Source organism: Liolophura sinensis, chromosome 10, assembly GCF_032854445.1.
Source record: "Liolophura sinensis isolate JHLJ2023 chromosome 10, CUHK_Ljap_v2, whole genome shotgun sequence".
Lineage (NCBI taxonomy): Eukaryota > Metazoa > Mollusca > Polyplacophora > Chitonida > Chitonidae > Liolophura > Liolophura sinensis.
This window is the reverse complement of record NC_088304.1, coordinates 1277929-1396642: the sequence shown is the minus strand read 5'-3', so window position 1 is coordinate 1396642 and position 118714 is coordinate 1277929. Positions and strand designations below refer to the sequence as shown.

At 39.8% G+C, this 118714-nt stretch overlaps 7 protein-coding genes across 8 annotated transcripts; 3 read left to right on the top strand and 4 right to left on the bottom strand.

Annotated features, from left to right (window-relative positions):
• Positions 1–7868: 7868 nt before the first annotated feature.
• On the bottom strand, positions 7869–9497 carry LOC135476353 (insulin-like growth factor-binding protein complex acid labile subunit). The gene has a single exon (XM_064756352.1). The coding sequence runs from the start codon at positions 9495–9497 to the stop codon at positions 7869–7871; it is 1629 nt and encodes a 542-aa protein (XP_064612422.1).
• Positions 9498–21660: 12163 nt separating this feature from the next.
• Positions 21661–23601, top strand: LOC135476850 (leucine-rich repeat-containing G-protein coupled receptor 5-like). The gene has a single exon (XM_064756994.1). It carries the CDS (start codon positions 21729–21731, stop codon positions 23142–23144), a length of 1416 nt encoding a protein of 471 aa, XP_064613064.1. The 5' UTR covers positions 21661–21728; the 3' UTR covers positions 23145–23601.
• Positions 23602–30190: 6589 nt separating this feature from the next.
• Positions 30191–35847, bottom strand: LOC135476805 (uncharacterized). Its single transcript, XM_064756936.1, has 4 exons — positions 35401–35847; positions 34804–34975; positions 31877–31999; positions 30191–30659 (listed from the first exon to the last, which is right to left on the bottom strand). Exons 1-4 carry the CDS (start codon positions 35604–35606, stop codon positions 30453–30455), a joined length of 708 nt encoding a protein of 235 aa, XP_064613006.1. The 5' UTR covers positions 35607–35847; the 3' UTR covers positions 30191–30452.
• A 2565-nt stretch (positions 35848–38412) lies between these two features.
• LOC135476634 (N-alpha-acetyltransferase 25, NatB auxiliary subunit-like) lies at positions 38413–78120 on the top strand. Its single transcript, XM_064756723.1, has 28 exons — positions 38413–38467; positions 40910–40995; positions 41333–41471; positions 43208–43404; positions 43861–43966; positions 45015–45095; positions 45687–45798; positions 47552–47635; positions 49584–49747; positions 50127–50239; positions 57124–57195; positions 57836–57971; positions 58785–58874; positions 59899–60009; positions 61637–61706; positions 62750–62849; positions 63555–63602; positions 64942–65045; positions 65406–65458; positions 67080–67152; positions 67556–67598; positions 68736–68942; positions 69905–70028; positions 70394–70453; positions 74487–74584; positions 75039–75149; positions 76845–76994; positions 77814–78120. The coding sequence occupies exons 1-28, from the start codon at positions 38413–38415 to the stop codon at positions 77934–77936; spliced, it is 2910 nt and encodes a 969-aa protein (XP_064612793.1). The 3' UTR covers positions 77937–78120.
• Positions 78121–86742: 8622 nt separating this feature from the next.
• LOC135476817 (uncharacterized) lies at positions 86743–109230 on the bottom strand. Of its 2 annotated transcripts, none has more exons than XM_064756947.1 (4): positions 109125–109230; positions 105647–105778; positions 104536–104636; positions 86743–88437 (listed from the first exon to the last, which is right to left on the bottom strand). In XM_064756947.1, exons 1-4 carry the CDS (start codon positions 109227–109229, stop codon positions 88194–88196), a joined length of 582 nt encoding a protein of 193 aa, XP_064613017.1. In that variant the 5' UTR covers position 109230; the 3' UTR covers positions 86743–88193. The 2 variants fall into 2 exon arrangements, with proteins under 2 accessions (XP_064613017.1, XP_064613018.1); XM_064756948.1 differs by lacking the exon at positions 86743–88437 and adding an exon at positions 92365–92742.
• On the top strand, positions 97016–99983 carry LOC135476816 (protein RD3-like). Its single transcript, XM_064756946.1, has one exon. The coding sequence runs from the start codon at positions 97219–97221 to the stop codon at positions 97843–97845; it is 627 nt and encodes a 208-aa protein (XP_064613016.1). The 5' UTR covers positions 97016–97218; the 3' UTR covers positions 97846–99983.
• A 602-nt stretch (positions 109231–109832) lies between the features above and the next one.
• LOC135476351 (uncharacterized) lies at positions 109833–117916 on the bottom strand. Its single transcript, XM_064756350.1, has 6 exons — positions 117889–117916; positions 117635–117729; positions 116481–116769; positions 115439–115542; positions 114860–114947; positions 109833–111530 (listed from the first exon to the last, which is right to left on the bottom strand). Exons 1-6 carry the CDS (start codon positions 117914–117916, stop codon positions 110905–110907), a joined length of 1230 nt encoding a protein of 409 aa, XP_064612420.1. The 3' UTR covers positions 109833–110904.
• Between the last annotated feature and the right edge of the window lie 798 nt (positions 117917–118714).

The following is a 118714-nucleotide window of genomic DNA, read 5'->3' as shown; positions in this document are numbered from 1 at the left end:
GAACTCATGGCGAAGACGATTGAGTACGTCCAGAGAAAAAAACGGAGCGAGACGCGAAAGCAGAAACCCAGTGGTAAACAACTTGTGATTTCCATTACATATTTATACTGAACATCGACAGTGGCTGCAGTCTAAATTTAGTGATGTACAGAATATCAAATACTGTATACGGCACTATAAATGGCTCCACATTTAACACAGGCTTATCCTTCACAAACTGGTAAAAAAAAAACATTGTTGCTTTTAACATTTTATGTTGGAAAGTGTCTGTTTTACTGTCTCGTTTTAGAAATCAACAGTTTAATTGATGATCTCGGATCAGTTTAAATGACGATCTTGGATCAGTTTAAATGATGATCTTGGATCAGATTAAATGATGATCTTGGATCAGATTAAATGATGATCTTGGATTTGTTTAAGGCGCGTAAAATCAAAATTAAAATAATCTTGATAAATTTCAGTTGTAATGTTTTTTATATGTCCTTCCTGTTCTTGAATGTTGTTGATTCGTCCTTTGTTTGAACGTCGTTGTTCCATGTGTTCCAGGGTGCAGAGCCCCTCCTACCACCCTGGTGCCCCCTGATAGTTTGGAAAGAGACCCTTTAATACATCCGGGCACCGTGAACAACCCCAGTATAAAGGTACCATGCGCAGATTGCAGCGAAGAAGATTTGTGCCAGGATGCAGATTTTAACTTGTCAGATTGTACAGAGCCTGATTTTGAATGGGACTGATAAGCTCCGTTTGTTTCCAGTCTAGAATGGTCTGGGGTCATAAATGTTATTCTGTTTGTCCAGTTTCACTAAAACTTGTTCTTCGTTGTTATTTATTTTCGTCGAGCAATCGACGGTGTACGACTTCTGTAAAGTGTTGCTTTCAATTGTTGCCGTACTTAAGAAATGCTCACTCCTGTAGTATGACATCGGTTAGATTTATGGGTGGAGAGTGCCGGAGAGTAAACCACGGTCATTTCTCAGTACGTAAAGCCGCAGCCAAAGGAGTGAGAGTTTGATTCGAACACGCGACCTCATGCATTCACCAAGGGTTTGGCAGTTTCCGTGAGCCAGCATTTTTAACGTTTGAACCAGCGAGGATTATGTGAAAACATCGGTGTTGTTATAACCAAACCATTCTTCATACCGATCCTCTACGTGCGCATCATGCGACACATTGCAGCATTTCCATGTAACCCTAAACGTCTAGCAGGAGCTATGGTACTTACGTATAGGTTATATGAACGCACTGATTTTCCTTAACCTTGATGCAGTAAATTTGTCAACTTTAAATTCAAAAATATATATCACCATGCCGGTACGTAAAACTCGGAGGTGAGATTGAAATTGAGGGGGAACTCAAGTGGCAATAATCCCTCACCTGTCCAGCAGTTAGTTTGCGTCATGTTGAAGATTGGATGTATGCTAGTCCCTGTCGGAATGGGTTACTCCCTGTTTATATCCACAGACCTTTAGCTAAACACAGACACGTTCATTAAAACATAACGGACGTCACAGGAAGGGGTTACGAATGAAATAAATAAATAAATACCACGTGCACACCCGTTATTTCCATGCACAGTTTTGGCATGCAGTGTGAAAGCGGCAAGAACCGTGGCTACTCAATGTAGTCCTCTGCAGACAATAGTTGGGCAAATTCACGTGACGGGGCGCTCATTTCAACAGATGTTCATCGCACGTGCTCGCCAGAAGTAAACCCTATACATACTTATTAGGCCTATGTACTTACAGAGCTGACATGTATATGATAAAGACTATGTACTGTTAGTATACAGTGTATGCAGACACGACGTGTAGCGTTCGCAGCCTTTTTCAGCGTATGCATAAAATTATTCCTGAACCACCATATCGCGTTTTTCTTTTTTCCCCTCGTTTATCGTTGTTTTTTTTTAGCCTGAATATTTTTTCCGTGTGAATTAATGGCCGTATGGAGCCTATACATCACGTTTAATCACAACAAACCTCATGTGTCCGCGTCACACAGCTGATATGGCCGATCCTTTTTCACGGCCAAAAACAAGCGTAGGGCCTACAAGCCTCTCAAGAAACTCCTGCCTCGTATTTTTTCATATGTGTTCACAGCGAAAATGTGTATGTATCTACCAAAGTCAGAATGGAAATATACGCGCGTTCTCCTGAAAACCATTAAGATAATGGCATTTGGTGCGCTAGGTTTGTCTTTGAGAAATCAGTAAAAATGGCACTTCACCGTTTATATTTATCAGATAAACCTGCCCCGTGCATAATTGCCCTGCCTCTTTTTTATTAATCTGAATATCACGCAGTACGATATGCTATAATAGTGGGGAAAGTATTAAGATATGCAGATTAGGCAGGTATTACTTCTCCTCAGATGGAGGTAAAAATAGTCGTTGCTGTGTTACTCGCTACACCATTCTGTATCCTATGGACACATGTCCTGTTGCATTTGTTTTCAGCATATGTAGGCCCCTAGGCTTATTTTGCAAAATAATATTATATTATCATTAGCCTACAGCTTATGGGGACGGACAAAATCCTCTGCGGATAAAAAACCCTGTGGACAAAAAAAAAACAAAAAAAACCGCGGACAAAAAAAAAAAACGTGGACAAACGCCTCGGTGAACATAAGCCCCGCGGACAAATGTCCCAGCCCACAAAAACCCCACGGGCTCCCCCAGCCCCCCGCCCCCGCGGACAAAGCCCCGACGAACATAAGCCCCGCGGACAGTATTAAGTGTATATGGGGACCTCCGTGGCTCAGTCGGTTAGCGCGCTAGCGCAGCGTAATGACCCAGGTGCCTCTCACCAGTGCAATCGCTGTGAGTCCAGCTCATGCTGGCTTCCTCTCCGGCCGTAAGTTGGAAGGTCTGCAGCAACCTGCGGATGGTCGTGGGTTTCCGCCGGGCTCTGCCCGGTTTCCTCCCACCATAATGCTGGCCGCCGTTGGATATGTGAAATATTCTTGAGTACGGCGTTTAACACCAATCAAATAAATAGATAAATAAATAAATTAAGTGTATATGGTAAATGGCATAAGTTGTTTGTTTGAGAAAAGCTAAAATATTCTCCCTGAAGTGATGTTTCAGATTTCAATACATGTTTGCAATCATTGGAACCCCTTCTTACTCGTTTTACCTCCATGCATTCTAACTGTTTTGACGACATCAGAAAGAGCAGTATATCTCTCATACAGAATGGTTGACCTACATTCCAGGCTTATATGAAAACTAGAGAAGTCTACAAGTATGGTACACAATTGCGGTACACTTTTTTAAATACATTTGTCATAGTGAACACTTAAAATTGCATAAGATGCCTGTAAACCGACTCAAAATGCATACCTTGCGGAAGCTGCTTGATGATACTGAGAATCGTAGTAAGCTATAACCTGTATGACTTACTGAAATATTTCAGCCAAAGAAATTAAATATAGTGGTAGAATAAATTTGCTCGACGAAAAGCATTCGCTCATAATATTAGAGACGTACGTGTACAACGCTTCTGAGATGATACATGTTAAACCTGAGTAACAGAGTGGGGGATACGCTTTGATGATAAATTTTTAGATGGAAAACAAAGTCACTCTATATGAATTCCCGTCCAAAAATATTTAACATCCTATTTTGTCGGATATATTTTGTCGGTTAATTAAGACGACGGGGCTTTTGTCCGAAGAAGTTTTTGTCCGCTTCTGTCCGCGGGGCTTTTATCTTGGATTCACAGACAACGTGTCTAGCGAGAATTTGAGGAAACGGTTTTGATTAATGTGACCTATATACGAATATACGATCGATCACAAAGTTGTATCAGAGTACAGCCTTATCTGATCTGCTAACATTTTAACTTTTGTTCTTAAAACTCAAGCTAAGATCGTACTTTACAGTACTTACGCTAAAACGGACTGACCAAACGTTTGGTTCAAGCCTGAAAATCCTTGGGGCATAGGAATGTAGGTGAGTGAGTGCTTGGGGTTTAACGTACTTAACAATTTTTCAGTGTGCCTCCTTGTTACAGGACGGATTTCCAACGCTCTTTTATCTAGTGCTGCTTCACTGAGTCGACTTACCGCAGGCAAGAAAGTCCCCCCATCTGAACTATTATACTGATACGGGTCAACCAGTCGTTGAACTTCCCCTTAATGCTGAATCTTCCACTTGTCTTCCAAAGTCTTAGCTGTGACCCGACCCAGGACTGAAGCTACATCTTCCACCCCCGAAGCGGACGCTTTACCAACTGAGCCATCGGAGCTGGTTAGTTATGTAGGTCTACTCCTAACTTATGCTCGCTGGCACCATACTCATCGTGAAATGTCTGGTAGAATTAAGGAAGCACTTCACAAATTCACAAATTGATTCAGTCGGGGTTTTTTTGTTTTGTTTTGTTGTTTTTTTCTTGAAGCACTCAAAAGCTCCAAAAAGTTTCTGAAAAAAAATCTGTACACCGTGCTCTACAGCCCCAAAACTTGTTAGTATAGTTCGTGAAAATAGTGCAGAGTGTAAAAGTTGTACGCACAGGTGGTTAACATAGACAACGTGACAGGTGAGCCATATGTGTGGAAACAAGTGACTACCATGTGCAGTGAAAGCTCGTGAGCACAGTATCTGGGTGCTTACGCCACTGGCTACAAATTACACGTAGATATACCATTGCGAAGATGTGTAATTCCGCTGACGTTGCTATTTCTGTGACTTCTTTTTACACATGGAGCAATGACGTATAATGAACAAATATTGCAGCGTCACATACAGTATGCGTGTTAATCACGAGACACATGCAGACCGCTCGAGATGCATGCCCTCTGTTAATGGAGACATCGCCATATCACTGAAACGATTACAGTTTGTTTTATGCATATGATAATTTTATTTATTCAAAAACAAAACAGGAGACACAAATCATCAGGTATAAACAATTAAATAAACAGGACTAAACATATAGTATCCAAAAAAACAGAAGAAACACGACAAAATATAAAGATACCCAACGGTAAAAATTTGACCCGAACCCCTCATGCGCCCCAAAGCCAGTCGATCTTGATATTGCCAGACATCTTTTGCTGCTGGACCCTTTTCTACGTATGGACCGTTCGTACTTTTCTTATGAGTTCTATTATAGAGGCCATATTGAGCTCTGTGGCAAAATATCGATCAGCCCAAATGATCCAATCAAATTTTTGCTATTATATTAGAATATCCAAAATAATTACCTTTAACAAAATACCAACCACGTCTGTGCGCGCGTTACTGTTTACAATCGCTAAAAAAATTAAAGCCTTTTTTATAGGTTGAGAATCATTTTAAGGCTGTAAATAGTACAGAATCGAGTCTCATATTTACTGAAAGGCAATAATTTGAGCTATATTTATGGTAAGTACAGAACATTTGATTTGATTTTTGGATCAAACATGGACTTTTCGCCAAAAATCTCCGGTATAGTTTCTTGAAATAACAAACCAAAACATGTTAGTGGAAGTCAATTGTGGTAAACACGAACTCTAACAGCTTGTCTTGGCTGGTATGACCTTAGTAGCTTACGTTTGGTTGATACTGCTTATTACCAGTATCATGTATTTCTGCCCCCAGTTGTTCGAAAGTGTATTCGCTAACACTGGTATTAAGTTTAAGTTTATGTTTAAAATTTTAGCCAAACTCAGCAGCCAATGCTGTTCTACAAAGTCAAGGTATAACAGCAGCAGTTTAGTTCATATTTCATATACTGGTTCGCAATTTATTTGACGCTATGTACAAAATTGAGGACTTCTAATCAAAATCTCGTCTTAAGTCTTAAGCCAGTTTTGAACGGTGATGGTAGTTAATTGCTTTAAAGGCGCGAGGATGGGCGATTTACCACAGTGTTTTCGGTAAAAGGGAAAGAGCAATGCGATATAGATCTGATTGCATGTTGTCACTGCCTTGGTTACATATGCAATAGTTTTTTTCCTTGGAAAAGAGGTAACCCGTTATCATTAAGGCTGACAGTTCACTTATCTGAACAGACTTTTTCCTGAACCATTAAAACACGGTGATTGTAGACAATTCGGACAATTTATTTTACTCCAATCTGTCTGGCAGGTTTTAAAACATACACATTCTTAAACATGTGAATTTCGAAATGAGGAACAGCTGTACCCCTTCATCCACCAGCCTTGCACTCTTGTTGTTTGCTAATCCACCAAATTATACTCCCCTTCCGCACATGCGCACCTCCGTTATACTCGCCCCAAACCACTGCCTATAGACGGGAAATTGCGGAGAGAAATCGCGAGCAACTCGCCGAGACCAAATCATGAGACAAGAAGTGATGTCATACAAAATCCTGTCAACATTTTATTTACTTGACACGTATGCATTCCATTTTCCAAGTATTTTTTTTTTATCTATGTGATTGTTCTTTCTGCCATACTCAAAGTACTTCTCTTGTACGATGGCAGTCAGTTTTAGGGTAGGTTTTCTCCAAAGTTTCACTCATGTTTAGCGCTGGACGTTTTCATTACAGCGACACTAAGAGGTGAGGGTAAAAACGTCTTGGTCGAGGTGATGGTTGCAATGTAAAACAATCGTCAAGAACCGACCACGCATGCGCAGAGAGCGACATGAACCCATCTGTTTACTTTCCTTAGTATTCTTTTAGTGTATTCCTGCATGCAACAAAGCGCTGATCAAAATAAAACAGGTCTGTGTAATTTCCCGGCCATAGAAAATGGTTAATAAGACTACGTAGATTTCCGGCATGACTGTTTAATTATTAATAAACTTCAACATTTGAGTTCCCCATGTGTAACACACGTAGCATGTGACAACTGTTGCTACAGAGTTCCCCATGTGTAACACACGTAGCATGTGACAACTGTTGCTGCTGAGATCCCCATGTGTAACACACGTAGCATGGGCCAACTGTTGCTGTTGAGTTCCCCATGTGTAACACACGTAGCATGGGCCAACTGTTGCTGTTGAGTTCCCCATGTGTAACACACGTAGCATGGGCCAACTGTTGCTGTTGAGTTCCCCATGTGTAACACACGTAGCATGTGACAACTGTTGCTACAGAGTTCCCCATGTGTAACACACGTAGCATGTGACAACTGTTGCTGTTGAGTTCCCCATGTGTAACACACGTAGCATGTGACAACTGTTGCTGTTGAGTTCCCCATGTAGCATGGGCCAACTGTTGCTGTTGAGATCCCCATGTGTAACACGTAGCATGGGCCAACTGTTGCTGTTGAGTTCCCCATGTGTAACACACGTAGCATGTGACAACTGTTGCTGCTGAGATCCCCATGTGTATCACACGTAGCATGTGCCAACTGTTGCTGTTGAGTTCCCCATGTGTAACACACGTAGCATGTGACAACTGTTGCTGTTGAGTTCCCCATATGTAAAACACGTAGCATGTTCCACCTGTTGCTGTTGAGATCCCCATGTGTAACACACGTAGCATGTGCCAACTGTTGCTGTTGAGTTCCCCATGTGTAACACACGTAGCATGTGCCAGCTGTTGCTGTTGAGTTCCCCATGTGTAACATACGTAGCATGTGCCAGCTGTTGCTGTTGAGATCCCCATGTGTAACACACGTAGCATGTGCCAACTGTTGCTGTTGAGTTCCCCATTTGTTGACAAGCTCTAAGTATCAACAAACTCCAAACGTTGAGATCCCAACTTCCAGCAAGTTTGAAATGTTGAGATCCTCCGCTGTTCACAAACTTCAACTGTTTTGATCTCCAAGTGTCAGCAAGATCCCACAATTGAGACCTCCACACTCCACATAGTAAGAAAATAACAATTTGGTGATATACGTTAGGTCTGTTGAATGCAATCCAATAATGACCATTTGTAATCGGACAGTTTATGTTCTTTTGGACGTCAACTCTGGTGTCACATGTAAAACGTCAATGCCAGTAAAGTCATTAGTGACGTCATTAGCAAAGTCAAGGAGTGTTTGACAGAAATACCAGTAGACTTTGAATGTGACTTAATCGCAGGACAGACAATTTCCATCGTTTTTGCATTATTTGCACATTTTTTCTGAGCAAGTTTTTTGAAAGGCACCCCGGAAACGTCCATATTGGCGAAAGGAGGGGGTCCTTTGCACATACCTGATAGGATGATGTGAGAATGAGAGGCGACGTGTAGAGAGTGACAGTCGCAAAACAGGGGATTTTCTGACACAGCAACATACTCAAACATACACGGATCTGCCACGAAGTCCAACCTTTTGATTTTGTTGTCTTCAAGATCGAGATGAACCGTTCTGTCTTTCCCCGAAAACGCCTTCGCGGAGATATCCGTGACTTTCATGTGTTCGAGTGTGTAACGATTTGCGTGTATGCCGCGCGTGAAATTATCTGGCAGTGTCTTGAAGTTGTTGGCCGAGGCGTCAAGCCATTGTAAATGGTCCAAGGCGGCTAGTTCGCGTACCGGAAGCTGTGTTAAGCCCATGCCCCGGATGCTCAGCTTGGTCAGTGTGTCCGTAATTCCCACAAACATATCCTCGGTGAAGTTAAACTTGTTCCCGTCCAGGACGAGTTTCGTTAAGGAATCCAACGTCTGGAAAGCCTTAGGTGGAAAAGCCTTGATTTCGTTGGCGTCGAAGCCAAGAGTTCGTAACTTTCTCAGCGGAGAGAGTGCCTCAGTGGGACAAACCGTCATCCGGCTGTGGTAGAAGTCCAAATCCTCCAAAGTGAGAGCGACGTCAACGAAAGCCAGCGGATGGAGGCTATCGGGTTTGCTGAACTCATTTCGGTTCAGGGTTAGTTTTTTCAACTTTTCCATGCCTCTGAAGGCGTGTGCCGAAATAGACGTAATGGGGTTGTTATCCAAGTCGATTTCCTCCACTTTCCGTAGTTGTTGTAGCGAGACTGGTATGATAGTCAATTTGTTGCCAGACAAATGGAGTTTGCGAAGCGTTCCTCCGACGTCGCCGAATGTGCCATCAGGAATCTCGGACAGGAAACACTGGTCCAAATCCAACGTCTCTAATGACATCAATCCCCGGAATGAACCTTTCACAAGCTTTAACTTCCTGTTTCCGGCTAGTTTCAAGGTTTTCAAAGCTGACATATTTTCCAATCCTTGGGGTAAATGAAAAAGGTTATTGGTAGAGAGGTCAAGTTTTTCCGCGACCAGGGCCACATCAGTAAATGCTTCCGGTTCTATCACAGAAATATTATTGTTCTGAAGTAATATCTTTTTGGGCTTTATTCCTTTGAAAGCACCATTTTTTAAAACGGATATCCTATGACCAGATAAGTCTAGAACATCTACTTTCTCTCCGCCACGAAACTCCATGACCTCTGTCAAGGTTAAATTGGAACAGCCAATGGTAAACACCGTTTCATATGTGAATGGATTTTCTACAGGACCACATCTACATCCGGTTGGACACAAGTCTGTCACTTGAGCAGAGGCGGAATACGAAGTGACTGCCATCCACAACCCTAGCCCAGCCACACAGCAGAACATCGTCAGGCTTGTCATGGTAGGGGCTGGAATTAGAGGTGACATTTTTGATGAGTTAAAATATTACTGACTACGGAAATAAGAATGATCACGGTCACAATTATAAAAGCAAAGGTAAATCATAGTTTCAGGTGTAAAACTAGTCATATGACATTTACATTTACATGCCTGCCCTTCAAGTCGTTCACAGTTTAAGTGTATTAAAACTGAAACCAGGTACCATCTTTAGTATTAGCCCGTTCCATTTTCCCGCTTTTCATTGAAACTGAATGGTTAAAAAAAAAATGGTATTCATGTTAATGACAAATACCTTAGCCTTTTTCCATTACCCAAAAGCACGAACTAAAAGATTAAGCTGCTGTTAAAGCATTGTCATTGAAACAGTTTTATTTAATGTAACGTTTATTCCCGTAAAACTGTTCCAGTTGTCAGCATCTGTCACTCCGGATACCTGTAGTTAATATTTTTAAAACTTCTCACTTGAATACTTGTGTTAACCCAGTATATGCCTTTGATAGGTTCATTGACTGAACTTTTACCCCATACACAAGAATTGACAGTCGATTCTATGGGTCTAGAAAACCGGATTACACAGGAAAACCACAGACCATTCGCAAATTACTGGAGAACTTACGTGTGACGTACTAGTTACACATATATACACCAATGGACAGAGAACAAGTGGGTATTCAGTTATCCTATAATGCACAGTTAGGGCGGGGCTCACGTTGATTACAGGTTGATTACTCACGTTGATTCACGCCTGAAGTACATGTAAGATGAAAAAACATTAAATATTGCCCGGGAAAATGTTTTCGACTTAGTAAAATGCATTTAAAACTTTGGATTCTGCTATGGCCCTTTCTGACCATATTAGGGCCAGTGATATCACTTCAGCTTTTTGCCACTTGACACAAACAGACTGCTAGGTTTCATCATTCAAAATGCATCTTCATTTAGAGCTATGAATGCATTCAACAAATGTACCTTGAAACCAACTATTTCACGCCTAAACTATTGCTGTGACGTCACTGATACCCTCTGAGGTCCCAACAGACCACCATAGAATCCTATGTTTTAAATGCATTTTAGTTGGTTAGAAAAATTCTAAAAAAATAAATCAAACTATTTTCCTGGACAGTGTTCAATGGTCTTTCATCTGATAAATACTTTATTTTAGTGTTTTCTTTGCCTATAAAACCAGTGTGTCTTTACAATGAATCAACAACCCCTACACATGCATCTAAAGATGTTGGGTATTGCAGTTCTGTGTCTGTAAATTCAAGAACCCGTACACATGCATTTAGAGATGTTTGGTTGTGCAGAGCTGTGTCTGTCAAATCAAGAACCCTTACACATGCATTTAGAGATGTTTTGTTGTGCAGATCTGTGTCTGTCAAATCAAGAACCCGTACACATGCATTTAGAGATGTTTAGTTGTGCAGACCTGTGTCTGTCTGTCTGTTTGCCTTAAACACACATGTATACAGCTTCACATCATCCATTGGCCTGGTAATACATCACCATCAGGCAGGCACAGTAACGTACGTTGTGACACAAATACACGTAACGTTTTCGTCAGGATGACTATATATACCCTCACTATAAAAGAGTATACCACCCACTATATAACAGTTTACCCCCACTATATAACAGTATATATACCCACTATTTAATAGTATACCCCTCCCCCCACTATATAACAGTTTACCCCCACTATATAACAGTATATATCCCCACTATTTAATAGTATACCCCTCCCCCCACTATATAACTGTATATATCCCACTATTTAACAGTATATATCCCCACTATATTACAGTATATCCCCACCATATAACAGTATATATCCCACTCTATAACAGTATATATCCCACTATATAACAGTATATTCCCCGCTATATAACAGTATATATCCCACTATATAATAGTATATCCCCCACCATATAACAGTATATATCCCACTATATATAGGCAGACACACTCGCCCATATATACATGATGTTTTCTTCCATTCCGTCCGCCATTGTGTATGTATAAGTACATTGCTGCGCTTGTAACTAAATTCTATTCCTCATCAATTCGATGAGAATTTTTCTCATAAATATTTGTTTTTAATAAATTTAGCCTGTCGTCATAGAATCGCCTCTATATTTCCAGGACAAACAAACCATGCAACTAAGTGAACTGTTATGTACATGCATATACAGATATACTGGTACTTACCCTGGTGTCTGGGACCAGCAGATCTGTACGCGGACTGTGAGGGGGAAGGGCAGGCTGCAGACACACAGGAACCCTCCGACTGTCTACCCCTCAACAAAACCAACACACTATCCCGGCTAGAGAAAACAGGGCTAGAGAAACTGAGCCCGGGGGGCCAAGAATTTAGGGCAACTCCATTGATTCTGAGAGCCCCAGACTGACAGACAGGCTAAACCAAGAACTGTATATATATATGGGCCAAATCGGTGAACTTCCACCCGCAACTTTCTATTACCGCTAAACCACGGGCATTCCGTCTGTGCCGTGTGGGTTGTAGAACCTATGCCAAGGCTGAATCATTCCACGCTCTGTGTGTGCTGTGTTTTTATGTCTGATACGTTGACCTCCCCAAGCTGCCCATCTCCCTCATGACCAGCTGCATGCATGCTTGCTATAATGGCTTAGCACGTGGTAAGAAATAGATCTGCAGCTGTCGCTCTAACTTCTTGTTGGGATCGTTCATTAAGTAACATGTGAGAAATGAACACGTCTTCTCATTCATTTCTGTCTTCGGATAATAACTAGTGACAAGAGGAATGTTTAAAAAATGCAGCTGTCTTATCTAACGCTACTTTATATTAAAGCTATATATAATCTTACATCATGTACACTTACTTAAAGGTCTCCGTGGCCTATATTGGATAGCGTGCTAGCGCAGCGCACTGACATAAGAGCATCACCAAAGCGGATGCTGTGAGTTCAGCTCCAGCTCATGCATGCTGGCTTTTTCTCCGGTCGTACATAGGAGGGACGAGATTCCCTCGCTACTTCGTTACCTCGCTGCCTCGCTATCTCGCTTCGCTGCCTCGTTACCTCGTTTCACGTCACTGGTCTAGAATTATTCAAATGCTGTGTATACGTGCATATGCGCCATACTAATTTTCCACTGATGTGGAGGTCAGGTTTATGGATGGGAGTCAGGTTTATGAATGGGAGTCAGATTTAGGGGGGGGGGGGCAAGTTTATGGGTGGAATCAGGTTTATGGGTGGACGAAACCGGAGTTCCGGGAGGAAAGGCACCGCACTTAGGTCTGTTGCGTTTTCTTTCCGCTCCAGGAACAATCTGACCTGTATTCTCCTTCTCCAGATTTTCTTTGTACGCGTTCTTTTTGTTTTTTTTCTGTTCTGGATCCTTTTTCTGAATTCTGTTTGGATTTTTTCTTGGCATGTTCATCGGTTTTCTATCTATGGATTTCTCTGAATTCTGGTCCTGTTTCAGTCTTTTTTCGCCTTTTCTGAGGTCTTCTCTTCCCACATTCTGTACGGTTTCTCCGCGTTCTATTCGGTTTTCTTTCTTCGCATTCTGTTCGGTTTCCTTTTCCGCATTCTGTTCGTGTTTCTTTCTCCAAATTCTGTTCGGTTCTTTTTCTCCGGAGTCTGTGATGGTTTCCTTCTCCAGATTTCGTTTGGATTCATCTGCGCATATTCATCGGTTTTCTTTCTCCTGATTATGTTGGGTTTTCTCTTTCCGCATTTTGTGAGGTTTTTCCGCATTCTGTTCGTGTTTCCTTCTCCAGATATACTGTTCGGTTTCTTTCTCCGGAGTCTGTACGGTTTTCTTTCTCCGCATTCTCATCGGTTTTGGATTTTCGGATTCTCTTTGGTTTCTTTCACAGCGTTCTCTTCAGTTTCCTCCATGCACTCATGCGTTACATAAAAAGCATTATCACGTAACTAAGTAGATACCTGTATATTTCTTTAAAGGCGTCTAAGGTATTGATTTAGTGGAAGTATTCTAAGAAATTGGATGTGAACCCCATGTCTTGGGGCATACTTTTATGCTAGTGTGCATCATTCAACTAGAAATCGGGGTAGGGAAGTGATGAAAGGAAGGACACCCTTCTGTAGATGATAAGAAACGTTCTAATTCTAATACAATGTATTTGTTGCGTCGAGTGGAAATCGGCCGATTCCACAAGGCCATTTTTAACGTGCTAAAACCTTCTAAATTGGAATTAAAGGCTTTCATTTGCTTATAAGGCTTATAGTTTGACCAGCTCGTCTATCTATGCGTCGATACAGACATTCGTATACCAGCCGTCAACCAAAAAGGACGTTCCAGATTAATAATCGCAAGGCCAATTCCCAGAAACGACATAGAACACAAACCACAAAGAACTAACAAAGCATATAAAGTGTGAAGTTAGGCCGAAATCATCCAAAGAGAAGCTGTAAACAGTTTTCAACGATGTTTGAAAGACGCAAGGTATGTTCAAGACGAATGAGTGAAATCAGTATTGAAATCGTGTACTATAGCAGCGTATGAGTTGTCGATAATAAAATATGTATCTCGGCTGCCCTTTGTTTGCGATCTAATTCAACACAATCGATGGAGAATGCGGACGCTCTGTTCACATTAAATTACAAAAGTATTATACCCATTGTAAGCTTAAGAAACTTAGAGTGAAGGCGATAAAACACAATGTGTCAAACTGAATCTGCCCTGTCAGTTTTATAGATGAACGCTTTCTTAGCGTAAGGTAAGTCCATGGTGTGGTTCATGCAGAGTCAGTATTTATCAAACGTCTTAAGGTAAGTCCATGGTGTGGTTCACGCAGAGTCAGTATTTATCAAACGTCTTAAGGTAAGTCCATGGTGTGGTTCATGCAGAGTCAGTATTTATCAAACGTCTTAAGGTAAGTCCATGGTGTGGTTCATGCAGAGTCAGTATTTATCAAACGTCTTAAGGTAAGTCCATGGTGTGGTTCATGCAGAGTCAGTATTTATCAAACGTCTTAAGGTAAGTCCATGGTGTGGTTCACGCAGAGTCAGTATTTATCAAACGTCTTAAGGTAAGTCCATGGTGTGGTTCATGCAGAGTCAGTATTTATCAAACGTCTTAAGGTAAGTCCATGGTGTGGTTCATGCAGAGTCAGTATTTATCAAACGTCTTAAGGTAAGTCCATGGTGTGGTTCATGCAGAGTCAGTATTTATCAAACGTCTTAAGGTAAGTCCATGGTGTGGTTCATGCAGAGTCAGTATTTATCAAACGTCTTAAGGTAAGTCCATGGTGTGGTTCACGCAGAGTCAGTATTTATCAAACGTCTTAAGGTAAGTCCATGGTGTGGTTCATGCAGAGTCAGTATTTATCAAACGTCTTAAGGTAAGTCCATGGTGTGGTTCACGCAGAGTCAGTATTTATCAAACGTCTTAAGGTAAGTCCATGGTGTGGTTCACGCAGAGTCAGTATTTATCAAACGTCTTAAGCCTTAGTTTTAAATTCAAGCACAGCTACAATTAAAATGTTTTGCAATGGAAAGTTTAAAATTTGTGCACTGATTCTTAACAGCAGGACAATGCGACAAGCACAATTTGATTCCTTACCTGTTCTGAGTTTGGCTTTTTTAGCACTTGCGACTTAAAACTTACTTCTTAGTCCAGCTATACACGGTGTGAGTCTTGTCGTGGATGTAAGCGGTTAGATTCTAAGCCTTAACTTATCACCGGCCATAATAGATATTGTCCACTCTTGGTGACACGGCCGCCTCGGGTGGGATTCCTCATTTGAGATGCATATCCAATTTAAGGCTTACCCATCAGTGAGTTTGTTCAGCATCCACAGCCCCCCACACCCATCCTCCCAGCTGTATGTACATGTAAACGTTGTACACAAATTAAGTATGCTGCAATTAAACAGATGTATCCCTTGGGGAATGTCCTATGACCTATGACATGTCCTTGACCTTGTATGATCAGTAGCAACGGCAGCTGCTGGTTAAGTAGGCCCATTAATCCTGGTGGGCTGCAGACCGACCTGGCCAGTTTCAGTGAGGGTCGTGCATGCCAGCAGGCAGGATTACGGCGAGGGTGTGGGAAATCTTACCACTGAGTGCTCGCGTCGTCTATACAAGCCTATACCGTGTTTCCCAACGCTTATAAGGTGGTAAGACTAGCATAGCTACATTTACCTGCTGTACTGAACAGCGTCCTTTCTCCTGCATGTACAACTGGGTTACATGCAAGTCTATAACTCTTAAGCATGAATGGGCGTAGTTTGAAACAAAACGATGATAAGTAGGTGAAATTCCACAATATCAGCCGTATATTTTGTAATGATGCTATGCTATAGCTGAACCTTCACACAGGCCTTGCAATCTCTATATTGTAATGATGCTATGCTATAGCTGAACCTTCACACTGGCCTTCCAATCTCTATGTTGTAATGATGCTATGCTATAGCTGAACCTTCACACAGGCCTTCCAATCTCTATGTTGTAATGATGCTATGCTATAGCTGAACCTTCAAACAGGCCATCCAATCTCGATGTTGTAATGATGCTACGCTATAGCTGAACCTTCGCACAGGCCTTCCAATCTCTATGTTGTAATGATGCTATGCTATAGCTGAACCTTCACACAGGCCTTCCAATCTCTATGTTGTAATGATGGTATGCTATAGCTGAACCTTCACACAGGCCTTGCAACCTCTATGTTGTAATGATGCTATGCTATAACTGAACCTTCGCACCGGCCTTCCAATCTCTATGTTGTAATGATGGTATGCTATAGCTGAACCTTCACACAGGCCTTCAGGTCTATAACTAGGTAATGTTTCAGGGAGGCCAGTTTCACAAAGTTGTCGTACAGGTAGCGCAATCGCACATATAGCACAATGGTACGTTAATAGTGAAGTACAAAATGTCGTACAACAAATATGCGATAAAAAATGTCGTACGCCGCTTTGTGAAAATGGCTCTGTACAATACAGTTACGTTATGCAGTGATGTCTCGGTTGTAGATAAAGCGTTTAGCCTCAGCCCACATTCTCCTCAGCTTAGCCTCGCTATACTCACCGCAGACTCGGCGTGTAGCTGGTGATAAGTCTGTCTCAGCCTGGCCACTTTGTATTGTTTTGTATGTGGTTGTTTATTAAATGTGACAATTAATACATCATGTTGGGTAACTCTACACCAGTGGCGTCTAATAAATTGCTATTAACATATCGCTGAAATTTGTTTTAAGCCCAATTCTGCTTAACCATGGTGCCAGGGGCGGTATAAGTAGCTACGGTTTTAAGCATTTACATGAACAGTTAGAATTAAACCCTGGGGTAAATCGACTAAAGGCCGGATTTTATTGGTTACGTGTGATGATTTCAACTATCGCACTTTCGTCGCTGATCTGGCTTTATAAGCCGTAGTCTTCTATATACAGTATTTTGTCATATTCAACACAATACCCTGTTAGTCTAACTAACAGAATCTGTATGTCGAATTAATAGAATGTGTGTGTTATATTTAACAGAACAATCTACAGCGATAGCAAAATAAATTCTGGTATCACTCAGACTCAGAATTTTATCACTTTATGTTAAAATTAACAGACTAATTTTTGCAGTGTAAACATTACAGCCGTGATATTGGACGTGTCACGTACACGTATACTCAGGCCGTCATGTTCTGATGATTAACTGAGTGGGATTTCACAATGCCTGTTTTGTTTTAACAAATCAGAGTTGGGAATGTTATTTATTTATTCATTTATTTATTTATTTATTTATTTATTTATTTATTTATTTATTAAGTGGACTATCTGTTAATCCCATTGCTGATCAACTCTAATACGTAATAATTATTCACGAGGGTCGCCGTCCGGTTTGAGGGCTGTTCGGGTTCACGGCCTAGAAGGCTGAGGAATATCTGGATACGCCGTGTCCATGGCTAGTCATAATTATAGCCTATCCTAGTATTTCTCAGGGTACTAGTCAGTGTATTAGGACTGGTCTATTTCTCAGCCTGCTAATCAGTGTATTAGTACTGGTCTATTCCTCAGCCTACTAATCAGTGTATTAGGATTGGTCTATTTCTTAGCCTACTAGTCAGTGTATTAGGACTGGTCTATTTCTCAGGGTACTAGTCAGTGTATTAGGACTGGTCTATTTCTCAGGGTACTAGTCAGTGTATTAGGACTGGTCTATTTCTCAGCCTACTAATCAGTGTATTAGGACTGGTCTATTTCTCAGGGTACTAGTCAGTGTATTAGGACTGGTCTATTTCTCAGCCTGCTAATCAATGTATTAGGACTGGTCTATATCACAGCCTACTAATCAGTGTATTAGGACTGGTCTATTTCTCAGGGTACTAGTCAGTGTATTAGGACTGGTCTATTTCTCAGCCTACTAGTCAGTGTATTAGAACTGGGCTATGGGTCATCAAAAACTGGAGTTACTGGGTTAAACCAGAAAAATTTGAACTAAACGCTAATTTGTTTGAACTACAGGAATTACAGTCGGTACTATGTCAGGACAAACTTTAACAGCATGTATGATGCCTTAAACTAGACATTGTATGCAAGTTTCAAATGTATGACTGCAGCAAAATTGGGATTTTGGAATGGACCCTTATTCCATAAGCAACAGTTCATCGATTACAATTGTAAATTTCACTGCAGCTCCCAAATTGACTTAACATTTTACAGTAATTATGCGTTAACAAGAGTACAGAGTCTGTAGTCCCAACGCAAGATGTCCAAAAAGTTTGAAAAATATTCATAGTGAAAAAGCATCGTTAAAAAAAAATTATAAAAAAGCACCGTGAAACAGCATCGTTAAAAAAGCACCTTTAAACAGCATCGTGAAAAAACATCGTGAAACAGCATCATGAAAAAAGCACCGTGAAACAGCATCGTTAAAAAAAAAACATTATGAAAAAAGCACCGTGAAACAGCATTGTGAAAAAAGCACCGTTAAACAGCATCGTGAAAAAAGCGTCGTGAAAAAACATCGTGAAACAGCATCATGAAAAAAGCACCGTGAAACAGCCTATAAGGTGAAAATCGCGTTTACAGAGTGAAAAATCTTGTTTGTGGAATTGAGGCCTATTAATGTAAAGTGCAGGCAGGATGTAGGAAATAATGGCGATGGTTAATTACAGAAATTATGGAAATGTGGCAACATTTAAGCTTTAATGACGCCATTATGCCACATAATACGCTAGTTATGAAGACTTTAGGTGTCAACGCTGCGATACTCCATTCTGTGAGCTGGCTGGTCCATACATGCTGTTGAAGTATTTATTTACTGGACTGGTGTTTCACGCGCAGTTTAAAGAATATTCAAGTGAAAGACAGCACCTGACTAATGTTTATATCCTCTGAAAGACAACCATTCAAATCACTCCATTATCGACAGCAAGGTGACGTCACATTTACTCTAGCTCTCTAACGTCGAAGTTATTTTCCGTATTATAGTCAAAGCAGTGCCCTATGTCAGATAAAGGTGGGCTTCGAAGTAATGGGTCCAAGTGATAAACAGCTTTTTCTGGGCATGCTGAAAGGATATTTCTAGTGTTGATATGGTAAGCCTGCTGTCTCACTTTTAGTTTAAGTAGCCTGCAGATGCACGGTTTGAGTATTCCTGGTTCAGGTCGTATAGCCTCCGGAGGGGTTGTGCTGGTGATTTTGACCCCTATTAAATATTTACAAAATTACAATAGGATTGTTGTACAACTATATTCATGCTCAATTCTGAAACAAATAGAAATACAACTAAGCACCACTGAGGCTGATTTAGGCATTCGACTGTCGCTGACTGTCTCATAAACTTTGAGAGAAAAAAATATATCATAAGATTTAATTAATTTTAAGCACTGTTCGGTGAGATGCCGTCTTCTCATTCCCATCAGCCTTCGGCATTCCAAATGAATATTTCACCAACTCAGATATTTGTTATTTAGAAACTGCTGACTAAACGGTAAAGTAAACGATAAAAAATATATTTGTATAATTTGAACAGAATGTCTAAGTAGGCTGAAGGTCTACTGGGGAGATGAATGAGGTTTGGGCCAAGACGGTATGCTACTGTGTGACATAATTTGTGATTTCGCTGTGGAATATTACACGGCTTGTAAATCAACTAATTTTACGTCTGTGGTGATCCGTAAATGGTACAGACCTTTTCCACAACACCGTGTGAAATGAGCCCTCGGCTGTATGTAACTAAATCGCTATAAACGATTTCAGAATGATGTGTTATGCAGTAGTTCTTCGTTACCACATGTCACTTCGCGGAGTGAATGGGTCAAGGCTACGTCACAGCTGACAAGAATGTGTTTGATTGGATAAAATTCTCAAGATGTCTCCCTCGATTCATACCAGCCATTTGTTCAGCATTGACATTTTATTCTACATGTTATTCGGTGAAATCTCATTAAAATAATAAAGTATGATATGTTTAGAAAGCTTGGGAATCCTGCTTTCGATTGAAATATGTTTTAGTCAGGTGCTATCTTGTCCTTAAAACTTATTTGACGCACGTTTCGGTACACTTTAAAAATTAATCTGTTCAATTTAACGCAATATTTCGTTTTCTGCGTGATGCTAGAATAGATTATGTTATACTGTTCATAACACATTATGTTATTGACAACACAATATGCCCCGTTACACGAACAAATAGTTGGAATAATAGTATAAATATGTCATATGATATATGTGGTAAATGACTCACATGATAGAAAGTAAAACCAGACCGCGGTGACGACAGTGTGATAGTTGGCAAATGGTTGCACATAACCCGTGAAATACAACTACAGCATAGAGAGTAAAACCAGACTGAAGTGACGACAGTGTTATAGTTGGCAATTGGGTGCACGTAACCGGTGAAATACGGCCTCTTGTCAAGTCACCTCAGTTAAAGATTAATATTTTGTAGTAATGACATAATCTATTCTGCCGTAACTCAGTAAATATAGTATTCCGTCAGTTTATTTATTTATTTATTTATTTGATTGGTTTTTTATACCGCACTCAAGAATATTTCCCTTTTACGACGGCGGCCAACATTATGATGTGGGGAAACCGAGAAGAGTCCGGAGAAAATTCTGTCCCAGGGAAACAATTGTCAGGTAGCTGACAAACGTCTTGAACCCCAGGGAAACCATCGTCAGATACCTGACAAACGTCCTGAACCCCAGGGAAACCACTTTGGTCAAGTTCTGATGGCTATAGTCCGCGAAAGGGGAAAGCCCATTAGACCGTTTGGACTGACCACAACTCAGCGAAAAAAGAAATCTCGACCATTAAGGTAGAGTGAGTGCTTGGTGCTTAACAATTTTGTAGTCATATAACGACGAATGAATCCTTTGAATAAATGTAATGTGCCTCCTTGTTGCAGGACGGATTTCCACCGCTCTTTTATCTAGTGCTGCTTCACTGAGACAACTTATCGCAGGCAAGTAAGTTGCCCCGCCCGAGCCATTATACTGATACCCGTCAACCAGTCGTTACACTACCACCCTAATGCTGAACGCCAAGCGAGGAAGTTACAACCCCCTCCTTTAAGGTCTTAGGTGTGACTCTGCCCAGGATTGACTCTGGATCTACCGCTCACGGAGCGGACATTCTACCAACTGTGCTATCGGTGCCGGTCACCACTGAGCTTGAAGCCATATATATATGGAGCATGCTCCTTACAGCGTATGTACCGCTCTCTAGCCTTTCCAGAATATACATGTAATTTGCCAAGTGGTTTACTCCACCCATAAAACTGACCGCCATCGTATAAGTGTATATTTCTTGAGTATATCAGTTTACCCAGATAGAAATGAAAAGTAAATAAATTTTGCTCAGGGGCTCATTATGATTACAGGATTGTTTAGTATGACCACTGTACCTGTGAGTGTTGTTAATAGTCACGTGTATGCTATACAGTATTTCCTTGCCGTTTACACGCACAGGGTATATGTAGTAAATTTGTTCTCCACACTATAAAAGTATCGGTACAGACCTTTTGAGTGACCTTTACGGATGGCTTAATTCTCTCCTTTTGATATATGTATCATTTATATTTTGTAATTACGCTACTTTTTATCCCATGCAGACCACCCCCTGTACAGCGCCTGACGATGTTCTGCTACGCTTTAGAGCTGTGGCTCACTCTAACCTGCTTTTCTCTGTGTGTCCGAGGTTCACATTCCTGCCCAGCTGGCTGTAAGTGCGGTCCAGTGCAGAATACATATACGCATGAAAAAGAGTATACGATTGGTTGTTCAGATTTAACCTTGACAGAGGTCATGGAGTTTGGTGGATGGATCAAAGCCCACACGCTGGATTTATCGGGTCACAGCATAACAGTCTTGAGAAACCGAGCTTTTAGAGGTATTATTCCGAAAAGGATTTTGCTGCAAAACAACAATATTTCTATAATTGAACGAAACGCATTTGTGGATGTTGCAATCGTGATCGAGGAGCTTGACCTCTCTAGTAATGACCTTGTACAACTTCCACAAGGCCTGGACAAACTGGTGGCCTTAAAAACATTGAAACTAGCCGGAAACACGAAGTTAAAGCTTGAAAGGGGGTCGTTCCGGGGCCTTGCCTCTTTAGAAACGTTGGACTTGCACGGGTGTTATATGAACACTCTCCCAGATGGAACATTCGATGGCATAAAAGGAACGCTACGAAAACTTGATATCATCTTCAACGAACTTGAATCCATTCCGACGGCCATCAGACAACTGCGAAATTTGGAAGAGGTGGATTTTGATTCGAATCCGCTTTCGTATGTCCCCGCGAAAGCCTTTAGAGGAATGAATAAGTTGAAAAAGTTGACTCTAAGCCGCCACGATTTCAGCAAACCTGACAGTATTCATCCTCTGGCGTTCGTTGACGTCGCTCCCACTTTGGAGAATCTGGATTTTTATCATAGTGACATCACCGTGTACCCTGCCAAGGCTTTGGCCCCTCTCAAAAAGCTAAAATCATTGAGCTTCAATTCCAACAATATACACACATTTCCACCGAAGGCTTTCCAGCCTTTGGATTCACTCGAAGAACTGACACTGGACGGGAACATCTTCGAGTTTTCACGCGAGATGTTCGATGGAATAACGGACACTTTAACCATGCTCAGCATTCGGGACATGCGCCTTACCGAACTCCCTCTCCACGAACTGGCAGTTCTTGACAACCTACAATGGCTGGACGCTTCATCAAACGATTTCACGAGTCTACCGGACAATTTTACGCAAGGGCTCCACGCCAGGCGGTACACGCTTAACTGGATGAACATCGCCGACGTTTCTCCTCTGGCGTTTGTCTGGAACAATGGACCGGTCCATGTTTCCCTTAACGACAACAAAATGAAGTCATTAAGTTTCATTACGGATCCATGCATGTACGACTACGTAGGCGTGACGGAAAACCCTCTGGTGTGTGACTGTTACGTATTCAACATCGCCTTAAGCCACTACGTCCAGGTAGAGGCCACATGCGCAGCGCCTCCGTTATATGCCAAGATGAACGTGGAAGACGTCGCATCCACGGAACGCGCTCGTAGAAAATGTGGCAATATGAGAACTAAAACCTGTCCAAAGAGGGACAAGTTGTATTATCATTACAACAGTTCTTCCCGTGCAGTTCTCCGCGAGCACTCAGTAATATTATCACTCACTACGCTGTTGATAGGACAATGTATTTTTACGTTGTAAGAAAGAGTACAAGGTTAAAGGAGGGGGATTAGATCTAAGCCAGTAAAGTAGGGGTGGGTCAGGGACACGGCCTAAAAGACCAGGAGAAAGAGTTAGGTTAAAAGCAAAGGCCATTCTAAAATGAAGTATATATGTCACATGAAATACAATTAAAAACTGTCCGGGAAAATACTTGGATTTATTTTTTGTTTAGAATTTTTCTAGCCGATTAAAATTGTTTTTAAACATAAGATTCTATGGTGGTCTGTTGTTTAGAATTTTTCTAGCCGATTAAAATTGTTTTTAAACATAAGATTCTATGGTGGTCTGTTGTGACCCAGTAGATATCAGTTACGTCATATCTATACTTTTTGCCTGAAATAATTCGTTTCAACGTCAAATTGGCGAATGCATTCATAGATCAATATGTGTATGCATTTTGAATGATGAAATGAAGCAGCCTCTTGTGCATTAAGTAGCAAAACCTTGTGTAACGTCACTGAGCCCATTCTGGTCAGAAAAGGCCACTACAGAATAAAACATTCAAATGCATTTACTAGGTTAAACAATTCTTAAAAAAATAAATCCAACAATTTTCTTGGACAGTTTTTAATAGTCATCTGATACATCATTTTACTGTTTCCGTTGCCTCTAACAAGAAGTCAAAAGCTTGTTTGTACTTTTAGATGTTAGGTAACATCGCATAGTTCGTGTTGAGATAAAAACCCAAGCGTTCCATGTGTCCTTTAATTATGTCATTTACAAGGCATTGAAGATCAACAGAGACCAGTTACCCAGAAATATTAAGTAGTTACTTACGTCAGCTAAACGACACTGGGAATCATCAGAAACCAGATAACTATGACAGACATACGACATTAAAGCTGCATTCACAATATGCTCGAAAATCGATCCAGAGTTCAAAACAGAAACCTCTAATGTCCATTGAACAGAGGTGTGTTACCTATGGCAGACACGCGACATTTAGACTAGCGCAAAACATCTTGTGTCCATTAAGCAAAAATGTGTTACCTCTGACAGACACGCGACATTAAGACTAGCAGAAACCTTTAACGTCCATTAAGCAGAAGTGTGTTACCTATAAGAGACACGCGATATTCAGGCTAGCGGAAACCTCTTGCGTCCATTAAGCAGAAGTGTGTTACCTATAAGAGACACGCGACATTCAGACTAGCAGAAACCTCGTGTGTCCATTAAATAGAAATGTGTTACCTGTGACAGACACGACATTAAGACTAACAGAAACCTATTAGGTCCATTAAGCAGAAGTGTGTTACCTGTGACAGACACGACATTACGACTAGCAGAAATCTCGTGTGTCCATTTAGAAGACACAGACACACGACATTAAAACTAGCAGAAATCTCGTGTGTCCATTAAGTAGAAATGTGTTACCTATCACAGACACACGACATTAGGACTAGCAGAAATCTCGTGTGTCCATTAAGTAGAAATGTGTTACCTATGACACACACGACATTAAGACTAGCAGAAACCTCGTGTGTCCATTAAGCCTAAAGTGGAGACAGAGCCTAATGCCAATGACGAGTGGGGCTCTCCAGGCTGCCGCATCCAGCATGGCAGGCCCATGCTGCCGAGACAAGTCTAGTAATTCAGGACTCTATTGTACTACTGTGTCTGTATTGATATCCGAATAAAGCATGTTTTGTCATTCGGTTTATTCGGAGAAAGAGTAATGATTTGTTGTTGTTTTTGTTTTATTTTGATATCAGTTCTTACGTTTTGTATATATTTATGTATATATGCTTGGGGTTTAATGTCGTACTTAACAATATGACAACGAGGAGCATTCACATTTTACTGACATCGGGTCAGACAGTTATGTTTCCTCGCTCTACCCTCTCAGGGCAACGCCAACCGAGGCTGCAGCAAGTACCATTTTCATAGTCTTTTTGCCCATCCGGGCTTGACCCTGTGGTTTCCCGACGTGAAGGCGGGCGCTCTAACCATGAAGCCACCGAAGCGATACCTCTTATGTCTTGAGTTATCAATGTAACAGAATGTGATTTGTTGATTTATGTTATTTGACATTTGTTTAGCGCCACATTCACGAACTTTTCGCTTACTCGATTTTGGTCTAATGTAGTGTGATTTAATTTAAGATCTGAAGCAGTATATGAAAAAAACCATACCTTCTAAGACGACTAAGTCTTGAACAACAAGGTCATGTGTTCGAATCCGTCTCTCGCTGTTTTAGCTGCACCATTATCCTCAGGTTGTTTGTTAGGTACCTGAGCAGCGAAGTTATTTTCCTGCCTCAATACCTGGTTTAATTTCCCTACTATTTCATAAGGCTGACCTCGGCCATGTAACTGAAACGTACTTCTGGAGTAGAACGTAAAACCGCTGTGGGTTCAAGCCCAGCTCATGCTGGCTTCCTCTCTGGCCGTAAGTGGGAAGGTCTGTCAGCAACCTGCAGATGGTCGTGGGTTTCCGCCGGGCTCTGTCCGGTTTCCTCCCACCATATTGCTGGCCGCCGTGGTACAAGTGAAATATTCTTGAGTGCGGCGTAAAACACCAATCAAATACTTGAGTACGGCTTAAAACACCAATCAAATAAATAAATAGAACGTAAAAAACCAAGCCATGAAATAAACAAATTAAAACATTTATCCGAAAGAGATTTCTTGACTCTAAATACTATTGTTTCGCATCGATTCGACCCTTTTCGGCGCTCCAAAAGACAGGTCGTCGATTCAAGGAAAATAGACTTTGGAATTTCTAGTTCCTATATTTTTTATCATTTTCATGACATTCTAAAAAGCAACGTATCAACATTTAGTTATTTCTATCGGTATACTACGCTCATTTGTAACTTAAAGAGCAGTATATGCCTGTAAATAACTACAATACGGCTATTTGCGGGAGTTTCTTGGTCAGGGCAAATTCAAATGAGAGCTGAGATTAAACCAGAGGAGATGGAAACCGAAATGCCTTGGGATAATATTAAGTAGAATCCAACTTCGTAAATTATCAGAATAAATTCATAAAGCATGTCTTGTTATGCAAGTCACAATTTCCAAGTTTATGCCTTCAAAATGGACGAAAGACTTGTACGAAGATGCTGAACCTGGGATCTTACGCTGCCTTTGTGGGCGCTGGGACCTGGACCGAAGTGTTGAGATGGCAGCCAGGTCAGTCGGGAAGAGCCTTCGACATTAAAATGGTCGGACATTATCTGACTGACTAAACTAACTCTCTCTTAAAACCAAATTTCTACCTCTAGAAGTTGATCAAATCAACAATTAAGAGCCAGCGAAAATCCCCATGAGCAATTGTTACAAAAATTTATAAGGGTGCCTAACTGGATGACAAATCACAAGAGGTGGTAAGGTGGGTTTGGGTTCATAGCTTAAAAATAGGACTAATATCTGTTATAACAGTCCCAGCTGAAAGGGCGTACCTGAGAGTACGACGTCAGTGACAGCTGGCAATCATGTGTAAACCGCAAAGCATACGTCATCACCATTGTGGTCATTGATTGATTGATTTATTTATTTTTTGACTGGTGTTTTACGCCATACTCAAGAATATTTCACTTATACAACGGTGGCCAGCATTATGGTAGGAGGAAGCACGGCAGAGCCCGGGTAAAACCCACGGCCATCCGCAGGTTGCTGGAAGATCATCCCACGTACAGCTGGAGAGGAAGCCAGCATGAGCTGGACGAACTCACAGCGACTATTCCGCATTGATGACTCCAGATATATTTATACGTGGAAACATCCCATACGTGTGTACGATTTCAAAATTACTTTGTATTTAGTCTATACTAAGCATTTAAGGCGCCATTCTGGACGTGAACCCAAGATTTTCTAGTTCAAAGGTGTGGCCCTATTTTCCACTACGCTACTTCCATCTCACGCAACACAACTGTGCGTATTTGGTGGATATCGTGGTATGATCTCATTAATCGAAAGACAGTTATTGTTTTAACAATGAAGGAAGTTGTGCACCAACAGTTACATACAAGTTCAGTGGAAGTTATGTTCTGGCACACAAATTCCTTAATGCCCGCAAGTAAACACTTGAAATGGTCCAAAACATCGCCACATTGAGTGAAATGAACATTGCGGTATTTTCAGTTGGCTGCTACATCAACAACGATTACTAAAATCAATTATTAGGGGTCAACGCTAGTATCCTCTTTCTTTCCGCTGATGTATAGTTTTCCGCAAACAGCGAACAAACTGCGAAAAAGCACAAAAACATATTTGGCGGTCGTGTGACAGAAAACTATTACAGTTGTAGACATGAAAACCACCGAGGGCAAATCTCTATATCTGTACTCTAAGTGTGCCTAAATTGGATGGTCTGTGATAATAAACACTAGACTTGTAGGGTTGAATAGGATCCACGCAGGTAGTCCTTCTTCAGATTATTATTAGACTTCCAAGCTTCGCTTGAGGAAAAATAAGTTTCGCCTGGAAGACTACACTTCTTGCTCAGATTATTTTTCGTCTTCTCTGACAACTGTTTTCTTCTTTTTGCTAGAAAACTGCGTGTCACAGCTGTTGACGTTCTACACATGTTCATTACCAAATCGCTTGGTTTACCTGCTGGAGTATAAAACTTTATCTACCTGTGACCCACTTTTCGGCCATACTGGAGAAGTATGGAAATTTAAAAAATACTTCTTCTCCAGAACCGCCGATCCGATTGCCCTGAAAATTGATATACATGTACAAAACTACTGGGGTATCAGGACTGAAAATTTTATGCAAATCGGTCGAGAAATATGGGAGCTCGCTATTGGTCGTTTTGGTCACGTGATGACCTGTAGATGAATTTTGAAAAAAAAAAAAGAAGATAGCAAATAGATGTAGTTTGGCCTGCTGAATACAAGCGTGGTTTTAGTTTTTTTTCCTACGATGTATAGTTTTTCTTTAAATTGCAGTTATAGCTCATTTCAGTGTCACTTTTGAAATGTCACTTGACCGGACACCGTAATAGCTATGAGGCTGAAAATTGGTCAGTGGATAGATCAACCTCAGATCTTCATTTATGACTGGTAGGAAATCAATGCCTTTTTGTAAGAAATAACGGAAAAAGCATGGCCCGTGTAACAGCAAGTTTATACTTCCACATCTCAATCCAAGACCTCCCATGCACAGACTGACTGCTTTACTAATAGCTCAACCCTTATCAGAAAGCGAACAACTGGACGGGCACAAGTAGATATCTGTCAATCACCGGTAGCTGGTTAGCGTGTAGTTAAGAAGACAAAGCTTACTTTCAGAAAAACATGCACAACATTGGGTGCAATTGCACCGTCTGACCCAATCGCAACTGCAATGCAAACCAGAAAATTCAGAGAGCATATACATCATATATATTCTTCCTAGCCATCCCTACATTGTATAACACTTTACAGCATGTACATCTATACGCAAATGTGCCAAATGTGGTAAATCTGTCTGTGGACATTATTCAATAGCGTGCATGGCCTGTGTTTTTTGACACAGGTCAACGATTTTCACCTTAATTACTGTACATGCATATCCCTTTATATACAGCGATTTTTCAGGCTGTGACAGTTTTCTGTCACCTCACCTGCAAAAACGGGGGAAATTGCGCTTTTCGCAATTATTTACAAAATTTCTACATTCACCCTAGACACGAACAGAGTGTATACGTATAACACACACTTGTAACTGTGCCAAAATATAGTAAATCGGCCTTTTGTCAAATTTTGAAGCCCCGTATAGCCTGTATTTTATTAAGCCAGCTCCCAGATTTCCAGCATACAAACAGTACATATATAGTTCCTTCCACTCCACAATTTTGAACTTTACAGCTGTATTGGTTTTCTGTCTCGTGACCTACAAATTGCGGGGGGGGGGGGGGTTGCAAATTTTCGATTTTTAATGGCAATTTGTGACATAAAAACATCTTGCAGGGAAAAATTAAGACCAGATTCGTGATCAGTTACATGGAATTCACTCGTTCGGAAAGTTTTTGGCCTACTTTGTCTACTATGGATTAGGTCTATTTCTTGGCTCGTATTAGACAAACCTGGGGTCTTTTCAGAAGAGCACAGAACTAATAGATTTCAATGGTCTGTGGTGGAGAAAGGGAAAAGTTTTAGAGAGTGGACGCTAAAAGCTGTGTGTACAGACCCCTTGGAAGCCGTAAAACTGCATGCGGTTCTAGTTATTATTCTTAGTCAACTCGTAAAATTGCAAGGTCTCGAAACCTGTTACAGGCAGAAAAACCAAACTTTCCCGCCTTACTGAGGAACATATGAAGCAACGTCTGAGGTTTGTGCTGTTTTTCCAGTCACGTGATTTAGCGACCATTTTAAATTTTAAAAAAGCTAAAAAAATCTTCTTCTCCAAGAAGTTTACCTTGGGAACGGGCATCAGCTCTGCAATAATGTATTCTTTCTGTCTTATGTCCTCGGCCAGCAGCTGAAGATCTAAGCCGCCTAATCTCTATGTTAGTCGTCAGTACTTGGCCAAATGTAAATGATGCTTGGGAGTCTAGGGTTGAAATCCAGTACATTCCTTTCCATGTTTTTTTATTTTTTGGTTTTTCGCATTATCATGAACTGTACACACACCAGGCACCAGAAGTGGTAAAAGACTAGTGGCGTGGACCCCAGTAAAGCTGTTGGATAAGAGCTTGGGTTTTCCACCATCTGGTGGCCTATGACCCGCCTAGGGTACGTAGGGAACCTGCCATTGACCATTTTACCCAGGGGTCTTCTCTGGCCTAGTGGTTCTCAATGTGGAGAACAATTATCCAGGAGCCTCTCACCAAATGCAATCGCTGCGAGTTCAAGCCAAGCTCATGCTGTTTTCCTCTGTGGTCATAAGTGGGAAGTTCTTCAAGCAACCTATGGATGGTCGTGGGTTTTCCCTTGGCTTTCTGGTTTAGTCCCACCAAAATGCTAGCCACCACTGCCTAAGTGAAGTGTTCCTGAGTATGATGTAAAACTCCAATTAAATAAATAAACAAAAAATAAATAAATAAATAAGACACAAGGGATTCCCCGTCGAGTATCTAAGTCAACACAATGTGGCTGAAGTCATTACCATTCTTTAATGGAAGTATGGTCCACAGAAGAAGTTGTTTTTGGCAGCCATACTGGAGGACTGCGGCCATATCAGCCCATGTTAACAGGCGTCCAATATGGCTGACTGCCTACTGATCTGCTAGGCTTTTGGCAGCCATACTGGAGGACTGCGGCCATATCAGTCCATGTTAACAGGCCTCCAATATAGCTGACTGCCTACTGATCTGCTAGGCTCATGAAGTTACGTCCGATCTCTGTACATCAATGGGCTATGACACAAAACTCGGCCCATCAGTATCCCAGATGTCCAGGGCTATCCTGGCCGCAATGCCGGGATTTCTGACTGGGTACACTCTCTCTCTGGGAATCTGGAGTTTACCCTCTCCCTCCATCTTGAGCACCTGGTGCTGTTCTCGGACAAAGTCTGTGATGTCCTCTATACCAAGGATCCAGTCGTTGGAAAACTTTTTAACTATCTGGAAAGAGGAGTAAAACATTCTGGGCTAATGTTTCTGAAAGTTTAAGTGCTTTCTCCATGACAGACCATTCAAATCTAATGACAGCAAACGGAAGGCTACAGACATGCCTGAGAAGTGCAACTTCAAAGTAGACATTCATGTTTCAAATGAAAGGCAATAGAAAAATGTGTCCAATATTAGCAATACTTAACAATATATATGAGTAATTTAATTGGGGAAGGAGGGGGGCGGGGGCAGAGCAGATTTTATATATTTTTGACTATATTTTCAAAAGCTTTTTAACATTATTTTTTATCAAATGAAAATTCATCTTACTTCTTAGAATAGTCCCAAGGTAGTTTATCAGAGATCTTTTCATTATTTTTTGTGGACAAACACAGGGAGTGATGTGATTATATCCACTATTTGATTATATTTTGAACGCTTTCTTAGTGTGGTGCTGAAAAAGTCAACTGTAAATGCCAGTGTTTTGGGGGACAGTTTTCCAGGCGCTTCAAATGGCACTGACCAGCCCCCAATAGCACAGTTGGAAGAGTGTCCGCTTCGGGAACAGTAGGATCGATCCTGGGTGAGTCACACCTAAGACTTTAAAAAAGGAAGTTGTAACTTCCTTGCTTGGCCTTCAGCGTGAAGGGGATAGTGCAACGACTGGTTGACCCGTATCAGTATAATGGCTCGGGCGGGGCAGCTTACTTGCCTTTGGTAAGTCGTCTCAGTGAAGCAGCAATAGATAAAAGAGCGGTGGAAATCCGTCCAGAAACAAGGGGCACATTACATACACCCTAAGGATTCCTTCGTTGTCATATGAGTGAAAATTGTTGAGCACGAACTTATACCCCATGCACGCACTCACTCACTCAAATGGCACTCATTTCATTTATGTTCTCTTTACATGCAATATGTATGTACCTCTTTATAAACCTGTCAAATCTGCTTTATTTATATTTCACATTCGGGTCTGCAGAGGGTCAGTAATTTGCCAAATATTTACCGTACAGTGTTTAGCTTTTATAGGCCCTGGAAGTTTAGATGCATCATCTAAGCTTATCGATGACTCTGCAAGGCCTATAACTGGAACAAAAAAAAACCTGCTGCAGGTAAAAAATTCCACAATTTTCCTGAACTCAACAGCTGAATAAAACCAATATACATCTTTGTTTTATTGTTTATGTTTAGCCTGTTTAATTTGCCACTCTGAAGTTTTCCTGGCTTACCTCCCCTTTGAGGCCAAGCTGAATTGCTCTTCGTTGTTGCTTGTGGTAGTTAGGGGAGTGGTCTGGATCCCACTGTAACCGCACATTTACGTCCTCACTGGTCAAGCCCTTAGACTTCTGAAGCTGTAACAAACAGAAAACTTGTGACATTTAGTAGCAGTGTCTGCGATGATTTGAAACATACTGTACCAACTTTCTCCTGAATGATGTTGACTGTAGGTTTACCGTACCTGGCACCAGTTTCAAATAGTCAATTCCTGTAAACCAGCAGATATTACACGACTAAGCTAGTTACCTGAACACAACATTTATCTGTTTATCCAATTGGTGTTTTACACTGCACTAAAAAACATTTCACCTATATGGTAACAGCCAGCAAAATGGTGTTAAGAAACCTGAGCCAGGAGGAAACTCACGACAATCCACAAGTTGCTGGTAGACCTTCCCATGTTATGGCCAAAGTATAAGCCAGCAAGAGCCCGAGTTGAACTCACAGCGACAATTACCTGAGGTTTAGCCAGTAAAACTGCACTCACAGTGACAATTACTGTATTTCACATGAGGTTTAGCCAGTAAAACTTCACTCACAGTGACAATTACTGTATTTCACATGAGGTTTAGCCAGTAAAATTGCACTCACAGTGACAATTACTGTATTTCACATGAGGTTTAGCCAGTAAAACTTTACTCACAGTGACAATTACTGTATTTCACATGAGGTTTAGCCAGTAAACTGCACTCACAGTGACAATTACTGTATTTCACATGAGGTTTAGCCAGTAAAATTTCACTCACAGTGACAATTACTGTATTTCACATGAGGTTTAGCCAGTAAAACTGCACTCACAGTGACAATTACTGTATTTCACATGAGGTTTAGCCAGTAAACTGCACTCACTGCGACAATTAATTACCGTATTTTACCTGAGCTTTAGCCAGTAAAACTGCACTCACAGCGACAATTACTGTATTTCACATGAGGCTTAGCCAGTAAAATTGCACTCACAGTGACAATTACTGTATTTCACCTGAGGTTTAGCCAGTAAAACTTCCCTCACAGTGACAATTACTGTATTTCACATGCGGTTTAGCCAGTAAAACTGCACTCACAGTGACAATTACTGTATTTCACATGAGGTTTAGCCAGTAAAACTTCACTCACAGTGACAATTACTGTATTTCACATGAGGTTTAGCCAGTAAAATTGCACTCACAGTGACAATTACTGTATTTCACATGAGGTTTAGCCAGTAAAACTTTACTCACAGTGACAATTACTGTATTTCACATGAGGTTTAGCCAGTAAACTGCACTCACAGTGACAATTACTGTATTTCACATGAGGTTTAGCCAGTAAAATTTCACTCACAGTGACAATTACTGTATTTCACATGAGGTTTAGCCAGTAAAACTGCACTCACAGTGACAATTACTGTATTTCACATGAGGTTTAGCCAGTAAACTGCACTCACTGCGACAATTAATTACCGTATTTTACCTGAGGTTTAGCCAGTAAAACTGCACTCACAGCGACAATTACTGTATTTCACATGAGGCTTAGCCAGTAAAATTGCACTCACAGTGACAATTACTGTATTTCACATGAGGTTTAGCCAGTAAAACTTCCCTCACAGTGACAATTACTGTATTTCACATGCGGTTTAGCCAGTAAAACTGCACTCACAGTGACAATTACTGTATTTCACATGAGGTTTAGCCAGTAAAACTTCCCTCACAGTGACAATTACTGTATTTCACATGCGGTTTAGCCAGTAAAACTGCACTCACAGTGACAATTACTGTATTTCACATGCGGTTTAGCCAGTAAAATTGCACTCACAGTGACAATTACTGTATTTCACCTCAGGTTTAGCCAGTAAACTGCACTCACAGTGACAATTACTGTATTTTACATGAGGGTTAGCCAGTAAACTGCACTCACAGTGACAATTACTGTATTTCACCTGAGGTTTAGCCAGTAAAACTGCACTCGCAGTGACAATTAATTACCGTATTTCACCTGAGGTTTAGCCAGTAAAACTGCACTCACTGCGACAATTAATTACCGTATTTCACCTGAGGTTTAGCCAGTAAACTGCACTCACAGCGACAATTAATTACCATATTTCACCTGAGGTTTAGCCAGTAAACTGCACTCACAGCGACAATTAATTACCGTATTTCACCTGAGGTTTAGCCAGTAAAACTGCACTTTCAGCAGCACATAACGGCTTTAAAGTCCTACATTTCATTTCACCTAAAGTACATGTATGCTAGGTAAAAATGTACTTTCAGAATAATTTTTTAATTTTAACAATTAAGAAATGAATAAAACTTCACAAAAATTGGACTCTTACATAGCCCTATAAGTTGGATGAATCTACCAGTGTGAAGCAAAGTGTGTCACTAACATGATGACAAACTTCAGGTGTGTCAGGTGTGAAATACAGTTATCATAAAGTTAGCCTCCCCATTTTTTGTTTTTGTTACTTAGACCTACCATTATCAATTTATTTTCCTGCTGACATGGCCAGCATTAGGGTGGAAGGAAATGAGGCTGAAAGACCTTCCCATGTACGGCCGAAGAGGGAGCTTTCATGAGCTTGACTTGAATTCACAGTGAACGCATTGAAAGAGAGGCTCCTGAGCCACTGCTCTGTGCTGGCATGCCAATAACCTCGGCCACGGAGGACCCTGTACTACTACCTTTATGTGATGATTAATTGAGTTAATGCAATACTATACCATGTGAATGTAATGCCATGTTAAATGAATACAATGCTACATTTTATGAATCTAATGCTATGTTAAATGAATGGATTGCTATGTTTCATGAATCCAATGTTATAGTAAGTGAATGTAAGTCACGTTAACATCTGTGGAGGTTTTTGAATTTTCCGCACTGAATCGGACTACTGACAACTTACCTCTATGGTGAAGGCATTAGCTAGAATCTTTTCAAAGCCATCCCGCGATATTCGAATTGCAAGAATGCGATTTTGCCCCGGTTTGGTTGCCCATCCACTTCTGTACATCATCCACAGGAAGTTTGTTTTAATCCATGTCATTCTCTCAAACTTGTAGTCTGGACCCCCAAACCTAAAATGAAAATGAATCAATATTTTACAAGCCTAGTATAAAATCTTCAGCCGTTACGCGCATGCTTCGTCATGGGGCACTGTGAAAATAGCGGGAGTGACCACAGAGTGTGTGCCATGGAAGCATTCATGGCATTATCATACGTACATCTATTCTAAAGCAAGTATAGGGGCATATCTGCTGTGGTGCAGAAAGTACTGATCGAAGTTAGTGGATTGGTGTATTTTATTTGCACAGGATTTTTTTGATAACATAGACAATCGGCCGAAACCTGCATTGAGCACGAAATTAACAGTTACTAGTGTCGAGACTCCAACGACGCCAGGCCAGTATAAGAACAGGATCGAGCTGGTGTCTTTCGGTGCTGATTAACGTACGTAATAACAGTCATAAAGAGCTAACTGTACAGCTGCTGTATACCATACCTTTGATGTTTGACAGCATAATCAGCTATGGACGATTTGAACGCCTGATAGACGATGATAGAGCTGTCATCGTAATGTGCCAAAATGTGCCGCCCTGAACTCGGCCACATTCGTCTCTGATCATTGTACCTTTCGCTTTCAGTTTTGACGTCAAGACCGCGGTGTGTCGCTGTTGTTGTTGCAGCTTGTTCGGTAGATGTTGCCATGGTCTTTATATCTCGTTACTCTTGTATCTCGCGTTGTAACACTATGTCTGACCCTAGGAGAATCCGTAATCATGTCTATGTTATGGGGGTAGACTTATTTATATAGAGTATTCCTCAGATCAATGCCTCAAGAGCTCATGTTGAGCAAGGGCCGGATTTCTGACACTTGCGCAAGACTTGTAAACAGGCCTAATCTAAACTCGCACATGCGTGTATCGTCATAGGTACAGATTCATGTGAGACCAACGTTATAAATACGAGCGCTTCTTCAGGATATTGTTATAAAAGCGTTGTTTTGTGGTGTTTTAGTTGATGTAAGTGACGACGGTTCGAGCATGAACCTTCCGTCCCCCCCCCCCCCCCCCACACCTCCCTCGGGTAAGTCAATCTAGAGCACGTAGGCCTACATCGCGTTGTCGTGGACGATTCTTTCATGCTGAGTCCTTCTATGGTTTACATACTTACACATACATCCAACGTTAAAATACATGTACATGGATAGTACTATATGGGGGATCTCCAACCAGTGACTAAGTAGTATCAAATTTATCATTAAATTAAAAATTTTAGCCTGCTTCGAGCCTTGGCGAGAAAGAAACGAAATTTTTGACTAGAATTGAATACAAAAAAAAAAAAAATTAATACAAAATTATGCCTCAAATCAGCGAGATTATTTTGACTTGTGTCCGCTTACAAAAGCGCGTGTAGAAGTACAAAGTAATTTAAGGATGAAAGGTCAACATTTCTGTGCAGGATGATATATACGCCACACAGAAAATTCAACCTCAGACATGTCTATACTCACCAAACTTTCTCTGAATTTTTTACATCATCATAGATACAGTTAAAACTGAGAAGCAGATACTGCTTGTAGTTAACAACACATGCTTGTCAGTGGAAGATCTTGAGAAACCCAGGAAAGTCCGTGACGACGATGAGTGCGTAGCGTGTGTGAGAACGCCAACTAAAATACAGCAAAACATATATACACATACCAGAGAACAACATTCGAAAAATTCGACGGCAACAGCATTCGCACATTTAGAGATGAAACTGATATATTTATTTATTTGTTTATTTATTTGATTGGTGTTTTTCCCCCGGGCAAACCCACGACCATCCGCAGGTTGCTAGAGGACCTTCCCACTTACTGCCAGAGAGGAAGCAAGCATGAGCTGGACTTGAACTCACACCGACCGCATTGGTGAGAGGCTCCTGGGTCATTACGCTGCGCTAGCGCGCTAACCGACTGAGCCACGGAGGCCCCTGAAACTTATATATAAGGGAATTTCTAAAGTACCTTTGGCCACTGAGTCAACATATTTTGGACGTTTGAACTCGATACAGACGACACAGTTACGTAGTAAACGAAAGTATAGTTCGGCTCGTGTGTAGCTTTGGATTGGCTGATTATTATCAATGAACTGTCAGCGAGCCAATCACGTAGGCCCTATAGCTTTTAACAGTGTTGACGAAAGATGGGAAACGATATTTATCCCACCCCCTTTAATTACCCCATGTTCAGGATCACATTTATTGTAAAAATCAATGTATGCTTTCAATATGGAATTCAGTTGTACTGAATTTTCCTGTCTCTGAACATACTTGTGCCAGGACCCGTGTCGCAACACTTGACAATAAGGTCAAGTAAATAAATAATCAAGGCAACATTGCCGCACAGGTGGAGAAATTTAATAAATTCCCCTAATAAAACATTTGGGAAATAAGTAAACAAATTTCTTTGCTGCAACTATATACTTCACCCTCCTGAATAGTGTCGTGTGCTGCTCAGGTACTACCTGACCACCTCCTGCTTTGAGTGGGAAGTTGGCCATTCTTATAGGCTCGCGCGTTTGTTGATAGCGGACATATCAGTTTAAGGGAATAAAACAAATCCGTGACGTCAGCGTACGTCAGCACTTTGTATTTTCTTCACTGTAAGAAAAAAAAAAGGAAAATCATAGAAGTATGTTCGGAATCTTCCTTTCAAAAGGGCATACTTTTTGATGGTATTCTGTTTCACACTTACGACAGTAATTCTAAGCTACAGGCCTCGCACGTGTTAAGTAAACCTACTCTTTTTTTACAATTGGTTTTTGACTAGATATGATCAGCAATGGAATGTTTTCCATCACAATACATCTAAAATGTACAGTGGCTGTTTCACCTACATTGTTTTGCTGGACTAAATAACTTTTGGCTTCGGTTTCCAAATTTTGCTGTCGTCGTCTTATGTCTCGTTCTATCTATAGGCCTATTGGCGTTAGGCCTAAAATATCCCTGCCTACAGCTGCATAAGGCGTGGTTCACAGTGAGCCCGCCATTTCTCCTAAACATAGTTGACTGTACCATGGTGCACTGAGAGAATACAAACCTATCTTTGTTCACATTCGTTTCATTTTTTCAATTTGTTGATAATTCGCGTCTACTAGCTGGTATAATTATTTGCAGCGTAGTAAGGACATTTTGTTTGATATCTACATACTGGTGTTGAGGCCCCGATAGCGTTACATTTGCACTTGGATATATCTTTGTGTCGCTTAATCCGGGGATAGGGACTGCATACTCATCGTGTTTAATTAGATCGCCACGTTGGATATATGAACAGATGCAATAAAAGCGCAGCTGGGATACATAAATTTATCACAGGTGTATGTTCATTCAAACTTAAATCATTGGTCCTTTATTTTCCTGTCAAGGGTCAACCGTATGGCTGGTAACTTTGTCGAATGAACATTTTTGTAAAGGTACGAGTGTAATCTATATCTCGCATAATCTCGCGAGTTTTACAGCTGCGGCCGACAAAATGGCGTCTCGCAGCCATGTGGATGTGAACGAACGTCGACTTCGGCCGATTTACGGTGAGAAAATGAACCATGCCTGTCTTTCGTTCGTGACCATCGAGGGACGAGAGACATGTAAATGTCTACAACGGTTGATGTTGACAGAAGAGTCACCTTTCAGCAGAAATCGTCATGATCTTGACTGACATTTACTGACGATCACATTGTACAATGACAACAACAACTTACACGATACATTTATTCAGATTAAAGTCACGATCCCTCTATGAATTAGTCGAAATAGTTCAAACTTTGTGGGGATTTGTAAAGGCGAGGCTGCCGTCATGTGGTAAATGGACATCATTTCATGGGAGAGCATCGGAGTAGAGGGTCAACAACCAACACATGTGCATCAACCTTGTCTCTACATTATCCAGCACGTCCACTGATAAGTTTCACTTGATTCAACACTGGGAACATCTGGGCATTGGCCGTTTTGGGCGCTAACATGCCTAACTTGCGGTGATAAAATAACTGTAAATTTAATTGTAGGGCCTCATGTAGTCATGGCTGGGTCCCCTTCGGCGCGGTAGGATGAATTGTCAAACTTTGGAAAACAGTCGATTACTAACCTGTCTTGCCCATCCAGCCACTAGTGTACAATGCTTAGGGATGTGGGGCACCTGACTGGTAAAATCCTGAGATGTCAATCCCCCAAAGGTAAGTATCCATCCATATTTATTTGAATCTCCCTCTTCATTGACTTCTCATTTACATGGCGGGCATGCGCAGCCAGGCAACTGGATACACAATGGCTGGCCATTACTGGCTTCATTTGTGGAGGTCACACATGTCAAAACAATGGCACGTGCTCTAGTTTGGTTCATGATGCGCCATTTGTACCATCTAAAGTCAAGGTGACTAAAACTAGCCAGCGTGTGATCGCATAATAAACAAAGGGACTTTATAAACAGCATAATTGAAGGGAGGGATAGTTTTGTTGCCAACTGCCTGCCTGCGCATGCGCACCGTGTAGATGTCGGCTATTTTGTAAATGAGAAGTCATCATAGAGGGAGACTTCAATAAATATGATGGATATTTACCTTAGGGATGGTCTCAGGATTTTAAGTCAGGTGCCCAAGGATGCGAAGCATTGTAAAGTAGTGGCTGGATGGGCGAGGTAGGTTCCTAATGGACTGTTTTCCTAAATTTTACAATTCATCCCAGTGATCTAAAGGGAACCCAGCCATGACAACGCCAGGCCCTACAAGTGTTGTCGTCCAGGGCTTAATGCCTCTTAAGTCCAAAACCAGCTTTTGTTGACATTCACAATTAACATATGGTGTCCAGATTGCTCGGTTGTCAAACATACTATTATTTCCGAATATTATCAGCCATAGTTCTCTGAATATCATCCAAAATTGTGTCTCTTTACCTTCCCATCTCATTCTTTACCTCCCTGTCTGCTTGCCACTGCCTCATGCGATTGAAGGACACACATGTGGATCTCGATCGCACAAGTAGTGTCCCTCTGAAAAAAAGCGAGTCAGTATTTCACAATTTTATTTTGCCCTCATCAAAAGTTATTGGCAAAATCTAATCACCTGATGATGGGGAAATAAAATGCTGAAATATTGAGTCATTGAAGCTTTCATTTTTTCAGAGTAGCACAACTTCTGTTGTCTACACAACAGCCAGTGTTTGCATCAAATTTTAGTACAAATTTTGAAACTAGAACTTCCAGCAGATAATGTGATATGCCTTATGGCCTGCAGCAGTAATAGTGAGAAGTCTATATAGTTGGACTGATTAAGATTTTCCAAACAACGTTGCTAATGCTAAATTACCCATCTTGTACTCTTTTTCCACTGATATTTTAGTAGTCATAGTGCCGCTTTCCTCATATGTGGTCTTATTTTTGCATATTAAGTCCATTTTAGACAATGTTTAAATGAACAAAATCTTCGACACCTCATCTCTGTTCGTGCTTTCACGTTAAACTGCACACCTTCCATTGTGTGCGCACGAATTGCTCCTGGCATATGCGTCATACTCATGAAAACAGATTCTAAGAATGGACCAACCTCTGACTAGAACTGCAGCGTGCTGTTAAGCTTATCACAATATCCGCTGTACGTGTTAGTTCTAGTTATAGTGAAAAGTCCAAACGAAATAGGTAAACCTAGAAGCTAATGAAATAGGTAAACCTAGACGCTTATGAAATCAAAGATGTTAAATGATCTTACAAAGATGTTAAATTTTAGAAGAATTCTGTAGGACGACCTGTGGCATGGGCGAAAACAAAATGGCCACCCCATGTTGAAGTCCCATGTTTTCCTCTCCCTGAGTGACCATCAGAAATGTTCATTTTCCTATGATATAACATTATGGAGCCCGGGGGGTGGTGGGGGGGGGATTTTTTTGGCCCATGCCATCTGTTACTTAGTAAGGAGATAATATTGTCTCTAGTTTATGTAACATAAAAAAATTACTTCTATACTTGACGATACTTCTTGTAGACTGCCTTGACAATGGAAACAACAAGAAAGCAATCCAGGAAGCTGAGAAAGTATTGAGGAAACAGAAGGATTTTCAGTGTGCGAAGGTACGTGTATAGCGTTACAGATGGGATGTAAGCTGTTCATAATTGTCACATCATGACCTCATTACCACCTCTTAATGCCCTGTCTCACTCAGTGAAAACATTGCATCAGCTTATTATTTTTAATAATATATTCTTAAGTACGGCGTAAAACACCAATCAGATAAATATCAGTACATGTTGTGGTGTTGTACTCTTTGCGGAAAAAGCATTCTATTGCTGGGAGGACATTGGAAATTAATTGTTATTAAATTTCAAGTATTTGTTCAGATTAAAAATTTTTCTTTGGAACAGTTGTTGTTGAGGCTTCACCCTTATTTGTGCTTATGTCTGAGAACAGGTGTTAAAGGCGCTGGCTTTGTTACGCCTGGGTCGTCATGATGAGAGTTCAGGGTTCCTACAGGAGGTTCACGCCCAGCACCCGACAGATGAGGCGACATTACATGCCATGGCCATCTGCTACAGAGAAGTGCATAAGTGTACGTTAAGTCAGTCATTTTATATCGTACGTCAAGTCTTAACATGTCGTAAACTGATAAATCTGGTTACTGGTTTCTAATAATGTTCCCTGATGACATTTAGCTGTCATTTAATTGGAAGTTTGCCTTGTCAGTTCATGGATGACAAAAGGTAAAACGGTAAATTAACAGACCAGTGTATTATTTACTGTACCCAACACTATTATCATTATTACACAGTACTTTTTCTGTGTTTGCATGCACATGTAGATAACTTGGATATTTTAAATGACATCTACCATTTTTTTTTTCAACCTTTGTTCTCATGAATATTGAGACATGCACCATTCCACTCACCACCATACTGCTGTAAATGTGGTGTGAATGTCCCCATTTCTGTTTTCCAGTGGACTTGATCGTAGAGTTGGCTGTAAATCTGCCAAAGTGGTGTTTATTCTCATCATTAGAAGCTAACGATTCCCATTGCTATTTTCCAGTGGACTTGATCGTAGATTTGGCTGTAAATCTGCCAAAGTGGTGTTTATTCTCATCATTAGAAGCTAACGATTCCCATTGCTATTTTCCAGTGGACTTGATCATAGATTTGGCTGTAAATCTGCCAAAGTGGTGTTCATTCTCATCATTAGAAGCTAACGATTCCCATTTCTGATTTTCAGTTGACTTGATCGTAGCGTTGGCTGTAAATTTACCAAAGTGGTGTTCGTTTTGATCATTAGAAGCTAACAATTCCTATTGCTATTTTCCAGTGGACTTGATCATAGATTTGGCTGTAAATCTGCCAAAGTGGTGTTTATTCTCATCATTAGAAGCTAACGATTCCCATTTCTATTTTCCAGTGGACTTGATCGTAGAGTTGGCTGTAAATCTGCCAAAGTGGTGTTTATTCTCATCATTAGAAGCTAACGATTCCCATTGCTATTTTCCAGTGGACTTGATCGTAGATTTGGCTGTAAATCTGCCAAAGTGGTGTTTATTCTCATCATTAGAAGCTAACGATTCCCATTGCTATTTTCCAGTGGACTTGATCATAGATTTGGCTGTAAATCTGCCAAAGTGGTGTTCATTCTCATCATTAGAAGCTAACGATTCCCATTTCTGGTTTTCAGTGGACTTGATCGTAGCGTTGGCTGTAAATTTACCAAAGTGGTGTTCGTTTTGATCATTACAAGCTAACGATTCCCATTGCTATTTTCCAGTGGACTAGATCGTAGATTTGGCTGTAAATCTACCAAAGTGGTGTTTATTCTCATCATTAGAAGCTAACAATTCCCATTGCTATTTTCCAGTGGACTTGATCATAGATTTGGCTGTAAATCTGCCAAAGTGGTGTTCATTCTCATCATTAGAAGCAAACGATTCCCATTTCTGTTTTCCAGTGGACTTGATCATAGATTTGGCTGTAAATCTGCCAAAGTGGTGTTCATTCTCATCATTAGAAGCTAACGATTCCCATTACTATTTTCCAGTGGACTTGATCATAGATTTGGCTGTAAATCTGCCAAAGTGGTGTTCATTCTCATCATTAAAAGCTAACGATTCCCATTGCTATTTTCCAGTGGACTTGATCATAGATTTGGCTGTAAATCTGCCAAAGTGGTTTTCATTCTCATCATTAGAAGCTAACGATTCCCATTGCTATTTTCCAGTGGACTTGATCATAGATTTGGCTGTAAATCTGCCAAAGTGGTTTTCATTCTCATCATTAAAAGCTAACGATTCCCATTTCTATTTTCCAGTGGACTTGATCGTAGATTTGTATGAGAATGCGTTCAAAGGTCGACCTGACAATGAGGAGATTCTCTCAGCGCTGTTCATGGCGTACGTGCGTCAGGGGGACTACAAGAAACAGCAACAGACTGCCATGGTCCTTCACAAACTGCGGCCGAACAAAAACCCCTATTACTTCTGGGCGGTCATGAGCATAGTCATGCAAGTAAGGAGAGACCAATGCCCATTCATCCGTTGTTTGGCTTACAATGCAGTTTGCCAGTATTTCTAAGCTTTATATATTTATGCTGTAAATGACTTGCTGAAATTGGCTGAAAATGTGCATGTATAGAGGCAAATAGATGTCATGTCACTTTTCTTGCTGAAACCTGCATTTTCCAGGTAGAATATCATTTTTCTTTCCACAAATATCTTCAAATTAACTTTCAAGCATTATTAGAAATTTCAGAATCTTGAGAAATGAAAGCGAAGGATGAAATTACACAGTGTGGATCAAATGCAGTAGATACACCTGAGGTTACATTAATCATTTTCTGATTTCATTAAATACAAACTTGGGTATTCAAGCTAGAGGTTAGGAATTTCTTGATATCTGTGAGACCAACACCACAAGGATCGTTTGAAGTATAAAATGTTCAGAAATACCATTTTTCCATTCTAGGCACATTCGACAAAGGATAAGAAACTGTCGCACACTATGTTTCTACCGTTAGCAGAGAGGATGACACAGAAGTATGTCAAAGAGGAGAAAATTGAGGCAGAAGCAGGTAAGAAATGTAGGTCAAGAAAGGCTAATGTCCTATAAGATTGAGAAAAAAATGTGTTTTTAAGAGCAAATAAATAGAATATAATCATAAAATATTGCTTCAGTGCTGAAAGATTACATTTGTGCTAGAGGATATCATTTACCTTCCAAGTAAACCTCAAACAGATTCCCAAGATCATTTGAGCTCCCAGAATCAAGTAAAACGAGATCATTAGGGCTCCCAGAATCAGGCAAAATGAGATCATTTGAGCTCCCAGAATCAGGCAAAATGAGATCATAGAGCTCTCAGAATCAGGCAAAACGAGATCGTTAGGGCTCCCAGAATCAGGCAAAATGAGATCATTTGAGCTCCCAGAATCAGGCAAAATGAGATCATAGAGCTCTCAGAATCAGGCAAAACGAGATCGTTAGGGCTCCCAGAATCAGGCAAAATGAGATCATTTGAGCTCCCAGAATCAGGCAATATGAGATCATAGAGCTCTCAGAATCAGGCAAAATGAAATCATGCAGCTCTCAGAATCAGGCAAAATGAGATCATTAGAACTCCCAGACTCAGGCAAAATGAGATCTTTAGAGCTCCCAGAATCAGGCAAAATGAGATCATTTGAGCTCCCAGAATCAGGCAAAATGAGATCATTAGAAGTCCCAGAATCATGGGCGAAATTTTAGGTTTAGGCTGGTATGTACTGTCGTTCACTTGCCTTCTTACAATACATACAAACAATTATAGCTCTTAAGATACAGGTCTGTATGGCAGTTTGCACAGTCTAACGTTCGTTCAAGACCAATTTCAACAATATAATTTTTAAATGTGTCAGCCATGAGGCCGTACATGGGAAGGTCTGCCACCAACCCACGGATGGCCGTGGGTTTCCCCTGGCCTCTGCCCACCATAATGCTGGCCGCAGTCGTACAATTGAAATATTCTTGAGTATGGCGTAAAACACCAATCAAATAAATAAATAAATAAGCCATGATTTGGATGGTCATGTGTGTTTTTACTGAAACAGAAAGTAGATATCCATGTACTAAATGTTTTGCTGTTACAGAGGTACAGATGTACTTGATCATCCTGGAGCTGCTGGGGCACACTGAGGAAGCCTTGAGGGTCATACAAAGTCCACTTGGGGGTACGTTTGCTGTGTACATTTGATTTACTTTTGGACTATATCATCAGTGTGAGCCAGAAATGAATCAGTTGTTTGTGAATGAGCCAATCACAGTCATTTGGCGAATGAGCCAGCCAGTTGGTGAATGAGCAAATCATCAGTTAGTTGGTGAATGAGCCAGTTAGTTTGTGAATGAGAAAATCAACAGTTAGCTGGTGAAAGAGTTCGTCATCAGTCAGTTGGTGAATAAGCAAATCATCAGTTAGTTGGTGAATGAGCGAATCTTTAGTTAGTTGGTGAATGAGCCTGTCATCAGTCAGTTGGTGAATGAGCCTGTCATCAGTCAGTTGGTAAATGGGCCAGTCATAAATCAGTTGGTGAATGAGCAAGTTATCAGTCATTTGGTGAATGAGCCAGTCATCACTCAGTTGGTGAATGAGCCAATCATCAGTCAGTTGGTGAATGAGCCAATCATCAGTTAGTTGGTGAATGAGCGAATCATCAGTTAGTTGGTGAATGAGCGAATCATCAGTCAGTTGGTGAATGAGCCAATCATCAGTCAGTTGGTGAATGAGCCAATCATTAGTTAGGTGTTGAATTTTTCATTCACAGAGAAGTTAGTGAGTGAGCTACATTTTGTGTCCAAGAAGTCGGCAGATCTTCTGTGCAAGCTGGAGAGGTGGCCTGAGGCAAACGTGGCATGCAAGGAAAACTTGATCAGAGAGTAAGTAGTTATTGTTACAGTTGGAATACCGATCATGGTTTTACTGCAGTCTGGGAGTTTAAAAAGTGAAAAAATATGTAAAAGTGAAGTAAGGCTCACCAGAGTAGAATTGACAACTCTCTTCAAAGATACTTTGGATTTCTGTTAAAGTGAGTAAATGCATTCAAAACTGTTGGTTTTATGAAAACTTATGGCTAGTGTTTGGGTACTGTGACGTCACATGAAGTTTTCCCACCGTGAGCACAGTTTTTAATGTTACAATATCTCTTAATGCACAAGGAGAAGAAAATTGAAATATCAATCAAATACCATTCAAATGAGTATGCATTTCCTTGCAGGTGCATGTCATAAAAAAAATTCTAATATGTACCTCATATTGATAAATTATAAATAAAGTTAGTGCCAACATCCGCTGTGGGTGACTCCATTTTGCCTAAGAACTAGTCCTGAAGTCTTCTGTCTTAGGAGGAGAATTGCCATCGGTAACCGTCGAAGTGCAGTTCGTACATTTCCAGTAGAACTCTTCTTCCCAGAAGGTAGCGAACAGTACAGTTCATTTTCCACTTGACGATCGGGAAACTGGAATGTTGGACGTAGGTTCCAAGTTTACACGAACAAGCCAGCAGTTTTAACTCTCATTGGGCGAGAGGCAACACCCCCCCCAACATAAATTACAGGGAAAATTGGCAAAATTATGCAGCAGGGACTACCAGATAGAAAAAAATGTGCTTTTTTCGGCCTGTAGTGTCATTTTAAAAAAAATTTTCTTCTCCTTTAAAGATCACTGGCATAATGTTCCTAGAAGTTTCAGCTGTAACTGCAGGTGCATATAATTCAATCTAATAAAGTCTAAAAATACAGTATAAGTTCTCTTAAATATAGTTTTCAGCAGTCCATCTGACAATACTTTTTTTTAAGCTCTCGTGAGTGGTTTCAAGACAAAATAACTGACCAGTGAATCATGTGTCAGTGGAACCTTTTTCCCAATTGTGTTGTGACAAGATTAAAGTGAACGTAAAGACAGCCTCTAAATCTGAATTAAATAATAAGGTAGTATTCCAGAAATGGTCTCAAAATATTTTAAAAATTCTACATTGCTTATCAACAAAATAAATAGTTAAAAAAATTGTCAGAACCTAGCCACAATTTACCGAACATACCAGGACCTTCTGATTTATAAAATACTCTTTCATTCAGATGTGGGGAAGACATTTTCGTAATAAATCTGACTTTGCTATGGAAAAATGATGCAAAGTCAAAATATTTTTCTTCAAGCAATGACTTCCGAGGCGGTCCCCTTACTCGCTCACTGTGACAAGTTGCTACAGTCTCCCAAAACTTTATAGAATTTTTTTCATATTTTTCGGTGATAACTGTGTCCTACATCCTTTATTGTATGTATATATAGTGGCACACTTTAAGTTCACTTTAAAGTTAAACCAAACTTTTACGCTCAGTCCTCCAAGATGTGTTATGAAAAATTCCATCTTTCTGAAGAAAAAAACATTTCTCAGAAAACCTGCCTCTTCTTACAGTTCAGGCTCATTTTCACTAATTCTGTACTGTCGGAACCTGACTATCCTGCTAAAGAAGTTGGTTTACATTTTTTATACAAGTGTCTAAATATAAAGTTGGATAGTCTGTGTTTCCCATGTATTTCCTAGACTCTTAAACATGAGAAGAATGTCAGAGTTATGTCCCTTGTACCTGCCCCCACTTAGACACAGATGTGTTTTGTTTTACCACCCTTTAGCCCAGACGACTGGCAGAACTGGCTGGGTTACCTGCAAGCAGTATTTAGTCTGATAGACTCACAGTGGACCCCCAGCGAAGACAGGTGAGTTACGTAATTGCATCTCTCAGGGGGCTTGTCTTACTAAGCTTCTCCGGCCGCATGTGGGAAGGTCTGGCAACAACTTGCAGATGGTCGTGGGTTTCCTCCCACCATAATGCTGGCCGCCATCGTGTAAGCGAAATAATTTTGAGTACGGTGTAAAACACCAATCAAATAAATAAATAAATAAATCTCACGGAGAAGTGGCAATGTGCACCTGTAGTAACACCTATAGCAACATATGATGAAGAGATAAATAACACTGACAGCTTTCTAAAGCAGACCCCAGGAATGGCAGGAGGCAAAGTTTAAAGGATATATGAAAAGGGAGTCTTAAAACAAAGATTATGTTTCTGTGCCAAATGAAGAAAATTATGCCCTGGAATGGTTGTTAAAAAATTTCATTTTGAGGGTATTTTTGTACTTGTTAATTACCCCTCTATGTTATGCATATTTTCCATCAACAGTCAGATTTTTTTGGAAATTACGTCATCATTGATCTTTGCTCACAACTCGGTGAACACCCCCGGGAGTGCTCTGAACCCAGCGAACCGTGTCGCTGCAGTGTGGACAGAATGACGTACACAGATGCCACCTCTTAGCGCCACCTCCGTGCCCTAATTCGATTTGTGCCCCTCACCCCCACCCCTTAATCGGCCAAACCCTTTCAGTCTGTTACCCACAGAGTTCTTTTTAAAAATGGATCATTGTTGATGTCACTACTGCAAGCTACTTAATTTTTTGGACTGACTTCAGTGGCCTTAAGAAAACTGTTCTTCGAAGCCCTTCCCCCCCCCTCCCCCCCAAGTGAAATTGAAAAGATTTGTTTATACTGTTATGTTATCACACATGGTAATCTGCACATTAAGATATAAAACAAAGCATTTCATGTATCCTTTAAAGAGCACTAACAAACCAGTCAAGGTCTGTGATAAAATAAGTACTGAAAAAAGATAATCAGAGCAAGTGGCAATTTCTCACAATGTGGTGATGTGATTTCTCTTTATGATGAGTCTACTATGGGCTGTGATGATATGGATTTGTTTATAAGCAACAGTATACTTCTATATAGTTAACAAGGTCGGAAGTAAAACATTGTCAAAATTTTGCTTTGAAATTTAATGAGTTTGCCAGAATAGGTCTCTAATTTACTGATTGATTATTTTATTCACTTTTCCATACTTTCGCTGAGTCTTGGGAACAGGATAAATGATTCTCCATTGACAGAACGTTGTGGGTAAAATGACCATCAGCGGCATTGATGTCACGGGTTTCACACAAGTTCATTAAATCGTCTACTCTCAGGAGTTGTGTGACATCTGCCATGTTGTCTGTCAAAGTTATTTTCATCTTGCTGACGGTTAATCTGGAGGTCTGGTAATAGGTCAACATGCCAAGGAACATTTTCATACCAAAAATTAAATGAGGAATTGCTTCATTTTTAGCTCACCTGTACAAAGTTCAGGCATAGTTAATCCCAGGCATTGGCATCAGCATCCGTTAACAGGGAAAACAATCTTGAACAAACTGTTATAGGTGGTATCTTAAAAAGTGCAGCATGTGTTGAGCTCAGGGGTTGGACGCATGAAGAGCACAGTAATATGAGGGGGGTATTCCATCATTAATTAAATACCGTAAACTGCAAAATTCATGACTTCATGTGTTAGAATCAGTGGTATCTCAAAAAGTACCACATGCATTGAGCTGAAGTTTTACATGCATATAAAGCACATTGACACAAGGGGGATTTCCATCACTGATGTCATGTGACCATACTAATTACTGTAAATTACCAAACTCATGATTTCGGTACCTTATGTATTGAGCTGGATTTTTGCGTTCATGTGTCTCCTGCAGGTGAACTCCTGGGTAGCCTTGCTACTAAATCTGAGTTATGTAACACGTGATTAAGGTGTTAAAAATGATACAGTAAGTTTTGTTTTGTGTTCAGTTCCGAGAAGATTGACCACACACTGGATATGGCCATACAGTTTGTACATCAGGACGTGAAAAAATATGTCCAAGATGGCCGCTTGAGACGGGGGCCGTACCTGGCAGAACTGGAGCTGTTGAAACGTCTGCAGCAGAAAAACTGCAAGGACATCACCAAGTTAGGTAATCCAGTGGGCGGCGAGACACTCACACATGGTTTTCACTGTTTTACACCTTTTTAATAATCATAAACTACATTTAGATTGAAAGTTAAGCAAAACAATCTTGAATAAGGCAGTAATTTACACCCGTGGGATTTGAAATGAAAGTATAATCCTTGTGCAGATATACTGACTCTTTGAGAAGTAAAACTAATTCATGAATAACTGAAGTTAGTTGCAGTAATTTATGCACGTGTTCCTAACAACTGATTTCAGAGATCACAGGATAGGCTTTGTCACTAGGAACTTATTGTACTACTAAATGTAGGTGCCATTAATTAAAACTGTAGATATCTGATTAATTTTACATCTAATTTGGGATTTTTTTCTTCCATTTTCAGGGACTCCTCTTGATTTATGTCAGAAGTTTTTTGAGCTTTTTGGTGATAAGAACAGTTGTTTTAACGACTTGAAGATGTTCATTGATCTGTTGACAGATGAGGATCAGATTATGGTAGGGATGAAACCCATTGTGTGTTAAAATAACTCGGAGTAAGTGGATATAATTACTGATCCATACCAGGCAGGTTATAAAATAACTCTGAAGAAGTGGATATAATTACTGATCTATACCAGACAGGTTATAAAATAACTCAGAGTAAGTGGATGTAATTACTGATCTATACCAGGCAGGTTATAAAATAACTCAGAGTAAGTGGATATAATTACTGATTCATACCAGGCAGGTTATAAAATAACTTGGAGTAAGTGGATATAATTACTGATCCATACCAGGCAGGTTATAAAATAACTCTGAGGAAGTGGATATAATTACTGATCTATACCAGGCAGGTTATAAAATAACTTGGAGTAAGTGGATATAATTACTGATCTATACCAGGCAGGTTATAAAATAACTCGTAGTAAGTGGATATAACTACTGATCTATACCAGGCAGGTTATAAAATAACTTGGAGTAAGTGGATATAATTACTGATTCATACCAGGCAGGTTATAAAATAACTCTGAGGAAGTGGATATAATTACTGATCCATACCAGGCAGGTTATAAAATAACTCTGAAGAAGTGGATATAATTACTGATCTATACCAGACAGGTTATAAAATAACTCGGGAGTAAGTGGATATAATTACTGATCCCTACCAGACAGGTTATAAAATAACTCTGAGGAAGTGGATATAATTACTGATCCATACCAGGCAGGTTATAAAATAACTCGGGAGTAAGTGGATATAATTACTGATCTATACCAGGCAGGTTATAAAATAACTCTGAGGAAGTGGATATAATTACTGATATAGGCAGGTTATAAAATAACTTGGAGTAAGTGGATATAATTACTGATCCATACCAGGCAGGTTATAAAATAACTCTGAGGAAGTGGATATAATTACTGATCTATACCAGGCAGGTTATAAAATAACTCGTAGTAAGTGGATATAATTACTGATCCATACCAGGCAGGTTATAAAATAACTTGGAGTAAGTGGATATAATTACTGATCCATACCAGACAGGTTATAAAATAACTCTGAGGAAGTGGATATAATTACTGATCCATACCAGGCAGGTTATAAAATAACTCGGGAGTAAGTGGATATAATTACTGATCCATACCAGGCAGGTTATAAAATAACTCTGAGGAAGTGGATATAATTACTGATCCATACCAGGCAGGTTATAAAATAACTCGGGAGTAAGTGGATATAATTACTGATCTATACCAGGCAGGTTATAAAATAACTTGGAGTAAGTGGATAAATTACTGATCCATACCAGGCAGGTTATAAAATAACTCTGAGGAAGTGGATATAATTACTGATCTATACCAGACAGGTTATAAAATAACTTGGAGTAAGTGGATATAATTACTGATCCATACCAGGCAGGTTATAAAATAACTCGGGAGTAAGTGGATATAATTACTGATCTATACCAGGCAGGTTATAAAATAACTTGGAGTAAGTGGATAAATTACTGATCCATACCAGGCAGGTTATAAAATAACTCTGAGGAAGTGGATATAATTACTGATCTATACCAGACAGGTTATAAAATAACTCTGAGGAAATGGATATAATTACTGATCTATACCAGGCAGGTTATAAAATAACTTGGAGTAAGTGGATAAATTACTGATCCATACCAGGCAGGTTATAAAATAACTCTGAGGAAGTGGATAAATTACTGATCTATACCAGGCAGGTTATAAAATAACTCTGAGGAAGTGGATATAATTACTGATTCATACCAGGCAGGTTATAAAATAACTCGGGAGTAAGTGGATATAATTACTGATCCATACCAGGCAGGTTATAAAATAACTCTGAGGAAGTGGATATAATTACTGATTCATACCAGGCAGGTTATAAAATAACTCGGGAGTAAGTGGATATAATTACTGATCCATACCAGGCAGGTTATAAAATAACTCTGAGGAAGTGGATATAATTACTGATCCATACCAGGCAGGTTATAAAATAACTCTGGAGTAAGTGGATATAATTACTGATCTATACCAGACAGGTTATAAAATAACTCGGGAGTAAGTGGGTATAATTACTGATCCATACCAGGCAGGTTATAAAATAACTCTGAGGAAGTGGATATAATTACTGATCCATACCAGGCAGGTTATAAAATAACTCGGGAGTAAGTGGATATAATTACTGATCCATCCCAGGCAGGTTATAAAATAACTCTGAGGAAATGGATATAATTACTGATCTATACCAGACAGGTTATAAAATAACTCGTGAGTAAGTGGATATAATTACTGATCCATACCAGACAGGTTATAAAATAACTCGGGAGTAAGTGGATATAATTACTGATCTATACCAGGCAGGTTATAAAATAACTCGGAGTAAGTGGATAAATTACTGATCTATACCAGGCAGGTTATAAAATAACTCGGGAGTAAGTGGATATAATTACTGATCCATACCAGGCAGGTTATAAAATAACTCTGAGGAAGTGGATATAATTACTGATCTATACCAGGCAGGTTATAAAATAACTCGGGAGTAAGTGGAAATAATTACTGATCCATACCAGGCAGGTTATAAAATAACTCGGGAGTAAGTGGATATAATTACTGATCCATACCAGGCAGGTTATAAAATAACTCTGAGGAAGTGGATATAATTACTGATCCATACCAGGCAGGTTATAAAATAACTCGAGAGTAAGTGGATATAATTACTGATTCATACCAGACAGGTTATAAAATAACTCTGAGGAAGTGGATATAATTACTGATCTATACCAGGCAGGTTATAAAATAACTCGTAGTAAGTAGATATAATTACTGATCCATACCAGGCAGGTTATAAAATAACTTGGAGTAAGTGGATATAATTACTGATCCCTACCAGACAGGTTATAAAATAACTCTGAGGAAGTGGATATAATTACTGATCCATACCAGGCAGGTTATAAAATAACTCGGGAGTAAGTGGATATAATTACTGATCCATACCAGGCAGGTTATAAAAACTCTGAGGAAGTGGATATAATTACTGATCCATACCAGGCAGGTTATAAAATAACTCGGGAGTAAGTGGATATAATTACTGATCTATACCAGGCAGGTTATAAAATAACTTGGAGTAAGTGGATAAATTACTGATCCATACCAGGCAGGTTTATAAAATAACTCTGAGGAAGTGGATATAATTACTGATCTATACCAGACAGGTTATAAAATAACTTGGAGTAAGTGGATATAATTACTGATCCATACCAGGCAGGTTATAAAATAACTCGGGAGTAAGTGGATATAATTACTGATCTATACCAGGCAGGTTATAAAATAACTTGGAGTAAGTGGATAAATTACTGATCCATACCAGGCAGGTTATAAAAATAACTCTGAGGAAGTGGATATAATTACTGATCTATACCAGACAGGTTATAAAATAACTCGGGAGTAAGTGGATATAATTACTGATCTACACCAGGCAGGTTATAAAATAACTCGGAGTAAGTGGATAAATTACTGGATCCATACCAGGCAGGTTATAAAATAACTCGGGAGTAAGTGGATATAATTACTGATCCATACCAGGCAGGTTATAAAATAACTCTGAGGAAGTGGAATATAATTACTGATCCATACCAGGCAGGTTATAAAATAACTCGGAGTAAGTGGATATAATTACTGATCTATACCAGGCAGGTTAATAAAATAACTTGGAGTAAGTGGATAAATTACTGATCCATACCAGGCAGATTATAAAATAACTCTGAGGAAGTGGATATAATTACTGATCTATACAGACAGGTTATAAAATAACTTGGAGTAAGTGGATATAATTACTGATCCATACCAGGCAGGTTATAAAATAACTCGGAGTAAGTGGATATAATTACTGATCTATACCAGGCAGGTTATAAAATAACTTGGAGTAAGTGGATAAATTACTGATCCATACCAGGCAGGTTATAAAATAACTCTGAGGAAGTGGATATAATTACTGATCTATACCAGACAGGTTATAAAATAACTCGGGAGTAAGTGGATATAATTACTGATCTACACCATGCAGGTTATAAAATAACTCGGAGTAAGTGGATAAATTACTGATCCATACCAGGCAGGTTATAAAATAACTCGGGAGTAAGTGGATATAATTACTGATCCATACCAGGCAGGTTATAAAATAACTCTGAGGAAATGGATATAATTACTGATCTATACCAGGCAGGTTATAAAATAACTTGGAGTAAGTGGATAAATTACTGATCCATACCAGGCAGGTTATAAAATAACTCTGAGGAAGTGGATATAATTACTGATCTATACCAGGCAGGTTATAAAATAACTCTGAGGAAGTGGATATAATTACTGATTCATACCAGGCAGGTTATAAAATAACTCGGGAGTAAGTGGATATAATTACTGATCCATACCAGGCAGGTTATAAAATAACTCTGAGGAAGTGGATATAATTACTGATCCATACCAGGCAGGTTATAAAATAACTCGGGAGTAAGTGGATATAATTACTGATCTATACCAGACAGGTTATAAAATAACTCGGGAGTAAGTGGGTATAATTACTGATCCATACCAGGCAGGTTATAAAATAACTCTGAGGAAGTGGATATAATTACTGATCCATACCAAGCAGGTTATAAAATAACTCGGGAGTAAGTGGATATAATTACTGATCCATCCCAGGCAGGTTATAAAATAACTCTGAGGAAATGGATATAATTACTGATCTATACCAGACAGGTTATAAAATAACTCGTGAGTAAGTGGATATAATTACTGATCCATACCAGACAGGTTATAAAATAACTCGGGAGTAAGTGGATATAATTACTGATCTATACCAGGCAGGTTATAAAATAACTCGGAGTAAGTGGATAAATTACTGATCTATACCAGGCAGGTTATAAAATAACTCGGGAGTAAGTGGATATAATTACTGATCCATACCAGGCAGGTTATAAAATAACTCTGAGGAAGTGGATATAATTACTGATCTATACCAGGCAGGTTATAAAATAACTCGGGAGTAAGTGGAAATAATTACTGATCCATACCAGGCAGGTTATAAAATAACTGGGGAGTAAGTGGATATAATTACTGATCCATACCAGGCAGGTTATAAAATAACTCTGAGGAAGTGGATATAATTACTGATCCATACCAGGCAGGTTATAAAATAACTCTGAGTAAGTGGATATAATTACTGATCCATACCAGACAGGTTATAAAATAACTCTGAGGAAGTGGATATAATTACTGATCTATACCAGACAGGTTATAAAATAACTCGGGAGTAAGTGGATATAATTACTGATCCATAAAAGGCAGGTTATAAAATAACTTGGAGTAAGTGGATATAATTACTGATCCATACCAGGCAGGTTATAAAATAACTCGTGAGTAAGTGGATATAATTACTGATCCATACCAGGCAGGTTATAAAATAACTTGGAGTAAGTGGATATAATTACTGGATTCATACCAGACAGGTTATAAAATAACTCTGAGGAAGTGGATATAATTACTGATCCATACCAGGCAGGTTATAAAATAACTCTGAGGAAGTGGATATAATTACTGATCCATACCAGACAGGTTATATCTTCTCTTGTTGCTGTGTGCGATCTGCTGATGGCTGTGGTTTCCCAGCCAGGTTTACTCCCACTATAATTCTAGCTGCCTTAAGTGAATATAAGTGAAATATTCTTGAGTACAGCGTAAAACATCAATCAAATGAATTAGTACATGTAATTGGTGTTGCATGAGAATTCATGCAGGTAAAGACAGTAACAGTGTGAAGCTGTATTCCCTTCTAGCTTCTTACACCCAGTTACATCATTTTATATGTAGAAGTGAACTAATGTTGCCTCAGTGAAATAGCTCAGAATATTAATTTTGTTGTAGATTATTATGGAGTACTTTGCTATATCAAGTGTGTTTTTCTTGTTTCCTTCACCACAAAACCTGAAGGCTATTATAGCAGTGATGTTATGTTCAGATTTGTGCAGTAGGAGAAGTGCTTTCCTCCAGCATAGACTTGGTTTCCCCCAGCATATTCCAAGTTCCTCCAACATATTCCAAGTTTCCTCATGTATAAGCTCAGTTTCATCCAGTATAGGCTTGGTTTTCTCTGGCATATTTTAGGTTTCTCTCAAATGTAAGCTCATTTTTTTCCAGCATATGCTGTCCCCCAAGCATATTCAAGGGTTTCCTCAAGTATAAGCTTGGTTTCCTCCTGTATATGCTTGGTTTCCTCTTGTATATGCTTGGTTTCCTCCAGCAAATTCTCGTTTTTTTCCCAACATAAGCTTGATTTCCTCCTGCATATGATCAGTTTTATCCAGTTTATGCTTGGTTTTGTCCAGCATTTGCCATGTTCTGTGAGCATGTGCTTGGTTTTGTTCAGCAAGTGCTTGGTTTTGTCCAGCATGTGTTTGGTTTTGTCCAGCATGTGCTTGATTTTGTCCAGCATGTTCTTGGTTTTGTCCTGCAAGTGCTTGGTTTTGTGCAGCAAGTGCTTGGTTTTGTCCAGCAAGTGATTTGTTTTGTTCATAAAGTGCTTGGTTTTGTCTAGCATGTGTGTGGTTTTGTTCATAAAGGGCTTAGTTTTGTCACGCAGATGCTTGGTTTTGTCCACAAGTGCTTGCTTTTGTTCATAAAGTGCTTGGTTTTGTTCAGAAAGTACTTGGTTTTGTCCAGCATGTGCGTGGTTTTGTCCAGCAAGTACTTAGTTTCCTCTAACCAAGAACTTAACCACATAAGTGCAATATGTTTCAAGACATACGTCTGATTTACACGAACATAAATCATCTGAAAATGACCCCTGATGTGTATCAATTGTTTGACTTTCACTCTTGTTTTATTTCCTGTTTCAGTTTTTGGACAATATATGGAAGACTTTGGAGCTTGGTCCAGATGTTGATGGAGGGGTGGTGTATGCCCAGTCTGTGCGTACCTGCTAATAACGTTGAATTGCTAACACTGAGTGTTGTTGTAAAAACAGAATTATTCTTTTTGTTGTTTTGTGTGGAAGACTTTGGAGCTTGGTGCAGACGTTGATGGAGGGGTGGTGTATGCCCAGCCTGTGTGTACCTGCTAATAATGTTGAATTGCTAACACTGAGTGTTGTTGTAAAAACAGAATTATTCTTTTTGTTGTTTTGTGTGGAAGACTTTGGAGCTTGGTGCAGACGTTGATGGAGGGGTGGTGTATGGCCCAGCCTGTGTGTACCTGCTAATAACGTTGAATTGCTAGCACTGAATGTTGTTGTAAAACAGAATTATTCTTTTTGTTGTTTTGTGTGGAAGACTTTGGAGCTTGGTGCAGACGTTGATGGAGGGGTGGTGTATGCCCAGCCTGTGTGTACCTGCTAATAATGTTGAATTGCTAACACTGAGTGTTGTTGTAAAAACAGAATTATTCTTTTGTTGTTCTGAAACACAAAATATAAATCGCTCCATTAAAGCAGAAATTTTATCTTCTGATCTGGATGACCCTCATAAAAGAATGACATCACAGGACTATGTTTACAAAATTTTACATGGTAATTAAGTTTGTCTTCATAAATTGCCTTTTGCTCTCCAAAAGGTCAAGCAGATGTATCGTCACATGACCTACCTCCAGTTGAAGAGGTTCATGAGGGGTGCCCCCAAGATGTCCAGTGAGGAGAAGCTGAAGCTGTCCCAAGAGTTGATCTCCAGGCACAAGGAGGGCCTGCAATTCGGTAATATGTTACTGTAAATCTGCACCCCCATTTCAACCACTAAAGCACTTTTTCAGTGGAATTTATGCTTACAGTTGCTATGAAAAAAACACGAAAATTGATTTGTCTGTGTTATGAACAATTCAGACTTCGTAAAACTGTGCAGATTACTTCTGTACACAACAGAATGTTTCAAATCACTGATTTGCAGAGATGGTTGAAATAGTTGAAGAAATAGGGTACCCTTTTTTAGGGCTCCTTATAATTGCTTAATTTAACCATCTGCCCCAGGGGCACTGCATGTACTGGCTACTCTAGCTCAGATTTCATTTGTAATTGGCGTGTTACACTCACCTTATGACTCCTCCTCTTCTTCATACGACTGAAAAGCTGTTAAGTACGACATAAAACCCCAAGCATACATACAGACATGATTGGCATGTGCATAATTGAAACAAAACATTGCCAACTTCATCAGTGACTTAACATTGTGCAGCGAATCATACCAGTTATTAAGTACATTTAAAACATTTTCACTTCTCAAGAAGATTTTGAGGCAGTGCAAAGGGTTTTTTTTTTAAACCTCTGTTGTGCTGGATTTTTTCCACCCATGTACGGTATATATGAAATATCCTTTAGTACGACATGAAAATATATAAGTAAATAATTTTTAATTGATATTGTCTGCTGAGTTTTGCAAACCAGGAGATTGTAACCCTGTTACTACAGCTTTCTGGAGAGTTCATATCCGCTATAATTGCCTGTTGGTTGCCTGTACATGTGCAAATATTTATTCAAGGTGTTTTTTTTTGGCTTACCTTTTTGCTAAACTAGGTCGTGACCTGCTGAGTACAGACCTGCAGTACTCTGACAACTACCTGGTGTTGGCGGTACACTTTATGATGGATGTGTGGAAAGCCACAGGTAGGTCACTTGGACAGTACAGCCACTATGTCCCCAGCCCCACGCCTCTCCCACACACTTTATGATGGACGTGTGGAAAAGCACAGGTAGGTCACTCAGACAGTACAGCCACTATGTCCCCAGCCCCACGCCTCTCCCACACACTTTATGATGGACGTGTGGAAAGCCACAGGTAGGTCACTCAGACAGTACAGCCACTATGTCCCCAGCCCCACGCCTCTCCCACACACTTTATGATGGACGTGTGGAAAGCCACAGGTAGGTCACTCAGACAGTAAGCCACTATGTCCCCAGCCCCACGCCTCTGCCACACACTTTATGATGGACGTGTGGAAAGCCACAGGTAGGTCACTCAGACAGTACAGCCACTATGTCCCCAGCTCCACGCCTCTCCCACACACTTTATGATGGACGTGTGGAAAGCCACAGGTAGGTCACTCAGACAGTACAGCCACTATGTCCCCAGCTCCACGCCTCTCCCACACACTTTATGATTGACGTGTGGAAAGCCACAGGTAGGTCACTCAGACAGTACAGCCACTATGTCCCCAGCCCCACGCCTCTCCCACACACTTTATGATTGACGTGTGGAAAGCCACAGGTAGGTCACTCAGACAGTACAACCACTATGCCCCCAGTAAATCCTGTCCCCAGTGTCAGCATTAAGTGTGCATCCCTTTACTCAATTATTAAGATCAACCAGCAAACCTGTAGATGGTTGTGGGTTTACCACTATAAAAAAAGAAATTTTTTAAAATTATTCTTAATAAAATAAATAAATCTAAGATTTTTCATGAAATAAGAAATGACAGTTCACAACTGTGAAATGGGTAAATGGGGTATAATATAGAGAAAGAATAAATTCAAAGGTTTTGTTTGCTTTGTTTAGTAATTATGAAGTGCACAAATATTGCAGCATTGAAGTGGACAGTAATGTGTGTCTCTCCTCTCAGCCGTGGATGGACTGTCTGCAGTCATACAGCCATTTCCATGGTTACTGACCTTCTCCGATCTGTATTTTCAGGGAATGACAGTCTGGTTTGGCAGATGATCCTTCACCTGGAAAAAGGTGTGAAGCACAGCCCGTCAAACTTTCAGTTCAAGTTACTGCTTGTACAGCTGTACTGCCGCATGGGTGAGTGATTAGACAGCTGGAGCAGATTAAATTATGCTCCTGAGTTGGCTGTTTAAAGGTGTAAAAGTTAAGCCCGGTTTAAACTTTACTCTTATCATTATGTGTAATAAATGAAAATTATTCTGGGCTAAATTTTTGTATCACACTTCCCTCTTAATACACATTTGAAAAATATATCTGGCTGGAAGACAAGAGGTGCATGTACGGTTTGCAGGTCTCTAGGGATGAAGTGATGTGTAGCAAATGTGCTTCTTTGTTTTGTTTATGTTTGGGACCAAACTCCATCCATATTTGGCAGGAGGTGGCTTTTATATTTTCACGTGGTACATCTGGTTTAACGTGTAGATGTATTTGTAGTTGACAGTCCAAGAGTGCCTTGAAGATCCCTTTGTCATCCCTGTATTTAGCAACCAGGCCCCTGGAGTGTGCAACCATGTTCCCTGTAGTGTGCAAACAGGCTGCTGTAGTGTGCAACCATGTTCCCTGTAGTGTGCAACTATGGCCCATGTAGTGTGCAACCATGTTCCCTGTAGTGTGAAAACAGGCCGCTATAGTGTGCAACCATGTTCCCTGTAGTGTGCAACTATGGCCCATGTAGTGTGCAACCATGTTCCCTGTAGTGTGCAAACAGGCCGCTGTAGTGTGCAACCATGTTCCCTGTAGTGTGCAAACAGGACCCTGTAGTGTGCAACCATGGCCCCTGTAGTGTGCAACCATGTTCCCTGTATTTAGCAACCAGGCTTCTGTAGTGTGCAACCATGTTCCCTGTATTTAGCAACCAGGCTTCTGTAGTGTGCAACCATGTTCCCTGTATTTAGCAACCAGTCTCCTGTAGTGTGCAACCATGTTCCCTGTATTTAGCAACCGGTCTCATGTAGTGTGCAACCATGTTCCCTGTATTTAGCAACCAGGCTTCTGTAGTGTGCAACCATGTCCCCTGTAGTGTGCAACCATGTTCCCTGTAGTGTGCAACCATGTTCCCTGTAGTGTGCAAACAGGCCCCTGTAGTGTGCAACCATGGCCCCTGTAGTGTGCAATCATGTTACCTGTAATTAGCAATCAGGCTCCTCTAGTGTGCAACCATGTTCCCTGTATTTAGCAACCAGGCTCCTGTAGTGTGCAACCATGTTCCCTGTATTTAGCAACCAGGCTCCTGTAGTGTGCAACCATGTTCCCTGTAGTGTGCAACCATGCTCCCTGTAGTGTGCAACCATGCTCTCTGTAGTGTGCAACCATGTCCCCTGTAGTGTGCGACCAGGCCCCCTGTAGTGTGCAACCAGGCCCCCTGTAGTGTGTAACCAGGCCCCCTGTAGTGTGCAACCAGCCCCATGTAGTGTGCAACCAGGCCCCTGTGGTGTGCAACCAGCCCCATGTAGTGTGCAACCAGGCCCCTGTGGTGTGCAACCAGTCCTCTTTAGTGTGCAACCAGGCCCCTGTAGTGTGCAACCAGTCCTCTTTAGTGTGCAACCAGGCCCCTGTAGTGTGCAACCAGGCCCCTGTAGTGTGCAACCATACCCCTGTAGTGTGAAACGTCCCTGACAAGCCACCGTAGGCCGGCATGGTACTTCATCACATACTTTAATTTAAAAATGGATGACTTACCCGTTCTTGCTTTGTTTGGTTGCAGGTGTTTTTGGGCCTTGCCCAGCTCTCTACGATGCCATGGAGATTAAGCACATCATGAATGATACAATGGCGTAAGTCACTTTTTACAGTATAGTGTTTTAGATGGAGCAAAAAGCACATGGTTTGCTGTCCTTACACAGGACTGTCGGTACACAAGAAGTCTGCCAGGCTTCCTCACATTGCTGGTACATAAGAAGTCTGCTGTCCTTACACAGGACTGCCGGTACATAAGAAGTCTGCCAGGCTTCCTCACATTGCTGGTACATAAGAAGTCTGCCAGGCTTCCTCACAGTGTTGGTACAGAAGAAGTCTGCCAGGCTTCCTCACATTGCTGGTACATAAGAAGTCTGCTGTCCTTACACAGGACTGCCGGTACATAAGAAGTCTGCCAGGCTTCCTCACATTGCTGGTACATAAGAAGTCTGCCAGGCTTCCTCACAGTGTTGGTACAGAAGAAGTCTGCCAGGCTTCCTCACATTGCTGGTACATAAGAAGTCTGCTGTCCTTACACAGGACTGCCGGTACATAAGAAGTCTGCCAGGCTTCCTCACATTGCTGGTACATAAGAAGTCTGCCAGGCTTCCTCACAGTGTTGGTACAGAAGAAGTCTGCCAGGCTTCCTCACATTGCTGGTACATAAGAAGTCTGCTGTCGTTACATAGGACTGCTGGTACATAAGAAGTCTGCTGTCTTTACATAGGACTGCTGGTACATAAGAAGTCTGCTGTCCTTACATAAGACTGCTTGTACATAAGAAGTCTGCTGTCCTTACATAAGACTGCTGGTACATAAGAAGTCTGCTCTCCTTACCTAGGACTGTTTGTACATAAGAAGTCTGCTGTCTTACATAGAACTGCTGGTACATAAGAAGCCTGCTGTCCTTAGAAATTTTTTTTATAAATGCCCCATTCGGCATTATGTCTGACAAGCAAGGTTTTTGCAAGATGACCTAGTCTGTTAACTCTTTCCACCATGGCTGATATCTTAAAAGCTGGGAATTGTAATGTAATCGATCAGATGGAACCCGACCTGAGCTATGTTTGCTCAGTGAGCAGATTGCAAAAATATCATAGCCTATGAAATGTGAACTTTGACCTGTCTTTGTTTATTTCAGACATATACTGTTTAACCATGTGGGTCGATTAGGTCATGTGATGTCAGCGTGTGCGATGTACGGGACGATGCTCCGGTTTTTTACTGTCAATCATAAAGAGGTATACTACTGAGGAGTCAAAACAAATAGTGAAATTTTACCTCTTGAAATGAGAACTCGGCTAAGATCAGTCAGGCAGGGAAGAAAAATTCCATTGTCTTAAGTCCCTTTCATGAGATAAAGTTGCCATTTAGGAGAAGGGGAAATAAATAATAATTCTTTTTGCAATATTATGGGCCTCTGTGGTTGAGGGTGTTAGCACATCAGCGCAGCGCGATGACCAGGAGCCTCCCACCAATGTGGTTGCTGTGAGTTCAAGTCCAGTACATGCTGGCTTCCTCTCTTGGCCGTGGGTGGAAAAGTCTGGCAGCAACCCGTGGATGGCCGTGGTTTTCTCCCGGGCTCTGCCCAGCTCCTCTCACAATGCTGGCTGCCATTGTATAAGTGAAATATTCTTAAGTACAGTGTAAAACACCAGTTAAAATAGATAAGTAGATGAAGCAGTACAGATTACGTAAATCAACATGGTTGAAAATACAGAGCATTACTTAATGTACAGTAATTGAACTAAGATTTCGCCCAAAATATTTCATTTTTAGTGACAAATAGAAGCTGACATTTTCCCAGGAGGATATAATCCTACAGGCACTCTTCAGACAAACCACTTTTCAGACAAACCTCTTTTGGTCATGGACGAATTTTATACGTATTTTTTTCTAGTATAACATTATACTTATTTTTTTTGTGTGTGTGTTTTTGTTCACAGACTGCTGAATATCTCATCTCATCTTATAAATATGGATCATTTACAAAGGTAGGAAAGATTACCATTTCTGTGTAGTGTCATACACTTACTGGGGCTCTAGCCTGGCTCAGGTGTGAAAGGTGTCACTCACATTTCATATGACAGGCCCTTGAAGTTCTGTGCCGGATTCCACCGTTGCTAGTTTGGTTGTAGTCTTATGTCAGAGGGCTTTTCAGGGATGTTTCCTCTCTAGTTGTATGTTGGATGGTCTTCCAGCAACCTGCCGATGGTTGTAGGTCTCCCCAAGCTCTTCAAGATTTCCTTCCACCTTAATGCTGGCTGTCGTTGTATAAGTAAAGTATTCTCATATCAAATTGATAAATCAATTCAGAGATCTTGTCTAGTTTGGTTGTGTCCTTAATCTATCACTGATTTTCTTTGATCACAAACCTGATTTAGGTACTGGTTTAATTTGCTGCTCTCGGTCTTTGTGGACCCATGGTTACGATCTCGGTTACAATCTCAGTCTTTGTGGGTTCGTGGTTACAATCTCGGTCTTTGTGGACCCATGGTTACAGTCTCGGTCTTTGTGGACCCATGGTTATGATCTTGGTCTTTTGGGTTCATGGTTTCAGTCTCAGTCTTTGTGGGTTCGTGGTTACAATCTCGGTCTTTGTGGGCCTGTGGTTACAGTCTTGGTCTTTGTGGACCCATGGTTACAGTCTCGGTCTCTGTGGATTCATGGTTTCAGTCTCAGTCTTTGTGGGTTCGTGGTTACAATCTTGGTCTTTGTGGACCCATGGTTACGATCTCGGTCTTTGTGGGTTCATGGTTACAGTCTCAGTCTTTGTGGGTTCGTGGTTACAATCTCGGTCTTTGTGGGCCTGTGGTTACAATCTCGGTCTTTGTGGGCCTGTGGTTACAGTCTCAGTCTTTGTGGGTTCGTGGTTACAATTTGTCTTTGTGGGCCTGTGGTTACAGTCTCGGTCTGTGTGGGCCCATGGTTACAATAACTTATTCTGCTTGACTTCCACCAGTATGGTGTGCACATCTGTACTTCATCAAGAAACTTCACCAAGAAAAGTTCATTTGTAACTTGCTAAAAGTCGGTGGTTTTTCTATACTACAAGGTTCCTACACTGATAAAACTGATCAGCTCCCTATAGGTGTAAAATTCTTCAGTGTGGCATTCAGCAACAATGTGATAAATAATGTTATTAAAATGGATCTGAATGTATTGCAGAACGCTGTTTGAGACGGGTCTTATTTGTGAAACCTGTTGTGACCAATTCTGATGATGACTATTTTTGTGGAGTGATGCATTTCATAGGTGTCATTTGTCATTTTCAGTTTTTTTTTTCACTTTAGACCATTTTCTTGCTACAAATGTACCTGTTTTCTTTGCCAGATTTTTGAATTTGTAAAATTCCGAGAAAAGCTGCAAAACTCGCTTCAGTTTGCCACAGCAACAGCAGAACGTTTGGTGCTGGATCTAGTGTTAGAAACAAACAGGTAAATTCTTTTCTATTTTATTCAGTTGAAAATTAGAGTAGCCAATTTTGGCATGTGATTACTGTGTTAAATTTAGCCAACTCTTTTATCTGAAAGTATGTATTTTTTGCTTCTTGTGTGTATGTCTTATTTAAAAACTGAACTAATCTTTAATAATTCTACACATTGTAGCTTATAAAGGATTACATCTTACAGAGGGTTCAGCTTATTCATTGTGCATGTTAAAAATGGGTAATTAAGTCCTAAGTGGGCAGAATTTCATGTCTCTTATGCCCTAGAAGCTTTTTTATCTTTGAGATATAGATGTTAATTCTCATTAAAAGTTGGCCAATATTTATCTGCTGTTTTTGTTTTTTTCAGCCATAATAGTACAGAGCAGATGATGTCTTATATGGAGATAGATCCTGAGAAGGGTAGGTTTACTACAGTTGATACATCCTTGTGATGGCTGAGAGGTTAGAGTGTCTGCCTGGTATGCAGGAGACCTGTGTTCAGTTCCAGGTTGTGGCATACTGAAAAGACTTTGTAGTTTTATTAGTTTCTCTATTGTGTCCCAGCTTTAGGAGAGGTTAACCAGGCTCAGTTTGGCTATTTTTGTGTCACTGAGAATAATGATGTTAGACAACGATGAATAAATAAAGTAATTCCACATTGTTTTAAACAGTCTACCTCACTGGCAGCAGCCGTTACATCCTGAACTTTAAACAGTTTACCTCACTGGCAGCAGCATTTCATCCTGAACTTTACGGTCTACCTCACTGGCAGCAGCCGTTAAATCCTGAACTTTAAACAGTCTACATGTACCTCACTGGCAGCAGCCGTTACTTCCTGAACTTTAAACAGTCTACCTCACTGGCAGCAGCCGTTACTTCCTGAACTTTAAACAGTCTACCTCACTGGCAGCAGCCGTTACATCCTGAACTTTAAACAGTCTAGCTCACTGGGAGCAGCCATTACTTCCTGAACTTTAAACAGTCTACCTCACAGGCAGCAGCCATAATATCCTGAACTTTAAACAGTCTACCTCACTGGCAGCAGTCGTTATATCCTAAACTTTAAACAGTCTACCTCACAGGCAGCAGCCATAATATCCTGAACTTTAAACAGTCTACCTCACTGGCAGCAGCCGTTATATCCTAAACTTTAAACAGTCTACCTCACTGGCAGCAGCCGTTACTACCTGAACTTTAAACAGTCTACCTCACTGGCAGCAGCCGTTACATCCTGAACTTTAAACAGTTTACCTCACAGGCAGCAGCTGTTATATCCTGAACTTAAAACAGTCTACCTCACTGGCAGCAGCCGTTACATCCTGAACTTTAAACAGTCTACCTCACTGGCAGCAGCCGTTACTACCTCAACTTTAAACAGTCTACCTCACTGGCAGCAGCCGTTACTTCCTGAACTTTAAACAGTTTACCTCACAGGCAGCAGCCGTTACTACCTGAACTTTAAACAGTCTACCTCACAGGCAGCAGCCGTTACTACCTGAACTTTAAACAGTTTACCTCACAGGCAGCAGCCGTTACTACCTGAACTTTAAACAGTCTACCTCACAGGCAGCAGCTGTTATATCCTAAACTTTATTCACTGGACAACATGTAGCATTCATTTCTCTGGTCTTAAAGAGAACAGCCCATCAGAAGGCTGTCAGACATATGATACAGTGAAGCCTTGTGATTCCTTGTAACCACTTTTGCCACAGTATGGATTAGAGAGTGTCAGGGTGGCAGTATGTTATCAGTACATTGTAAACTGTTAAAAACGCATGCACATAACACATGCATAACTCTTCTCTCCTGTTTTATTTTTTGTTTTTTTGTTTTTGTGAAAAGTAAAGATATGAATATGTCATTCATTGGATGGACTAACCATGTGAAAAAAGGAAGCTAAATATCATGGCTACAGTTACGCTTATATTGAGAGCAGACCAGGTATACCACAGATTATAAGAACGAGGCTAAACCCCTGCCATTGATTCAGTCCTGTTACCACTCTTGTATGCAGCTGTAAGAGAGTCTCATTCCTTTTCAGACAAGACAGATTTTGATGAGCTGTGTGACAACAGGGATTTCACTGTGATGCTAACTTGGGACCCACCTCACTTGTAAGTTTACTTTTGACAAAATGACTTCAAATTTTGCCCATGGCTAAGTTTAAGCTTTTGTCCAGATTCTGAGAGTTCCATCTTCATTTTAGAAAAGGGTTTTGGGATTTGTTTGGAAGATCACATTGTATGTTACCAGAATGATGTAAGTTTCAGCAGTGAAAGTATTGTTACCAGTAAAATTTCAGTTTTTTGATCAGAATTTGAGGTCTTTTACTGCAGATTTGATCAGAGTTAAATTATCTCCACAAAGGATTTTCTTTGTTCTCAAAAACATTGACCATGGCAGTGTGGGTTAAAGTTAAATCTTTTCTTTCCATGTTTTCCATATTTTTTTTTCCTTGCTGTAAATGTGTCGGAAGTGGCCTGTTGAATCTGAGTTTTTTGTGCTTTCATTTCACAGAATAAATTTGGAAGAAATCAAGTTAAAATCGTTTGAAGAAGAGGTAAGTTTTTGTATTTCCATGGAGTCAAGGGCCTAGACGGAGGTGGTGGGAGATGAATTTAAATTCTGTGACACTGTGGTATTAAACCATTGGGCTCCAGTGTTAGTTTCCTTCTCTCTTGTTGTATACAAATATTTATTCTCCTGTCATTCTCCTGTCACTGTTTAAATCATTTCATGATCAGTTACCACTATATCTAAAAGAATTACTTGTTAAAAACACAGCAGTACGCTGTAAGTGTCTCAGATCAACTGTTAACAACCTTCATATTGATAAACATAACTATTATAAAAAAAAGTTTTACAGTAGTGAGCTGTCATGCTTGTAACAGTTTAGAATGTCTAATCGAAACAGCACCATCACTTTCTGAGTGTAAGTCAGTTTATTTGAAAAATTATTTCAGCCAGTAAATTTATATTAGCTGATAAATGTAGTTATATATTATTGACTGTTTTCATGTTTTAAAAGATGGAATTGTATATACTGTTTGTACTTGTTCATGTATTGTTGTAGAGGGCCTCTGGGAAGAGCAAATTGTTAAATTTGACAGAGCTAAACTCTTTAAATAAAGGTTTCACTCATTCATTCACTCATTCATTCGCTCACTGTTTGTGAGGCCCTGGTGACAACAACCTGTTGATGATGCACAAGTCACCATTTTTGCAGTCGAGCAAGATTCATTGACGATCACTTGTCTTCTCGAGTAATGTGTGAATATCTTTATGTCACACGCTGGAAAGTTTACCAGTAACTATCCACGCTTGATGATTTACACCAGGGACTGCTGATGCCTTGACGTATAAAACAGTTCTATAAGGGAAAAGTTCCCGTGTGGAGTTAAGCGATACCTAACCTTGAATATTATCCATGACTGTTTGGCTCATTTCTCCAGATTCTGAGAGTTTTGTTGATTTTAGAAAGATGGTTTAATGTTTGTTTGGAAAGTGGGATGATAGCCTACTGGGAAAACGTCAGTTTTATAGATGATTTCAGAGAAATTTGTGTAATTTTCTGCGCCTTATTGTTTGTGTAATTTTCTGCACCTTATTGTTTGTGTAATTTTCTGCGCCTTATTGTTTGTGAATTTTTTGCACTTACGTATAATAAATGTATATGCGACTTCATACCTCATTGCAGAAAGCTTGGCTGAAGTTACGTAATTTACAGCTAAGGATCTTAGCAGCAGCCATCTCATTAGGAAAATCTTCAACATCTCACGACCACGCTAACAATGGCGTAAACGACAACAGCAAGCCCAGCATGACGCAAGTGCTGCACACGCTCTTCAGTCAGCTGAAGTCACACCTGGAGGCGTGTCAGCAGCAGTTTGCAACACCTGCCGATGTAAGCTATGCATTTCCCACAAATACATCCCAGTGTACACATAAAGGACTCTACACTGTGTATAATAAGTCCCTCGTTATTTCATGGAATTTTTACCAGCTAATCACCTTGGTGTACGAACTGTAGTACAGAAGGCTCAGTAGCTTGTGAAAAGTCATGTGACCTTATATATTCATATTAATTGCAAAAAATTCAAATTTGATTTTCACCAACTTAGTACAACAGAATGATTAGTTGGTGAAAAATGTCATGAAGCTGTAGGTGATTTACTGCCTATGTCATTTAAAAATTAATTTTCTTCTTCATGTCCAAAGAATTCTTCACTTGTGTATATCCACCATTGCAACTTTCTCAGGGGACTAAATGTCATGTACATTTCAATCTAATAAAAAAAAGTATAGATACAAAATGTTAATAAGTTCTAATACGAGTTTTAATTTGCTGAATTTGATCCAAAGTATTTCTGAATTCGCCATGTACACTGCGCACAGGTAGACCTGTCACATGTGATGGGCAAACCATGTGACATATGATGGAAAACCCCGTCACTCATGACGACAAAACCATGTTGGACGTGACGTGAAAACCTTGTCACACGTGATGGGAAAACCATGTGACACGTGATATGACACATGATGGGGAAAACCATGTCGCACGTGATGGGAAAACCATGTCACTCATGAGGGCAAAACCATGTTGCACATGATGGGAAAACCATGTCACACGTGATGGGAAAACCTTGTCACACATGGGAAAGTTTGCCAGTAGCTTGCTGAAGGCTAGCTGGTTACTCCCGAGACACTAGTTTTCTGAACGCGTTGAGTTGACTGCTTTTGTAGGAGTTTAAAAAATGTGGTATTGCATCACACAACAAACAAATAGATGAAGAAATGAGACATTGATGAAATGATGGGAGAGTACTCTATCCTATGTTAGTGATGGTGGTGTTTTCTGCCCCACAGTACCCGTTACAAGGGCCCTTCAGGACAAGACTCTCCTCTTATCTCAGCGGTCTACATAGTAAATTATTTATAGAAATGGTGGAGAACGTTTTCTATTGTCAAACACTAAGAGAAGAAGGTCTAGGTAAGTATTTATTGAATGGGTTTCTGCAACTGATGCATTAATATCTTGTCCATGAGAAAGCTACTCATTTTACAAAATTTGGAAAGGTGTTTATACAAAAAGTGTAAGTTTCGTAACCAAAAGTTATATATTGTGACATTTATTGGCCTCGGAAAGTGCACCTTCTGGGATGAATTATTAGGTTAAAGACAGTATTTTATGAAAAGCAATACCTGTTAGAACTTTTTTTAGAGTGCTATTTCCAACAAAAAAAAAAAAAAAAGGATTACTTCAGATGTATGATCGCAGTTTGACATTACCTGTACCAGCAGCTGAAGAGGTCAGCTCTGAATGATACGTGTAATTGTTTATTTGTTTTGCTGTAGAGCGGATAGACAGCACATTAGAGGAACGACTGAGGACCTCAGCTGGAGGACTAGTTAATGGTGAGTAGAAGAGGAGCTCAGCCTAACTGTAGCGCTAGTTAATGGTGTGTAGAAGAGAAACTCAGCCTAACTGTAGCGCTAGTCAATGGTGGGTAGAAAAGGAACTCAGCGTAACTGTAGCGCTAGTGAATGGTGGGTAGAAGAGGAACTCAGTCTGATTGTAGCGCTAGTCAATGGTGAGTAGAAGAAGAACTCAGTCTGACTGTAGGGCTATTTAATGGTGAGTAGAAGAGGAGCTCAGCCTGACTGTAGCGCTAGTTAATGGTGTGTAGAAGAGAAACTCAGCCTAACTGTAGCGCTAGTCAATGGTGAGTAGAAGAGGAACTCAGCGTAACTGTAGGGCTGGTTAATGGGGAGTAGAAGAGGAACTCAGTCTGATTGTAGCGCTAGTCAATGGTGAGTAGAAGAAGAACTCAGCCTAAGTGTAGAGCTAGTTAATGGTGAGTTGAAGAAGAACTCAGCCTAACTGTAGCGCTAGTCAATGGTGGGTAGAAGAGGAACTCAGCCTAACTGTAGCGCTAGTTAATGGTGAGTAGAAGAGGAACTCAGTCTGACTGTAGGGCTTGTCAATGGTGAGTAGAAGAGGAACTCAGTCTGACTGTAGCGCTAGTCAATGGTGGGTAGAAAAAGAACTCAGCCTAAGTGTAGAGCTAGTTAATGGGGAGTAGAAGAGGAACTCAGCCTAACTGTAGTGCTAGTCAATGGTAGGTAGAAGAGGAACTAAGCCTAAGTGTAGAGCTAGTTAATGGGGAGTAGAAGAAGAACTCAGCCTAACTGTAGCGCTAGTCAATGGTAGGTAGAAGAGGAACTAAGCCTAAGTGTAGAGCTAGTTAATGGGGAGTAGAAGAGGAATTCAGCCTAACTGTAGGGCTAGTTAACAGTGAGTAGAAGAGGAACTCAGCCTGACTGTAGTGCTAGTCAATGGGGAGTAGAAGAGGAACTCAGCCTAACTGTAGGGCTAGTCAATGGTGGGTAGAAGAGGAACTCAGTCTGACTGTAGGGCTAGTCAATGGTGAGTAGAAGAGGAACTCAGCCTAACTGTAGGGCTAGTTTATGGTGGGTAGAAGAGGAACTAAGTATGACTGTAGGGCTAGTCAATGGTGAGTAGAAGAAGAACTCAGCCTAAGTGTAGAGCTAGTTAATGGTGAGTAGAAGAGGAACAGCCTGACTGTAGCGCTAGTCAATGGTGGGTAGAAGAGGAACTCAGCCTGACTGTAGGGCTAGTTAATGGTGGGTAGAAGAGGAACTCAGTCTGACTGTAGGGCTAGTTAATGGTGAGTAGAAGAGGTACTCAGCCTAAGTGTAGAGCTAGTCAATGGTGGGTAGAAGAGGAACTCAGCCTAAGTGTAGAGCTAGTTAATGGGGAGTAGAAGAGGAACTCAGCCTAAGTGTAGAGCTAGTTAATGGTGAGTAGAAGAAGAACCCAGCCTAAGTGCAGGGCTAGTTAATGGTGAGTAGAAGAGGAACTCAGCCTAACTGTAGAGCTAGTTAATGATGGGTAGAAGAGGAACTCAGCCTAACTGTAGGGCTAGTCAATGGTGGGTAGAAGAGGAACTCAGCCTAACTGTAGCGCTAGTTAATAGTGAGTAGAAGAACTCAGCCTAAGTGTAGAGCTAGTTAATGGTGAGTAGAAGAGGAACTCAGCCTAAGTGTAGAGCTAGTCAATGGTAGGTAGAAGAGGAACTAAGCCTAAGTGTAGAGCTAGTTAATGGTGGGTAGAAGAGGAACTCAGCCTAACTGTAGCACTAGTCAATGGGGAGTAGAAGAACTCAGCCTAAGTGTAGAGCTAGTTAATGGTGAGTAGAAGAGGAACTCAGCCTAAGTGTAGAGCTAGTCAATGGTAGGTAGAAGAGGAACTAAGCCTAAGTGTAGAGCTAGTCAATGGTAGGTAGAAGAGGAACTCAGCCTAACTGTAGGGCTAGTTTATGGTGGGTAGAAGAGGAACTCAGTATGACTGTAGGGCTAGTCAATGGTGAGTAGAAGAAGAACTCAGCCTAAGTGTAGAACTAGTTAATGGTGAGTAGAAGAGGAACTCAGCCTAAGTGTAGAGCTAGTCAATGGTAGGTAGAAGAGGAACTAAGCCTAAGTGTAGAGCTAGTCAATGGTAGGTAGAAGAGGAACAGCCTAACTGTAGGGCTAGTTTATGGTGGGTAGAAGAGGAACTCAGTATGACTGTAGGGCTAGTCAATGGTGAGTAGAAGAAGAACTCAGCCTAAGTGTAGAGCTAGTTAATGGTGAGTAGAAGAGGAACAGCCTGACTGTAGCGCTAGTCAATGGTGGGTAGAAGAGGAACTCAGTCTGACTGTAGGGCTAGTTAATGGTGGGTAGAAGAGGAACTCAGTCTGACTGTAGGGCTAGTTAATGGTGAGTAGAAGAGGAACTCAGCCTAAGTGTAGAGCTAGTCAATGGTGGGTAGAAGAGGAACTCAGCCTAAGTGTAGCGCTAGTTAATGGTGAGTAGAAGAACTCAGCCTAAGAGTAGAGCTAGTTAATGGGGAGTAGAAGAGGAAATCAGCCTAACTGTAGGGCTAGTTAATGGTGAGTAGAAGAAGAACCCAGCCTAAGTGCAGGGCTAGTTAATGGTGAGTAGAAGAGGAACTCAGCCTAACTGTAGAGCTAGTTAATGATGGGTAGAAGAGGAACTCAGCCTAACTGTAGGGCTAGTCAATGGTGGGTAGAAGAGGAACTCAGCCTAACTGTAGCGCTAGTTAATAGTGAGTAGAAGAACTCAGCCTAAGTGTAGAGCTAGTTAATGGTGAGTAGAAGAGGAACTCAGCCTAAGTGTAGAGCTAGTCAATGGTAGGTAGAAGAGGAACTAAGCCTAAGTGTAGAGCTAGTTAATGGTGGGTAGAAGAGGAACTCAGCCTAACTGTAGCGCTAGTCAGTGGTGAGTAGAAGAGGAACTCAGCCTAACTGTAGGGCTAGTCAATGGTGGGTAGAAGAGGAACTCAGCCTAACTGTAGCGCTAGTTAATAGTGAGTAGAAGAACTCAGCCTAAGTGTAGAGCTAGTTAATGGTGGGTAGAAGAGGAACTCAGCCTAAGTGTAGAGCTAGTCAATGGTAGGTAGAAGAGGAACTCAGCCTAACTGTAGCGCTAGTCAATGGTGGGTAGAAGAGGAACTCAGCCTAAGTGTAGCGCTAGTCAATGGTGGGTAGAAGAGGAACTCAGCCTAACTGTAGGGCTAGTTAATGGTGGGTAGAAGAGGAACTAAGCCTAAGTGTAGAGCTAGTTAATGGTGAGTAGAAGAGGAACTCAGCCTAACTGTAGGGCTAGTTAATGGTGAGTAGAAGAAGAACTCAGTCTAACTGTAGGGCTAGTTAATGGTGAGTAGAAGAGGAACTCAGCCTAACTGTAGGGCTAGTTAACAGTGAGTAGAAGAGGAACTCAGCCTAAGTGTAGAGCTAGTTAATGGTGAGTAGAAGAGGAACTCAGCCTAACTGTAGCGCTAGTCAATGGTGGGTAGAAGAGGAACTCAGCCTAACTGTAGCGCTGTATAATGCTGGTCAAGTAAGTTTTAGGATGTGAACATTTTAGCGGTTTTTGTCTTTTTTGAAAGAAGTTGAGAATTAAATCATCCCATTCCTGTAACGAGCGTGATTTCGTGCCGTTTGTAGACAAGCGAGTACCAAGCTGTGTAAAAACACATCATTCTCTAACCAAAGTACTGTAAGAGCGCAATTACAGTGTATGCAGATTCAATGATGTATTACAGAAAAGAAAAAAGAAAAAGAGGACATGCCTTGGGATAGTGTAATGTTTAGATGCAAGTGCTGTAGAACATCATTTCCTCTCTGGCCGTACGTGGGAAGGTCTGCCAGCAATCTGCGGATGGTCGTGGGTTCCCCTCCGAGCTCTGCCCGGTTTCCACCCAGAGTTATGCTGGCCGCCGTCGTATAAGTGAAATATTCTCGAGCACGGCCTAAAAGACCAATCAGATAAATAAATAAATAGAACATCATCTGTTAAGAAATGGAAAATGTTTTGAATTTATGTATATAAGAAATCTTCTGAATGAAAACTGTTTGTATGGCAGAGTTGGTGTGGAGTCAGGACTGTAAACTCATCCTTCAGGAAGACTCTGGCTGTTCTCTTCACCATGAAGTTATAGAGCAGTTTGTCATGTCAGCTGAGGTGAGAAGGTTGGAATTGGAAATATTAAAACAAATAAGCTGATAACAGCATCCAAAAAAATAGTCTGATGGGGTTATGTTTTGTTTTTTGTTTCCTGAGGATTTTTGTCAGCTGAGTAAAATCATCTTTTAAACACTGGATTCTGCACTGGTGTGTTTGGACACATTGGGTGGCAGGGAGGTCCACTACATAGGGATTCATTTTGCCCCGTTCACAGAATTTTTTTGATCTCAGAAAGGTGTTTTGAGGTTTGTTTGGATGGTTGGATGATGACCTATTCGAAAAATATCTTTTAGCTGCTCAAATAATGTGTATGACATGTATTTATGTACTGTTTTGGCAAAATCATTTATGATTTTCTGGAAATCTAGTCCTGCATTCTTTGACATACTAGTACACACCAGTCTATCCGTGTGTCAGCTGTGACAGTGTTACTGTTGTTGTTACATTACAGAGCCTGGCCCATGCAACAGTATTAGCAGGCGTATGTCACCGCCTTCTCAAACCGCTCAAAACAGCCTTCACGAAGAAACAGAAAAAGAAGAAAGACTCGTCATTACCTGTGGTAAGTTAGGTTTTGTTGTTTGACTGCTGTATGCTCTCTCAGTGCTTGCAGACCTGAACTCTATCCACTTATGTTAACCATTGCCACGGTTCAGAGGAAATGTTCTTCATTGTGATAAATGTACTTCAGTGTGATAAATGTACTTCAGTGTGAGAAATGTACTTCAGTGTGATAAATGTACTTCAGTGTGAGAAATGTACTTCAGTGTGATAAATGTACTTCAGTGTGATACATGTACTTCAGTGTGAGAAATAAATATGATAATGATAAATATGTTATGCCAGCCCTATTTACGAGCGAGGTGAAGCAAAAAAAAGAAAGAATCCACAAATGAAATAAAAATAAAAAATGTCCGTTTTTTAACAGGAACATGTTTTTAACAGGAGCAATTACTGACACGCTCCACACTTCTCAGGCATTAACTGTTTTTCCAGTTTTATTTTCATATTCTCCTGTGAGCAAAAATTTAAATTATGACCTTGTCCTTCAGAAAACATCACTGGAGAGATGTTATTGAGGGAATGGTAACTGAGATAGTAGTAACAGAGAATGGTAACTGGGAGAATGGTAACTGAGAGAAAAGTAACTGAGAGATGTTACTTAGAGAATGGTAACTGAGAGAATGGTAACTGAGATAATGGTAGTTGAGAAATGTTACTTAGAGAGTGGTAACTGAGAGAATGGTAACAGAGGTGTTACTTAGAGAAGGGTAACTGAGGGATGTTACTTAGAGAGTGGTAACTGAGAGAATGGTAACTTAAAGAATGGTAACTGAGAGATGTTACTTAGAGAATGGTAACTGAGATAATGGTAACTCAGAGATGTTACTTAGAGAATGGTAACTGAGAGAATGATAACTCAAAGATGTTACTGAGAGAATGGTAACTGAGAGAATGGTAACTGAGTTTGCTGGGACATTGAGCACTTGGTGATACAATTTGGTATCTCAGCCAACAAGGTTGTTCATTGAAAGGAAATTATAATTATCATGGCTGAACAAACTTTTCTGTGTGTCTAAGTTTTCACCTTATGCAGTTCTGCTTGTCTTGATATGAGAATCCATGAATTCTTAACTAGATTTTTAACTATTTTGATAACTTAACTGTTTCAGCCTGTAGCATGGGGGGTGGTGGGTGGGGGTGGTATGGGATCTTACAGCTCTTAAAGCTTTTGATGAATAAGGTCGTGTGTTCAAACCCAGCTCTAACTGTTTCTGCAGCTTTTAGCCCCAAAGGTTTGTTAGATACCTGCTGAAGGTCAGTTTATTCCAGATACTCCGGTTACCTCCACGCATAAACCTGAGCTCCATCATTTAACTGAAAAATTCAGGAGCATGGCATTAAACACCAATCAATCAACCAATCAGTGAATATGTCCAGTAAGAAAAGTTCTGACAATTTGCATGTTTGGACTAGACATTTGTGTGTCAGCTTTGTCCACAGTCATGAGAACTTTTGTCCACAGTCATAAGAACTTTCATCCACGGTCATGAGAACTTTCATCCACGGTCATGAGAACTTTCATCCATGGTCATGAGAACTTTCAACCACAGTCAGGAGAACTTTCATCCACAGTCAGGAGAACTTTTGTCCTTAGTTAGGAGAACGTTTGTCCTTAGTCAGGAGAATTTTTGTGTGTCACAGCCTGTTAGTTTTGAGATCTTTTGTTCTTAGTCTGAAAGTCTTAATATTTCAGCCTGTGAGTTTTGGGAACTTCACACAGCTAGTGGAGGGGTTGGAGAAGGGGGCACAAGGTCTGCATGTGGCCTCTCAGAACCTGGATCCTGTGTTTCTCTCTCTGGACATGGCTAACCTCAATCTGTCTGCCCCAGTCAGTGACTCAGAGGTAAGCCCTTAGTGCTCTTAACCTCAATCTGTCCATCTCAGTCAGCCACTCAGAGGTAAGTTAGTTTTGTGTCACGAAAAGTTATTGATGCGCTGTCGCTATTTTGAGGATCGTGGCTGCAAGTGTCACATACCAGCTGGTACCTTGATTGCCTGTGATAGTGTATGTGGCGAAATGATTTACACCGTGTAAGGTAGTCTACGTTCATGTATTTAACAGTTCCTAATAATATTAGGCCTCTAAATTCCCAAATTAAAACAGAGCATGCTGAGTAACCATGACGATTTGTGTGTGTGCCTAAATTCCTGAAAGCTGTAGCACACAGGCGAGATTTAAAGCAGTCTTTGTCAAAATCGAAAGAAGATCTCCAAAGTAGTTTACTTGTGCGGTGCTCTCCACAACATGTTAGTTTTCAGAAACTGAAGTTTACAGCAAAGGCTCTTGTACCACTACCCACAGTCAGGGAGAATGACTACTGTGATATCTGTGACATTCTCTAGTGTCTGCCATAAAGAAGATGTAGCAAGGGCTAAAAAAAATGGTTATTTGTTTTACTATACATGCACTTGTCCTCCAATACTATGTTGAGCATGTCTGTATGTCACATGTAGCAAAGTGGGTCAGTAATGTGCCAAAGGTCAGTGGTTTACCTGGGTACTCCAGTTTCCTCCAAATATAAAACTGACTGCCAATATATAAATGAAATATTCCAGAGTGAACAACATTGAAATAAGTATTTTCTCAGGTTTGTTAGCTCTTGTAAACTCCAGGTTTCAGTTAGCATAGCTTCATGTAAAACATTGTTTTTGTGGTTGGTAGGACGACCAGCACGCCTCACAGGAGATGTGGAAGGGAGTAGAAAGCAGCTACCAGCAGACAGCCAAACAAATGTCCGAGTTCCTGCACACGAAACTTCACTACCTCAATAGTCTGCGCTTATGATGTGAGCCTCAAGCTAACCAATCTAGTTAGACCAACTCCGCTGTGGTGTGAGGGACTGGTGGGTTTGTGTGGCTTCTCTTAGCGTCCAGGGGGCACTGGACGCTGGGCAAGGAGAACCCAAGCTCTCCCTCAGTGACTGAGCTAAAGAAGTGAACTTGATATAAAGGCGTCCAAGCTGAAAGACCGCGAGCATGAGCGTTGTGTGGGGGGGTGTTGTCCAAACATCACAGTGTAGCTGTCGGTTTTATGGCCTTGTTTGATGTCAGACTTATGATGTCGAGCAAAGCGTTAATGTGTACTTAAGCAGATAATGGAATGTGTAGGGGTTTTACAGAATTACCCTGATCAGAGACGAGAGTTTGGCTGAATCGTTCTCCTGCCTGGAGCAAACTGCTAGGATGGCAACACTATCTCCACAGTGGTGGAGACCACTCATTCAAAAGCTTCTGTTCAGGAATAAACATTTCAACCTGATGCAGTGGCATATTTGCAGAAATGACCAAACATTAAAAACATCATAGTGCTAGTCTCTCAACAGGTATACTGGCATCTTCAAGTTAAAGGATAAGACAGCACCTGGCTAAACGTATTTCAAATGAAAGCAGAACGGTGAATTATTATTTTAATGAGATTCACTGAATAACATGTAGAACAAAATGACAGTACTGCACAAATGGCTGGTTTGAATCGAGGCACCCATCTTGAGAATTTTATCCAATCAAACACGTTGCTATTAGATAGGGCGACCTAAGCTCTGACATAGCCTTTACCCATTCACTCCATGATGTGACATGATAACACAGAACGACTGCATAAAACATCATTTTGAGATCATTTACATTGATTTACTCACGTGTAGCCAAGGGGCCATTTCACACCGTGTTGTGGGACAGGTCTGTATAATTTAAAATCAGTTGATTTACAAGCCAGTGTTGTATGACGGTATCACAGATTTTGTCAGACGGCAGCATACCATCTTAGCCCAAACAGCATTCATCTCCTCAGTAGACCCCAGGCCTACATAGACACGCTGCTCAAATTATACAAATCCATTTTTTGGTTGTACATGTGAGCATATAGTCAGCATACAGCTGCTAAATAACAAATCTCTGAGTCAGTGCAATATTCATTAGGGATGCAGAAGGTGCATTCGAATGAGAAGATGGCATCTCATCAGAAAATGCTAAAAATTAATTAAATCTTATATCATTTTTTTTTTCTGAATTTATTAGAACTGAAGAATTTTAATTTTGCCCATCGTCTTTCTAGCTTGCAAGGGATGGTTTTTTATCCGTTTTCTTTTATAAGATACAGTAAAATTATTGAAACGCCGTGTTTAAGCTGAGGTGCTTACTCCGCAATAACTAGGTCAGAACTACTCTCGTCTTAAAAATTGAAGCATAAAATCCCTCGACAGTCGAATGCCTAGATCAGCCTCAGTGGTGCGTAGATTTATTTCCATTTGTCTCAGAATTCAGCATGAATACAGTTGTACAACAATTTTGTAAACATTTAATAGGGCTCAGAATTACCAGTAGCAGCACAACCCTTTCGGAGGCTACGACCTGAACCAGGAGTACCTCGGCCCTGCATCTGCTGGCTGCTCATAAGCTGTATCAGTGATATAGTAGGCCTACCAACAGTTCAAGCAGTGGAAGAAATACCTGTCCAGTATATCCAATTTCTGAGAAAGCTTTTATCACTTCGTCCTTCATCGCCAAACTCCACAACTTCGACCTGCCATAGGCTACAAGCGCATTCACACTAGCACGGAATGCGTTCTGGACATCAAAGCAAATTTCGTTACGATTTTGTGCACAGATTCGTTCAGGTGTGAATACAAGGCACAGACAATGTTATTGTCCCCGAATTCGCTTCTCTGTCCAAACCGAATTCAGTGCTAGTGTTAACGTTCCTAACTGCTCAGACTTTATGTGGGGAAATACCTTCGACATTAGAGAACTGGAGTAAACGGGACGTCACCTTGCTGTGGATAATGGAGATGGCTGAAGCTGTGACAAGACAAAGTTTCACTAAACTTTTACTAGGTTGAAAAAAATCTCAAAAAATATTTAATGTCCGTTTAAGATACTTTAAATGGTAGTCTTTCAGTTTACATGAACATTAGCCAGGTGCTGTCTTTCACTTTAACACAGAAAGACAAGGGAAGTAACTCTTGGATGAAATACTGGGCAGCACCAAATCTCCCTTCATTTCTGGGACGTGCTCCTGAGTACCCAGTTGTTAGCAGGATTCCTTGTTTGGAGCACCAAATACCACAGGAGTGCACAGCCTGGATCAGCTCAAACAGAAAAAAAAAGAGGTGAACTGTTGAATTAACATAAGGGAAACTCTAACAGGGCATCTAATGAGACGGAAGAAATGTGGGTATTTATCGGGAATAGTGTGTGAAACTTATCTGCTTCCTCAGTGTCAGGATTGAGTCTACATGAGATAGAGGACTCAAAATGAGAAACCAAGCAACATTTTCTCAGACTCAAGTTGGGATTCTTTGTCTTGTGAAATGATTAATCAGATTGCCTGGTAAGGTAAGGTGAAAGAAAACAAAAAACTGAAGTGAGTTTCATCAGACATGATAAAACTATGCGTGAAAATACTTTATAAAATTTAAATGCATGCAAGTGTTAGAATTGAAAGGTGGGCTACATTTGTATGAATCCTAACCAGTGTGGATTGTTTGCACTCTAAACACGGTTGATGTTGGAATAACCGACTTCATGAAAAAGTTAAAGACTACTTTAATTATGTTAATATTTTTCTGCAGGTAAATATAAGGAAAAAAGGTTATGTCATAAGATTATCCTGGCATTCGCAACATGGTTTGTAAAGTTCATCTTAGAATTCAGACTTCTGAATGCATTATATAGTTCCACTTTTAAAATATGATTAAAACTGGTGGCAGCAGTCTGGAGATGATTAGTTTTGAACTGTCTCTTCCTGCAAGAAGTTTCATCTGCTGACAACAGTGCTCGCTGTACTTTCTTCCATTGGTTACACATGTAAGACTTTAGAGCCCAGCAGTGTCAACAGTGGTCAGGTTGTCATGTTGGAGACACATCAGTTCATGACCCACCCAGTCCATGCAACGTGCTCAGTATGGACCTGAAAATCAAGTGTCTCATTTTCTCCTGTTTTCTGTGTCTTTCCCATGTTAATTTTCCATGTAGTAGGCCGTGTCAGAGATGTTGAGACGCACGCTGCCTCAGGCTATGATTCTCATTCTTGTTGCTGTAATGGATCAGAAACATTTAGTATTTGAAGAAGTCAAAAATAATACAGATGCTAGGTAGTTATGTAGGTCTGTATGGACAAGCTGTGTGATTTCAAGGCTGTCTGTTCGATGAGATCAAACAAGTAAGAATTCCACTTTGCCCAGGCACACCATTTAGGTTGGTCAAGGTGATTTTTTTTGAGCGCATCCTTGAGGTGATAGTCAAGGTCAAATGCAAATACAACATCATTCATTGGTTTTATGCAAGTAAAACATGGTTGGACAACTTCACAAACCAATTCATAAGTCCATCTCACACAAAGACAACAGTGTTTGTTTGTGATTATGTGATTCACATTAAAATTTCTGAAACATTTTGCAAAAGAAGCTGCGAGTCTGCACAAATGTCATTTTCTGTCCATCTCTTAAATCTGCGTTCATTAAAACATTACATTACAAAATACAGAAGATTGTACGGAACAATAATAGACTGAGTGGATATTCATTTTGATTGATTTCCTAAACTAATGGAATCCAATATTGAATAAGTATGGTTTGTTGCTGTGGTTTGTCTAGATTTGATTTGTGTAGCTGGAGTTCAAGGAATAGGCGTGGATGATTTTTTACCGACATGTTTGTATAAATTTCCAAACTCCCACCCATCTGTTGAAAGGATAACAAGACCTTAAAAGTCTTTTAAAATAAAAGGAAGGAGTTCATTTTTGGATATGTCTTTGATTAAATTTATTTTAAAATATGAAATGTTACATTGAATTTTTTTCAAAATGGACTGATGAATGAGGTACAATAACTCTTTAATGTTTTTGCATGTTTGCAAGGTGTCTTGTTCAAGCATATTCTGAAGGCATTATTCTGTGTTGACTAATAAAATTAAACTTTAAACATACCTGATCATAGAGTCCTGAAAAAAGTATTTTTCTTTACAGTTTGGAACAGTGGGTAAATGAATTAAGAACCTTGTATGATAGTTTCAGCTTGGTTGATTAGAGGCTGACATGTATCAGATTTTGTGATATATTCAGAAACACTTCATTGTGACTTGTGAAAGATTTACGGAAGCAGTCTGCAGCCACTGGAAAGACATGTATTTGCAATTTTATACAACACGTGGTTTGATTTTTCACCTAATTTATTCAGTGATGGCGATAGTGGATTAGTATTTGAAATAATTGTCACCTGTATTAGTGGTTGTGTGGACTTGATGTTACATGGCTTAAGGCCTTACCCTATAAACAGTGATAAGTGGTAACATGGTACTTGTGAATTCACAAACTGTGGTCTTTGCGCTTACAGTGTACATCTATTGCTAGAGTAAGAAAACAACATTTCTTGATTCATGGAACAACTTTACATGTACTGTAAAACTTCAACCTTTTCAACCACTAAAGCACTTTGTGCAAAGAATTATTATGAAAATGATGATACAAATGATTTGTTTGTGTCACTTAAGATGCAAGCTTCATTAAACTGTGTAAATTACTTCTCTACAACCCATAGTTCTCACGGAATGTTTTGAAATAGAGCTCGCAGTGGTGGTTGAAAAGATTGAAGAATTAAGGTATATGTATCAAGGCCACTTGTAAAAAAACAATCCTCAACAAACTCTGCGTGAGAGAGCCTGTGGTTAAGAGGATTGGGATCTGATCAGGATGGGTGTTTTATGATTTCTGTTAAGGTTATGCCGGTATTTGCCCTTTGATGTGAGAAAAATACATGTATTCTTCAAAAATCCTGTCATGATCATCCATTCTTTTATTTAAAGTCTTATGAATGATGTCTTCTAATTTCCCCTGTACTGGTCGATTTTTTTGTGGATTTATGGGAGTGAAGAAAAAGGGTATTTTGAAAGGAAGTTTTAAACTCGTTCCCCAACATTGCATAAAGTATCGTTTTGTAGGAGACTTAAAGGCAAAGAAAACACTCAAATTAAGTATGTATCAAATGAAAGATGATTTAAAACTGTCTAAGCAAAAAGTTTGCTTTATTTTTTGTAAGAATATTTTCAGCCAAGTAAAACAGTGTGAAATCATCAGATCCTATGGTGGTGTGTAGTGACCCCAGATCAGTGACGTCTCTTCCATGCTGTTCGCTTCAAACAGTTCATTTCAATTCCCGGTCAGCGAATGCCTTTTTAGATCTCTATGCATATGGCGTACATTGTGTATAAGGAAGTATAGCAGTCTTTGTGTTGTAAGTGCCAGAAACCTGATGATCACTCCTCAGACAAGGCCACCACAGAATCCAAAGTTTCACATAGAGTTTTACTGGGTTGGAAATCAAACTCTTTTGGTGGACAGTGTTTAAATGTCTTTCATACAAGAAAAACTTCAAGTTAGTCTTTTCTTTGCCTTTAAAGGAAAGGTTCATTGCCCCTTTGAAACATCGTTAATTTGTGGTTTCGAGATCCTTTTGCGTGTTGATATGTATTGTGGTAACCATGTTTGAAATTTATCATTAAATCTTAGGTGTCTGTTAGGATTTCATTGTGTTGGCTTTAACTTTTGGAATATCACTCTGCCATTTTGTCATAAAATGATTGACCTTTATCAAAATTACATGGAAGTTTAAGGGCTCTGAATGTGTGTGAGCCACATTTTCATCCCATAATGCATTAAAATCAGAATCATTCTAACGAGATTTCGCAAAATTAATTCATTGAATCTCAGGAAGCCAGTCCCTTACCTTTTCTGTACACTTTACTGAAAGTCCTGCATTGGTAGTTTGGTTATCTGGTTCACACAGTTTTAATTTTCTGATTGTTGGAGCTCCAGAGGTTAACATGTCTATGGGTTGCCTCTGTGCCTGTGTGAGTTATGCTCTAGCTGGTGTCAGTGAAATTGACTTACAAACCCTCCATAGGGAAAGATGGGTCAGTTTTATAGTGGACATGTGTGAAGTTTTTGTGAATTTAGGTATTAGAACCTTTTGTGCCATGATTGTGTTAACCATGTAAATGGATTGTATCTACAGAAACAAAACCTGCACTTTTCAGATTTTATCATCAACCTTTGACTTTTCATCACATTACAGTACTCGTTACGTTCAACGTTTTTTTATATACATGTAAGTTCTTCAGCCAATGCTTAAATTGATACAGAATCGACTGGTTGGCAGACAGTGGAGATAGGATTTCCTGTGTCAAATTTTGCAGCCTTGGTCACGCTTGAATAAATGTACCATACCTGGTATACAGCCTAGGCCTGGCATAGCCTGACCTATCTCCCACACCAGCCAATCAGAATCGATTCAGTATCCCTTTAAGTTAACATTTTCTTGATAGGTTTTAATACAAACTAGTTTAAGCCTATAACACTAGCAAAATTCTTTAACTGCATGGAAATGTATTTCAGCCATCAGAAAAATCATGAACTATGTCTTCAGGAGTAACCATGCTTGTATGTGAATTTCAGCATAATTTGCAATTAATAACCATGATCTTAAAAAGGTGGGGGGGATGGCTGTATCAGGGGGTGGCTAGAGAAATGAATGAATCAGGGGAGTGGCTAGTGAAATGGCTGAATCAAGGGAGGGGGGGGGGTACTGATTGAATTAGGAGATTCGGAAGGGAAATGGCTAAATTGGGGAGTCATTAAGGAAGTGGTTGCATGTGCTGGGGGAATGGCTGAATCAGAGGAGATATTAGGAAAATAGCTGAATGAAGGCAGTGTCAAGGGAAATGGTTGAATCAGGGAAGTCAGTAGGGAAATAGCTGAATTGGGGAGTGGCAATGGAAATGGCTGAATTGGGGAGTGGCAATGGAAATGGCTGAATCTGGGAGTGGCTGAATTGGGAGTGGCGAGGCAAAGGAATGAATTGGGGAGTCATTAGGGAAATGGTTGCATGAGAGAACTGAATCAGGGGAGTGGCAAGGGAAATAGCCAAACTAGGCAAGTTGCTGGAAGAATGTCTCTTAGTTTCAGAGAGAAATGGCAGTGTTGGAGCATTTGTTAAGTCAAATCTTGGACAAGTATGCCTGTTATGATCACTTTGACCTACATGCCGAGTGTACTGGGGTGATATTTGAAACCATGATCATATCTGGTGAAACACTTAATATCAGCATTTGTGAACATGCACCACTTTTATGTGGTGACTCTTACAGTTTTATATGGTAACACAGGAAATTTCAAATACTAAATTGCGAGTCTTTAATGTCAGTGCTTGTTTTCTGTTATTTAAATCCCATGTTTGTACAGAAAATTTGAAGTGCTTAATTTTGTACAGTATCCTTTTTGTACTGTAACATAATAAAACTGTTTCTTATACCAAATACCTATCGGGTTTCCTCCTTGATTTTGTGGCAGTTCTGTGTTGTCGGACAGCATTCTGTGTGGGACATGACTGGTGGCTGCTTATGCTATCTTTGTTTTACAGTGTATCCCCACCTTCACAATGTCAGCAGTTCTGCTTCACTCTCCTGCAGCAGACTAGGACCCTTGACTGAATTGAACAATGCCTCTAGTTCGACCCAGTTACACGTCAGTCTCATTGCTGTAAGTCATCCAAAGAAATGTCTCGACACACACATGTACTGCATCTTCAGTCAAATGTCATGACCAAGCGTTTAGCATTTTATTGCAGCACAATGACTCCGAAGCATCTCAACAATGTGACTGCTGTGAGTTCAAGTCCAGGTTGTGCTGGGTATGTCATGAATGTGAAAAGGTCTGTCAGCAATCTTCAGATGGTCATGGGTTTCCCAGAGCGCAGTTTCCTGCCATTATAATGCTGGCTGCTACCCTTTAAGTGAAATACTCTCAGGTGCGATGTAGAACTCCAATCAAATAAACAAATAAATGTTGTGTGGTTTCGTGATGGCAAGTCTGAGATGCTTTCAAGACAGATAATCTGAAGCTTCTTCACTCTAACAGTGGCCGAAACCGGCTACTTGCATTTGAATTGATTGAGGGGGCCTCCGTGGCTCAGTTGGTTAGTGCACTAGCACAGCGTAATGACCCTGGAGTCTCTCACCAATGCGGTCCCTGTGAGTTCAAGTCCAGTTCATGCTGGCTTCCTCTCCGTACCTGGGAAGGTCTGCAGCAACCTGCGGATGGTCGTGGGTTTCACCAGCCTGGTTTTCACCCACCATAAATGCTGGCCGCCGTCGTATAAGTGAAATATTCTTGAGTACGGTGCAAAACACCAATCAAATAAATAAATAAATACATTTGAATTGAACTGAAATTATCCCAATTACCTATCACATATACCAGAGATGACGGGATATGACATGCACTGCTTGGCAGGATGTACAACCCAGGATGTATGTGCTACACCATTTAGTCCAGGCAACCCAATTTCCAGCTGTCTGTGACTTGGCTGAGATGAACATATCTTTTTTTTTTCTAGGTCATCAAAGAGGATAAAAAGAAAAGTCGAAAACTGTCTAATCTGTGGTAAATATGGACCATCCCAGCAATTTTTCATGCTGAAAACATATTTACATGATCGGAAACACTATAGAAAGTGGAAAATCATGAAAGCATGCCTAAACAAAAAGGTGGATTTTCAGTTTTATTTTTATTCCATTCTTGAATTTTCAAGTTTGGGCTTGCCTGTAAACCACAAAGGGAAGTTGGTGTTCCATTATTAGCTTCCTGAAACTGTCTGCCTTGAAGCCATCTGGGACCCTGGCGGGGCTGAAAGCTTGGTGTAGCTAGAGTTGATTGGTCTTTGGCCAGTGACATTGCATGCTTACATTCTGCCCCCCTTTGATTCAGTTGAGGCTTTATGTATTGAGTATCGTTAGGCAAAGGGAGTTGATTTCCCTTGAGATCCCCTGAGATTTCCCTTGTTTCCTTCACCAATAAACCTACCCACCATCATATCAATGAAATACTCTATATGCCACAAAAAACCATACAAAAATGCATTTTTACCAGCAAACAGAAGTCATGAAAAAATAATACTTTTAGTCCTGAAACATATATTTCAGAAGTTCTTATCTTTGAAACAAATCTGAAAACACTTTTCAGAGGTGACCTGAACTTTCCAGAAAAAAGACTAACTTTGTCAAAAGCAAAGTTTTAGAAGGTCTTTTAATACCTGTTAACAGTAACTTTCAGTTTAGCGCTAAACCCCAAGGCCAAGTCATTTGAAAGTGTACTTAGCTAATGCTGATGTTAAGTCATTTTTTATATTTAAGATTTTAGCCAAATTCAGCAGCCAATACCATTTGAAAGTCAAACTATAACAGCAGTAGATTTAGTTCATGTGTAATGTGCTGTTAATTAATCGAAGACTCGGCTTAAAGTTAAATCTTGTGTTAAGTCCTAATACACCCAGGTCCAATAAGACAAACAGATAAGTTAAAACCATCTCCTGTGTGTTTTTGGTGACTGGCCTATATGTTGTCATAGCTGCACATTTGCATGTCAGAAGTCTCTGAAACATCCTGAAAATCCATTAAAACTCAATATTAGACTGATCCTCAAGTAGCTTGTCAGAGATGTGCTTACAGAAAATAACTATTTTCAAACTAAGGGTTTTGTTCTTTGACAAATAAGGGAAATTCTTATTAATTAAGTGCGTGTGACATCAGTCTAATCAGAAACCTAAATTTCTCTTTCAGTACTTTCTGAAATTCATCCAGCATATTCAGTAATCTGGCTGTCTGCGCATTTTGCATCCCTACTCCCTACCAACCCTAAATACAGAAATCGTTTATTATGTAACACTAATGCATTGTGGGAAAAAGAGCTCATAATTGTACATTTCTGGACAACAAAACTCAGCCTTTTCTCCACACTGAAAGTGATGAAACTTCAGGTGACTTAGATCTAGCCTCAGTCCAAAAAGGCCACCATATGTTATCCTACTTTAAAGGCTTTTTATGGCATAATCAGAAATTTGAAGAAAAATTCATGAAAATAGTTTTGTGCCTGGGGCTGTGATTGGAATTGACTTTGTTGCACCATTTATCTTCACTTTAAGTTTCAGATGAGTGTAGAAGACACTGTTTCGATAAGGACTATTTTGCCGGCAATTTTTGTTGGTGATGTTCCTCACCATTTTGTTATACTATCCCACAATTCCTCACTCAGGTGACAGCGCTCAAAGTTCTCCGTCCAGAAATCACTGCCTAAGAAACTCTCAGACAAAGCTAACTCATGATCAGAGACCAGGCACACTTTACAGTTCACCAGAAACTTCCCCCACCTCACAGGCTCCTGGCTCTTGTTACCTACAGCTGAGTTGCCACTGGATACGCCACAGAGATGACTGACAGCTGAGGTTATTCCATAATCTCTGAAACAGACAAAGCATGTTGTGGAGTGTATTAAAAAAACAAATCAGGTTAACTTTGATTGATCAGGCAAGATATATACATAGGTTCTCACTGCAATAAAGATTTTGTGAAAAAGATTTTAGAAATGCAATATCAAATTAATTTATGAACTCATATTCCAGTATTGGCCAGTGAAAGTGTAGAATCTCCAGTCTTTGTGGCAGTATTAAAGTTCTTGATGATGCTTGTATGACAATTTGCATAAGACCATTTGTCTTCCACCAAAAAGATGCATAGGTATAGCTCTAAGTTCCACTTGAGAAAGTTAGTCAGTAACTTGCCAAGGTCAGTTTACCACAGGCACATACAGTTTACCCATAAAGCTGATAAAACTGTCAGTGAAAATTTTTTACACATGAAAAGTCCAAAACAAGATGAGATTCAAACTGAACAAGAGTTCAGGTGAACATAGCATACGCCCCAACATATGCATTTGTTTAAAATGTATAAAAGAATACCAGCAGCATTAAGTATGACCCCTTACGGGAATGTTCATCGCAAGTGGACAAATGTGTCCACCTCAAATGAAAACTTTATGCGGAAAACAGTTGGTGTTGTAGCCCATACTCGAAATCCTTTTTATTTATATAGTATATATAAGAAAAATGGCTATCGATTACCATGACAACCGCAAAAATAGGCAAATGTGAGTCATGACACATCGCCCTGTGTGTATCTATGTATCAACCAAAAACTTAAACTCTGCATGGAAACCAGTTGGAGTTGTATCCCGGACACAAAATCATGTCTACTTATATAGTATACCCAGTATATAAGGAAATGGTAATTTGGTAACCATGATAGTACGTTAGGAAAATGGCTATGTGGTTACCATGACAATCGCGAAAATGGACAACCACGTAAATTAAAACTATATGGAAAACTGTTGGAGTTGTAGCCCAGACACAAATATTGACGGATGGACAGACAGAAAGGCTGACAGACAAAATCGCTAACACATAATACGCTTCGCCTAATGGCAGGGGCATATAAAAAGTATCAATGCTGCCAATCCTGCTTTTGATAATCCTACATGTACAGCGTATCATTCATCTATACTGAGCTATATTTAGAGGACAAAGACACAGAAACAGAAAGACCCAGCCCCCCGGGCTCTGCTCGGTTACCTCCCACCATAATGCTGCCTGCTGTCGTAAAAGTGAAATATTATTGAGTAAATAAAAAAATAAATAAAAAATAAAATCTGATATATATACGTGGCTGTACACAAAATTGTATACAAATTGGATGATACTAATTAAGTGCATTTATTGCACAGAAACTGATGGCCAATGAAACTCCTGGAAATCAGTAAATATGCATCACTTATGCGCATATCAAGGTGGTTTTTGTACTTGACCCGAGGGCTCACATACTGTGAATTTCATGATTCTCATTCGGGTAGTTTTTAAGTCCATATAAGCAATCTGGACCCCCTGACCTACAGACAAACTAAGCTATTGCTAAAAAAACCTAGATATACTCATACATTCATTAAATGTAAGAAATTGTGTGGAATTTTACTCTGACAACCTTGTACATAAACAACAACCCAGATTAAAAATACAAATATTTGAATATGGGAACCTATGAATAACATTTACCTTTTTCCTGACACACAAGCATAAAATAGATAAGGTAAGATACACACAAGCATGAAATAGATAAGGTAAGATACACACAAGCATAAAACAGATAAGGTAAGATACACACAAGCATAAAACAGATAAGGTAAGATACACACAAGTATAAAATAGATAAGGTAAGGTATACACAAGCATAAAACAGATAAGGCAAGATTTACACAAGAATAAAATAGATAAGGTAAGATACACACAGGCATAAAATAGATAAGGTAAGATATACACAAACCACACATAGTACCATTAATACATACATGTCTTCCTGAGCTTACCAGCGTTTTGTGCTTAACCTGACAGTTGTTAAATGCCGGAGCTAATTAGCAGAGCCACAGGTGTGCAAAATGTGGTAACACGAGGGAATTACAAAAATACTACATGTAGTCATGATACACCTGTTCGGCTGGCCACACGGAAAGTAGGTATTAACAGCTAATTAATTGGGTTGTAGGTCCGTGTCAATGCGTTAACAGTAATGGGAAGTAAGAGGAAATAAGTCATTACCTATGGTAGGTGTTCTAATATACCATCATCACCCACTCCACCCAACATCACCCAACCCCAGGTAAAACTAATTTTTGCCAATCACAGGACAACTTCAATCGCAATTAATTGGGCTCTGCTAATGAGACGATTAGCCCACAGACAAAGGCCTATAAGCAATTATGATCAATTATGTAACGACAGAAGCCTGAGGTACACTTAATGCACAGTAATCACTCTAGTAATACCAGTATATTGACATGTATGTGTATCCTAACACTTCAGCTGTTTCAACCGCCTCTGCAACTAGAAACATTATGAGAGAACAATGGGGTGTAGAGAAATAATTTGCACTGTTTTATGAAGCTTGCATCTTAAATGACACAAGCAAATCATTTTTAGGAAATTTTTCATAATAATTGTATATATGAATTCCACTGCTAAAAGTGCTTAAGGGTGAAGATTCACACTACATGACAAACTGAATGAGTGCCAGAGGTGGTTGACTAACACTGCACTACTATTGACAGAGAATTCAATTTAATATCCTTCCCGCCTGGGCAAACAAACAAAATTACAAAGCTGTCCACTGAAACTGTAATTTTCCATTTTTTTCAAACTTGTATCAGTAAGTCTTTAAGTCTTGAAATCAGTAAAGATTTTCAAGATTTGACCCAGATATGCATCTAAGAGACTGGGCCTGAAGTATCATTGACAATTTGGAATTCAGCGAAAATTTGAAATTTAAATCAAAAACATATTGTACTTTTTAACGTATATCTGTGTTGGAATTTGATGTTTTTACATACTAGTACATATTATGCAATGTACTGAAGTTTCATTTTTGTGCACTCAGCAAATGGGGTGGATTTCAAACAATGATTTTTTATTTTTATTTTTTAGGTCAAAACTTAAAACCTTGATATAACACAAATTCCATGCCAAGTTCCAAGGGGTTCAAATTGGGTCACATTTGTTCTCACATAAACATTTGTTAAGTGTTTCTACTGCTTGTTATATTTCAAATTTTGCCTCATGACAGAACTGATAATATCAGGTTTCTCTGGCTAAATAAATATGATAAATAATTTATGTCTTTATATCATTTAACATTTCTGTTGTTTTTTTCTGTTTAATGGTAGCTCCAACTTTTTGCCTATTATACCTATCCTAAATGTACATGTGTCTGTGAAAATCTGAAGCTTAAACTGAAAGTATATTGGCAATTGGAGATTCTCTTTCTTCTGCCGACAAGAACAGCTGCTGTTATAGATTTGTACACACTTATACATGACAGAACAATGGGCAACTGCAAAACAGGAGATAAAAAAAATCCCTTGTAAAATGGAAAACAACTGACCTGTTTACCAAACTGACACAAACACTTGGTGAGCAATGTGACAAGATTCTCTGGTTGTCATGGTAACACCACCACGCAGATTTGCTGAGTAGCTGGCAGCAGCTTCCATGCAGCTGCTCTCTGGTATCCATGAATCCCTCTGTGCATCAAGCCAGGATGCTTGAGATGCAGGTAACAGACAAGGATTAAATCAATACTGTTATTGGCCAGCACAAAGAGCCGCTAATTCCCTGCCTACTAGCTGGCCTGGCATTTGTTGTGTGTCTGTGCGGGTATGTCTATAGGGAGACGAGGCAAACATACACAATGCTGGCTGTACATGCAGCAGCGTGTGGCACCGTGATGCCATGCTGACCCTACTGACACCAAAAGGGACGGATCAACCTGATATTTACCTGGGGTTTGATGCCAATGCCTTGATGACTGCGCAGTGATGTAGACACTGACTGATACTGAGGATTGGACATATCATAACCCAACAACCTGGACATGCTGGACGAAGGCAGGCAGGTAAACCACAGTGTTTACTACACTGACCACTGTCATTTAAAAATAATCTGTAGGCTCTTAAAAAGCTGTCAGTTACATGAAGCTTAAACATCACTCTTGTGGTGCGTTATGCTGGTTGAGCACTGAGTGTATTTATTTATTTATTTACCTGATAGATGTTTGAATTAAGCCATACCATGCTAAAAGAATGTTGACGGCCAGTTTGTATGTCAGTATCAGGAATCTGAAAAAGGGCCAGCGGTGGTTTCCTTCCCTGTATTAAGCCAGGTTTCCTACAACCATAAATCTGCGAAATAATTCTTGAATACCACCAATGAAGTCAAGTATTTGACCTAAAATTTTACCCACGACAAAATTCTGCCTGATTCTGATAGTTCTATTGATCACTGGACGGTGATTGATCACAAAACAGTGATTGATCACAAGACAGTGATTGATCACAGGATGGTCGTTGATTACAGGAGGGTGTTTTCATTGTCGTTTCAAGCCATACTTAAGAATGTTTCACTTATACAACGGTATTATGGTGGGAGAAAACATTAATTTAGTTTGCCATTATGATGTGACATAGATGGTTTTGATTGGACAGGACCATTGCTATACAGTGTATGTATATCTCGTAGCCTGCATTGATATATAAACAGTATTCACTCAGCTAAACAATCAACAGCAATCAATTAAGGATCAATCTTACAACAAATCATTTTGATCAGTTAAGACATCAAAGTGACGCGTCATCAGTGAATTTTTTACTGTGGCTCCCATCACAATATGGAACTAAGCCTCTATTATGATTGGTTAATGTCTCGTAATACCTTTTGTTCTCCTCATACATTCCCTAGGATGGCCATTTCTTATTGTGATAAGAATGGCACTGTCCTTTAAGTTTTTAACTATTTGTTCGACAACTGAAGGAATGAAAAACAATCTGAATGTAGCATCCATCAGGGGGAACTGACCACATGCATAAGTGGGCATAGGTTGGCACCTTGCCCAACCTAATGCTGGCAACTCAGGTCCAAGCTGGATTGACCAGTTTAATTCTTTAAATAACTGGCTGAGTGCTATGTAACAAATCTACCCACAAATCATCACTTCAAAGGCAGAAATAAATAACAGACAACACATCTACAATAAGTCCACTACTAGAGGTAAATAAAGATACTAAAACATTAGATTTGGCGCTGAAACTTTCCTATATCATCCTATTTTCCAAGCAACCCTTAAACCACCTTTATCAGATCAATTCTGGGTCGAGGAATTTAGGTCAAATCTGACAATGGACACCCAGCAAACAATCCTGACAATGCCAGGCAGTAGGACCCTGATGACATTTCATTGATGTCATGCAGACTAATATTCCCTTCCCGGCTCATCATAATGCAGGCGTTAAATTAAAGACAGTATCAAATGTAATCACTACCAATGATGTCAGATTAAAGACAGTATCAAATGTAATCACTACTGCTGATGTCAATGTAATCACTACCACTGATGTCAGATTAAAGATTATATCAAATGTAATCATCACCACTGATGTCAGATTAAAGATTATATCAAATGTAACCATCACCACTGATGTTAGATTAAAGACTATCAGATGTAATCATCACAACTGGTCAGATTAAAGACTGTATCAAAAATGTAATCACTACTGCTGATGTCAGAATAAAGGCTGTATCAAATGTAATCATCACCACTGATGTTAGATTAAAGACTGTATCAGATGTAATCATCACAACTGACATCAGATTAAAGGCAGTATCAAATGTAACCATCACCACTGATGTCAGATTAAAGGCTGTATCAAATGTAACCATCACCATTGATGTCAGATTAAAGACTGTTTCAGATGTAATCACTACCACTGATGTCAGATTAAAGACAGTATCAAATGTAATCACTAACACTGATGTCAAATTAAAGACAGTATCAAATGTAATCACTACCACTGATGTCAGATTAAACACTGTATCAAAAATGTAATCACTACTGCTGATGTCAGAATAAAGGCAGTATCAAATGTAATCACTACCACTGACATCAGATTAAAGGCTGTATCAAATGTAATCACTACTGCTGATGTCAGAATAAAGACAGTATCAAATGTAATCACTACCACTGACATCAGATTAAAGACTGTACCAAATGTAATCACTACTGCTGATGTCAGAATAAAGGCAGTATCAAATGTAACCATCACCACTGACGTCAGATTAAAGGCTGTATCAAATGTAATCACTACTGCTGATGTCAGAATAAAGACAGTATCAAATGTAATCACTACCACTGACATCAGATTAAAGACTGTACCAAATGTAATCACTTCTGCTGATGTCAGAATAAAGGCAGTATCAAATGTAATCACTACCACTGACATCAGATTAAAGGCTGTATCAATGTAACCATCACCACTGATGTCAGATTAAAGGCTGTATCAAATGTAATCACTACCACTGATGTCAGATTAAAGGCTGTATCAAATGTAACCATCACCACTGATGTCAGATTAAAGGCTGTATCAAATGTAATCACTACCACTGATGTCAGATTAAAGACTGTATCAAAAATGTAATCACTACCACTGACATCAGATTAAAGACTGTATCAAAAATGTAATCACTACCACTGATGTCAGATTATAGGCTGTATCAAATGTAACCATCACCACTGACATCAGATTAAAGGCTGTATCAAATGTAATCACTTCTGCTGATGTCAGAATAAAGACAGTATCAAATGTAATCACTACCACTGACATCAGATTAAAGACTGTATCAAATGTAATCACTTCTGCTGATGTCAGATTAAAGACTGTATCAGATGTAATCACTACCACTGATGTCAGATTAGAGACTGTATCAGATGTAATCACTACCACTGATGTAGCCAGTACTAATGCAGACAAATAATAACTGTGAAATTCGCAGGCAGTAGAAAATATACTAGAGCTTTTGTTTGTCACTGCTATTTGCAGCAAAATAAAAATAAAAAATTGTTCAGGATATAGCATTCATTCAATTGATTAACCACCACTTTATGTCATGGTTCATTTCCTTCACTGGAAGGTTTTATTTTCAGAAACAAACAACCTTTATTATTACTGATGATAGGATAACTGTCAACATACACAAATTAGTGATGAGGGTGAAATTAATGTACCATCTCTGATGAATCGTTTTGTCACATATAATACACCTACTGTCATTTGTCACATATAATACACCTACTGTCATTTGTCACATATAATACACCTACTATCATTTGTCACATATAATACACCTACTGTCATTTGTCACATATAATACACCTACTGTCATTTGTCACGCTCAATACCTTCAGCATGTAGACAATGAAATAAAGTTAAGTTGGTAAGAGATCTTTGCTGGTTAAGGGAAGTAATGGCTGCTGTCAGAAGTCCACCAGCTCTCAGGGTCAGGTTTCAGGTTCAAATCCAGCTCTTGCTAATTTTGCCAGTAAGGCAGATGAGATAGCTGGCAGATGAGATAGCTGGCAGATGAGATAGCTGGCAGATGAGATAGCTGGCTACTGAGATAGCTGGCTGATGAGATAGCTGGCTGATGAGATGCCTGGCTGATGAGATACCTGGCTGATGAGATACCTGGCTGATGAGATGCCTGGCTGATGAGATACCTGGCTACTGTATTTCACCTAAAGCGCATTTAACACAACAAGTACATTTATACTTGATTCTAATGGATTCAGTTACCTTACAGTGCCACTTAGGGGTTTTTTTGTGAATTTTTAATGATATGTTATAAGAAATATAAACAGAAGTGTTTGCATCAAAAGTATTGATCTTCATGGCTTAATTCATATGCTTCTGAAAGTGCACTTTTACCTATCAAAGTTTCGATGAAATACTTACAGTATTTATAGTACAATGTATATCAATACACTCTGCCACATTTTGTGCATGTAGCTCTTTTGTTTAAGTTATTACTTTCAAATAATCCATGCAAATAAATCAAACACACAGACCTCCTGACTGTATGTAGTCGATGTATGATTGACAATCATAATTGCTTCAATATTTAATTCAAAAAGTTTGATTTTACTGGTCAAAATGATCCAGCATGAAGAATGCTGCTCTTGAATTCAGTAAATTCCGATGTTACCTGAACTTTGTTCCTTAAAGGCACTTACAAGTTGACAGAGTAACATCACAAAGTTACATTGTTAGAATGTACATGAAAACATTTGTAAAAATAAATCAGAAATTGGTGTCCATAAAGAAACTTTGTGATTTTACCTGAACTATTTATAAATGAAATACCACTAAGCCATACTAACTAGAGGCCTGTTTCCACTGCAGATATATGCCAGCTGACTGTCTACAGATCTACTTTGGCGGCCTGGAACCAGCATGACCAGATGACAACTGATCACATCTTATACTGGTCATTACACTGCTTAGATCACTTCAGCACGCTCCCAAAGTGACATTATCATCAGCAAGCCTTGGACAAATTCTACTAGTCATACTTTTACCCAATATCGTTCTGGACAGTTGAAGCCAACATGATACGACTGACCAGTAGTTTTGGTCACTGATGCCATCCATGTGTTGAGTCACCATGATTTTGTCATGATAATTAACCAAAACTTATGTTTGGACAGTAACAGTCGTGGTGATTTGAACAGCTATTGGTAGTTGTATGAAACCACGTCTGTGACTGGATACTATCTTACTTTAACCTGGCTCTTGTTTGAACATTCGATCCGCAATGCCATTTGTGTCGCGGCTGCGTCAGTGGGTGGCGGACTACACCACTCCTTACCGCACACACGAGAAGGATCAGCAGAGTGTCGTGTGTGATTCGCTTATGACAGAACTTGACTTCCGAATCAAGGAGCTGGAAGAGTACTACATGGCGCGTGACCGGGAGGAGAAACAACAAAGCGCAAGCGCTGTCGATTACAGCTGGCTGGCATCAACGCCCTCTCCCAAAACATTTGAAATTCCTCAGCTGGAAAGATTAGAACTCGAGGAACTGTGCTACAAAGTCAAGGCCTCTGAGTGCAGCCGAATCATCGGCACTTTCCGTGATGCATTAGTCGCTGAGCCACCTGTGGACAAACTTCCACGGATTTTGCGATCGGCGGTCATCCAGGTCATAGAGGAGCGCCCCAAAGAGGAGACGCTGACCGACTGGGTGACCAAAAGGACTGCCAGTTTGACCAGTCTGCGTATGAGCGTACGGCCAAACCCCAAAGTGACCCCACTGGACGATGAGCAGTATGATGATATGGAAAAGCAGGGCACCCAGTTACAAACCATGGGGCCAAGCAGCCAGACTTTCTTAACAGTTTTTCACGGAAACGAAAACGAAGAAACATCAATAGAAATCTGAAATTGCAACTAGTGTCAGTGAAAATTATAACATTGCATGTATGTATTGGCTTACATATGAAAAGTATTGTATAACGCTGTTCCTCAGAAATGTGAACAAATGAAAGCCTCATTTGGAAACAAATAAAAATGGCTATTGATGGTTCTGAAATGATATGTGAAGGAATATTCATAATACAGGATTAACTTGCTTTGCATTGTTATCTGCCGTTTTAATTCAAAAATGTCAACATTGCATGAAAGAGTTTAGAGTATGGAAAGCATGTACATAATCAGGGGCCATTTTTACAACGCTTTGTAAATCAGTTTATCAAAACTTTTCTCGTAAATCACATCGCCTTATGGACTACAACCTAGGCAATGTCTTCTACAAAAAAAGTTACGAGAAATATGTCTTACGAACATTTGTGAAAGCAGCCCCTGACTAGCATACTGAAACAGAATGCCTGAAGCAGTGTATGGTTTTGTGAAAATTGTTTTATCCAGGGACAAGGTGTGTATGTAGATAGATCATTAAACATGCTTCCTGATGTTATGCTCACTCGCACATGACACACACTGCCATTGCCCATTTCCAGTTAGATTCATTGCTAGCTGACATACGACTTCATGTAGTAGGTAGAAAACATGTCATGCAGACAACCGGTCTAAAGTCAGCCGATTTAAGTGCACTTTCTAGAAGTTGATATTTGTATGGTTGAAACTATCCTAGAGGTACATGTATGTGTATTGTAGCAATTAACCAGTACTGATGAGGTCTAAACATTCTAAAATGCACTGGAAGACGAATCTTTGATTATGACATGTTCAAACAAAATCACTCCAAGATTAATTCACCTCCCAATGTACAACAGATGAGTAAGTTTATAATGGCCGCTTATCAAATCAAACTTTCAGCAAATTCCAACCACTTGAAGGTGGTCAAATCTACAGTATTAAGCACATATAACTGACCGTCACTATCAGCTAGGTACCATCTGTGCACAGGGTATATAAATCCTGAATTGACTTCATCAGCACATGTAGAGATGGCTCTATTGTCTGATGAGTTGCCCGCTGAGTTTGATGACTGGTGTTTAGTGAATTGAGTATGTCAGATTGTTCAACAAGTTAGATTGGTCTGTTGTTCAGTGAGTTAGAATTGGCTCTAGTGTTCACAGAGTTGGATGACTGTTGTTCAGTGAGTTAGAACTGGCTCTCTTGTACAATGAGCGAGATGACTGTTGTCCTGTGAGCTAGAACTGAGTTTATCAGATTGTTCAACAAGTTAAGTTGTGCAGTACTGAGTTAGAATTGGTTCTAGTGTTCATGGAATTGGATGACTATTGTGGGTCTACAGTATTAAAGGTAAGGTTGACTCTATTGTTCAAAGAGTTGGATGACTGTTGTTCAGTGAGTTTAGCACAGGCTCTATGTTCAATGAGTTAGACTGCTCTGCTGTTCACTGAGCTCTTTATGGTTCCATAGATTGCTGAGGAAGATTGCTCCGCTGTTCATTAAGCAATATCTATGGTTCCATAGATTGCTGAGTTAGATTGCCCTGCTGTTCACTGAGCTCTTTATGGTTCCATAGATTGCTGAGTTAGATTGCCCTGCTGTTCACTGAGCTCTTTATGGTTCCATAGATTGCTGAATTAGATTGCCCTGTTGTTCACTGAGCTCTTTATGGTTCCATAGATTGCTGAATTAGATTGCCTTGCTGTTCACTGAGCTCTTTATGGTTCCATAGATTGCTGAGTTAGATTGCCCTGCTGTTCACTGAGCTCTTTATGGTTCCATAGATTGCTGAGTTAGATTGCCCTGCTGTTCACTGAGCTCTTTATGGTTCCATAGATTGCTGAGTCAGATTGCCCTGCTGTTCACTGAGCTCTTTATGGTTCCACAGATTGTTGAGTTAGATTGCCCTGCTGTTCACTGAGCTCTTTATGGTTCCATAGATTGCTGAGTTAGACTGCTCTGCTGTCCACTTATAGAGTTATAGATATATGTCTGTTTAGTTGACAGTTACATGTGGAAGGCTCTGTCGATCTATCTCAAGTAGTGAGTAATTAAACAAGTAAAATGAAAATTTCTGGATATACTGAGCTAAATAGTTCTGTTTGATGGCCCTATCATTCCATGTTTGGTAAATAGCCTGTTGTTGACCTATAAGATTGTTCAGTTCTGTTCTTTAATGAGCAAAATGACTAAGTTGTCAGTAACCCATACACTGGCAATACTGCCATAGATGCAAATACTGGCAGGAAAAACAAAGGATGAAAAATGTTATCCACCAAGTATTACATGTACATGTACAAACCAAGCTTCCAACAAAATTCCACAATTCTGGTTAAAGCCAGAATATGCCTTCTTTTCCTAAAATTTATGAAACACTTTCAAAAAGCTGTGGTTAATGTTTTAAAACTGTCTCAGAAGTAATGTCATCATATCTTATATATATCAATGAATATCATCAATTCAATCATAATATTAAAGACTACTAGTGATATCCAACCAACTAAGAAACACTGATGAATCCAGAATCCGGCAAGCAACGATCGCATTTTTCATATCCATTTTCCTTCCCATTTAACAAGGAACATAAATAAAAGACTACATTTCTGTTTTTTTTCCCGAAAAAACTAAACAATCATAAAATGATTGAAAGCATTGGCACTTTTAATGGCTTTTATCTCATTTCAGTTTTGAAGCTCCTAGCTCAGGTCAGCCTGTATTGTATATTTTATATTTCACAGAATTTCAGTGTTTTGCCATCACACTCCAAGGCCACCTTCCAGTGATCAACCTTCCAGTGATCAACCTTCCAAACCTACCTTTTAAATTAGACAAAGATAAAAAACAAAAGAATTATTAAGTCCCCAGGTAAAAGCTTTGCATGGCATCTGTACATATGTTATTCCTGTCTGGCAGCCTGTGATGCTGAGAAACTGACAAATAAACACACCCTAAACCTCACCATTACCAACTTCCTGACTTTGTTTTGTACATGTATACATATTTTTCAGTGCAAATTATGCATACAGTTATTAAGAAAATGACACCAAAATTGATATGTTTGTGTCACTGAAGTTGCAAGCTTGACACAGCTATGTGGATTGTTTCTCTACATCCTATAGTTCTCTAAGAATGTTTCAAAATATTGGTTGCAGAGGCAGTTGAAAAGGTTGAAGAATTTGGGTAGTTGGAGGAATCCGGATTGAATGGGGTAAACCACCCACCTTGGGCAAGTTACTGACAAACTTTTCCATGTGTGAGGTACTTGCGGGTGAATCCTCATCACAGCAAGAAAAAAATCTGTGAATCACACTGAGTGCATCACTCATGAATCACCATCATGGCCAGAAAACTTAATTACAAATGATTTATCACAGTCAGAATCTGAGTTTTCATGACTGGCTGAAAATGGTAGATCACATAATGTTCCAGGGCTAAAAATTGAAGAAAGTTCAGTGTGGATCACAGTCAGAATCTGAGTTTTCATGACTGGCTGAAAATGGTAGATCACATAATGTTCTAGGGCTAAAAATTGCAGAAAGTTCAGTGTGGATCACAGTCAGAATCTGAGTTTTCATGACTGGCTGAAAATGGTAGATCACATAATGTTCCAAGGCTAAAAATTGCAGAAAGTTCAGTGTGGATCACAGTCAGAATCTGGGTTTTCATGACTGGCTGAAAATGGTAGATCACATAATGTTCCAAGGCTAAAAATTGCTGAAAGTTCAGTGTGGATCAAAGTCAGAATCTGAGTTTTCATGACAGGCTGAAAATGGTAGATCACATAATGTTCCAGGGCTAAAAATTGCAGAAAGTTCAGTGTGGATCAAAGTCAGAATCTGAGTTTTCATGACAGGCTGAAAATGGTAGATCACATAATGTTCCAAGGCTAAAAATTGCTGAAAGTTCAGTGTGGATCAAAGTCAGAATCTGAGTTTTCATGACAGGCTGAAAATGGTAGATCACATAATGTTCCAAGGCTAAAAATTGCAGAAAGTTCAGTGTGGATCACAGTCAGAATCTGAGTTTTCATGACTGGCTGAAAATGGTAGATCACATAATGTTCCAGGGCTAAAAATTGCTGAAAGTTCAGTGTGGATCACAGTCAGAATCTGAGTTTTCATGACTGGCTGAAAATGGTAGATCACATAATGTTCTAGGGCTAAAAATTGCAGAAAGTTCAGTGTGGATCACAGTCAGAATCTGAGTTTTCATGACTGGCTGAAAATGGTAGATCACATAATGTTCCAAGGCTAAAAATTGCAGAAAGTTCAGTGTGGATCACAGTCAGAATCTGAGTTTTCATGACAGGCTGAAAATGGTAGATCACATAATGTTCCAAGGCTAAAAATTGCTGAAAGTTCAGTGTGGATCAAAGTCAGAATCTGAGTTTTCATGACAGGCTGAAAATGGTAGATCACATAATGTTCCAGGGCTAAAAATTGCAGAAAGTTCAGTGTGGATCAAAGTCAGAATCTGAGTTTTCATGACAGGCTGAAAATGGTAGATCACATAATGTTCCAAGGCTAAAAATTGCTGAAAGTTCAGTGTGGATCAAAGTCAGAATCTGAGTTTTCATGACAGGCTGAAAATGGTAGATCACATAATGTTCCAAGGCTAAAAATTGCAGAAAGTTCAGTGTGGATCACAGTCAGAATCTGAGTTTTCATGACAGGCTGGAAATGGTAGATCACATAATGTTCCAAGGCTAAAAATTGCTGAAAGTTCAGTGTGGATCACAGTCAGAATCTGAGTTTTCATGACAGGCTGAAAATGGTAGATCACATAATGTTCCAAGGCTAAAAATTGCTGAAAGTTCAGTGTGGATCACAGTCAGAATCTGAGTTTTCATGACTGGCTGAAAATGGTAGATCACATAATGTTCCAAGGCTAAAAATTGCAGAAAGTTCAGTGTGGATCAAAGTCAGAATCCAAATACTTTGGAGCACTTTCTGAGTGTAATTATTGTGGAGCACACGTTGAGCCTGAAAATTTTGGAGCACATACTAAGTCTGAAAACTGTTCCATTCTGAGCGTAATTATTGTGGAGCACACGTTGAGCCTGAAAATTTTGGAGCACATACTAAGTCTGAAAACTGTTCCATTCTGAGCGTAATTATTGTGGAGCACACGTTGAGCCTGAAAATTTTGGAGCACATACTAAGTCTGAAAACTGTTCCATTCTGAGCGTAATTATTGTGGAGCACACGTTGAGCCTGAAAATTTTGGAGCACATACTAAGTCTGAAAACTGTTCCATTCTGAGTGTAATTATTGTGGAGCACACGTTGAGCCTGAAAATTTTGGAGCACATACTAAGTCTGAAAACTGTTCCATTCTGGGCGTAATTATTGTGGAGCACACGTTGAGCCTGAAAATTTTGGAGCACATACTAAGTCTGAAAACTGTTCCATTCTGAGTGTAATTATTGTGGAGCACACGTTGAGCCTGAAAATTTTGGAGCACATACTAAGTCTGAAAACTGTTCCATTCTGAGCCTGAAAATTGTGGAACGCAGTCTGAGCCTAAAAACTGTGGAGTACACACTGAGCATGTAAATTGTGGAGCACATGCTGAGCTTGAAAATTTGTGGCACACACACTGACCCTGAAATTTTTTTATCACATTCTGAGCCTGAAAATTGTGGATCACAGTCTGAGCCTGATAACTGTGCATCACAGTCTGAGCCAAAAAATTGTGGATCACAGTCTGAGCCTGATAATTGAAAAGCAGAGAAGGAGCCTGAAAACTGTGGAGCATAGTGTAAGCCTGAAAATTGTGGAGCTGCTGGAGCTGAAAATTGTAGAGCTAACTGAGCCTGAAAATTGTGGATCACATTCTGAGCTTGATAATTGTGGGACACAGTCTGAGCCTGATGATTGAGGAACACAGTCTGAGCCTGGAAATTGTGGAGCAGTTTGGGTCTGAAAATTGTGGATCACATTTTGCGCCTGATAATTGTGGATCACACTCTGGGCCTAATAACTGTGGAGCACAGTCTGAACCTGAAAATGTTGGATCACTGAGCCTGATAATTGAGGAGCACAGCCTGAGCCTGAAAATTGTGGAGCACAGTCTGAGCCTGAAATTGTGAATCACATTCTCAGCCTGATAATTGTGGAGCACAGTCTGAGCCTGAAATTGTGAATCACATTCTGAGACAGATAATTGTGGAGCACAGTCTAAGCCTGATAATTGAAGGGCACAGCCTGAGCCTGAAAATTGTGGAGGACAGTCTGAGCCTGAAAATTGTGGAGCACAGTTTGAGCCTGAAAATTGTGGAGCACAGTTTGAGCCTAAAAATTGTGAATCACATTCTGAGTCTGATAATTGTGGAGCACAGTCTGAGCCTGAAATTGTGAATCACATTCTGAGTCAGATAATTGTGGAGCAGAGTTTGAGCCTTAAAATTGTGGAGCACAGTCTAAGCCTGATAATTTTTGGAGCAGAGTTTGAGCCTGAAAATTGTGGAGCACAGCCTGAGCCTGAAAACTGTGGAGCAGTCTGAGCCTGAAAATTGTGAAGCACAGTCTGAGCCTGAAAATTGTGGAGCACAGCCTGAGCCTGAAAACTGTGGAGCAGTCTGAGCCTGAAAATTGTGGATCACATTCTGAGCTTGATAATTGTGGACACACTCTGAATCTGAAAATTGTGGAGCACAGTCTGAGTCTCAGTCTCTCCATATAACATGTACTTACCCTGGCGTATCTTTGCATGTTTCGGTCCCTTCTTCACCTGAAACTCCTGATGGGACAGAAGCTGTCCGCAGTTTGGACAGAGGTACACCCTTAAACATCACCTGCAAAGCAGAAAACAATGAAAAACATCACATTTGTAAAATTGTAATGTAAAAAATGTAACCGTGATGTAAAATTGACATCCTTGTTTTAAAACATGATTCGAGACACCACAACATGAATCTGTGCACAAAATTTGAAGCAGTAATGAGAATCATTAAACATAGAAAACTTCTGTGTGGATCCAGATGGTTTTCAAATTTAAGCTGAACACTAAAATTTGATCAAAATCGAGCAATATTTGGAGCAGTTATTGTACAGAAATAAAACTGTGATGAAAATGCATAAAGACTAAGACAAAAATTAATACTTGCAGTAGTGTGCGATATATAAATATTGCGTGTAAAGTTCTCAAGAAAACTGGCTGGAAAAGGTGGAGGAAACATAAAAATGACATAAATTTCAGATGAAAGAGTTGGAAAAAATACTTGTGTATAGGGCCTTCTACCTTTTTTTTCTTTAATGAGAAAAAGCCATTTGAAAACAATGTTTGTGTGGTGAATATTATTGCCTCAGCACAATAATGTTCTAAATGAAGATGTAGCGAACGTATAATAAATATATTTGTGCTATAATTTTGTCTTTTCAGCTAACAGAAACCCAAAGTGTTCAACCCAAGTTTTAACCATATTTGTATTTTTAATATATTCATAAATATTATCATAATTTAGATTAAATGCATGTGTTTGGATATAAACAACAAATTTATTAGATATGCATCACATCCTTTTTTATGCAAAGATCATAAATACCAAGAGGTGGTCCCAAATACCCACCATGCAAAAATATTTCCAAGTACCCTGTCGTCTTGAAAACAAATATCAAAAATAATATTAAAAACCAAATTTGCAAATATCTTTTCACGCTCTTTCATTCGATATTTGCATTATTTTTTATGTTTTCTTCACCTTTAAGTTGCTACAACTGAGATTCCAACTTTCCGCCAATCATTTCAAACTTAAATGAAATTGACACATGCAGGTAACCACTGACATTGTCTTAACAGCCTCACCGTATCATAGGCAGCCTGTTTCTTGACCTTCACCCCAGTCACCTTTGACACCCAGCCTGTCGGGGTTTTAAATGTGCCCTCCCTAGAGTGAATACGGCCATCCTGCATCACAGACCCTCTATGGCAGACACCCTGTTCAAAATGCAATGTACTTCACTCACTCACTCTTTTTTGATTAGAGAGTAACCCCATTCTCAGCTGGAAGAGTAGAGACCATCCCAGATGTTGCATCATGCCAGATGTTCGGTGTCCCAACACCCTTTCTAGTGAGGATGTTCATACTCTTCCATTTATGGGAAAAGTATAACTGTGGGACTGTTTAATTACATCATGTAATGGTTGAACTCATGTAACTAATGTCTGGTACATCTGGTGGACCTATCTGCAACAGTGTTGATTATGACTGGTCTGTCCATGAATGCTCGTGAGATCGGTGCATTTGAGCTGTCGGTGTGTCGAAGTTTTCAACAGAATGAAAACGGTCCATAATTCTGCTGAAAATAGTTGCAATGGTCTAAAACCCTAATTAGTCAAGCTACTTGCTAATTTTCAATTCAGAATGAAAGAGTCATTTAGAAAAAAGGTCCAGAAAACTAGCAACTATTAAGGTCTTACATGTGACATACATGTAGATACACAGGTAAACTACAATGAGTGTCATCACCAGACCTTTGGGCCAATTTTAATTGTTGTTTTACTGGCAGAATAATTCTTTTTCGAAGTCAAAGGAGTGAATGAAAATAAAAATTGTACTTGAAAATAATCTAATTTGCATCCTGTTGAGGATATGTATACATGCTCAACAAGTCTTGATAAACACAAAAAACACATTAAGACTGGACAAGGAACAAAAGGGTGCATTATTAGTTTTATTTTATAAATTTTTTTTTCTTTTCACATTGAAATTCACAAATTCAAGTTAGTGTCACCTTTTTGTCACCAAGGTCCCACAAGCAGTGACAGTGGGGAAATTCACAAATTCCCCATCCGGTTTTGCATGCACACCTCTTACATGTATGTTCCAGCAATAGAAAGGCCAGTTGCTTTTACTAACCTCTTGACTGCGGCCCTGTCTCCCCAACCCCACCCAATCCCCACCCCCAATAGAGTACAGACATTCATTCAGCTGAACACAGCTGATCTACGCTGATTCCACTGGCACAAGTATATTTAACAATGAGCCTGGCCTGGTTGTATGTTGGGAGTTACAGTTTTTTGATCTACACACGATCAAGTCAAGTATTGATTTTCAAGCAGGTCAGGAAAGCTCATTTCTGGTAACGAATAGCCTTTTTTCGTTTTCAATTTTTTTTTCCTTTTTCAATTTTTTTTTTCTTTCTTTTCACGTAATTACATTAGCCAAGATTAAAGGGAGCCAGTATTTTTTTTTCCAAATAACTTGATTTACTTAAATTCAACCAGAAATAAGATCTTCCTCATCTTACAGCATCAAAAGCAGTGCCAAGAACCAGAGAGATGCAATCAAGCTATGAAAGATTGAGCGGAAATGGTCGGAAGAGAGGTTCATCATCAAAATCTTGACACTCATCAGAAAAAATCAACCCACAGTTTCTTCCCCTTTAGTATAAAATTTGATCATGTAAATCAAGTATTGGAGTTTTATGATTTTGGATGCAAATTTTGGTATTGTTATCATGGCTAAAATGAGTTACTCTAATTCTTCAACCCTTTTTGCATGATTACAAGGTGTTTATTCAAGCACATTTCTGCGAGCATTATTCTGTGTAGAGTGATAAAATCATACTTTTTGTGAAGCCCTGGAATTGGCCAATCCAATCTATGTAGGTATGTCTTTAAAATCACATTAAAAAATGTACATAAATTGCACAGAAAGTTGCATTTTTATATAGGAAAATGTTGAGGAATTACAAAACTAGTGTTCGTGGAATTACAGCTGTGGAATATTATATAGCAGTAAGCTCCACTAAACTCTGAAGACAAGAATTAAAAACAAAAGATAAATTTTAAACCACAAAAATTCAGATATCTGAAATACCCCCATTCCCTAACATTTCCAAGAAGAGAAAGAAAGAAAATGAAAATAAAAATATTAATCAATACAGTCATTATTATTTAGAATGTGGATGTTTAGATGATATAAAAGATGTACACAAGGTTTCAGGAAAATTGGTGCAATACTTTAGTAAAAGTTGCATCAAGGACAAAATCTGCATATATGAAGATACATTATTGCACTACGTACCTGAATGGGAGTAGTTATTGAAACTATTAAGCGTGCACAAGTTTAGATGTGTAGGGAAGATGAATTCTGAGTTTCATGGAAACAGGTTCAGTACAATAGGAAGAGTTGAATGGAAGGCACTGTTACACAAGTCCTAAATGGGCGATTATACTTCGGCAAAATCAGATTATAGGCAAGATGTATGCTAAGTTTCATCAAAATCGCACAATATTCTGTAGGTTTTTCATACAAAATTGCAGGATATTAAGACCCCATTCCATCTCAGTTTCTCTGTTGAGTCATCACAAGTTAAACAGTGTTATAAATGAATTTCTGCTAGAAGTCAACCAGACCCTTATACCCAATACGAAGCTTTTAAGTAGGAACGCTATGACATCATAGGGAAGTCCCTTTGCGTAATGATGTTGTCACCTTATGCCATGTTGGGGCAAATGCATTTTAACATGGGCAGGTATATTATATCAGTATTATTCATAATCAATGAATTTAAAATCTGAAATATTTATGTTAGAGGCTTTGCAGGATTTGCAGATTTAAGCATACAATTGATATCAAAAATGATGATAAAATTTGTTTGTGTCACTAAAGCTTCATAAAACAAATTAGTTTTCTTCTCTATATAGTCTAGCTCTCTCGGAATGTTTCAAAATTTTGGTTGCAGAGGCAGTTGAAAATGCTCTTGCTGGACTAGCAGCAGCGTCGAGTCTGGTGAGGATCGCCAGCTCTTGCTGGACTAGCAGCAGCTTTGAGTCTGGTGAGGATCGCCAGCTCTTGCTGGACTAGCAGCAGCTTTGGATCTGGTGAGGATTGCCAGCTCTTGCTGGACTAGCAGCAGCTTTGGGTCTGGTGAGGATCGCCAGCTCTTGCTGAACTAGCAGCAGCTTTGAGTCTGGTGAGGATCGCCAGCTCTTGCTGGACTAGCAGCAGCTTTGGGTCTGGTGAGGATCACCAGCTCTTGCTGGACTAGCAGCAGCTTTGAGTCTGGTGAGGATAGCCAGCTCTTGCTGGACTAGCAGCAGCTGTGGGTCTGGTGAGGATTGCCAGCTCTTTCTGGACTAGCAGCGGCTTTGAGTCTGGTGAGGATTGCCAGCTCTTGCTGGACTAGCAGCGGCTTTGGGTCTGGTGATTATCGCCAGCTCTTGCTGGACTAGCAGCGGCTTTGGGTCTGGTGAGGATCGCCAGCCAGTGTAAACTGTTAAAACTGTATATATACATGTAATGAAAATAGCTGAGGTGTTGTTTTTTTAGGTTTACCTTGATAGTGAGTGTGAGATTCCCCTGGCCTGATCTCAGCAAACCCTTCTCCATCAACTCCATGACACTGTCGAGTCTGGTGCTCAGGTACTCGCTAGATTTCATACGCACACACTGGAACCAGCAACAGACTGCTTTAATAATATCTATAGTGCTTCCTCACTGTAATGTCATGCTCAAGGCACAATTGAAACATAGCAACCAGCCCAACAACAGGGCACAATGACATTCAACGTTATTAATATAGACTAGCTCACAAGAGGGATTTTCCTTTCTTAAATTTTCTTTATCGTTAGGGGTGGGGTAAGATTGGAATGATCTTATTGTAAAGGCTGAGATTTAGGAATTTGTTATGTATTCACATGTACTTGGGACATCATTTAAAATGTGAGGGAGGCTGTCCTGTTCTTTTATACATGGACATACAACATCTCTTGACTTATTCTAAATCTTTAACTTTTTCAAATACTAAAGCACTTTTTTGAGTGGAAGTCATGCACACAGTTATCATGACAATGATACTTAATGGTTTGTTTGTGTCACTAAAGATGAAGGCTTCATGAAACTGCGCACATTATTTTTCTACACTCCATAGTTATCTCAAAATGTTTCAAAATATTGCCTGCAAAGGCAATAGAATTTCGGATAAGTCTTGAATTTATTTACCACTATGACAACTTTACAGTAAGGCTTACAACTTTCAGTAAGGCTTACAACTTTACAGTAAGGCTTACATTTACCAGTGTCTGTGATGTCTCAGTCCCGTGAGGCTTACAACCAGCAGACTGAACCTGTCGCATACCACTGCATCCATCACTTCGAGACATCTCAGCAGCCGAGTTTACCTGATCGTCACCACTGACTTGCGCATGGCTCTGTTTCTCAGGTAAAACCTTTGAAGCATAACTGTGCGGAGCACAGTTGTTTTTCCTGCCAGGTAACTTGGGCAGAACTTTGTAAGGTGTGACATTAGGGTAGGATAGTGTCCTGCTTTGATCCAACAGCAGCTGTCTGAAGAACAGAATCTGTACAATGAAATCTTATGTCACTCGAAGGTAGAACTTTGGGGGTGGTCAAAGATGCTGTATCAGTACTAGATTTAAACACTGGGCCAGCTTGAGGGAGGTTTGTGATAGAGCTTTTCGTTTGAGCAAATGTACTTTCCAGTTGTTGATATCCCAGCTCTTCTGGTTGTTTGGAAACTGTGGAACCTGTTAATGTCCTGGAACCCCCGGGCTGACCAATACGCTGTTTGATCCCATGGAACTCTCCTTCCTGTTGGTGCACAACATTTTGTCTTGACTCTGTGACTTAGCTGACATCATCACAGCAGTCTCACACCATGCTACACTTTGTCCAACATTGCCTGACGTTGCACTCCTTCATCACAGCAGACTCACACCCGTTACACCTCGTCCAATGTTAAAGGATGTTTGCACTCTTCATCTCTTTATTGCCCATGTGGACTGGTTGTTTCTGACTTGGCTGGACGACTATCACATCACCTGCCTCAGAACCTTTACCTGACAGCAAATTACCACTAACCTGTATTCCTTCTGGATTCAAACACTTTTTCTTCTCTGAACCATGTAGAGCATGAACACATATTACAGCATGTGTGGAGGTTTTGTGTCTTGTTGTCCCTCTGCCTCTAACCCAGCCGTCTTCCTCTTCAACCCCACACCAGTCACCACCATGGATTTTTTTAACATTCTCCATGCGTTTAACAGCAGTTGTATCAAGATCTGCTGGAGTCCCAGAAGTAGTTTTTAAACCTGAGCTACAATCGGACATGAACCCAATTTCTTGTCTCTGAGGCAAGTGGCTGTGTCTCACTGTCAAATCCTCTGCTAAATGTCTTTTCTTTGTCTCCCAATTTTGAGGCAGTCATGTCAGTTGTTGATGCTGATATTGTGTTCCATTCAGCTTGACTTTCTTCCTCTCTCTTCTTCTTTAAATCTTCATTAGGCAGTTTTTCATTCTGAGCTGATTTCGTAACTGACGGACTTGATTTGCTAGATCCACTTAAAGTTAGTGGTGATTTTGTCAAAGATGACCTTGACCTTGGTACTGACCTAGAATTTGAATGTGACCTTGGTGATGACCTTGGGTCTGACACTGGTGATGACCTTGAACTCAAAGTCTTCTGCTGTGATAAATCACTGGACTGAGCTGTCTGAATACAGGATTTCATGAGCTTGTTGATGTCTTGTTGTTTTTGGAAAAGATTCAAGAGAGACTTTTGTTGCATGCTCAGTGACAATAGCTCTTTGTGAATTTTTTGTCTCTTGTCTTTGGTTTGACCTCTCTGTTTGACCTGTAATGCCAGTTGCTCTCGTTTGACATCATGAGCTTGTCGGATTTGACCCAGATGTCCCTTTAAAGTTTCAAAACGAGTTTTCCAGTCTGTAAATAAAAGAATGACAAAAAGGTTGACAATAGATTCTTCAGTTTCCTCATCTCTGCTTCAACACCTAGACCTTACAGAAATTAACCCTTGTTGTATATGATTCATTTACTTATTGAAGTCTTTTACCACAAACTTAAAGCTACGTTACTCTTGATATACCTACATCACGGGTCAGGTTTTTGCCTGGAGGAGTAAGACCATTACAGGACATTAATCTTAGCACCTCACCAGCTTTATACACACATTAATGTATGTGTAAATCTTAACATGTTTTGTACCACTGGTTACCTCCCACTATTATGCTGGCTGTCATCGATTCAAAGTGAAAAAGGATACATGAACATGTGCATACTGGCTCGAGGATACATGTACATGTTCAAAATGGCCCGAGGATACATATACATGTCCATACTGGCCCGGGGATACATGTACATGTCCATACTGGCCTGAGGATATATGTACATGTTCATACTGGCTCGAGGATACATGTACATGTTCAAAATGGCCCGAGGATATAGGTATCTTTTTCATACTGGCCCGATGATACATGTACATGTTCATACCGGCTCGAGGATACATGTACATGTTCATACTGGCTCGAGGATACATGTACATGTACACACTGGCTCGAGGATACGTGTACATGTTCATACTGGCTCGAGGATACATGTACATGTTCATACTGGCCCGAGGATACATGTACATGTTCATACTGGCCCGAGGATACATGTACATGTTCATACTGGCCCGAGGATACGTGTACATGTTCATACTGGCCTGAGGATACATGTACATGTTCATACTGGCCTGAGGATACATGAACATGTGCATACTGGCCTGAGGATACATGAACATGTGCATACTGGCCTGAGGATACATGTACATGTTCATACTGGCCCGAGGATACATATACATGTCCATACTGGCCCGAGGATACATGTACATGTCCATACTGGCCCGAGGATACATGTACATGTTCATACTGGCCTGAGGATACATGTACATGTTCATACTGGCCTGAGGATACATGTACATGTTCATACTGGCCTGAGGATACATGAACATGCGCATACTGGCCCAAGGATATATGAACATGTGCATACTGGCTCGAGGATACATGTACATGTTCAAAATGGCCTGAGGATACATATACATGTCCATACTGGCCCGATGATACATGTACATGTCCATACTGGCCTGAGGTTATATGAACATGTCCATACTGGCCCGAGGATACATGTACATGTCCATACTGGCCTGAGGATATATGTACATGTTCATACTGGCCTGAGGATACATGTACATGTTCATACTGGCCTGAGGATACATGTACATGTTCATACTGGCCTGAGGATACATGTACATGTTCATACTGGCCTGAGGATACATGAACATGCGCATACTGGCCCGAGGATATATGTACATGTCCATACTGGCCCGAGGATATATGTACATGTTCATACTGGCCCGAGGATATATGAACATGTCCATACTGGCCCGAGGATATATGAACATGTCCATACTGGCCTGAGGTTATATGAACATGTCCATACTGGCCCGAGGATACATGTACATGTCCATACTGGCCTGAGGATATATGTACATGTTCATACTGGCTCGAGGATACATGTACATGTTCAAAATGGCCCGAGGATATAGGTATCTTTTTCATACTGGCCCGATGATACATGTACATGTTCATACCGGCTCGAGGATACATGTACATGTTCATACTGGCTCGAGGATACATGTACATGTACACACTGGCTCGAGGATACGTGTACATGTTCATACTGGCCCGATGATACATGTACATGTTCATACTGGCCCGAGGATACATGTACATGTTCATACTGGCCCGAGGATACATGTACATGTTCATACTGGCCCGAGGATACGTGTACATGTTCATACTGGCCTGAGGATACATGTACATGTTCATACTGGCCTGAGGATACATGAACATGCGCATACTGGCCCAAGGATATATGAACATGTGCATACTGGCTCGAGGATACATGTACATGTCCATACTGGCCTGAGGATACATGAACATGTGCATACTGGCCTGAGGATACATGAACATGTGCATACTGGCCTGAGGATACATGTACATGTTCATACTGGCCCGAGGATACATATACATGTCCATACTGGCCCGAGGATACATGTACATGTCCATACTGGCCCGAGGATACATGTACATGTTCATACTGGCCTGAGGATACATGTACATGTTCATACTGGCCTGAGGATACATGTACATGTTCATACTGGCCTGAGGATACATGAACATGCGCATACTGGCCCAAGGATATATGAACATGTGCATACTGGCTCGAGGATACATGTACATGTTCAAAATGGCCTGAGGATACATATACATGTCCATACTGGCCCGATGATACATGTACATGTCCATACTGGCCCGAGGATACATGTACATGTTCATACTGGCCCGAGGATACATGTACATGCGCATACTGGCCCAAGGATATATGAACATGTGCATACTGGCTCGAGGATACATGTACATGTCCATACTGGCCTGAGGATACATGAACATGCGCATACTGGCCCAAGGATATATGAACATGTGCATACTGGCTCGAGGATACATGTACATGTTCAAAATGGCCTGAGGATATATGAACATGTCCATACTGGCCCGAGGATATATGTACATGTTCATACTGGCCCGAGGACATATGTACATGTTCATACTGGCCCGAGGATATATGTACATGTTCATACTGGCCCGATGATACATGTACATGTCCATACTGGCCCGAGGATACATGTACATGTCCATACTGGCCTGAGGATACATGAACATGCGCATACTGGCCCGAGGATATATGTACATGTCCATACTGGCCCGAGGATATATGTACATGTCCATACTGGCCCGAAGATATATGTACATGTGCGTTTATTCCAAGAATGGCACACTAATTTATGTACTTTATTGTTTGTTTCATGTCATACTCAAGACTTACATGTATACAGTGGTGGTCAGATGCACGAGACTGGCGTGCCGAGAGTAAACCATCGGCCTTTGATGACTAAGTGGTGAACTTTCACACACGTGACAAATGCCATATGGGTGAAAATTAGTATCAAGAGAATTTCATGTACAACCAAAAGACACGATTACCACAGTAACAATGTAAGCACGTGAATCTGAAAAACCCTGTCCCAGAATGCACTACACACTAAGTCCTATTTAACTTTAATTTAATGAGCCTTTAATTTTTTTTTGGTGGGGGGGGGGGGAACTGTATCAAACAATATTTGAATGTCCATAAAAATTTGAGACTCTCACCTGAACTTATAACACCATTTGAAGAATGTAGTGTCTCAAGTCCCTGAATAATAAGGCCTTGTGTCTCTCCTATCTTTACCATCACATCCTGTTCAAAAGTGAAAGCAATATTAACAGTGATTAAAATAAAAGACACACTATAATTCCATATCAAATCTAGGATGGGAAATTTATCATAACACAAGGGTACCAGAGGCAGGGAAGAGAAAATTTTCTATTAAAATCAGCTGAAATTTTTTCCACTAGCTGACTTCATTAGCGAAACAAGCTGGTTATAAACTGGAAGATGTTCAAAATCACAATCGTAACATTTTCTCAAACTTTTCCACTGAAGCATTTTAGACAAGCAAATCTCATGAATTTTTAAACAAAGGAAGAATAAAAGGAAAATGACACTATGGTGGCAAGGCCCTACAAACATTGAGATTTGGGGAAAGTGTCAATAATTCTCAGACACTGGACATAAGTAATTAATTCCATCAACAGTGTGATAATTAACCAATAATTAGCAAGAGAACTTCCCCCAGAATATTATACCCAAAATGGGGAAAACTTGTCTTCTTAGAACTTATAGATCACCTGATGGTTGTTACTTGAAGTATTCAGTAGGATTTTGATGTCCTTCAATCTGTTTTGACATTTGTGCAACAAGTCTACTTCTTCTTCATTAAACCCTGACAAAACTGGAAACATAATAAAATCAGCTCAATGAAATCCTCTAATATAATTAACACATATACTTCTGCTAATTAAGATGATAACTAATATACTGTATTCCACTTAAAGTTAAGCATTTTTCATGTGACACATTCTGATTGATTCACTTAAGTTTAATTAACTTCTTATCAGAAAATTTAAGTAGAATTTAAAATTGCATGCTTTTGAAAGTGCATCTTTACGCGCCAAACTTTATGATAAAAATACAGTAAATTATGGCTTTTTCGTTGATTTTTTCTTAAAATATAAATCTAATTTTCACTCACACCATCAGGAATCTCAGCATTTGACTCAAAACATGCAAACTGGTACATACGTATAAATCTAATTTTCACTCACACCATCAGGAATCTGGGCATTTGACTCAAAACATGCAAACTGGTACATACGTATAAATCTAATTTTCACTTTAGACCATCAGGAATCTGAGCATTTGACTCAAAACACGCAAACTGGTACATACGTATAAATCTAATTTTCACTTTAGACCATCAGGAATCTGAGCATTTGACTCAAAACATGCAAACTGGTACATACGTATAAATCTAATTTTCACTCACACCATCAGGAATCTGAGCATTTGAGCACAAACTGTTGCTTGGTTACATCTGCTTTTAAGACTAGGGGGCTCCAAAACTGAATTAAGAATATTGCTAAATTTGAACTGTACTGTTAGTAGATTTTTTATAGGTTTTTTTTTTTTTTTTTTTTTAGGACTTTGAATGATTAAAAACCATGGTATAGAACCAAGCATTGTGCACATAAAGGGTTTAATTGGCTGATCATTGGTTACTACCTGTTGTCAAAATCACACTTTAATATCCTAGTCTTCCATACACAATGACATTTGCCAATCAGAATACATAAGGAAATTCATATTACAAAGACAGGGAAAAGGACAGACCTGACCCCTCATTTGGCAGGCTGGTTTTAAAGCTCTGTTGCATCTGAGATACATGTTGTGGGCCTAAAATACTTGGACTGAACTGTGTTCCTTGGCTGTGACCCATCCAGTCTGAGTTGTGCCCCTTTACATGCCTGCTCTGAGAGTTATCCCCCTTAGTCCCCATACCCTTTCTCCAGGTCTGTGATGATACTGGTGCATTAGAGTTGGTGAATGGTATGTTTTGATGTGACAACAGTGATTCTGACATGCTGGACATGACATCATCATTATCATCTACTGGAGCTGTCTGAAAAAATGAGTGCACATATCTAATTTGAGCACTGACAAGTACTGAATGATTTCACACTATCTTTCATAGGTAAATCTAAATCTTATGTTTGGCCACAACTAGTCCTTCAACTAACAGACTGAAAATTAAATGTCTGAAATAAAACTGACTTCATGAAATCCTGACATTCAGTAAACTGGGAAGAGTACATCAGACATGACGATGGTTACAGATGAGGAAGCTGCAGTGAGGCTGAGGATGACATGAAATCCTGACATTCAGTAAACTGGGAAGAGTACATCAGACATGACAATGGTTAGAGATCAGGAAGCTGCAGTGAGGCTGAGGATGACATGAAATCCTGACATTCAGTAAACTGGGACCAGTACATCAGGTATGACGATGGTTAGAGATCAGGAAACTACAGTGAGGCCGAGGATGATAAACACACCCATGAAATCAGTTTCCGCTTTTGCCGGTTTCGCTGTAGCTTAAAGTTGGGAAAATTGTCAGGTACCTGGCAAACAATGATGGATTTCTTAGGATCTGCCCAGTTCCCACCCATAAATCTGACCACCTTCACATAGAAGAAATTTTATTGAGTGCAATTTTAAATCATAAACAAATAAATCAATAAATCTGTTTGACTGGCTATCAGCTGGTTTACCATAAAAGCTATATCTGTTACAAAATAAAAAATACTTCCCTACCATTCTCAAAGAAAAAATTCAGAAAACAGAAATTGAGGCAAAAAATAAACATTTGTGACATATAAACAAAAGCAAAAATAATATTCAGAATATGTCTTTCAGAACACAGCTTTGTATTGATATAAATATAAAATAATATAATATAATATAATTAGATGCATAATTGTTCTTACTGTCTCTTGACTGGTGTCACCTTCAAACAGGTATTCGTTCTGATTTAAAGATTTCTTTCCTGCAAATCCAATCACTGGAGAGGCCTGGAAAACATCTGAAATAACAACTCAGTTATAAAATTTGTATTCTGACAATTTATTTTTCAACATTAAATTTAGGTGACTTGAATTCACATTCAGTACAGTTATCTAGTTTTAAACAATGAAATATGTTATCAATCATGGATTGACCTAGGACTGGTGAGACTACCAACACATATCACTGTTCTGGGATAGATACATTATATTTTGTGTGAATTTGCACAAGTTTATAAACCTGTAAAACTTTATCATGTTATGGATAATTTAACTCTAATTTCATTAAAAACATTGTGGAAACATATCATAGTATCAACTGTTATTTAATTCTGATAAAACAGTGGTATCACGTTACACAACAAATGCCGCTACGGCGGTGTTAAAGTCTACTCTACCCAAAAACCAGAAGAAAATGTGTCAAAAACGGTTTATTTTTAGCTGATGTTCTCTTTCCCTCCCTCTGCAGATGTCATGCATTTTAGACCAATCAATGACAAGCTTATCCCAATGCAGCTCAGATTGGGGCATCTTTAAACAAATTTTTTTTCTTTCAGTGTAATGGCATCTGGGTGAAAAATATTAAAAATGTAAAAACAGATAAAACTTTTGTTTTGTGAACAAACACTACTTGGCCATTCTCTCCTCTCACCTTATACTTCTATTAAAACATAAGTTGAGGTGATTATACAAGACAATACATACACTTAATGATAATCCTTTTACAGTATATTGAAGATATCATATAATATGCATAGATACTCTTACCTTTTACATCAGAACCTTGAAACCTGTAAATAAGAAAACAGAAATTTATTTAGGTCATCCAAATTATTTGTGCTAATAATTCACCGTTTATTCAACCATTTCCATACCCAATGTTATGCAAGATTTCAAATAAATGTCCACATATTCAGATCTAGAAAATACATATGCAGATTACAAATTTAAATATGTCCCCATAAATGCTGACTTTCATAAGTGCTGGCATTTATACAAAGCGAC

What these genes read in the sequence shown, in the direction of transcription:
- LOC135476351 (XM_064756350.1), bottom strand. Translation starts at nt 117,916, where the DNA reads ATGTATCTATCCCAGAACAGTGATATGT. An exon ending in CCTGCCAAATGAGGGGTCAG is followed by an intron (nt 115,543 to 116,480) that starts GTCTGTCCTTTT and finishes TTATGTTTCCAG; the next exon opens with TTTTGTCAGGGTTTAATGAA. An exon ending in CTTCAAGTAACAACCATCAG is followed by an intron (nt 114,948 to 115,438) that starts GTGATCTATAAG and finishes ACTTTTGAACAG; the next exon opens with GATGTGATGGTAAAGATAGG.
- LOC135476353 (XM_064756352.1), bottom strand. Translation starts at nt 9,497, where the DNA reads ATGTCACCTCTAATTCCAGCCCCTACCATGACAAGCCTGACGATGTTC.
- LOC135476816 (XM_064756946.1), top strand. Translation starts at nt 97,219, where the DNA reads ATGCCATTTGTGTCGCGGCTGCGTCAGTGGGTGGCGGACTACACCACT.
- LOC135476817 (XM_064756947.1), bottom strand. Translation starts at nt 109,229, where the DNA reads ATGAAATCTAGCGAGTACCTGAGCACCAGACTCGACAGTGTCATGGAG. An exon ending in ATCTCACACTCACTATCAAG is followed by an intron (nt 105,779 to 109,124) that starts GTAAACCTAAAA and finishes CATTTTGAACAG; the next exon opens with GGTGTCTGCCATAGAGGGTC. An exon ending in ACATGCAAAGATACGCCAGG is followed by an intron (nt 88,438 to 104,535) that starts GTAAGTACATGT and finishes TGTCTGTTTCAG; the next exon opens with AGATTATGGAATAACCTCAG.
- LOC135476634 (XM_064756723.1), top strand. Translation starts at nt 38,413, where the DNA reads ATGGCGTCTCGCAGCCATGTGGATGTGAACGAACGTCGACTTCGGCCG. An exon ending in TGGACCCCCAGCGAAGACAG is followed by an intron (nt 47,636 to 49,583) that starts GTGAGTTACGTA and finishes TTTTGTGTTCAG; the next exon opens with TTCCGAGAAGATTGACCACA. An exon ending in AAGACTCGTCATTACCTGTG is followed by an intron (nt 75,150 to 76,844) that starts GTAAGTTAGGTT and finishes TTAATATTTCAG; the next exon opens with CCTGTGAGTTTTGGGAACTT.
- LOC135476805 (XM_064756936.1), bottom strand. Translation starts at nt 35,606, where the DNA reads ATGGCAACATCTACCGAACAAGCTGCAACAACAACAGCGACACACCGC. An exon ending in TATGCTGTCAAACATCAAAG is followed by an intron (nt 34,976 to 35,400) that starts GTATGGTATACA and finishes TTTTCATTTTAG; the next exon opens with GTTTGGGGGTCCAGACTACA. An exon ending in CTAATGCCTTCACCATAGAG is followed by an intron (nt 32,000 to 34,803) that starts GTAAGTTGTCAG and finishes TGTTTGTTACAG; the next exon opens with CTTCAGAAGTCTAAGGGCTT.
- LOC135476850 (XM_064756994.1), top strand. Translation starts at nt 21,729, where the DNA reads ATGGAGTTTGGTGGATGGATCAAAGCCCACACGCTGGATTTATCGGGT.